Source organism: Siniperca chuatsi, linkage group LG20 (genome assembly GCF_020085105.1).
Source record: "Siniperca chuatsi isolate FFG_IHB_CAS linkage group LG20, ASM2008510v1, whole genome shotgun sequence".
In the NCBI taxonomy this organism is placed as follows: Eukaryota; Metazoa; Chordata; class Actinopteri; order Centrarchiformes; family Sinipercidae; genus Siniperca; species Siniperca chuatsi.
Window position 1 is genome coordinate 16,237,108 of NC_058061.1, and position 121,896 is coordinate 16,359,003.

A 121,896-nucleotide genomic window follows, 5' to 3' on the forward strand; every position below is an offset into this window, starting at 1 on the left:
CGTTTTGTTGCGGGCAAAAATTAATCAAAGCGGCTGATCCAAGCAAAGGCTGACTCTTCCATCTTCTGTTCTTTATGTGTCTATTTCAAATTCACTTGATGTTTGAAATGAGATAGCCTCAATTTGACTCTCTCTCAAGATATTTGCCAGCGTATGTCTTGGTTCATTTGGGAGACAAATGCTTCATTTCCAAATGTTCCTAATCCTATTGCACCTTTCCTATTCCTGTGCACATTGTGAACAGCAGATATATTAACTCTGATGTTTCAGTGATTACAGGGAAATAATTGAATTGTAGGATGGAGAGAGTTCTTGCTGGACTCCACCCTTTTGGCTCCACTGAAGCTGGAAATGGAGCCTCTTCCTGTTCTGGTCCGGACATCTGCACTTCACACAGGACTATTCCCAAAGCCTTCACTTCCCTGACACAAACTCCCTTTACTTTTTGCGTACATGTCAGAGACAAACACAGGCAGAAACATTTGAGAAAAAGAGAGATGGTGATGAAGATGTCATGTGTCCAATCAGCTTCTCCCTCAAGTTTCTCTGCACAGATGAAACCCAGTCTGTTTGGTTCCTGGCTGCAGGCGGGCCTTTGAGGGTGTGTGAGGAGGAATTTATGGGAACAAGCCGCAAACTAATTGTAACTAACGCTGTGGAGTCAGTATTTTGTATGCCTGGAGCTTTTGAGGGGAAAAAACATGTGAGACTATTCATTTTAGATTTTAGAAAAGAGAGGTTTTACAGTATACTGTCATCCAGAACATTTAAGTGAGAAACATTTTTGAGGAAATGCAGGAAAGCATCATCTTTATGTCCCTGGAGAGAGCAGCGTTTGTATCAGTAACATGTGATCAGATCATAAGACTCCTGCTCCTTTTTGAGACTGAACTAATCAATATTTAAAGGTAATTAAACCATGCCAACTCTTTGAGCTTTGGCCATTTGATCATTTGACCATTACAGGCTGATGAATTTAACACAACGCACTGTAGTATACTGTATGGTATTTAAAAAGTATATAAAAGTAAGTCAGTTCAAGACAACCATTGAAACAAGTTAAGCTGAGTTCAAAGAGAAAAGAAACATCACTTTACCAGTTTTGGTCTGTTTTTATCAAAGATAACTTAATAATCAATACTACACTTTATGAGTTGTAAGTATGTGTATTTTTAAGTGCATTACATCATGATTGGAAATGTGTGTAAATTTAGTTTTTGTGCTTTATTCATTCCAATAACACTGAGGTCATTACTTGAGTATGAAACAATGGATACATGCATCAGTTATGTCAGCGTGGCCGTACTGCCAGCAGGTGGACTTTCAAAGCAGGAGAGGTGTACTGAGGTTGTACCACAGGAGGGAAACTAAGGGTGGGAGTAGTGTACCAGTTTCCATACTTGTTGCGTAACAGTTCAAGCTTTGCATGAGCAAAAGGAAAATCTAACATATTCAAACTCTCACTGTATAATTCACAGCAACAATCAGACTGGATCTGAAGGTCTAAGCATATACGTGCATGTTAAGATTGGCTACTTGCAGTAAAGATTAATGAACAAACTGCACTGTAAGAAAAGGCCAGAGCTGAGTTGGCTCTGATACTGTAGCTGATGAGTAGTGATGCTATTTCCTCTCTATGTGCAACTGTGTACAACTTGCCAAACAGAAACCATAACTTCTCAATTGGATAAATGTTATGTTAGCTAAACACAGGAATGGGTCATTACATTAGCAGCATCCTGCTGCTATTACAGCAGGGATGGAGCCTGTTTTAAAGCCTGGAAAGAAAAACTGTTGTGCTCCACACAGAGGACAGCAATAAATCAAATGGGAAATTAATACATTTCAAGTTCAACCCTCCAGAGAAGATTGTAGACCAGATAAAAATCAACATGTTGGGACAATAGGCTACCTTTAATGCATGTTCGGCCCATATGATTATATACTGACTTTTTTTTTTACAAAATAACAACACTTTTGATAAAGAAACCACACACATTGAAGGCTGAATTAATAAAGTACAACATCAACTAAGGAAGGTCCTGCTTTATCGACTCATGTTACCTAATGTCAAAATCTAGTTTAAACATCTTTATTATTTTAGATAGTGATTATTTTAGGTAGTGACGTGACACAGGTCAGATCCGATTTCATAATAAAGTAAGGGTGGAGGAGGGCAGGCCGATCACATCACTTCCTTTTCCACAGCACAACTCCCTTCCTGAACTCTGGACCACATGTTGGGCCATGCCTCTATATTCCTGCCTGCAGTATCACTGCTGGTGTGGCCCGGATCTTCCCTGGAAACGTTTCAGTGAGTCATGAGCTCACATGGGCAGGGACAGACAGGAACTACCCGAGCTGGATTCCTTTGGCCCTCAGCCTTCAAAGGTGTCCTCATGCCTGCATCACCAATAAGGAAAAGTCAGTTTAAGTTCACATTATTGATTAAGAGGTTTAACCCCTGTTTGAACTTAAGGAGCCTGTCGTCTGACTTTAAAGAGTAACTTAACTAAGGCTGGAGGTCTTAGTGTTTTGTAGAGGGTGTGTAAGTTGCAGGTGGATCTACTTCTTGGCTGCCGTTTGCTGGTGCAGTTGAAAATTTGCCTCGCTAAACAACCCAGAGAGCGACGTGTGGTCAGACTCTGGACTTTGTCCACAGTCTGGTTAGGCTTCTTTTATCTTGTCCACATATAATTCAGTAGCTGTATCCTCACTGGTATGATATCTTGATTTTAAATCATCATCATCATCAGGATGGCTACTTAAATGCCACATTACGAATCCATAAAGAGTTGTTAATCTATCACTGTTGATGGTTGGAATTGGCCGGCAAGGGGTGTTTTAAATTCACAGATGACAAACAATAAAAACGGTTTAATTGTGTATGAATGTTCAAATGGAGATGTGTCTGCAGCTCAATGCGCCATGTAGGCGAGGTCAGACGTTCAGCCCGTAGAGGTCAACAATGCTTTTCTGCCATAAAAGATTTAGTGTGGAGTTATTCTTCAGAGAAGAGATGAATTAAGTAATTTAAAAAGGCACTGTTGTGTGCAAAGATTCAGAGTGATCCCCTTAACATAAAAGAAAATTCTAATTTAGAGTGCAACAATAGCGTGTTTTAAAACTACTTAATGCTAAATTGAGACTGAAATTTTATTCTTGACCTTGGACACAATAGCTGTAGTTGTTGATGTTCAAATTTCCATGGACTTTTTGTAATAATTAACACTCACCTTTATGTTCAACTTCCAAATAAGTTAGATAAGTAAGTTAAGTAGACAATATGGTAAAACTGGACATTTATTTATGACTTGTTTACTTGCAACATGCCCTATAGGACTCTGATGTAACTGAACTCAGCAATTAAATGTTAAATGGTGGTGAAAACTATGGAAGTATGACCCCCCTAAAAAACTTAATTAATTCAATATATTTAACTTGGACTGTGTGTGTGAGTGTGTGTGTGTGTAGGTGTGATGGTGCTGTAAGCAGGGGCGGGGCTTGATGACGTCGGCCGCGGTTGCACTGTAGCTAATGTGAATGCAGACGGAGCAGCTGAGGATGGAGCAGAGAGGGAGAATCGCCGCCGCTGTCTCACATCGCGCTCAGACACCTCCGAAATATCCCTTCTACATCTAAAGGACCGGCATTTCATTTACACCCAGACTGCGGCTTCTGTTTCTTTCTCTTTTTCCATTAATTTCTCAGCTGACATCAGCGCACCAGCCCACTTCACCCATCTGTCTGTCAACACGCCGGCTTCGACTATCTGTCAGCGGGAAAAGCAAAGAAAACCCCGTTGAAAGACACTCAGCAAAATACAGTTTCAGCCGGACACACCTTCCGCCGGACTGCCCTGTCACTGCTGCAATCAATATGGATGAAGACAATCACGGTAAGACTGTTTCTTCTCTCCCCCTCAGCCCCTCAGTGTGCAGGGATGGATGGACGGCATGGATGGATGTGTGTGTGAGTGTCAGGGGACACGGAGGTATTTCAGAACCAGGATGTTGTTGTTGTTTTTTTTGCAGACCTACCAAGAAAAACAAGCAGAGTCGGTTGTCATGATTTAAAACGGACAATAAAGGAACATTTCTCAGAAATACATTGCGACACGGTTGGTTTCCAAAGAGGCTGGATGTTCCTGTACAGAAACATGTTTAGAAACGCTGAAGTCATGGTAAAAAAAAACAACAACAACAACAAAAAACCCCCACTGCATTTTTCATGAATGCACCTTTTCCATCTGTTTGATTTAGCCTAAGGCTTTGAAGTTGCTCTCACTGTCTCGTTGCGCTGTTTGAAGCCTCTAAACTGGTGGGAATTGATAAGATATCTGACTGGCAGCCTTCCATATGGAGGATAGACCTAGCAGGATCTACATCCTTTTACAAAAATATATTTTTTAAAAAACAAGTCCCTATAGGGATATTTGAGTTGTATAGTGATACCACAGGAGATGAACCCACTGTAAATTATGATTAGTTTACTACAAAAGCTGCAAATTGTGCAAAACATGGTATGTGCAAAATACCACCCAATAATCACTTTAAATGCACTAATCAGTGTAGAAAACAGAGGAATATGAAGACAGGAAATGCCTTTAAGGACAATAAGGTAATACAGTTATTGAGTTGCATATAGAAGCTAACTATGGTGATGAGGTTAAGTATAATAATGTGCTATAGACAAGCTAGAATTGCCCAGTAGGGAATATTGAAACAGTCATAGAAGGTAAAAAATAAACTGAACTAAGAAAAAGTGGTAATAATCTGAGTATTTTGTGATTGTGATTTTGTGATGAAGCTGAATGAATTGAACCTGTGCATGTCTAACCCGGATTACTGCTTACACGGTGGCTGCAACTCGGAGTCCCACATCCGTTATTATTATGATAGTGCTGAAACCACACATGTAGTGTGCTCCTGAGCAGATAATCCAAACCGCCTTGTGGGCTGAAGGCCTTGAAGGCAGTGTAGTGTAAACAAATGGCTATAGTCTGATAACAGTTTCAGTTAAACTGTGAGCGATTAGCAGAGCCAGGAGAGACCCTTTTGGAAGTGGGAATGTTTGACCTATTTCATTGATCTTAATTTATACTTGTGCGTGCAGGGCCTATGGTGTAGTAACAGAGCCTAGGCAGGACTATCCCTGTCATTCTATAATCATACTCTTCATACCCTTATATTATTATATATATTTTCATTATATTTTGGGAGGATTTGTACAACCTTTGCTGTGTATAGTCATGGTCCCCAGAGGATGAGTCCCAGGGTTTTTGGTGACCTCCTGACATTTCCTCTATACTGCCAACTTTGGGTAGAAATTGTACACAAGAAATATCAAAGTCTAATGAGCAAATGACCATGAAATTGTGTGAGCGTATTCATGATCCAGGGGGGAAGAACCTGTCATGTTCTGGACACTTAATTAGTTTTACTCCGGTAAAAAAGAAGTCAACTTTGTCTTTGCACGACCAACATCTCATTTATTTCGTATGTGTCAATGTTGGTCTAAATGTTGTTTCAGAAGCTTGTTGAAAATAATATGATTGTGAAATCACAGTTTAGTATTTGACATGTATCCTCTTTGTAATTTAGACCATGAGGACTCACTGTAGGCAGAAATGTCCCCTCAAAAATGAATCCATCACATGTTCCACCAGTGCCCCCCGCCATACATGAGGTCAGTCAAAGAGATACCAGTCACTGAATCATGTGACAGGATGTCAGAGAGCAGCAGAGGCACGCTGTCTGTGACCAAACTGGAAACATTCGACACATGCTCAGAGAGGTTATGTGCAGCACTGCGCAGTGTGTGAATTATTAAAATAACTTACCATAAATGTTAAAGTAATTAAGAGCTCTCGTTCGGTCGCTCACACCCTCACTGCCTCTCGCAGCCTTGCACACATCACTTAACATTGTTCACATGCACACCTTCAGACGCTGGTATCACAGCACAAGCACTTAGTGCTAAATTCGTCTCCACCAGTCACTTACAGCTGCTGAAGTCAAAGTTACACCTTCATTGAGAGCAGACTGATACAGTACAACACGTCGGAGTCAGAGGTGTGTGTATGTATTTCTGCTACAAGGTCCCATAAAATTAAGCATGTCTTTTCTATCTTCTTACCATGTGTCCCTAGGTGTATGTTCCTCTATTGCAAAACACATGTCCAAAAATTAATTTTTGAATAGTTTAATGTCAAATTCCAGCTTTTTATCAAGAAAAGTGAGACAGATATTGTGTCATAGTTATCCTAAAAAATTGCATTCCTGTCCCTCCCTGCTGAGTCAAGTCTTAATCAAATCAACATTTAGGTAAATATAAGCATCGGATCAGACTCAGTATCGGCAGATACCCGATATTAAAGGACTCGGATCAGGATCTGTGCCAAAAATTGTTTATTGGGATATCCCTACAAAAATGATAAGACTGTGGATGAAACTCATGATGTCAAAGTCATTTCTTGGGACCTTTCAGCTCAGTGGCTGTGAATCCATCCAATGACAAGCTGGGCTGTGTAGCTCTGAGATGCCGACCAATGTACACATTACTCTCGTGTGTGCACATTAGGGACCATGTTCTCACGCGTGCATGTACAGTATGCATGCAGACTGTACAATGTATGTTCAAAGTTGGGGCTGTAATTTGTTCTGCACCAGTGAACCAATATGATAACAACAGAGAAAAGAGCCAACAGATGTCATGATACTCTTTAGGATTAATACATGGTATATAAACAGCCAAGACTCCCACAAGCCACCTCTCTGAGGCTGAAACAGTATGTGTGGAGCTGCATTTGGGTGATCAGAGTTACTGATTACCCAGGTCCCCAAACTGAGGAAGGGACGGTGAAGCTTTCTGAACTGAGAGGTTTTTTGTAGATTACAAGTGTACATTAAAGCAGCTATAATAAATATTTTCAAATTAACAATGGATCAAATGGCTACCTGTAATGTGAAAGGGGTAGCTTGTAGTGACGAACCCATAAACACCCACATCTGCAGTTCCTCACAGTTCTAAGGAGCATTTCAGCGTCTTTTGACTTTTGGTTTTAGTGCCCACAACTTTACTGTTTTGGTTCAGTTTCAGAGTCGTTTTGAAATGCAGCAGGCAAATATTTCCAGCACAAAAGATGATGTACTCTATCTGCCCATCACCAAACGACACACAGTTAGCGACTAGCTGGTGAACATAGCGGAACATTTAGCAGCTAAAGAGCCAGATATTTCCCCCAGGAGTTGTCGGAGTTTAAAACAGAGCTAAAATGAGAGGGAATATTGGACTTAATTTGTCAAATAATGTTTCTACTGGATGTGTAAAGAAGGCACTGTTTGCTAACACGACCGGCATATCAGCTTTATAAGGTTATAGTATGTCAGTGTTGTGTATACAGCTTGTTGTGCTGCCCCCAAGTGGCCAAAAAAATCACATAATGCAGGTTTAAGCTGTTATTTCAGACTCCTTCGGTTTTGAAACCAGATTTGCTTGAAATTTGCAAATAAAATCAAGGCCTCTTAAAAGTATGGCATAGTAACCGTGCAGGCAACAAGCAGAAATACATTTTAGAGGCATACTCCCTGATGCAGATGGAACAAAAGTCCTCTCAAGATAAATATAGAAAAGAGACTGTTGGTATAAGTGCGGATATGACGATAAGCCACATCAGATCATTTCAGTAAGGGACATCATTGGTGGAATAATGGTGGTGTTGGAACAAGGGGAGACTAACCTCCACACAGGGCCCATATTTCTCAGCTAAACTTAGATACACACTGAATGAAACTATAAACTGTGCCAATGTGCATTATTTGCGGGACTCAGCTGTAGCATGGGATTCATTAGTACATGTTTACTGTGCTCGCTAATCAGAGTTGGCGCTTCTCTGCTCAGTTTACATGCCACAGAGCAGACAGGGCCTGGCCTCAAAATGGATGAAAATCAGCAACAGGCTTGAAATCCTAAGTGTTTTTATTACTCATGTGACTATTTTTAGCATCATTGTATAGCTGGATAGAGAAGTGGAAAGAACACAGAAATTGGCTGGAAAGCAGTTCACTGAACGGCTGGATGGAGGCCATGAATTTTAACACTCTGCTTTCTTGTATTTTCTCTTCTTTATAGCAGCTCTGTGATGCTTCAGTCAAGAGATTAATATGGGCTGAGTATGAGCTGTTTTGGGAGTTAGGGGTATTAAAAGGCTGAAATTAATAGAATTCACCTTTCAAACATTTCTTGCGCCTGAATAAAGTGACGACTGAGCCTCCAAAACAAAACACGTCTTATGTTTATAAGTACAGATGCCAAAAAATGAGCTAAAATGTTTGTTTATGGGGTCCTGTGAGGTTCCCTTGACCATATTTCCTGTGCAAGTGTCGTGATAACCCCACTGTGTCAATCAACACTCTTCTTTCTATCTGACCGTGGGAAAAGTTAAATGGGAAAGGCCTTTCCTTCAATTCTTCTACACTTTGGACTAAATGTGAGTTTGTGCTAAAATAACAAATCGTATCTGACTGCAGCATTTCTGTTTTGTCTGTAAGGGCCTTTTTAATGGTGCACACATGGCAGAATCATAAATGCACACCTTAGCTTTCTGATTGGTCTTCTCTTGCAATGGAATATCTCCCTGAGAAAGAAAAACAGTGCCTTTCTCCTCTGCATTTTTTGTAATCATCGCCTCAAATGTAATGGACATCTGACTGTATGAAGTTATTTCATATCATGTTCACCCCAGCAGGCATGAAACCCAAGCTAAGGTGGCTTTTGGAAAACCTGAATCAACATACCGTATGTGTGATTTCTTGGCGTCTAGTACTGTAGTTCTGTGGGGGATTAGTTGGTAAGAAGGGGAAGTTGGTGTGATCAGGGTATGGTCTTTGTTGTGGCTGTAGGGTGAGTGTGTGGGAGGACATCAGACAGTCACTTGAAGGGAGCTGTGGCTGCTCTCTAACTATACTTTGCCCTGGGAGGCAGGCTGGCTTATTGTGAGTGGCTGGCGCTGAATGGCTCGACAGCAGCAGAACAGAGCTCAGACATCTGTGTCTCTCTGCATCTGCATGTTTCATCTACCTAGACGCGTAGACGTGCTGCGGTGCTGCATGTGGATTCTGCTTATAGGTAAAATGCATCAGAGCTGAAACAATTAGTCTATTAGTTGGTCGACAGAAAATTAATCGGCGACTATTTTGGTGAAGTGAAGCAAAAATTACAAAAAATACACTAGTTCCAGCCTCTCAAATGTGAATATTTTCTGGTTTTATTAGTCTTCTATAATAGTAAACTAAATATCTTTGGGTTTTGGACTGTTGATCAGACTAACAAAGGTGTTTTATTCCTTCATTCATTGTTTTTACATTCTTCCTTATGCCTGCCTCATTAGTCATACATTACTGTGCATTTTATTGTTGTTTTTTATGTGTTTGTTGTAAAGCACTTTGTAATGCTGGTTTTGATGTGCTATACAAATAAACTTTATTATTATAATAAAATTGAGCTACAAGGTAACAAGGTAAAGGTAACAAAAAGCTAGCTAAAGCTTGTTTTTATATCTTGTTTGTTTAATTCGTACAAAAACTGAGGTGTAAAAATGACATGTTGGGGTTTTACAGGGGGGGTTATGTGACGGACTATTACTAGATTTAGTTACCTTTTGACGGAGAAGTTTCCACCTGTTTCCAGTCTTTGTGCTAAGCTAGGTTTACTGGTAGCTTCATTACCGTGTAGACATTAGAGTGGTATCGATCGTCTTATCCAACATTTAGCAAGAAAACAAATAAACTGCCAAACTGTCAAAGTATTCCTTTAAAATAATAATTGACCAGTACCAATACCACCAATACTGCATGGTGATATATAAACATATCTGTAGCTATAAACCTTTTAAAATTCTTTGCTTTTATGTGAACGTCTTTTGTACTTTACATCTGTTTTATTCACCTGGCTGCAGAAAGAATTCCCCCTTGGGTATAAAAACATGGAGCTGGATTGAATTCACTGCTTCCAAATTTCCTGCAACACCACAGTAGCCTGAAATGAATGTCTGCAATGGTTTAGGCAAAACGTGTCTCTTATGTGTGTCGACACAGATGCCAAAAAATGTGCTAAAATGTATTCTTTACAATCTTGTTGGTTGACCCGGCAGGCTGGCTGTGTTGTTTAAAGGCTTAAGGAGAGATTTGGAGAGAACAGAAATTCATTTTGACTGCCAAGATTATGGGTTTTGTGGCGCAACATTAGAAGATTAAACATACAGTATATTATACCACATGCAACAAGACAAATACACAAACACAGACACAGACAGTGCTGCCGCGTGATGTGCAGGGATGGAGCCGGAGCTTGTAACAAACTGCACTATTTAAGTTTTGAGAGAGAAGTCTACATATGGACCTGATTAGGAGAGAGACTTTGGAGGCTTCCCAACATGTTCCCATCACCATGGTAGTATGTGTATGTGTGTGTGGGTGGGTGGGAGACAAGACATTGTAGCGGTTTGTCAGTAAGGCAACATTTCTGCTGTTGTGAATAGAGGTACTCTTTGCCTGGAATTATTGCTTGGAGCTGTCAAGAACCCTATAAGTGCTAGACAGAGAGCAGATGGGAGACAAAATGAATGGCAAATAAAATGAGTGGAAGTTGGGGAGGAACACAGACATTAAGGGCAGCAGAGATGTTTCAGTGGAAGGAGGGTTAAGAGAAAACAGGGTCCAGCTGACCATACAGACAGGATGAGGGGGGGAGGGGGGTAGACGTGTGTTTCTTGGCTTCTGGTTCAATAGAAATGGAGAACCACACCAACGCCCAGCTCGTTCTCACCTTAATAACGCGTCCTGGCACTTTTTCATTTCATTTCCTGCACTTTTTTTTATGGTCAAATGTATGTTTTCTCTTCAGTTTCAAATAGACTTGGTGAGGACAGAGCTGCTTTTTAATGGAAAGTCTTTGATCCAGCAGGTAGCCATGGGACAGGTTGATAAATAACAAGATCCATCTATGAAGAACTGTAGTGAGAGCCATTACCAAGAGAGACCAATTATCTAAACTTTGTAGGTGGTTTCTGTTGTTTTGATCAAAGGTAGGTCTGGTCTCATTGTGAATGGGATCAGGGAGGTCCGCCAAAGTCAGTGTTTTTGCAGGCAGGCGCGCAAGCATCACAGGAACATGTCCATATCCCGAACCTCCAAGCAGGCTGGAGGCCTAGAGCTACACGTCCTGTTCAACAGAGCTGCACACTGAAAGGTTTGAAGTTAGTGCCAATCATCCAGGTTGACCCTCTCTCTGCTGTGTGTCTGCTCACAGTCAACATCATTGGCGATATCAAAACCTATTTCCTCTCATTAATTGTTGTGTTCAGAATATAAAGCACACAATACAGATTTCAAAATTGCTCCCGAGCTAGATATTAATCACAATAATGGAGACGTGTGCGTTCATATCAGATAAAAAATTCATTCTGCTCCCCGTATATCACCTGACACCCACAGGAAACAACAGCAATGTCTGTCAGGAAATGATCTCTCAAATATATGTCGCCTTTCAACATTTATTGTCACATCCATGTCTTACTTCCTTGTTTGTTGAGACCAGGATTATTCCAGAGTTAGGTTTGACCCTGGGAAGCTTGAATTTTACAATAATAAAAGCAAGGAAATACTAAAACAAGACTAAGAGTCTACAGCCATGCTAACAGCTATGTGAGGTGGTACTTAACTGCTAAAGACAGCAGGCTAACTAATCATAATGACAATGCTAATTGCTGTTCAGCAGGTATAATGTTTACCAAGTTCACCATCTGAGTTGAGTGAGTTAGCATGCTAAAATTAGCTTATTAGCACAAAACATAACCTGTTGATGCTGATGAATGTCAGTTTTTCTTAAACCAAAGTATTTGACAAATTAAAATTTTGTTGCAATTCATCCTGAGGGGCGGGAATGTTTCTACCAAATCCCATTCCCAGATCCACAGTGCTAGTGTGGCTAATGTTGCATTCCTGTCGTATCGTTTAGACCGTAACAGCAACCGAGTTGGAAAAACCATCACGTCAGCCTCCTAGTTGTAATTCAGAGTTGGATATATTGGGAATTTCTTACAGCGACAATGTCTCCCACTTGGTGAAAAGAACTACAGAAGTGTCAACAAACCATTGGCAAAATGGCTTCAAAGCCGCTATCGCTGACAGTTACATCGAAATAAAATCCAATAAACACTAACGTTAATTTAAGCACATTAGGTGAATTTAGGGAGATGTACACAGTTTGTTAGTGTCTGGTTTCACTTGTTAATGAACGTAACACCGCAAAAAGACACTAACTTATTGGTGTGACTACAAAGTTAGCTAGCTATATGTTCTTCCCATTATGCCGACACCGCGTAATATGGCATAAAAACAAATACATATTGTAGTCTAGATTCCAGAGTGACTGGGAGGAATGTAAAGTAGATGTAGATAGTAGTATAGAGGCTTTAACTCTATGTAACACCAGTATTCAGCCCCTTTTTGTTGAATTTTGTTGATATTCTAGCCCTGTGAGAGAATAAATGTGAAAGATATTAATATAGATGCTTTTACAGGTTCCCTCTAAATTCTTTCTAAAACCTGGATGATCATTGTGAACAGAGAGCTACTTGGACTGCACTCAGCCTGTTAAAGCCCCTCATCCTGCCCGGTTGCCAGGAGAAACAGCATCCATCTAATTCATTCTCAGGCCGATCAAATCATCAGATTATAGTTACTTTGGCCGCCAGCATATGGCAGTGGAAGCCACTCAGATTCTCCTGGCGGTGTCCATCGAATCCAATATAGACATAGACATGCTGATGCTGAGCAGATGTGTGATATAAGGAGGACATCGTGTGCAGGCCACCTCCTATGCAACCCCACACTTGCACAAATGCACTCACAGCAGGGGCTCCCTCCCCAAAACTGCAGATTAACCAGAGCAATCAGTGTGAGGGCTCTTCAGCTCTCCGAGCCCCAGATTTTCCTCCTGACCCCAGCGGTAGTTAAAAACTAGAAGCCATATTAACTCCCCAAATCTCTCTTCTCACGCAACGGCCAGGACTGATGTTGCTGAATTATTACTGAACAGGCTACAGCACAGCGTACTGTAATAATGCATGATTTCTCAGGCACAGATGCCAAACACAACACAAGTAAGTACATTTATCAGGAATTCATACAATCTGTTAAGACAAAATGCGCTACTCGTGTAGGAATAGTCTGTGAGGTTTTGACAGAAATAAATGTCAGTTTTGCTTCTCCCCATACCTAATTAATTTAGCACAATAATGATTCAGCATACACACAAGCTTTTATGTTTTCTGTTTTAAGTGATTGCTGTAGGTCTTGTCCTTTCTTCTTTATTTTGTTCTTTCTCTCTGTGCTATGAAACACTTTGAATCAAGTGTGTTGTATGTAATGCTTGCTCATGGTGGGATTTGTTGGGTCTCTGTAATTAATATTATAAAGAGCACAGTCTAGACCTGCTCTATAGGAAAAGCGCAATGAGATAACTTCTGTTATGAATTGGCGCTATATAAATAAAATTGAATTGAATATGTAAAGTGCCATGCAAAAAAGGTTGAATTGAATTTTCTTGTGCAGTAAGTGATTAATTTTATGTAGAGCTTAAACAACTAGTCAGTTAATCGATTTATTTTCAATTATTTAATCAACAGAACAAAAATTAGCAGCTATTTTGATAATCAATCATTTAAGTAAATTTTCATGCAAAAATGCCAAACATTCTCTAGTTCCCACTTCTCAATTGTAAGGATTTGCTTCTTTTCTGTATCATATGTGATAGCAATTTGAATATCTTTGGGTTCTGGACCGTTGGTTGAACAAAACAAGCAATTTGAAGATGTCGCCTTGGGCTTTAGGAAATTGTGAATCAGACAATTGATTGCTTGATCGAGAAAATAATCTGCAGATTACACAATCATGAAAATAATTGTTAGTTGCAGCCCTACTTTTACATTTTCGGCAGCAACAGCAGTTTGAAGAAAAAATGAAAATACAAAGAAGAACTATAGCAAATATTCATCATTAGGAGCTATAGCCATCATGGCTGAACATGCATAGAAAAACATCTTGCAGATGAACATTAGATTGAATTTAAAGGAGACTAGAATGAAATGAAAAGATTGAATTGTTTTCCTCATTCCTTATAGAGAGCTAAGGTCTTGACGTCACGTCCGGGCTAGCCTCCGTTCCACTAGCTTCTGTAACTCAATGTAATCTGTCGTTCAGCACTTCTTTCATCGATCATCGGGTTTACTTTGCATATTCTAAGACAAATGAGCATCTACTACTGCTGCTTGCAAAGTTAAACAGCAATGAACTGAAAGTTAAACAACCATTAATTAAAAAAACTACAGCTCCCATGAAAATCTGCAAGTGTGGCAGCGTGGTTTCTTCCATATCCATGATATTCACCAGCGCCCTCTATTAATGTCATTTTCCCCAACTTTCAGATGTAATCTCTGTTGTTTAAAATGTCTACACCATCTACACATCCATATTAAATAAACAACAATATCACAATAAAAAAAAAAAAAAATAGTACTATACTTTGGTCGACATATGGAGTGAACCACGCGACATACTGTTGCGGTTTTATTCCAGGACTTAAGTTTTTTGTTATTACAAATGTCAATGAGATTTTGAATGAGGTTTTCTTGTTTTTGGATCCTGAAGTTTCAGTTTCACTTTATCTCTATTGCTACATCACTTTATCTCTATTGCTACATGCTTTTTGTACATGCATGTCGACTCTTGTGTGCATGACCTTTCACCCTCTGTATCATGACCTCCTTCTCCAAACACTGGCCTCTTTGCTGACATCCCAGCATTCCCGCTTTGTGGCTCTGCAGACAGCTACTCCAAATTATCTGCTGCTACACATACTGTCACATTATTGTATCCAGCATCACTGATGCCAAGTAGGTTAAAGGCAGGCAGCGGCTGGTCGGCGGCAACATCTGTGTATAGGCTGTTATACATCACACTTCCGCTCTAGCAGACTTGTGTTGGTCTTACAGAGCGGCGGGGAAGGCGAGTGTGTGGGATTAGGGCCAGCTGGCTTTGGTGTGTATGTGCTCATGTGCGGTTCTATCCACATGTCTGTCTGTATGTATGACCCAGGCTCTAACGCAGAGCATGTATGCATCTACAGTTAGAGGGATTGGGAGCGACGGGTTTCAGATTAGAGTCTAGATCCAGAGGAAGTTTCCCTTGCCTTCCTGCTTCCTTGCATGTGTTCCCAGTGTACTGCAGGGCCAACCAGGGTAACAGGGTTATCTTTTTTTAAAGCTCACCCACTATAAAAGACATTACGGCAGTTAAAGTCGCTAGTTTAAAGCCAGTGGATCTGGACAAATCCTCTCTCACTCACACGAGTCAGTGAAAATTGGGACCGCAGCCAGTGTTAAGTGAGTGTGGGATTTTCACTCTGAGCTCCATGTGCTCCGAGAGCCTTGCTGCTTTTCCTATGCAACTGGCATGAATATTGATTTAGAGTAGTCCTTGAATCAATTCTCAAGGCCTGGAAATATCTTTTTTCTCTCTCTCTCTGTCCACTCTAACAAACTGCTTAAACATATATCGATATGTGACCAAAATAAACATTGTGAAAGTTGCGAAACTGAAGGTTGATGTAGACTGGTGGGAGATTTGTGCGTGCCAAAGCATCCCTGCATTAGTGTAAATGCCATCAAAGCCTCTGGTTTCAGTGGGTGGCCAGGGACAGTTGTTAGTTTTGGGTGTGAAGAGCAGCAGGGGATTTACTCCTAAAAGTAGATTTTGTGGGATTTTGTTTTTGAGGGGGGGTGGAATTACTGGAGTCTCTTGTTCTGTGGTGCACATGTTGGAGTTTAAACCCTTTGGACCCTCTCAACCCAGCGCTCTATACAGCGGATTTCTGAGCTTTCACATAGATTTCTTTTAGAAGTCACAGAGGGTAAAATGGGTTTCACATCTAGTTTCCTGCGCATTTAGCTCACGCACAAATTTAAATCAGTGCCTCACCAATTACAGCTAACCCGCTATTGGACGATCTGACCCTCCCAAGGTCTGTTGTTTACTATGAAGCAATGACTCACACCGTAATTGATTTTAATACATTACCATTCAAGCGTGGCTGTGTTTGGTTTGAGCCAATAGGGAGGTAGCGACCAGCCCTACGACTCCCTCTGTACTTGCTGAAGAGACTAAACTCATTTACTGAATGAGTCATAGAAGGTCACAGGGGGATGTGTGTTAATAATGTAATTGGTGGACCACCTCTGTAGAAGAGACCTCCACCACTAAACAAGATTATCCACTGGAACAGAGACATTACCACTGTTTTTTTAGTCCCCTCTATTATCAAATGTGTGGTTTGAAAGATATACATTACAGTATATACAGTAAGAGAGACCTGGATTGGAGGATAATGATAAAGCTTTGACATTAATGGTGGTAGGCTTTTATTAAAGGGAGCATTCTCTGCTTTTCATTAGATTTGTAATGAATCAAGATTGTAATCATGCACATTGTTGCAGCCAGTGGATATCTCCATTAACTAATGCACAGCCTCAGGCAAATGGAAAACTATGGCTGTCTGCTGCTTGCACATTATCTTCCTCTGAGCAACATATTCAAAAAGACAAAGAAGAATCCTAATATTAGGGCTGCAACTAATGGTTTGGGCTATGTCAGGAAAATATAAAATGCCCATCACAAATTAACATATTCAAGTAACTTGTTTTGCTTGAGTAACATTTAAAAACCAAAAAGTATTAAGTAGTAAGTAAGTTTACTATCATAGAAGACTAAGAAAACTAATATTTACAAATATTTACATTTGAGAAGATGTATTTTTGACATTTTTGTGAGTCTACAGCCATGCTACGTCAATATGCTAACATGCTCATAATGACAAAGCTAACATGCTGATGTTTAGCAGGTAATGTTTACCATCTTAGTTTAGTGTGTTAGCATTCTGACATTGGCTAATTAGCACTAAACACAAAGTACAGCTGAGGCTGTTGGGAACATCATTAATTTTGTAGGTATTGGTCATAAATTTAAGTATAGGAAAAATGTAACTTATGACCTGATGATGGCACTAGATGATATTTCAACTCTGCAAAATATAGTCTGGTTTGGTCTCTGTCACACCAGAATTGAAAAATGATGTCAATCAGGTCATTTAGTACCAAGACATATAATGCAACCGTTTGAAGTTTGAAATGTTGACCTTTAATTACAGTGTCTCCTCAGGCCAATCACTTTTAGTCTTTTTTTAACCAGCAAAACACAGAGATAAAATGCAACAAAATGTGACTGGTTATATCTGAGTCAAACATTTTGACATTTCATTTTAATGCCCTCATTAGCCTAGCAAGTTTAAAGGGACAGTTCCACATTTGGGAATTGGGATTTCTTGTGGAGAGACGGTGTAGTCCCTTCTTGTGGAGAGTTAGATGAGAAGATTGATACCACGCTCATATCTGTCCGTTAAATGTGGAGCAACAGTCAGCAGCCGGTTAGCTTAGCTTAGTATAAAGACTGGAAATAAGGGGAAACAGCTAGTCTGGCTGTCTCAAAGTAACAAACAAAATATAACATGTTAATTAGTGAGCTTTAGAGGTTCTGGTAGGATTTTTTTTTTTACCTTCAGACAGAGCCAGGCTAGCTGTTTCCCCATTACCAATCTCTATGCTAAACTAAGCTAACAGATGGACAGACACAAGCTCCTCCATAATTTTATTGCCTGTAGGCCAAAAATTTAGAAAGCATTCCTCAAGTAGAAGATTAAAGAATTGTGTAAAACAGCCTTGAAACTTTTTAAGAGCACTAATTGGCTTTAGAGCCACATTTACAGAGCTCACAGTTGTATTGCATAAGTGCTGTGAGCTTGCCAGAGGTTAGCAACGCTAATTAACATCTTTACATTCAGTCATTGTGCATTCATACCCCCTGTCTATTAAAAACATGGCCCACAAAGGAAATCTCTCAGCTGTGTCTCCTGCTGTTTACCTGACCCTCATCATGGTGCTTCAGGATTACATAACTAGGTTATGCCTCAGTTTTGTCTCAGTGTTGTGAATACTATCTATAACAATACTTGACTACGCTGAACGCAACTCTTTTACAAGCTGCTGAATTAAAAGTGGGCTGAATGCTTCCTTTTGAGCCCAGTGACCTTGTTTTACTTTAATTGGCGCTGCTTCCCGCCTGCGAGGGAAAATAACAAGTGTTGGTTTTTTATATCTCTCCTTTAGCAACATGTAGGCACAAAGCTGCAGCTGTGATATGAGATGTGCCATTTTCCTGTTGAGAGATTTGCGTTTTCTGCCTCTAAGCTGGTTTAATGAAGCAAGATCGCGCACAGGCTCTCAGTGCTTCAGAATGATGAAGAACATTGAGAAATAAAGTGCGAGTGGGGGAGAATGATGCGCACTGAGAGAGAGGGATAAAAGATTGAAAAACAAGATTGAGACAGAGTGAAGAACAGAGGGGGGGAACACCGAACAGAAAGCGAGTCAACCTCCCCCCTTGCTCATTTTTGCCCAGAGCTCTGAAACCCTCATGGCCTGGGAATCAGGGTCGTAGGCCGTGTTAAATTACCAAATTCACTTTTAATGAAAGAATTCTTAATCTGGATTGGTTTTATTAATAGAATTTTCCCCGGAGCCAAGTGGAGAAGGAGGGAAGGGGCAAAACACTTTCAAGTGGAATAATTAAGGTCCTTCGCCTTCTCTCTTTTTCAATTCAATTAAGACGAACATGCAGGCTCTTGATATGTGTTGCTCCAGCTGAACAAGGCGAAACAGTCAATGCAGCAGCAGCAGCTGCTGCAGCATCCCTGTCATTTGACTGTATGAGGAGGAAGAATCTTTTTTCGATTTTCCATCTCTGGATTGTGAACTCTTTAAGAATTTAAGGTACTAGATTGGATTTAGGGCTCACTTCTGTTTTCTCTCATCAGCAGTGAGCTGAGTGGGTGTAGTGATGTGAGCTGTGTACAAATGAGAGTTAAGGTCTGCTGTGTTTTCTCCATCATGTGTTTCAGTTCCTGAGGATCTGTCCCTAGAGGAGAGGGATGAGCTGTCAAACATCCGACGCAGGAAGAGAGAGCTGCTCGATGATATTGAGGTGCGTGTTTTGGCATATGAGCATATACAATATGTACAGGATACATTTGAAGCCACTGTTCATTAGCAGTGCATTGTAACTATAGCTTGCTTTTTCTGATACATGTCATTAACTGTATTGATAGCAGATCATTAAAATGTAACTGGGAAAAATATTTGGGAGTACAGTATATTCTTGTTATAATTTCTGAATTTTGGTCATAACCTTTGCCTATCTACTGCAGTACTGTAGCTCTATTTGCATGCTGTAAGTAATGCAAATTGACCTACAGTACATCTTCGCACTTTGCACACCCAATTTGCTCACAAAAAGTGATGAATTTTCCACTGCGTACAGTGCAGTCTCTGTCCTTTTCATGCTGTAAAGCTTTTTCCTGCTCTTTATCCTGAAACCAACTGTGACATAACTCGCTCTTTTCTCTCAGAGGTTGAAGTTTGAGATAGCAGAGGTCATGACGGAGATCGAGCAGCTGACGTGTGTTGGAGAAAGGTAAGTCGCTGAAGTCAAGATGCTTTGTCACACCATCTACTGCGCCAATGTAGTTTGTGCATATGATGTTTAGCATAGTATTTATCAAGTATTTCCAAGCACTTTGTGGATTGAAAATACAACATACATTCTATTGCAATCCAATACAACAGCTTTACTATAAATTCAACCTTTTACGAAGCGATTTCATACGATTTTATAATGTTACGTTTTGTGATTGGAGATGTGTAAATTCAACAAGGCCAGTACAACACCACCTTTAACTACAACCTCAATGCTAAAACATCGGGGTGTCAACAAAAACTGAACATTATATTAGAATTTAGGCAGACCTGTTGTATTACATGGCATTAGATTGTACAGGTGTACCTCATCAAGTGGCCACTGAGTGTATATCATGGCACATTATGACACCAGGGCCAAAGCAACAGAGCAACAGTCTACAATGGATATTTTCACATATTATTTATACATTTTAGTTCAGTTATATTTTGCTATTCAATTAAAAGTGGTAGCGTTTCCTGAGGTTTCTCTACATGATAGTCTAAAGGCTGTTTCAGAGCCTTCTGCACACCGGCAATAAATGTATTATGGGGAAATACTGAACCCTAAAAAACAAATCAAAGATGCTGAATATAAACAAATCAGCCTTTAAATAATCAACCATGAGTAACATTCATTTGTAGAATGTAAACTGCTCCTCAAGTCACTAAAATCCCCAAATTCCCAGTAAAAATACAGAGAACATGACCTCTACAGCCATAAATAACACTAATACTGGTTTTTACCTTCAGTCATAAATAGCCAGCACCAGAATTATGGCTCGTAGTTGACGCATTGCCTTTATCTTAGTTGAGTTTTGGATTGAGACATCAAAGGCAGTTGGATTACAATGGTGTTTTTTGTTTTGAATGACATAGGCTGAATAAGGCAAGATGTAGCTGGATGTAACTTTATACGAAAGCATTATTAGGTTGTCATCTCTACCTGGTTGTTTGTGTAGATCAAATATTGACTTATGACACTTATTGTTGGCAAAATGTTAACAGCACCGCTCTATACGATACACTGTATACAACAGCCTGGCCAGACTGCATAAAACAAACAATGACAGTCAATGTGCAGCTTATGTGCCCAGTATAAATCAATCAGGCGTGCTCTCCATACATAAACAGTGTGTGCTGTTTGTCACTAAGGTCATGTCTGCTTTGTCCTCTCATCTGTCACTTTATCACCTGCATTACACACACACACACACACAGACACACACACACACACACATCTGAAGTCTGTAGACTTTGTTGAGTCTGTCTGTGTGCATATGTTTTTCAGATTAGACTCAAGCATGTACACATATAATGGGTGGAACAGATGTGGCAGGAAATAATATCCTCTGTTGCGACTATAAATAAAGTATATTGTTGTGTATCTGTTATTTTCAGCGTTGTTTAGGGTAAAAAAAAAAGTGGAGTAACCTAATTAAATCTCTACATTTCTGTTTCTGTGTTGCAGTAAAACATCCCAGAGAAACAAACAGATCGCCATGGGAAGGAAGAAATTCAACATGGATCCGAAGAAGGTACTGTGTGTTCTGTAACAGCCTTGTGTTTTCATCATAAACCACCACAGCCTCTGGTGTCTCGGTAGCCTTGAAAGGAGTGATTTTCGGATGCTGGTGTGAAGCGCGATCCAGTCATTTTCCATCATCCCTCCTCAGTTGAGATGAACAGCCATCCTGTTTTCTTCTTTTCCTCTCCAGGGAATCCAGTTCCTGCTGGAGAACGACCTCCTTCAGCACACTCCCGAAGACATCGCTCAGTTCCTCTACAAAGGCGAGGGCCTCAACAAGACCGTCATTGGAGACTACTTGGGCGAGAGGTGAGACAGAGCACATGTCAGGCTGCAGGAGAAAGTCCTCCTTACATGAGATTCATGCTCCCTCTGTGATTAGAGAAGGAAATTATGGGCTGGATTTATAGGGAGAACATGATTGACCCCCCCTCTTTGAGTGGGTGTCTTATCATAGTCCACTCATGTGGACTTGGTAGTTAAAGGGCCACCTAGCTCCTCACATCTCAGGCCAGACTGCTGGATGATGAAGAAGAAGGGAAGTCCTGCAGTAATGGAGATGGATGGTGTTATCTGAAGGGGAGATGAGATATTTAAACATACTGTATGAGGCGAACAGGGGTAAAATACACTGAATCAAAAACCAGAAAAAGGGAGCTGTACATCAAAGGTTTAGTGTCCCAAATGTATAAGGCACAAAACCACAGCTTTGTTATGTTCAGCTTGATTTATCATTCATCTGGATTTAATTTGAAATAACTAATTTGGAAATGTAATTTTAAAATTTAAATATTTTAAATGTAGATCTTTTTAAACTCTCAAATATCGATATTTGAGAGTTTAAAAAGTCAGATCATGATATATCGACCTTTTTGTTAAATGCATAACATAAACAAACGTAAGAATCACTTAAAGTTTTTATGTACTGCATTTTCTTAGCGGCTAACACCATTACCAGTATATCTGCAATAAGCCTGATATATCGCCCTGGCCCATTTATTGATCTAGCTCTACTTTGTTTTGAATATACAAAAAAGATCTGGGTAGTTAGCATGGGCATTGATACCTGCTGTGCCTGAAGAAAATATTAATTGTATCCACGGAAAATGTAACGAAAAAAAGAGCATCACAGGCAAGCTGCACTCTTTGACTGACAGGTGATCTTTGAGAAGTATAGAGCAGAAACACAACATCAAAGACTGATAAACACCACAAATGTCACAAGAGAAAACGTCATAGAGAAAATAAGAATCTCAAACATTTCTAAGACTTTTACATACTATAACATTTTTTATTGTAAGTATTTTTAAAGAGGGCATAGAGAGAGAGGACCTAGCAAAAATGATTATAAACAGAATTTCTGAAAGTTAAAAAAAGAGTGCAGTTTTTTATGTTGTGTCTAGTGCAAAACACAAAGCGAGCAACACACAGTTAGATAAGGTGATACGGCGAATTCATGTACAAATGTAGAGATGCACAAAAATTGATTAGTTAAATAAATAAAATGAAAATTCAATAAACTGAATCTATGCTGTTTCTCTAGTCCACCACAATATTGAATTCTCATAGGCTGTTCGAATAGAGCACTACAAACCAATGCCGCTGCACTCACTGTAACATGTGTGTTTGTTTGGTATTGTTTGGTATCTTTAGTGACCAAGGAAGCTTGCTTGTCATGTCTGCGACTTTCAAGCTGAGAAAACAAGAACTAACCACGAATATTTGTCCCAAAGAACACTTATTAAAATACAGATAATCACGTACCATCTGCCACTGTCACTTTCAGGTAATCATTTATTGTTTATTGGGCAACAACTACTCTTCCATGGGGTTCATAATCAAATAAAATACATATAGTCAACAATGTTTGCTCTTACACTTCATACAGTAAACAATAAAGTTGCAACATTAACATCCCACCATAAAATTAGATCAAGACCATACATATACAAAACACAATTATAACAATTGAATCGACTGACAGGCAGAACAAAACAACAATAATAATCTCAGTACATCCATGTTGCAAAAGAATTCTGAATCAAAATAAAACAAAATCAAAGGAAGCTTATTTAGTTATTTTGCAGGCCTGTCTTGTGCTTGGGGATGGTGAATGAATCCATATGTTTGGTTTTGGACTGCACTCCACAGACTGACACAACTGAAGCCAAACATAATGCTTTGTTTTGGTCAGAAAGCCACTATTTTCCCTGTGTGAAGAAGCCAAGTTAAATGTCATTTTGTCTGCTGGCATAGAAAGGTTAAAAATAAGCTCTTGTTTGGCAAAACTATAGTCTTATAAATTGATTAAATACAGAATTTCTGGTGGTGATTTTTTTAAGTGGACATACATCATAAACTGGCATAAACTACACAAATGCTTCACTGTTTAAAGTCTTTCTACGCAGGAAATCACACCAACTACAGTCTATATTATCTTACCTGAGTACAGGTGCTGATTGTGCATCAATAGACAGATGAACAAGTGTAAGAAACAATGAAACACACACAAACAAACACACATGTGAATGAGGCTGGAGGTTGGGGAGGGGGACTCTGGGGACTCCTCTTGTTGGCAATAGGCTTTATTCATGGAGGATCTTCAAAGCGGCCACCTACCCGGTGGGAATCACACTAAACACAGGCTGAGAGTTTACACCCAGTAATTATCACTAATTGAGCTTTTGCAAGGAGCAGGAACCTATCATTACATGCTGAGCAGAGAGGGGGATGAAGAGAGGGGAAAGCAGGAAGGAAACAGAGAGAGGGACACATGTGGAAAGGAGAAAGAGACATTGGAAGAGAAAAATAGCCAGGAGGATAGATAATGGGAGATGGATGCAGGTTGAGTGGGTGATTGACTCCTAAATTACGCTACCAGACCTTCTTATTGTTCCTGTATATTTCAGCTTTGTTTGTAACATACAGTACACTCACTGTTATCACAATGAGACACGTATATATGCAATTTTTATTTCATTTTTACAAACAGCGTGCCACATTCAAGTTTTTTTGTAATAAATGTACCTATAGCAATAACCTTATATATAACCCTCATAGGACTGGATTCATTTTATTTGGCTGCAGACGCCAGTATAAGGTACAATACAGTCACAAACAATCAGTGGAGAAAAAAAGCCCCCAAGTCATCGACTAAATAATCCAAGAATGTTACTGCTATACAAGTTTGTTGTTTGTTTCTTGGAAGCCGACACTCTGTACTCTTCTCAACCTTTCCATGGCGTCTTTCCACAAAAAACACAAAACGCTAAGTCTGAAAATTCCTGGTTTCATTTCAACAATACACAAAACAAAGACCATACAGGATCAGGATCACAGACCCTGATGTACAACAAACACGATCAGAGAAGCTGTGACCGCAGCCTGAGAGCAGCTGTTGACTTTTCTTCCAAAACTCCTCCAATGGCCAAACAAACCTCTGACAAAAGGAGCCTGTGTGGGTTTGGTTTTAACTGTTTTTCATCAGTCAAATGCACTGTTATCCTCCCTAAGGGTGGAGAAACACTCAGTATTGGCCAGCTGTTTAAACTGCTTCCAGACTCCACGCTCAGCGTCCAGTATGAATAAGGACACAAACATGACAGGAATGCTGAGAAACAGGAATTCAGGTTGAGAAACGCTTTCTTCGAGGAAATATGGTTTTCCCCACCCCATCTTCTGGGTTCACATTGTGTTCAGAGTTATCTTAAATCTCCTCTGAGGTGTTATGTCTCCTGGATGGTCTTTTTGTTCTTTGAAAAAAAGGAATGGCTTAGAGATAGAATAATATTGGAAATCAGATTTTTCTCAATCTTCTTTTTTTCCACCAGGGATGACTTCAACATCAAGGTGCTGCAGGCTTTTGTGGAGCTGCATGAGTTTGCAGACCTCAACCTAGTCCAAGCACTACGGTCAGCCAAATGATTCACTCAAATATTTAGCAGAAACAGCTAAATAGAACAAATTTAACAGCTATGTCCTGTGCACCCTGACTCCCTGTGGCATCACAAATTAAATCCCCCTCCTTTCCCTCTAATTGTAGGCAGTTCCTGTGGAGTTTCCGTTTGCCAGGTGAAGCCCAGAAGATCGACCGTATGATGGAGGCATTTGCCTCACGTTACTGCCAGTGCAACCCCGGGGTCTTCCAGTCGACAGGTCAGACACAAAGCAGGCTACTGTAGTGTAAACCAGTGGTTCCCAGCCTTTTTTGTCAGATGTACCCCCACAGGCCTGTCAGATGAGATCCAGTGCCCCTTCATCAACTCCAACCTTCATGTTCCAAATGTGTTAATTTGAAGTGATTTTAAACTGGATGTTATTTAACTCTATTAATTATATAAAAGTGGATATTGTTGCAATATTTTTTTCATACAATTTAATAATCAATGTTTAAGTGGTTTGGTCAAGATTGCATTCGTACTACTACCATTTGGAGGCAGAACCTTTCAGCCAACTATTTATTTTCCATTACCTATAGATATTTCCATAATTTATCCATCATTTTAGCTAACTATTTCAACTTTTACTTTTTTTTAACCTGTAGCCATTACAACCACTTATCCATTACTTTTAGCTATTCCATTACCATTAATCTAGCTATCTATATTGACCATTTATCCAGTACTTTTTCAATTATTCTATTCTATTCTTTTAACTATTTAAACCATTTATAAATTACTTTCAGTTAACTATTTATTACTTTTAGCTAACTATTTATTACTTTTAGTTAAGCATTTAATCCATTACTTTAAGATAAGTGTTTAGACTTATTTGCTTTCTTGCTACCCAGTTTTCATGCGAACTCAATCACCACAGTGTTGATGTTACAGCTTACTCAAAGCAGATTTCTTCTTTTTTAAGCAAATCGTAACTTCACTTTTTTTTTTTAAATGAACTGATCTTTCCACGTACCCCTTGGAAACTGAAAAAGTACCCCCAGGGATAAGTACCCCTGGTTGGGAATCAGTGGTAAACAATAGTCAGGTTGTCTATGTACATATGAGCAAAGTGTGAAATCCAATATGTTGGACAAAGTCAATGCTCTTACAAGCAGTCCAGCCTAATGTGCCAACAGAAGTACTGCCCAAGGGTCTAGGATGCATTGAGTGATGGCCTGTTTTTTTAATGCATTTCAATCATTAAGCCATAAGAGCTACTGTAACTAAAGCTCAATGAGGATTAACCAGATTACAGTAACTACAGATCACAGCAGCAGAGGAGTTCAGAGTAAACAACCAGCAACAAACAAGGGACATCTATTATTCAGGAAGACTCAACATGGCTAAGTGATACATGGCCTTGTGATAAACAATTCCTATAACTACAACAGTCAGTAAATAATTAAAGAAGTTATAGAGCAATCTATTGTGTGCAAGACAGTTGAGGTTGCATGTAGTCCCATGGAGGGAATACTCCCAAGTTTTGTCAGTTCAGTTGACGGATTCCCTCCTCAGATATGGGTTCAACAAATTCAAATGCTATTAAATTAAATGTAACAATGTATGGTGGTAACTTTTTAGAGATATGCATTCTTCAGACAGTGACAATATGCAGGATGAAAGCCTCAAAAATGACACAACTTGTAAATCTTTCAGATGACGTATTTTTCAGATACTGACTTTGACCTTGTCACTGTTCAGATTTTCCCACCCACATAGTGCACGTTTCTCTGAACTATAACAATGTCAGACAGTTTGATGAATAAAGTGTGCTTTTTCTTTTAGTAGCCCCATAAAGTGTCATGCACAATCTGCATTTTTGTGTGTGCAACAGTTGTGAGTACAGCTTAGAACCATGTGTGTAGCAGTAACCGCACACTGAGCCCATAAAACATAAAATGATTAGGGATCTTTTAATAACCAGGGGCACGAGCAACCCATTTCTCTCCGTGCTTCATCATGCTCATCGATTTTTTGATTACACTAACATTCCTCTCGCAGTTACCAGCACCTCTTGCCCCATAGTACACACTGTGTGCAAAGCTCCTCTATTTTTTATAGAGAATGTGTGTTATCGTGCAGACAATAGGCAGCCAGCACCAAAGTGTGTCAGTGAGAGGAGGCAGACAGAGGGGAATGAATGATTAATTTACAGCCAGCCACTGGCCCGTGTGTGTCTGAACATCAACACACAGTAGAGAGACTAAATCCCCCCCCCCCCCTTATACTTTTTCTCCTGCTCATACTCTCTCTCTCTCTCTGTGTCTGTATCTTTCTAACAATATTACAAACGGCAATTTATGTAAGAAGAAATGGAAACGCAAAAGGCCATAATGAACACAACATATCACCATACGCTGACGACATCCTCTTATATCTACTGAAACCTGAAAATGTTACACCACACATGCTAAAAACAATTTGGTTCTCTGTCTAATGTACAAAGTAAATGTCCACCATAGAAAAGGAAAAATAAAAGGAAACTAAAAACTTTTCTGTAATGATCTGATATGTGCTTTGATATGTATAAATCTGAAAAGGCTGTGTTACTATCCAATAATACAGTGACTAACTATGGGAATTATGGTAAATGTGTCCTATTGTATGAGTAATTTGTGCAACTCTCTGATCTCATTTAGACCTGGTAGTAACATAAAATCTGTATGCGAGATATACCGTAGATATATAGATTACAGATACATAAATAAACAAATGGGGTCTCTTTTGCAGGACGTACATTTTTGTAACCCATTTTATTCCCTTACTGTTGCTCTTAGATACCTGCTATGTGCTGTCATTTGCTATCATCATGCTGAACACCAGCCTACATAACCCTAACGTCAGAGACAAGCCCCCTGTGGAGCGCTTTATCTCCATGAACAGAGGCATTAATGAAGGAGGAGATCTGCCAGAGGAGCTTCTCAGGGTGAGGATTTCTCTGTAATGAGTGTGTGTGTATGCGTGTGTGTGTGTGTGTGTGTGTGTGTGTGTGTGTGTGTGTGTGGATGTAATGATTGATCTCTGTGACCGTTCTGTCACACCTACTCTATACGGATGATACATTTCCTCCACTGTTTCCCTTTTTGATTAATAGTTTCTCTCTCCTGTCTGCAGAACCTTTATGACAGCATCAAAAACGAGCCCTTCAAAATCCCAGAGGATGATGGGAATGATCTGACGCACACATTCTTCAACCCAGACAGAGAAGGCTGGCTCTTAAAGCTCGGTATGTGTATTGTGTACAGTCACAAAAGTAAACTTGATTATGTTGATTTATGTCAGCAGAGCCTCAACATCAGTTTGATGAGCAGTGTCCTTCATTTCCCTGGTGATGAGTGTTTGTGTTGTTTGTGTGTAACTTCTTTATGATGGGCTTTCAGGCGGCCATGTTGGAGGTTGACAGCTCTTGGGCAACAATGGCTGAAAAATAGCCGAATGTCATACTTAGAATTTGTCAATTTCAGCAGAATGTAAACATTAAGTCCCTGTTTGTTGCTACATTTTTACTAACAGCAGATGATGCTGACCGATGTCATGAGCTGACAGATAATAGCGTTTACTAAGTCGCAGATAGTAAAATACAAAAACAAATTTTAGTTAGCTCATGACTTCATGCAGCCCTATTTTTGGCCGAAAACTGTCCACCTTCATGATGGTGCTAGATAAGGCTGCTAGGCTAGACCTTTGACACAACTTCAAAGTGTCTTTTCTCTCATCCTCCTTCATCTTGTGACCTCCCCTCTTTGTTTTGTCTCGTATTGTCTTTCCTCTCCTTCTTCTCATCTCACTTAACGCATGCTCCTTTTTGTGATTACACTTTCAACTTCTCTCCGTCTCTGGCATGGTGATTTTTGTGCTTGTTTTGTCTTTCAAAATCCTTCTGTGTTTTTTGTTCCTCACTCCCTCTCTCTAACCTTTCACCCTTTCACCTTTTGTTCTGTTTTTTTCATTCTGTTCTGTGATGGCTGTTCCTTCTTAAATCTCTGTATTAGGAGGTAGGTAACACTCCTTCCTCCATTTTCCCAGTTCATCACAGAGTACCCTCATACTGGCATAGGCTACCATTATCTCCTTAGTGCACCAGGCTTCTGAACATGCTAGCCGCCTCATTTAATTGGCTTATTGTATCAGAGCTGCTATTGGGCAAATAAGAACAGCATTGTGAGTTGATGGGTTATTTCATTCAAAGGGAAGGCGAGTTGGAGGTCAGTGATCTCTCTCATTCTGCATGGGGATTGGCTGCATTCCTCTTGTGGCTCTGGAGGAGGCTGGATGAAGCAGAGGGCTTGTTTCAGTTGGTGCACACACAGAGCACAAATTTTTATCACAAGAAGCCTTAGCATAAAGGATAACTGTTATCAAACCACTGTGGCACTCCCCACATCCCCTTTATTATCCTGCCTCTTTTCATAAAAATGTACCATGATTACAGAATAAAGAAAGAAAAGTTATGTATGTCAGAGCAAATAAGCACTTTTAGTAGATAAAATGGAGACCCTATGTAATTGTAGATCACAATTATTGGTGATCACCCAAGTTTTAAACAAGTCTACATTAATTAAAGTTATTTAAACCCCTTATTTGGAAGCGAAAATTAAGGTGAACATCACTTTATTTTACTCTGACCTACTATTATTATTTAACTATTACTATTTACTGTAGTTGCGATGCATGCAGTTTTACAATGCAGTGGACAATTATATTGGAGAGGGTTTCACCTTCAAGGTCACTTCCATGTTGGTCAAGACAACTGATTTAAATTACGCTTGTTTAAAGGAATAGCACAACATTTTGGAAATATGCTTATTCGTTTTTTTGCTGAAAGTTAGATGAGAAGATTAATACCACTCTCATATTTGTATGGTAAATAGCAGGGAGTTAGCTTAGCTTAGCACAATAATTGGAAACCATGGGAAACAGCTAGCCTGGCTCTCTACAAAGGTAACAAAATCTGCCTGCCAGCACCTCTAAACTAATTAACATGTGCTGCTTCCCCCTGTTTCCAGTCTTCGTGCTATGCTAAGCTAACCAAGCTGCAGGCTGTAATGTTAGCTTCTTATTAAGCGTACAGACACGAGAGTGGTATAAATCCTCTCAGCTAACTCTCAGTTAACTCTTGGCAAGAAAGTGAAAAAACGTGTGACCCAAAATGTCATAGTTTTTCTTTAAAGCTGTGGAGTCACAAAACTTTTATATGACAGCCCTTAAAACATTAGCAAGTCAACCAAAGGACTAAATCAAATTCTTCCTAACAAAACAGATGCATGCAAGTAACGCTAATGTGCACTGCTCTGACATAATTGACGTTTGATTCCTCATGGATTCTCTGAAACAACCAACCAGGGGTCAGCTGAACGGGTCACCTCATGCTCTGTACCATTAGAGACCGCCCTAAGCATCATACAGCTCCTGTGTAGCTATCTGCCAGAAAACACAGTCACGCTCCAGCTTTAGTGAATGGGCTGCTTGAGTCTGCGCTGTGGGAATGCGTACCTACCGCTGCGTGGCTGGTCATGCAGTGAAAAGGAAGCCCTTACCAATTTTCATTCTTCTCCCCCTGTTCCTGTCATACAGGCCTCAGTACCCCACCCTGCTGCTTCTCCTCTTCCTGTACAGATCCCCCTCTCTTTCTCTTTTGCTCTCTGTCCCACCAGCTGCACTTGCCACATCATCTTAGGTCCAATTTTTCCCATTAGTGAATTCCACGCTAATTTGAGCTCCATCAGAGGAGTCCATGCTTAATGAGAGAAGATTTTTTTTTTTTAGCTCGAATGAAGCACTCTGCTGGCCTGTCAGGCACTGCAATATGACATATTGCTGCACTACTATGGGGCTGTGAAGCTCCATAAGCTCTCATTACACTACACTATTAACCAGGACTGAGCCTGCTGCCATGCCTGAATCTATCATCATCCAGTGTGAACAGCATGTCATAAAATTTAGTTATTTAAACGTTCTTACAGTATATTTCAGAAGGCTACTATCTGCAGAGGGGTCACAAACACAGCACTTAAAAATCTAATTCTATGAAGTGTTCAGTGTGTAAACTGACATACCTTATAGTCCATATTTAAAAGAAATAAATGACCAGTCAGTGTGCAGTATTGTGGCTGTTCTGCATGTGAGGACTTCATCCAACAAATAACCTTTTGACGAAATTACACTCATGGGAAACATTTTTTATCCTGTTCAATAATACAAATGATGAAAATTGGGTTATGTGAGACTTTAACTCCCTTACACTTGTGCACAGTTTTGAACCTTCTCACATTTCGTCACACTCCCTCTCCAGAGTGTCCATAAACAAACAAGTAAATGATAAATCTGCATTAGTAACATGCAAACATGGGAGGTTCTGCAGCAGAAATCTACAATAACTGTCAGGTTTTCAGGATGAAATTAAACATATGGTTGAGGGGGATAAACAGCTATCTAGACTGCCATATGGTTGAATGTAACAGAGTAAAACTTATATTTTGTATTTACCCAACAATAGTAGAGTATATTTTACACCCTCATTCCATTTTCGTGAGTAAAATGCAGTGGATGCATCTGAAAGTAAACATTGCTCATACATAATGTAGACGTTGGATTTTACTCTTGCTAGCAGTATAGAATGAAAATCTGGGTCAAGTGAACATTACATATTGATTACATTAGTAGTGGTTGCTTTGTGCTCATTCTGTAAAGTCAGCAAACATGTTATTATGGTGCACATATTGCAGACTGTACACTGACATCAGCCACATTATGTTTTTTTGATTACATAGGTAAATTTGCTCATTGCATCACTGATGGTGTCATCAACAGAAAATCCAATAATCCTAATAATCTACTTTTATCTGATGATGGAGGCAGATGGAGAGATTGTGTCTCTTATAAGGAGATTTCCTGAGGTTATTCCCACATTCAGATGTTTAATTGTATAATAAAAAAGAAAGGGTTTGGTTCATACAGTGTTTGACTTGAACTTCTTGTATGTTCTAAATCCGAACCCTCTCTGCAACAATCAGAGTCATTGCATTTTTCTGCCTCTGTTTTTTATTTTTAAAATATCAGCAGAGACTTTCCTCCACTCTCACTGATCAGACCAGGAGTGCACTCACATGTATACACCACATACATGTGGCCCGTCTGCAGAGCCCTCAGGCATCGATCTCTCAAGACTGGGAGGGGATGCTGGAGGGAGTATCCAGCCTCTGATTGAGGCTAATAATGCAGAGAGCTGATGATCAAAACCAGATGTAGCACGTGGAGCTGAGGTCTCCTGCAGGTTAGCCTCTACATGCACAAACACTGTCACCTCTTCAGTTTGAACTCAAAAGTTGTGCGTTTCTCTCCGCAGGCGGCAGGGTGAAGACGTGGAAGAGACGGTGGTTCATTCTGACCGACAACTGCCTCTATTACTTTGAATACACAACAGTAAGTAGGCAAACTGATGTGTGCTTATGTGTGTCAGAACGGACTGTATCATACGCACATGACAGCTATCAGAAATATTCCTTTAACAATCTCAATAAATATAGTTTCACATTTCTTTATATTTAATCCAGTATTGGTAGTCTAGCTAAGTGTGTGAAACAGCTAATGTATAAATAAATATACAGTAGTATATGGTAGATAAAGTGCGACAGGATTGTAAGTAGTGGAAACATAAAAAATAAAGGGCACACATGTAATCTGTGTCTCTCTCTCTCTCTCTCTCACACACACACACACACACACACACACACACACACACAGAGTTAAAGACAGAGGTCTTTGCCTTCCAGCTCTGCCTCTTTAACAGATGCAGCCCCTTTGACCTAAATGAACCTCACTCCAGCAATTAACATGAGGCATCATGGGAAACATCTGCAAAGTCTACGGCACACATCTGGCCCTGCTAAGCCGCAAGCCAAGTGCCTCCCCCAACCCGCTGCCTGTCATCCCACGCTTCACCCCAGCACCAAGCATCCCCATTTCTGAGAACACATCCCCCTTAAACACACACACACACGCACACGCACCACTCCCCCTCAACACACACAAATGCACACTGCAGTGGGGGCACACACATTGAAAAAGGGACACACACAGCCAGCTGTGAGCAGCCGTCCCAGGGCATATCCTCCCCCTGCTGTGCCCCCTCATTAGTAGGAAGATGACAAGCAGGACACGGGGCTGTTCCTCAAGGTCCTCCCCAACAGACACACACACACCCCTCACATCTGGCCCCGCAGACACATAGCAGTCGCTGGAGGATGGAGGTTGGAGAGTGTAGGGTTACGTCTCCCTCTGGGGCTGTCCCCTACGTGACCAGGATGAATAAAAACCTCCAGTGTGCTTTTATCAACACCTTGACTTTTACTTTGATGCTGTCAGGCTCAATATAAAAAGATCAAGATAATAGTTAAAACACTTAGCTTTGCTGCAGTGAAAACTAAAGGTGCTGCATGTAGCATCAAAAGTTTTTTACAGCATCAACTTTGGGACATTAGTAATTTTGTTTTCTAATTTGTAGCTGTTACAATTTGTAATTTGAAATTGCTTTGAATGATAAGATCCTTGCTGAGGCAATGGTCATCCCCCACCAACCTCATGTGGTGGACAAGTGTGGTGAAACAGTGTAGGATACATTTGTTTAATAATGACAATGTGAAATCAGATGTAAAAAATGGTGAGTGCTGTTTGCTTTGTAATGAAATCATTACAACATATTTTTAACACCAAATGACAATAAAAACTATATTCTGCTTCTCCTATATGCATCTCATTCTGACTAACAATCTACAGCCATGCTAACAGCTCTTTGGGACTGTACTTAGGCACAGCGGTTCTTTGAGCTAAATGCTAATGTCAGCATGCTAAAAATGACAATGCTAACATGCTGATGTTTAGCAGGTATAATGTTTAACATATTCACCATCTTAGTTTAGCATGTTAGTATGCTAACATTTGCTAATTAGTAGTGATGATACTAGATGAAAAGTCGGCTCATCACCAAAGTTATTATTAAAGGGACATTTCATGTCTAAAAGAAGTTAAAGGCAGATGGAGAAATAATTTCCAATATGTTTATTCTTTTCCATGTAGAGGAAGATCTTTCACTGAAGAAGCAAATGCCTTGTTGGTGACAGGGTTTATGGGAAATGTGCACTTACTTTTGAGAAACATGAGCAAAAACAAGAGCAGTTTTGTGACCAAGAGGCTACCTATCATCTTAACTATGGTTTCAGTCATAATTATGAATAGGTATCACAACTGATTTGACAATGATCATGACTTGAGTGTGTGATATTATTTGGGCTGGATCCTTCATTATGTATCATCGCGCCCTCATTACACACTGATTTTGTCCTTGTCCATGTCCCCCATCTTAGATGGTGGTAAAGAGACATGTACGCACTGAATGAGTAATTCAGTGCGTACATGTCTCTTGATGATAATATTATAATAATAATTGCCACCTTATAAATATAATTGAATTGAATTGAAATGAGTAATGTGTTGACGCTAAGTGTTTTCTTTGTATGTGTGTGTTTCCAGGATAAAGAGCCTCGTGGGATTATTCCTCTTGAGAACCTCAGTATCAGAGAGGTGGACGAGCCCAGGAAACCTGTAAGGAGCAACTCCAGACACTGTCTCTCTAAATCCATCTTCATCTCTTTTAATTTCATACAAAGAACATTAACTTGGTAAAAACAAAAATACCACTTATATTTTCTCAGAGATGTTATTTTTTCATTGTGCACATCAATTGGTTGCCTTCCCAGAACTGTTTCGAGCTCTACAACCCCAACCACAAAGGTCAGGTGATCAAGGCGTGCAAGACAGAGGCAGATGGGCGGGTCGTCGAGGGCAACCACGTAGTGTACAGGATATCGGCCCCCACGCCGGAGGAGAAAGAGGAGTGGATCAAATCCATCAAGTAAGGGACGGCGTGTTCGTGTGGATCCATTTACACTGAGAGGCCACTTAGCCAACGCCGGGCTGCTCCCATGTGGCACTTTCTCATGTCTGACCTTGACTGTGAGACACACAGACACACACACACACAGTCCCACACACACACAGAGCTGTGAGCTTAATCATAAATGTGCAGACCAGCACAAATACACACACACACACACGCTGGTGACTAGACGTGACTCTGTTTCTCACACTTCCACGCAGATAACAGTCACAGTCACTCACAGAGGTGAGTTCTGCTCTGCTGGATAAGCTCACTTCCCTTTGATTAGGGCTCAGCAAGCAAAGAAAAACCTGCATGCACACACACACACACCTACTCAGGCGGTATGCGTTGCTGTGTTTTGGCAGCCTTTACACCTGATTTGTCATATCTAAATGCTGCCTTGTTTACCAGGAAGGCGAGTGGAGGTGCAGCAGTAAAATGGACCCAGTGGTTAATTGATCAGCTCGCTGGTCATCATCCACTCAGCTACAGCTTCACTGGCAAATATGATCAATATCGCAGCAGAAATCATGTTACACAATCCTCCCATACTCTAATGATATTAAAAACCCACTTAGCATTGACATATGTGTATCCATTAATGAAAGTGATGGGTTTTTCAGCTAAGTTACTGGAAATCTTGTTCAGGTGAGGCTGCTTCATGTACAGTTAAAGTGATTGGAAAGAGGAGAAAGGTGGTCATTTTTCTCGGTTTGGGAGATTTAGTCAATTGACCTTCAGATGACACGTCTGTATTTCACGTTTCACACTCCTATTTCAGGCGTTAGAGTGCTTTTAATGTAAAAGCACAAGTGTAAAGCAGGAGTGTTTTAGTCCAGTTGCACATCATAATGTGCAATAATTCTCTTCCTGTCTCTGTTGGAACAATAAAGATCACAGATTCGACTCGGCAGGTCAGAGTTGTGCTGCCACACACTCTAACTTGACTCAGCTGCTGGGGCGGCAGACTGTCCTGTGGTCAGCATATTCACACACACATACGAACACAAGCACAGTATATCCACACTGTCCCACCTGACTCATCTGCCAGGCTGGAAACTGCTCTTGTGGTAACTGTTCTGTGCACATACGCACGTATAAGACTGGTGGTCTCAGCATGTTGATTGTTCTGCTGCTGGGAAAACATCAGGTTACTCAGCGTTATTCCCATCCTCAGTGTGTGTCAGCAGTGGTGGAATGTAACTAAGTACATTTACTCAAGTACTGTACTTAAGTACACATTCAAAGTACATGTACTTTACTTGAGTATTTCCATTTTATGCAACTGTATACTACTATTCCACTACATCTCAGTCAAATTTGGTGGTTTTGAATTTTTTCTGATAAACTGACGGATTAAGTTCATTTGTGGGTTGTGGACTTTTTAAGATAAATTAAAAAAAAAAACAACCTTGGATTAGCTGGAAAATGCATCGTCACGAAGCTGAAAACAGGGCTGTTTTTCTGAGCTCCTGAAAAGTCGACTTGTTAGAGATACGTGGTTCTCACAGGACAGCGATGCTACGAACATATTATGATCTTATAGACCATGATGCATAGCTGTAGATTAAACTACCCAACAGTAAATAAAGTAGTTAAAATTAGCTCAACCATAAACAACTACAGCAGTAAAATGCAACATACACATTAATGCAGCAGTAATATTAATCCAGAAACATATATATCAAATATAATAGTAAAACACTGACAGGGACCATTTTACTGCATAATGAGTATTTTTACTATTACTATTACTATTACTATTCTACTATTGATACTTTAAGTCAATTTTGCTGATAATACTTTTACAGCACGCAAATTCACTGTTTTGGTGCAGTCTAACAGCTCTCATAGCGTCGGAAGCTGTTCTTAGCAAAAACGCTCTGACTTACCCACTGTACGCTACTTGCCCAACACAAAACGGCAGGCAAAGTTAGCAGCTAGATGGTGAACATAGTGGCGCATTTAGCAACTAAAGAGCCAGATATTTCCCTCAGGAGAGCAAATATTGGACTTACATTCATCAAATGGCCAGAAACACGACTCCCAATGAATGCTTATGTTGTTTCATGTCTGTTGGGTGTTTTAAATAGATATAAATAATGTTATAATAATATTAAACACTTTGCTAACATGTTTGTAATGACAGTAATGACAGTAACCTGTCAGCTATGTACATTTTGATTGACATTTTGTTTTGTTTTTTCTCTGGATAACATAAATAATGAGATGCTGAGATATTTATAGCCAGTGGAGTTTGATTGAAGAACAGGTTTCAGAGGTGTAAGAAATCACTGTAAATGTCAGGTTTTGGTGTTGGATCACTCTGAATCAAAGCAAACAGGGTTCTTTCTAGATCCCCCAGAATGCAGTGCAGACACAAGACATGATGTGTTTTGAGTAAGATGCACTGACCGATAGAGACAAGACAGATAAAGATCAAGTTAGTACACTGAGAAATTACTGGACCTCATCCCAAAATAGTTATGGAATGCTCCAAACATCACAAATTGATCATGTGCAATGGTCATCAACAGATTCAAGCATCTTTGACTCGTAATAAAAATGCATCTTGTTCACAATGTTGACAAATCAGTCCTGGAGACAACAGAGTTGTCTAGACAGTGTCGAACAGTCGATCAGTGATCCATTCCTTTCTGTCCTCTTTCCACAGAGCAAGCATCAGCAGGGATCCTTTCTACGACATGCTGGCCACCAGGAAGCGGAGGATAGCCAATAAGAAATGATGACCGTCCACCTTCAACGCCACCATGTCTGTGACCAGCAGAGTCCTTGTGTGTGTATGTGTATGTTACGGGGGTCATGAAGGCTTCCCATTTGTTCTTTCAGGGTTGGAGGACAAACAGCAGACAGGTGGGAGTTTTTTGGACTGAAATGGATCAAGTTTATTTCCACCTGAAGATTGTCTGCACCTCAGCTCTTGGTTGATGTGAAGGTTTTATTATATCCGGCACAGACTTTGTGCACTGATGTGCTATTTGGGTGAGACTTTATGGAGAAGAGAGAACTGTGTGCAAAATCTTTACCAAGCTGGATGATAGCGAATGGACAAAAAGGATGAGGACTACAGTTGTCTGGAGGAACAGCCATGACTGGAATCAGTGTGTGGCTGTGATGAGATTGCCCTCTGCTGGTCACGTAAGGAATCTACTGTGCTGCACATGCAGTGTGAGGATTTGAAACCTCAATATCCACCCTCATTCCTTTCATCCAGACCGGCTCGCCTGGTTGGTTGTTTGCTGTCTGCCAGCAAGACGCCCAGATGCCAGTCAACATTTTATTATCTTCACCTCACACGCCCTTCGACAACTGCCAACACCAACAATTTTTTGTAGTATCCAGTAACTACAGAAAGCCTCAAGCTTATACATCAGCTGGTCTGATTGTTATCCCTCAAGTGACTGTATCTGTATATGCAAACACATGATATTCTAGACAATGAAATTTAAGTTCATATACTTTTTCATTTACAGTATGCTTCCTTATTTCCTGTTTGAAGGCAAAGAAATTGATGCAGGTTGAGGAATAATACTTAACATATGTTGAGTGTAATGACCCTTTTAAGTGGCCATGGTTTCATTTTATGTATTGAAGATCCACCTCTGTGATGAAGTTCATTTCTTTAGTATTTATTTTCTTGATTTGTTTAACAAGAGGCAGCCCCCGATTTACATTATGCATGTATAGTATATAATGTACATACTGTTTTGTTTTTTTCTTTGTTGTGTTTATGTAGCGTGTAAATCATAATGGCCGTAGCCTATACCCGTTCACCTTTTTAGTTTAACCGCTAACAGTTTACAATAGTGGAAGAGGGACTTTGTGCAGCTCTTTGCAGAGCAGTGAAACCACCTCACACTGTTATTACTGAAGATCAGATAATACATGATGTTATATGAAAGAAAAACTCACTATGCTGAGTTAGACAGTAGAGTATAGGACACAAACGGGTTCAAAATACCCTTGAATACCATGTGAATGCTGACTGGAATCTGAGGACTGTTTTCCCCAAACAGATCAAGCCAACTCGCAGCCTGATCTTTCATTAGTAGATGGAGTTTAAACATGACTTGTTTGGGAAAACTGCTCCTGAATACTTTGAAGACTGAGATTGAATAAAAATACATGCTGATCAGAAAAGTTTTTGTGTGCATGTGAATTCAGCGAGAAGAGCTTGACTCGCTAAACTTACCGGTCTTTGGTTATTTCAAACATGGAAACTGTGGTGTGAATAATATATATAATCGTCTTGCTGACTCTAATAGCTAGAAAAGTGTGTATTTAACAAAACCTGAATACAGATGAGTGCTATCCGTTTCCATCCTCACTTAATATATCTACATCAGTATTTAACTGGAGTGGAAAGTTTGTTCAAGAGGCTTGAATACAATCAGTCTATTCCTAGTATATAATACAAAAGGCAAACAGGAGCGTCTCAAAAATCCCTGGTAACTCGTCATTCATCTCAATCAGCATTTTTCATTCATTTCAACGCAGCTTGTAAACAAAGTCAAAGACAAGAACAAATTACAATTTCTGACATTAACAAATGTATTTTAAGGCTTTTACCTTATACAATGTATAAATTCTGACATGCTAAACTAAAGATATGACAGCAGTTTTTCAACGTCTGTCTAAAGTTGGAAAAAAAAAATCCAAAACAAAAAGCAAACCATACTCATTACTGACTTTAGTCCAGAGAATATTGTCAAAATGAACATGGGTTTTTCTAAAAACGAATCAAAACAACAAAACATCTACTGATAACCCTGATACAGGATTTTTATGTATAAAAATAACTGATAGTACAGTTCAAAATTAAATTCACAGTATTTTTTGACGCTAGAAGACACAAACTGTATTTTTCATTAAAAAGCAAACACAAATGGTCCACAGCCATGATAACAAATTTTTGAATGCTTTTTTTTTTCTTTAAACATTTATAAAGAAAAGAAAAATAATGTGAGAGAGGAGGGAGGGGCATGATCCAGGCAAAAACCTCCACATACGTGAAAAAGTTTAAAAATTACAGAGTGAATCTTAGGCTTCAGATCAAAATGGAAACAAACAAAACAAAAAAAGCTGGGAAATGTCCTCAAGTCTGTCCAGGGTTAACGTGGAGGTATCAGTCAGTGGCGCCTTGTTCCCACCACTGCAATCGTCTGTCTTAGTTTGTCCGCTCCCAGTGGGATCAAAGAAAAAACACATCGCAGCTCTGTAGATATGGTGACATCTTAAACTTGCAGCTAACGTGATGCCTTACAGTTTTTCTCTTAGGCAACACGTTTCCCTTTTGTTTCATTCTCATTTGAAGCAGGTGGATATCCGTGATGGGTGTTAACAAGTTTTTAAGTCCTGAGTTCCACTGAGCAGCAGTTGAGATGTTTAAGCTCCAGGCTTTGTGATCATACAAGTATATATTAATATTTTTCATCATAACTGTTCAACAGGTGACAGTTTTTTTAACCATAGTTAGGAGAATTACAGCAAACAAATCAATGCCTTAAAAAAAGATTTCTGAACATTTAAAACACTTTAGTTGTGGTAAAAATACAATATATTCCCAATGAAGAAGCACCACGTCAAAAAGTTGTTGATGTCATTCCTCTGCTGTTGTTAAAATGGTGTTGATGCGTCTGAAACAAGAAAGAAGAGGCCTCCATATAATCGATTTGCAGAACTAAGAACTAAAACATTTGACAATAATAAGAGTTCCTACTGTATATTAGCACTGACTGTAATAGAGCATACTGTGATAATCATTAAAAGGGCTCCCACTTACAGAGTCAGTGTTTCAAGCCACCAGAGAATCTTTAGGAGTCGCCATTGGTTTGACTGTAACCATTTCCTACAAAACAGGACCAACACTTTAAAATCGACAAGCTCCACAGCAGCATTTATTTCAGCACTTTAGTGATTTTTGAGGATGACTTTGAATGTGAAAATCCTACAATACCTGTGTATCCGTTGAGATGGCGATGAGTTGAACCGTTTGTGGGTGAGGTGTGGTGGGAGGGCGGTAGATGGTCACTGCTGCCATCAGCGTACTCTGTGCGCCGGCGTTTTTCTGGCAAAATACCATTGTTATGTTTAGTGTCCTTGATGTCATAGTAATGTCGCTTGCGGCTCTCCCTCTCCTCACTGTTTCTGTTCTCGTGGCTCCGAGCTGCTCCTAGACTGTGCTGCTCGGCCTCGCTGTCCCGCTGCCGCCTCTTCTTCTTCTTCTTCTTCTTCTTCTTCGTTTCAGTAGCTCGGTCTGAATCCACATCAGAGCTTCTATAGGGAGGCGGGAAACACACCATGATTAATCTCAATCCACGACTAAATCCAAGACTAACTGAGGCAGCAGGCTTTGTCGTCAGCTAAAGACAAATAATGTAGGGCTACAACTCACAAGTATTTCCATTATCGATTAATCGTTAAGTCAATAGAATATCAGACAATTGTGAAAAAAATGCCCATCACAACTTCAGAGCCCAAGGTGACGTCTTCAAATGTCTTGTTTTCTAAAAGTCTAAAACCCCAAAATATTCAGTTTACTATGTTATGACAGAAAAGCAACAAATCCTTACATTTGAGAGGCTGAGAATGGTTTGCATTTTTTCCATTATTGCTTGAAAAATTGCTAATTCAATTAATTATACAAATTGTTATAGCAGATAATTTTTCTGTCGATTGACTAATTGATTAATTGACTAATAGTTTCAGCCTAAAAATAATGAGAAGGAAATTATGCAATTCACTTTACAATGGAGGAGAGTACAACTGATGGTGATCTTCTAACACTGAATGATTGTGCAAAATGGCAAGTATTACAATCCAAAACAAAATTTACACAAAGATGTGTCATGCAGCATGGAGGCAAAGATAGCGTTACTCACCCGCTCTCACGGTGCCGCTCTTTATCCTTTGACTTCTTCTTTTTCTTGCTCTTTTTGTGTTTTCTAGAGCGACGGGCCTCAGAGCTGTCATCCCTCTCCTTGCTCAGAGGATCAGCAGTCCTCTTGTGATTTTGATCCTCCCTGTTTGGAGCAGATTCAAACGTGGAGAGACGAGCCCGAGGGGGTGAGCCCTTGGACTTTGTGGAGGTTTCTGGCACTATGGCAGGTGAGGAATTCTCCTCTTTTGACGAGTAATAGTCCCTCTCCCTGCCGTTGCTCTTGTCCTTCACCACCCGGGACTCTCGACTCTCGTCCTGCCACCTAGAGCGACTATGAGACTCCTCACGGTAGGGATAACAGTGTCCCCTCCGCCCACGGTCAGAGTTCTCTCTGGACCGGTGGTGGTGATAGTAGTGGTAATGGTGAGAGCACCTGTCACGATCGCGCCCCCTGGGGTGGTGAGTCCGCTCCCAGTGACGCTCAGACTCCCAGTCCCTGTAGTTACGATCATGAGGAGGCAAACGATCCCTGTACGAGCGATGATGCCGATAATCGTGGTAGTCCCGTCTGTACCGATGACGATCACCGTCACTTTCTCGCTCCTGACTCCTGTCCCTGTAGTGTCTCTCCCTGTCTCTGCTCGAGTCAGAGTACAGTCGGTCTCTCTCCCTGTCTCGGGAAGATTGTCCTTCATTGCTTCTAGAACTGGGCTTGGTTTGGTGTTGCTCCTTAGCATCTGTACGTCCTTCAGTCGCTGCTGACGGACCACTGGTCTGTGGTAGATCTATTGTTTCATCCCCACTTCTGCTAACCTTCTGTGGAGCTGCAGAGGCCCCGTTGGTGCTTTGGGAGCAGTCTGGCAGGGTGGATAAGGCCGCAGGGCTAGAAGAAGCAGATTCTCTAGATGTGACAGAATGGGTCTTTGTAGCAGTAGCTGAAGGTGGAGAGCTAACAGCGGAGGATGCTGTATGCTGAGGCAGGGGTTCAGACACAGTTTTAGCCCTTGTGTCAGGAGTGGAGAGGTGCTGGCTTTCACTGGCAGCAGGATGGATGCTCTGAGAAGAACTGGCATGGGATGAGGCAGAAGTATGTGCCTCTTTGCTGGAAAAACAAACAAAATATACAAGCATATAAATATTGTTTTATATCACACTTTCAGGGTGCAATGTCTGTGCATAGTGTAAAAATTTGAGAAAAACGCAAATGTCAATGTAACCAAGTAGATTTTAAAACTAATTAGTCATTCCTCACTACTCAAAGAATATTTTTTTAAACTGCTTAATACGTGGTTGAAGGAGCAATAACTTTAGATTGCTAATCTTACCTTTGACCATGGTCACTGACTAGCCCATTAGCAGCAACAGTAGCCACAGAGGATGAACTGCCATGATTACTGCCAGAGATCTGAGGAGCAAAAACAAGACATGATTATAAATTCAGACACAAAACTCCTGTTCATTAAGTTGTTAATATATTATGAAGAGATAGCAAAAACACAAAGCATATCATTTACTTTATCAGGGGTGTTGTGTCCATTCACTTTGTGGTGTCCATAATGGTGGCCGTTTTGACTGGATTTCGAGGTGCCATGGGTTGGTCCATTTAATCCGTTACCATTGCGGTGCATCCCTGACTCTCCGTTGGTGGGTTTAGGAGAATTATCAAAGCCCTCTCCTGTTCTGTTGTTTCCATTAAGGTGAGACTTGGCTAAACGGCCGTTATCCAGAGTGCCACAGTTCTCCTGGTCCGATTCCTCAGAAGACTCTTGGCCGTACGGCACCAAGAATGACGCTCCATTCCCTCCAGTGTGGTGATCCCCGTTACTGCAAGACGTGCCGTTAACGCGATTAAGCTGACGTGGAACAAATCGAATGTCTGAGTGGACGTCTGAGGTAGACTGTGAGGAGGATAGAGAGCTGGAGGAGGAGCTGCTGCTGGCAGAGGACGGCTGGCTGTAAGAGGACGAGGAGGAGGATGGGCGGTTCTGTCTGCCTTGTCCAATGAAGAATGAAAGCTTCTGCCGTTTGTCGTGGTCTGGGATCATTGTGGGCCGGCTGATTGAGTGGGAGATGGAAGAAGAGGAAGAGGCCAGTCCATGGCTAGGTTTTCCCACAACACTGCTGCTGGTACTGGGCTTGGAGTTGGTTGGATAGTCCCTCAGAGATCCATTCCCATTAACATGGAGAGTGCTCTGAAGAGATAACAAAAAGGACACAAGAACATGTTTGAGTGTCTAGCTCAAACACTGGCTATATATCTTAAATTGACAACATTCAAATATGTATTTAGATGCAAGAAAGTCTGCAGTACCTTGGTCATGTGTGGTGGCAGCTGGGGACCTATGAAGCCAATGTTGTTGTGGTGGACGGTGGTGTTGATGCGGGGTATCACCACCGGTCGTGGAGACGACTGACCAGGGATGCCTGGGTTATGGCTCATGTGGCTGTAGTCCCCTGCTTTCTTCACATCACTGGACCTAGTGACACAAAAGAAAGGTACATTAGTAACAGGAAACATGTGAAATGACCAATGTTAATTGAGTGAGAGGGTTCATATTAAAGATTTTGAGACTTTTGGGGTGGGTATCTATTGCAGTATTGGTTGTGTGACCAGAGTTGAAATTTACCTTGCGAGGCAGCTGGATTCGCGAGATCACGAGATCACACGAGAATCCATCTTGCCAGGCTTCAAGTTATGCGCTTGTGGCCGAACCACAGTGGTTCGGACCAATCAGCGTCCTATGAAGAACTACTGGCAGCTACGGGCGTGGTTTAGGTGTGACGATAGTGAGAAGAGTAGCGACTGTTCGTTCGAAAAAAACAAAACAATGGAGGCTCCTAAAGAGGTTAGCGTAGATGCTGCTATAGCATCAGTTATATCAGAACTGTAGAGTATTTCTTCATTGAAAGAAGAACAAAGAACGGCACTGAAGGCTTTTCTCGATGAAAAAGATGTTTTCACTCTTCTCCCGACTGGCTTCGGCTCTCCTACTACATCATATGGTTCGTTGATCTGATTGGTTGAAGTTAGCCCGTGATAGACGGTGATAGACCGATGATTCATCCAATCACCTGCCAAGTATTTTTGGAAAGTGCCTGCCTTTTTTCCAAATAGTTTCCAAGGACAACTTCTCAGATGGTTCTGTGTAACAAACCATCTAGTGCGTCAGGTTAAGTTGCAATACCACAAAGGTAACAATTTAAAGCATCATTCAAGGCTATATTTAAACTTTAAAAGGTTGAGTACAACGGGGCCAACCTAAAGTAAATCGTTGCTTTGATTACATTTCTGTTATGCTCTACACATTAATTCTGAATTCAAGCTCCCTTATGACCCAATAAAATAAAATAAAAATGATGGTTTACTCACTTGATGTAGAAAAGGACATAGGCCTGCTGGTTGAGAACAGACCTAATGTCACTGACAGATACAGAGGAGTCGTTCATCTGATACCACTGCCCGTTGCTTCCCTGGCAGACACAACAGAACAGTTGGCAGGTTTTAACATATTTGCTAAACATAATCATCATTGTTACACATCCTCCATTTCAAAATGTTACTTTTTTCAGTTTCTGAATTGCCTTTGAAGTGTTAAATATAATAAAGGTTGAGAAATTTCAACTGTCAAGTACAAATATCATCATATATAAATGTGCTATCATACATATTATAACATATTTTTTTAAGTAGTAGTATTTTCTAAGTTAAGACCTCAGTCTGTTAAGAGCAGGAGTTGTAGGAACTAAACTGTTATAGTGAGTTGTTGAGTGTGTGTTATAGTGTGATAGAGAGACAAATGTGTGCATGTGTACTTGGCAACAGCAGCGTCCTGATAGATTAGAACAGTGGTCCATAGCAGTGCCAGTACCTTAATATAGCAGAAGTAGTGTCCAGCATGACAGCTGAATCCAGAGTGGACCAGCACAGCATACAGTCCGTAGACCTGGGGGTCCCCTTGGGACTGAGACATGAAGGGCCGCAAGTCCAGGTACTCTGGATATTTCACATCCTGATGACCAAAAAACTGTTGATTAATATATATATATATATATATATATATATATATATATATAAAAAAAAATCTTAATAAAAACACTAAATTACGGTTGCTGTCCTATAGCTATATCATGGCTCTCGATATTATAGTCCACACATGTCATGGTACCTTTGTGATTTTGCCTCCACTAAAGTTTGCAAAGCGTTTGAGTGAGAGGGTGAGCACATTGGAGTTGCGGTGGATGGTAAATCTCTTTGAGGCTGTGACCATTTTTTTGCACCTAAGAAAAACAAATGTTCAGTTAGTTAGCTGGCAAACCAACATATAAATAAACAAACAAATAAAACACTGGCTCTTTTTTTTTGTCATCTTTGCTGAATTCCGTTGAAAAACAACTTACTTGGTGCATTTGTAGGCGTTCTCTCCATCCAGCTGTTCTGGCTTGACAAACTGCTCCAGAGCCTTGGAGACACTGGGAGCTGTCTGCATGCAGAGAAAAATCGTTTTTATTAGTTTTCTGAAGATCCTTGCAAAAATCTGAATTAATTGGTTTGTTACAGATTTGCAGTAAAACAGAGACCCACAAGTGACAATGAATTGTGTCTTACCTTAATTTCCAGAGTAATATCCAGAAAAGGGTCAAATGTATCAGATACTGCTTTGCAGTTTAAACATTTAACTGAAAAAGAAAAATCAGAGTATATTCATAAGCTTAGCAAAGCTGTAAAACAAACAAACAAAAAACATGACATTGTGTAGAAGAAACAAAGAAACGCTAATAACTTACCTCTGGACCTTAGATACCCGCCAAATACTTGATGGATGAAAGTGGTTGCCTGCGTTTGCCTGTCCAATCTGTGACAGAGATAAATATGAGGATGAAAAACAACCAATAAGGGTAATGACATAATAGACTGGTTGCCTTATTAATCTAACACACAAACAAACAAACATTTTCTGGCTACACTGGAACAGAGAAAAAATATCACTTTACAGTATTTTGCACCGACAAGTCACAACATATTAAAGACCAAAGAGCAGGAGCGAGAAAGGGAAGAATTAGAGCAAGAGTAATTAGTTGAGAGGCCACATGTTACTACAGAATAAGAATCAACTTGATACTTGAGGTTCCTAAAACCCTTTTTAAAAAAGTCCCCTGAGAACCACAATGGCCAGCCCAGTGTATCTATTAAACATGCATGTATGTGTGCATAACATACTCGGCAATGGCTCTACACTGATTTCATATATTTCAGCAGAAAAACATGAATACTTCAATGTATCTACATATAGATAAACATTTATGCAAGATTTAGACTGAAAGTTTAGATTGGAAGGCCTTTGGTGAATGTTCTGTGGATCAGCACAATACAGAATACATAGAATATAGTATATATATTAACATCAAATAACTAATTATTTAATAAAAGCCAAAAAGATTGTTAAACTTTCTAGGTAAACATATGATGGTTTTGTAAATAGATGAAACTTACTTGGTTCCAGGTAAGCAGGACTTTTGCATAGCATCCACTGTGTACCGCAGGAACTCATGGGCATCCTCCTGGCTTCCATAGCGGAAGTGCTTTGCAATCCCTGTGTGGGGAAAAAAACAAAACAAAAACAAACACAAAATAGTAAGACATAAGAAGTTGATAAATGATATCACACTTACACGCAGATGTAAAGTTAAAAATTCCCACCAGAAAATTTCCCTCCAAAATTAAAAACGTAAACAGCCACACAGCGCCTCCTGTCATTCATTTCAGATAAACATTTTGTGAAAGGGTACAACTTCAGTGTTTTAGCTCTACAGACAACCACTTACTTTTGAGCTCATTGAGCACACCAATGGGCTTTATGACATTCCCAGAGTTGGCAAAAACCTGAATGATGTGATTTTGCATGGTGCACATCATACAGAAGCCCGGCTCGTGACCTACGGCAGGGACAGATGGACAAAACATTGATGAGTAAGACATGAATCAGGCAAGACAGCAGCTCATAGATCCTGAAGAAGTGACCAAGACTGATGTGATAATTATTGCATGACTGTACAATTACACAAGAAATTACTTGGTGCAAAGCACATTGAAACACTAACTTACAGGTTTTGGAGTGTTCCCGTGTCAGCATGTAGTTGGCAAACGGAGGGGTGTAGGTGAGACATTGCAGGGCTGAGTTGAGAAAGCAGGTGTTCCCCATGTTCTGCAGGCCTGCACCAACGCGGTGAACCTGGGTCCATTTTAGGTTGAGCCGCTCTGGAGGGAAGAGGACCTTCTGGGGCAAGTCAATGCCGTCATCACTGCTTATCACTGGACACACAGAGACAACATCATTACTAAAAATTAGATTCAATGCATTTGCCAGGTCAAGGACATCAACAAATATCTGTATATATGCTACTTTGCCTTTGTAAGTAGATACTGACACATAGTAACAGAACATCAGGACCTTACAGTCATAGCTTTCAGTCTAAACTGATAATATAAAGTGATTTGCACTGCTAAGTAAGACTGTAAAATAAGCTGAAGGATAAAAGACAAGACATAGTTTGCTTTCTCTTTTGTTTCTGCTTGCCAGGCTGCTGCTCTTTATGTCAAAACAACAATTGCGCCAGAGGCTCTAGTGATTGATCATGCTCTCAATTCAAAACTGGCTTGATTATGTAACTGGATGAATGAAAGTAGAGTAGAAGCAGCAACACAAGATCCACAAAACCAGTTGTATCAAACTCTCATACAGAAACAGTAGCACAAAGTTTTGCTTCATTAGTACAGTTTTGTTTTATTTATGTATAAAATTACCGGATAACAGTTATCAATTTGATTGCAAGAGTATGTCACTTAAATCAAATACAGCCAATTCAATGACAGAATATGAAAATCAGCAACATGCTCTATTTTGTAAAAACTACTTAATTATGTTAAGATAGCCAGGTCTGAAAAACATTTTGTTTTGAACCTGCATTTGTTATGAGACATAAAGTGTAGATCAGCATTTCAAATATGGACGGGAAAATACTGACCCTTGGTATTAGCCTCAAATGCATGCATAATTGTACTGCTTGACAACAGAGGCCTGGTAACTCTTCCATGTGTCTACTGTGTGAGGGATAAATGGAGGGTAAGGCAGAGAGTACAACTTAGCTGAGCTCGGCTCAGCGCACAATGGAATACGTGTGACCAGTCAACATCCTAAATAGTTTCCTCCCAGCTTTCAAGACACATGTATTAAAAACACAGCTGATAAAAGCCAGTGCTCTTACCTTGCTCCTTGGGCCGATCCACAGAGGAGGGCGTACTGTTGTAGACTGCAGCTCCAGGCGTTGGGCCCAGGCAGCCTCCTGGAGCCTTCAGCCTCGGAGAGTCACTGGGCATGGTGGGTCCCACTGCCCAGCTGCTGGAACAGCTGCCGTCCATCCCCACGTCACCACTGGTGAAGGGAGATCGCTTACACCCGACTGACTCGTGGTCAGACTTTTCTGAAGATCTGTCAACTATGGTCATTGTTCATTGCTGTATGAGGGGCAGAAACACATAAGTATACAACTTTATGAGCTGCAGAAAATACAGATTAAGCCCAAGGTGTTTTTCATTTCTGTTGTTGTTTTATATGGAGACACATCTGTGTGTGGGGCACATCCTGGCACAAACTAAATGTCTTGTCTTGAGAAGCTGTATTCAAATATAGAGTAATACAATTTTCTTAACTTGACTGTTCTAGATAAGTGAAACGCACACTAAATTATGCATGTCTTTTCATTCTCAGAGACCATATTGCCCACAACTAATTTGGATAACATTACATTTACATTACAACCACTAAACGCCATAGCTAAAGTATCACTATTTATCACAAATAATCACTTACAAAGTGCAGTCAAATACATTGTATTATCTGAATTAGTCAGTTTTGCTGTTATCTAGTACTATCACCTATAGCAAACAGTCAGAATGTAATATTAGATCAGGTGATATATTTTAAGAAAAAATCCCCTTTTCACTATATTTGAAAAATCAAGAACAGAAACCAAGCAACTGTATAGCAGATTATTTATATAGCCTAACAAAGTAACCAAGCTCAGTGGGAGCAGTCTGAAATACCTAAATCTCTCAGCAGTGAATTCTGGTGGCATGTTATTATTATACCTAGCATTGTATATTATGACTAAACAAGAGACCACAATGGCTTGATGTTGGAGAAAACATCAAGGCTGACTGATTACACTTAGCAAACGTATCACTTAACAAAAGCTATAAACAAAATAATAGCAGGGACTGTAAGTGAGTTAACAGTTACACATTTGTCATTCAGCCTCCGCTCGTACCTAAAACTAAATTAAGTTAGCTCTTGGTGATAGCCATTTATGGGCACCTTGCAAGGTTGCTTTTAAAAAGCAAACGTCAGAAAACACTGGCAAGGTATTAACTTCTACTTTCAAAACGGCAAACTTCTAAAACCTAACATGAAAATTATTTAGCCGTGCTAAAGTTATCAAGTAAACGTTACTAGTTTAAAAAGTCGACTGAGGAAATGTCCTGGTCGGAAGCACGTCTACAACAACAGCTGTTCCCTCCCACCCGCTCCGGCAGAGCAGACTGGCTCACGTTGGCTAACAGACGGCAGCTAGGCCTTTAACACGCAGCGCCAATAAACCTCAATAAAACACACATTAAACCTTCGTTAACCCTTGTGGGAGACGGAGCACCGATTAAAAGCTCACCTTTCTCGTCGAAGACTGGAACAGAATGGCTAATGAAGAGCGAGCGATTCGCGAAGCCACAAATACCATGGAAACAGCGAACGTAACACATAGCTACCGAACTGAGCTAACATTACGTGCGGCAATATTGATGCTAACACTGCTAGCTAGCGCGACACGATGGGAGATGACTGACATGGCGGAGAGTAACATAACCATTTACTTTCAATGTCGAAGGGCAGTTTTCTGTTTCCACCTCGAAATAGATTTGATTTACAATGCGTGGGCCCTAGTAACGGGACATCTAGCTAGCCGGGAAAGGAGGGGCTCGACACCGGCGGTTGTGTGTGCTCACTGCGCTGCTCTTTCCGACATGACAGAGAACCGGTGTAAGGCTACTACAACTAATCTTAGCGGCTCAGAAATACCAAAATATTACGGCTGCACAGTTAAAGTGCCACTCGATCGTTAAAGCAACAACACACTCACCTGGAATCTGTTATTAATACGTTAATTGCGGTTGTAAATCCATTCCTTATTTCCAGCGGGTGTCCGGCGGTGAACAATGACGTAGCTAATTGCCCCACGGGTACATCCGGGTACCTGCGATGAAACGAGGTCTCTGATTGGCTCATTCGGCCGTTTCTCTGTGAGGAACGTGTTTCGGGAAGATCCGTCGCATGTACAGTGCACACCTCTGACCTTTGTGTACATGATGTACAACCAACATTGAGTGCTTTATACCCATAGAGTGTTGTATTATAAGTGGTTGCAGCATAATTATTTGACTATAAACCAGACCATCAGATTGACTTGACAGCACATATTGCTATATCTTTGCTGAAATGCCCATTTATAAATATATTAAGAGTACCCACAGTATTTCCACTATTAAAAGTTCTCAAAATATTACAGAGTGCATTCCCTGTGACCAGCTACTCAACCTTTAAATCACCGTCAACCACATGTACAGGCCAGAGAACAAGACATTTGTTTGAACATCCTTGCACGGAAATAAATGTGCCCATGTCTCCATAAAATCTAAATTGGAAGGCTTATTGTGTCCACGATTGCTTTTCAATTTGCTGACAATGGACAGCTTCTTCAGGATCAAGAAGCTGCACAAATTCATAATAGACATAGTCAATTCTGCTTATAGGTCACTTTTTCAAAGTGTAATACTTTCAAAGCAACATCTCAAATGACCAATAATCACATATTGCTTCTTAGAAAACCCACAAGACATAGCAGAAATAGGTTTTATTGAACAGCTGAATGAAGATAAATAATTGCACCCTTACATCCAGGTGTACAAGACACACCCAAAAGCTTACACACACACACACACACACACACACACGCGCGCGCTCTAACACTTGTACCAAGTCATTAAAACATATCACAGCAGTGGTTGAATAAATCAAGTTTTCACAGTTTGTGGAGTGTCGAGCTTTTTAAGGCTCAGGTCTCGTCTGACTCAGAGAAATGAACTGTGACTTGTGAGCTCTGAAGCTGACTGATCTGTCTCCTCAGCTGCATGATCTCTTCCTCCTGCTCTTCGACCCTTCTCTGCAAACCATGGATCACCTGAAGGGGGGGTGGGGGGGGAGAAATTCTTAAAATTGGTTGGTAATTATTATTAGGAACTTTACTGCAGATGCAAGTGTGATTAAGCCTTCCTAGATCCAACACGGAGCACTTTCTGGTGACACATGCCATGTAGCCACACACACAGTAAAACAAAAGATGCACATTATAAGTAATCCTAAATGTAATTTACATTTGTTTCCAGATAGTTGCATACTTTGTAGATTTTATCTCAGTTATCCCAAATAATTAAATATAAAATTGTTTATAGATCAAAAAGTCATGGGGGGATTTCATTATTTTTAGAGCTAAAATATATTCATATATCCCTACATACTATGTCTTTACTGCAGAAGAGTTCGCTCTGTAGAAGCTGGCTGGCTGTGGGCCGAACACCGGGCTCTTTACTCGTCAGCTTCGCGATGTACTTAGTCAGGACTGGCCATCTGTGGCAGAACGAGTCTGGGATTTTCCCCTCTCTCAGGTCTCCGAGGGTCCGGACCCGCTCCATCTCTGTCCCAAAGGGCTGGAATAGCTCCAGAGCCAGCACTCCAATGCTGTACATGTCTGACTGGGAGAGCAACAACAATACAAATAAAGTTTAGACTGACAGTTGTAAAAAATGGCATAGAAGAGTTAACAAAGATGGAGGTTAATGATAAAATGTGTGTCATGTTACAAGAAAAATTAAGTCTGGATTCATCATAATTTTACTATTATTTTGTTTACCTTTGAATCGTAATGGGAGCCCTTCAGCTGTTCTTGTGCAGCATATACAAATGTGCCGACACCTGTAGTATGTGAGGAATCTGCAAAATACACCAGAAATGTGACTTTAGCAAATAGCGCCATCTACCTGTGATAATGTGAGGTACTGTGTCATGAAAATATAACAAGCTAAGAGGTACAGTACCACTGCTGGGAGAGGTGGTGCTGTTATGGCCATCCAGTATTATATCCCTGCAGGCCAAACCAAAGTCCCCAATCCGAACATGGCAGTCATGACCATGGAGGAAAATGTTCCTTGGCTGTGGAAAAAACAAACACATTACAATTAGTTCCATTTGTCACTGGGTGTAGAGACGCAGAAATCTTTTTGCATGTGAGATCACAGTGTTTCATACAACATATTATAAGAAGAAATCAACAATTTTAGGGTTTCAGACCATCTAACATTACATTCTAAACATACACTTATTTTTCTAATATATTTCCCCATAAAGGCTCTGATGGGAAGACACATACTACATGACTGTCATGTAGATACTGGATGAAGCCACTGTAAAAAGGAGAGAGGATTCAGAATAAGCCAGGGCTTTACATCAACTACTCCATTCAAACTTGGAAATACTGTTCTTTATTTACTGCATTTTAAAAGATGGATTGGTAAGCATGTAAGCTTTTACAAATTAATAATTCCCTGCTTTCCTTAAAGTAAAATTTTAAAGTGCAACAAGCACTGGAACAACCTGTAAATTACTCAGAAGGGTGTAACCAGTCCCCATAATTGGCCCCACATGCAGCAAGAAGTTATCAGTTGTGACAGGAAGACCGTACATCAAACTTAGACACGTAACTCTCAAACCTACATGATGAAATCAGACTCACTGAAAACACCAAACACAGAAAACAGAAGTAGCTGCCGAAACTACCAAACACAGAAAACAGAAGCACTTTGATTTTCCCTCCTCAAGACTGCCAAATTAACCGACATCCCTCTGACAAATGTATGTTTGTATCAACAAACCAGACGAACCAGCTTTCAACCACCACACACACCTTCTGGAAGACTAAACACAGACAGCAGTGAAGCTGCGATGCCTGGTCATGTTGGAGGAGAGCAAGGAACATGAGGATGGGAGCGGTAACATTATCAAGTTTCACAACAATGAATTCTATACTGCAATTTTGGATGAAGACTTGAGATGTATAGAAGACATGTCAAAAAAGCATGGGAGCAACTTTCTCATCAAGATTCAAGATGGTGCACCCGGAGAAGTTTTCTGGAAGGTAACTGCAACAACGCAACCATTTATAAAAAAATACTTCTGAGAATTGAAACATGTCAAATGTAAGTTTCACTTTACATCAAAACTGTCACATGGACAGAAACATAGCATCTTATATATATTATAGTATCGCCAAATCAACGATAATCACAAAAAGATCATCCAATTTGTGAAAATAAAAGAAAAAAGTAAAAAAGAAAGTACTTCCTGTAGTGTTAGACTGCAACATATTTGTGTTTTACAGTATTCCAGTTTGTCTTCTCTTGTCTTGTCTTGCCTTGCCTTAGGGCCTTGCTATCCTTCCCCTTCACCTGGCTGCCTCTTACAGAAGAGTAAAGAGCATGCAGAGCCTGCTGTCAGCAGGGGCAGACCCTGAAATGAGGTCTGGACAAACACACGCAAGTATACGGATATACACACTTAAACCTAGCATCATGCCCATCAATACTACAGTGTTACATGAGGTTGTTTTTCTCATGGTTTAAGCCTCTCATAAAATAAACAAAAATGACTCAGCTGGAATAAAATGAACTCATTTCAGCTGAGGTAGTTTAGTTTATTTCCTAAAACAAAGAAGACTGCATAAGAGTAAGTACAGTAAGAGTCTAATTTCATTTTTGGTGACTTGATGACTTCCTGTTACAACTTCAAAGTGACACCCAGTACAATGACACGCATGTCACTGGTTCCTTTTATTTCTAATAAAACGTTGACAGCTTTCCATCTGCACCAACTTCACTGTCTCTTCCTGTGTCACAGGGACCAGCTCGGTCGAACCACTCTGCACGTGGTGATAACCTGTTGGCCAAGCATCCTGACTACTTGGCCAAAACCAGGTTCCAAGGCCCAGGCTGCTATGATCGGCGTGTGTAGGCAGGCAGAGGCCTGTCTGCGGCTCCTCTGTGAGCACGGTGTTAAAGTCAATGCAAAGGTGAAATGTTTTTCATACAGCAAATCAATGTTAAGCTTCTTTTTGCACTAATTTAAGCTCCTATCTGTGAAATTCGAGTTAAACAGAAAAGGTTCCACTTAACTTGGATAGTCTACAGAGTATTTGTAACATTTCAACAGCTTATTAGTTGAGATTCAACAATTTAACTGTTTCACAAATAAAGGTTTGGTTTAGGTTTAGGCACAAAAAACCTCTCGGTTAGGGTATGCACGTCAATTATCACATATATTTTATTGATAATCTGTTAAGCATCTACAGTCAACAGCGAAACAGTTGAAATGTTACATATACTCTATAATCTATCGGTAGGCGGACTAAAAGTAAAGTGTTACCCAAGAAAAAAGTCAAGAGTAATTTGTAGATTTGTGGATCAAAACATAAATTATGAAAAACATTTTTAAAAATCCTCAAATATATCTTTTTATAATTCCTTTTGAAATGTTTGTGCGTGTGTTTGTTGTGCTTCCTCTCTAGGTGGAGGAAAACAGTCACCAGACAGCTCTCCACCTATCAGTACGCTACAGGGCTCTGTCTGCTGTCCAAATTCTGGCCAGCTATGGTGCTGATGTTAATGCTGTGGACAGCAGTGGGATGACGCCCCTGCATATGGCTGCTGGGATCCTCCATAAGGACATTCTAGCCAGCTTGATCAAGGAGGGAGCAGATATTAACGTGGTTCGTGTTGTTGTTTCTTTTGGCAGTTGGCATTTGCTCTATTTTTTTCTTGCTTAAACACAATAAAACACAAAAGACCCTTTCACTGCAGTCATTTTGACGTGTCATAGCAGGGAAAGCACAGATAACGACTGCATTCCACATCTTACTGGGACACCTGAACAGAACAGAGCCATCGTCTTGAAAAAGGTAGAAAATCCTGACCTAGGACGGCGAAAGAAAGAAAATACTCTGAAGTAAGAAAATTCAAACAATTCGGCATAAAATAAGAATACCGAATACACGAAATGTGCCCAGTCCACAGACAAAAATAATGGCTTATTTAAGCCCTTATGCCATCTAACATCAAGCAAATCACGCATAGCGTAGGTCTCAATTCAACTAGGCAATTTCTCCTTTGAGGTAGACCAAACAAATGAAAAAATACTGAAAATACTATATTCACTAATGGTATAGTTTAGATTTTGGATTTTTTGTCACTTGTTGCTTCATTTTCTGTTTCATTGATAATAACTTGCCACAACACTTGAAAAAGCTGTTGACCAGTGATCTTGACCATATCTTAATCGCATTAGGTTACATCTGCCCTTCACTAAATTCAAGTAAATTCTTCACTATTTTCAAGGGGGTGAAGCAGTCTGGGAACACTGCTCTGCACCTATCTGCTGTGGCAATGGCTATGAAGACCACTAAAACCCTGGAGGACAACATTAGCTGCATCTCTGCGCTGCTTGAGCAGGGGGCCGAGGCCAACGCGGTGAACAAAGCTGGATTGACACCTTTACAGGAGGCGTGCAGCATGGGCAGCAAGGAGCTGGTGGACCTGCTGCTCAGGTACGGAGCCAACATCAATAAGCTGAGCAACGCAGGGGAGAACTGTCTGTTCCTGTTCCTGAACCACACGCCTAATGTAAGGAACAGCTCTCTGCTGGTGAAACTCCTCAGTCTGACCTCCCCGCTCACAGTCTACAACCAGAGCGGCCACCTGCCCTCCACCTTGACGCTCCCATGTTTCTTCAAACAGAGAGACCAGCTACTGAAACTCATTCAGCAGCCAAAGAGGCTTCAGGATATTTGCAAGACTGACATTTATCTAAAACATGTCCAAGACAAGAGAGAAGAGTTGAGAAGAATCCTGCCTGAGAGGATATATGACTTTGTAGTCAACTACTGGGAGAATTTACACATTTCCTTTCTGACAGATAGTGAACAGGACTCTTTTAATAACTTATTTGATATTGCTCCGATTTAACACCTGTGTGTCAATGCAAACTGCATGTGACTGTTTGCATTAAGCTACAGAGACACCTTCAATCTGATGCCCTCAAACATGTGCTGATCAAATAAAATCTATCAAAGCACTTTACCTTCAGGTCTCTGTGCATGATTCCCCTGGAGTGAATGTACTCCACTCCTTCAAGTATCTTTCTCAGCAGGCTGAGTGTGTGTTCAGTATCAACACATCCATAAGGGCCTGAAAATACAAAAATATATTTATTTTCCAAAATTGTCTTTTATATCTCAGAACAGATGTGAAATACATTTTCAGCATGAATTAAATTAAATTTGTAACATTTGTAAATGGTTAGAAGCTAGCAATCTAAAGTTGTGTGCTTTTATTAAATATAATCTGTAATGGAACAATTTAATATTGTAAAGTAATGCATGTGTTAAACAAATACATCTTGAGGTCTGTTCTTCTTTGGGCTTGGTGTTCCTGTCAGAGATCCAGTCCTTCAGTGAGCGCTCGCACAACTGCATCTGGATGTAGAGCATCAGGTGGAAGTGTACCTGCAGATATAGTCAAACCATAACTGAAAACTTGACATTGTTTTTGAGTGTACATTTCAAGATTTCTGAAAAAACATTTTTAACTTTCAGTAAGCTATAAAACTAAATCTTTCCAATCATTTGTCTTTAAGCACCTACCTCTTTAGAAGGCTTTGTTGTGCGTTTGTCAGCCCACTGCTGACATTCCCTGTCCATGCAGGAGTTGTTGTTCAGTTCGATGCTACTCCTGCTGGACTCCTCCTCTGACAGTGCTGAACTGTCCCAACCCGTGGCAGGACATTTGGAGCTCTTCATGGGACCTTGCTGTCCCAGGAACACACAGGGGACATAGTTCTCAGGAATCCTGCGCATCGTCTTGGGACACACCACCTGGTCCTTCTCTTGGGTTGGAACTAAAGCTTTGACGGGCTGGGTCTCTCTCGGGGGAACTTTGGCACTTGAAGCAGCATGTGTTGGTGCTTGACTGAGGCTTTGGAAAACTATCGAGGAGCTGCTGCCGCCGTCAGGGTTCTCACCAGAACTGGGAATGAAAGAGTCGAGATAGATTTAAAAAATTACTATTATTGCATCTACATGCCCTGAGATAAATACTGTAGCGTAAACAGTGTTTGAATTATTTTTTACCTGTCAAAAAAATTGTTATTAATAATTCATTCTTAGCATAAATGTGTAACCTTACCCACTTTTAATGCTATTTCTGTATAGAATCCACTATTTGAAAAGTTTAGTGGTCAATCACAAGAAAAATAAGTTTTAATATAGAATTTGCCTATTCACTTGTGCTCTGAATCAAGTTCGTAATTCATCTAAAGTAGTCCACCAGAAGGTAAATAACATATAATAAATAATACTAGGGCCGAAACTTACGATTAATTCCATTATTGATAAATATTCTAATTATTTTCTAAAAAAATAGTTCTCAATCATTTGGTTTATATAATGACAGAAAATAGTGAAAAATGTTCATAACAATTCAGTTAACGTTGGATCCTACCTGTCTTGATGTCCAGGTGATTCCAGTGCAGGCAGGAGAGATTCAGAATCTGCAACAGAGTTCTTTTTCACATAAAGCTCGTTTTATGATAAGCACAGTCGGTGTTATTGTTCACTGAGCTCTGTGAATAGTAACTTCACTAATTTCAGTCCAACAAGCTTGCTGCAGGACAGCAGTTAAATACTCACATGCCGCAGGCTGAACATGTTCCATCCACGCAGTGTGATAGCCCACAACATTTACATGCTGCAGGCTGGACAGCACTTTGACTTCCCTGAGGACCTAGAGCAAAACAAAATAATCTAATTATTAGTCTATTATATCTCTGCATTTGGGCATAAAAAGGGTCTATTGATAAAACACTGATGGCCCACCTTCATGCAGTCATCCTTTGAGACTTTTTTGATGAGAATTTTCTTCACAGCATAATGCTGTCCATCCAGTTTGTTCATAACCTACAAGATGATGTCAAAGATAACATGATTGTGTTGATCAACTCAAGTCATGTTCTTCTTTAGAGGAGATTGTGAAAAAATTGTGTGGAACAGAACAGAGTAAAATACCTTAAAAACATTTCCATATGATCCTTTTCCAAGTCTACATAATTCTTCAAACTCACTAAGATACCGGGACGTCTGCGCTTGAAACAGTCCCTCCTTAGGTCTGTGGGGAGCCAAAAACAAACATCTCTTACACGATACTTAAATAGTCCTTTAAAGCAACTCAACATCATAAACTACTCAGCCTACCTTACAGTAGGATTGTGTGTGTTTGTGCCAAGACGTTGTTGGCCCTGCAAAATGAGATGAGGACAGTAACCACACTGTGGACATGATAACAATTAACGCAAGATTGTACCAGTTAGTAAACTGTTGAAGCACTACCCCGTTTACATAATTGTAAGCTGAGTTTATGGCTTTGATCAATAATAATAATCACTTTACATAATTTGTTAATCCCAACATCAGACATACAACATACAGACATACTGGTGACTTGTCCAGTTACCTGTGGGTACAGCGAGGAGCTGGCAGCATGAAGCAGCTCAGTGAAGGCCCGATTGTGCTGGAGTCTGACGGTGCTGAACTCATCACATATGGCCAAAGGTGAGAGGAGGTTCATGGCAGCTAAACGCTGGCCAATCACTATCAGAGGGACAGCAAAATAATTAATTTGGAATTAATAACAAACAATAATCTCAGAATACTTCACACAGCCTGGCGTAGGGACAGATTGCTGAACACGTATTTACACATCTCAGTACGTGCCTTTAAACAGCATGCGTGAGCGAACTGGGTTGCTCTCGTAGACGAAGCACAGGTGCTCCAGTAGAGACCCCAGGAGAAGGTGGTTGGGGATTGCTGAGGCAAACTCGTGGATGGACGGGTAATGTCTACCAGCCATCAACACCTCATGGTTATTGTCTGTGTCGGAAGCTGAGCATACAGAATAAAAAATAAAAATGAGAAAGAGGAAGCTGTGGTAAATTATAATGAAATAATGTTTGGCATGATTCTTTGTTCAGTTTTGTTCTTGCATCATTTTTGCCTTAAAAAGGCTCAAACTGGAGATTGTAGCACAAAACAACAGTAGTAATTAGATTTGACTTTGTTGAAAATAAAGTCAAATACACATATAACCACAATATTTCTTCAGTATAGTCTTACCTTCTTCAATTACTTTTGCTATCATTTCAACAATGTTTTTGTCTCCTAGGTCCATTTTTCTGTATAAAAACACTTTTGGTCCAATATTAAGCACTCGGAGCTGTACTAATGATTATCCTGTTCACTTCCAAGGCAAAAAAGTAGCTCATCTTGTTTATACATAAGGGGGTGTGCACAGCAGTAATGCTTATCTGCCTGTTCCAGCGGACACCAGCCTCCTCCACCTACTGTACTCTATAAACACAGTGACCAAGCTGAGACACTTGGTCACTGTGCCAGAATGGGAAGGAGAGGCTGTTTCATCATACTGCAGGATGTGTGGAGCAGCAAGTCTTGACACAGAAATTCATTGCTGGACTAAGATTTTACTTGATCGTACATCCCGATGATGTCACAAGACCCATGCAAACTTAGCTGGCAACTGCAAGTTTGCATGGTAAAGGGGCACTCCACTGTTTTAACACACAAAGGTCAACTTACTCGTCATGGAGAGTACTACTCGGTCTATGAAAACAGCTGTATAAAGTCTTCTGTGGCTCTGGAGGGAGCTTTCTAAAGTCTGAGAAAACAATCCTCATGATGTCACCAAGGTAATATTGAGTTTGGCTTCAGGTTTCAAACATCTGACACAAAACGTGTTAAAGGACTGGATGGCTAATAACTTTGTACAGCTAAATGCATATAAGACTGAGGTCTTTATCATAGCTTCAGATAGCATAGCTTCCAAGGTTGCTCAGAGTATCAGGTCCCTTTCTTCAGTTGTACAGTCTAATCTTAGAAATCTCAGTGTTGTATTTGATCAGGCTATGTACTCCGATCAACATATCAAATCGTTGACCCGTACATGTTTCTTCCAATTAAGAAACATTGCCAAACTCAGGTCTTTTTTCTATCACAACCTGAGCTAGAAAAGATTCACGCTTTTATATCATCCTGGCTAGACTACTGCAATTCCCTTTTCACCTCAGCATGTCGTCCCTGGACCGTCTACAAATGGTCCAGAACGCTGCTGCAAGGCTGCTGACCAGGTCCAGCAGGTCGACTTACATCACAACCATCTTATCTTCTTTACATTGGCTTCCCATCAGGTTCAGGATTCATTTAAGGTTCTTGTTTTCATATATAGAGCCCTGCATGGTCAGGTACCTGTGTAGATCGCTGACCTGCTCCACCCTTATATCACCAGTAGGTCACTTAGGTCTTCTGACCAGGGCTGACTGGTTGTCCCACGTGTTTGACTGAAAACAAAAGGTGATTGTGCCTTTGAAGTGGTGGCTCCGACACTGTGGAACGCTCTTCCTACAGACACACGATCTGCGGTCTCCGATGACGCCTTTAAAAGCAGCTGAAGACTCATTTATTCAAACTGTCTCGTCTGCTGTCTAGTGTTTGTAATTTTGTGTGTTTTTAAGGTCTATTGTTGCTTATGTTGGATTCTGTTTACTATTTTTATGGTGTTATTTTTTAACAATTTTACTCTTGTGAAGCACTTTGTGACCTTGCTCTGAGAAAGGTGCTTTACTAAATAAACTTTTCTTACTTACTTATTTATAAACTGGGGACATGTAGTCATGTAACCTGTCCTCCTACTTTATGAATGTGCAATATCAAATTGCTGGAGTATCCCTTTAAGCCTGTTGATTAGGGTTGGGCTGTATAGAAAGAAATAGCACAATATCCATAAGACCTTGATATATAATGTGGTATAAATCAATATTAGACGAAGGTCTTATTGTGGTTTATTTCTGTTTAGAAATGGGGGGAAAAAACATGTCAAGATGTCTAGTTGTTGTTCATAACGTTAGACTGCAACAGTTCTGGGAGAAATCTAGAAATTGTGAAAGTGTAAAATTAGACACCTTTAGAGTCCTTTAACAGGCTTGTCATATTTTCTCTTCATGCAATAGAGAACAGGACTGGACTGTCCAAATATGTAGGAATATGTTTATTTGACAGGTTATTTCTGTAAGGATCAAAGTTGGTCCTTAGAGGCTGATAGTCTGCGATATATGTAACAGGAGGACGCTGTCATGGCTGGTATAGGATGACAGACTGTCCTAAACGGAGGAAAAGACTAACACTCGTTTGAATGGAAATGCATTTTGTTGCCCAATCTGCACAAACTATATGAACTGACATGCAAAAAGGTTGTCTGATATCTGTACACATGCTGGAGTAATGGCAGCTTGAAGAGAAGGGGAAGGAGGCTCGAAGTCACGTTGTTGTTCACATGGTCTATAAATCCTTAACTACGCCCCTGCCAGTTAAAAAAAAAAAAAAAAAAAAGCAACGACACTGTAAACTACTCAACATCAGACCTTTCATTCTGGTGTCTCTGTGTCAAGCAATGTGGGATTACCTAACGCCACTAATGTTTACTTAATAGGGATGAGTAAACAGTAACGTAACACTAGGCAGCATGTTTAAACACAAGAAGAAAAGCTGCTTACTGTCAAACTGGACTTCATCGTCCTCTTCACTTGCCAAATTTAACAGGCTAACGTTACTGTCAATCTCATGTCTCCTGATGGGCTTAATGTAGCGGTGGACCAAGAGGTTACTGCTGCTTCCAGAACATTCCTCTGCCAGCAGGACTCCGTTGTTGGACGTTGAACTGTGCATTTTTGTATGTGGAAAATGGTGACTTAACAAAACAAAGTACTTATTTTAAAACGCAGCCCAATTCACAACAGCTACCTCATATCTGCAGTATCACTCGTTAAATCATGGCTTCCCAAATGTTTACATCGTATGAATCTATCAGAAAAGTGAGATATTTCTACCACAAGTCCCACACGGTCGGGCATGTCACTAGACGGCCATGATTCAACGGCAGTAACGTGAGTAGCATAGGGACCGTCTGACAATGTACGTGCTTGATTTCCAACAAGATTAACTGATAAAAAAGGTTTTACTCAAAATTACAGCATAAGATCAACATGCGTGTAGTGTTCTAACAGAAATATAATTGTTCAGTTTCAAACCTTGGAGAATGACCTTGCAACAAAAAGCGATTTATTCGTTTTTTTACAATATGCGGTAATTGCACATGCGCCCTAACATCCCAATGTCTCGGTGGGTTTGATGATGAAATGCCGCAAAGTTTGAGGCAACGGTTTCTATAATACATGTTTCTGTACTGCGATATCATTTGTTTGACGTTGTTACCACTCTTATATTTTGTGGTTGTTATGTGAGGTTGCTGTTTTACACACTCTACATGTTATACTATTACTTAACAGTCAAACTGCGCAGTTTTGCGCACAGGTGACGCTCGCGAACAATCTGCTCAGTCCGCGCGGTACAGCTTCACTTTGGTGTTTACAACGTGATGTCGTGAAGCGGTTTCACTGACAACAGTTAGTTAAAACAAACTAGCTACATTTGACAATGGCGACTAATTAGCGGGTGTCTCTTCCTGTCACTGTTTCAGATAGAGGCATATATCAAAATCTCAGGATACAAGTGACATCCCCCTCAAGCTTTTCACTCTTGAGAGATGTCTGATGCTTCGTAAGTTAACTTAGCTACCAGAGTATTTCTTTATTTAACTTGCCTGCAGATATTTTTGTTTTTATACCATGCAAGTCGACATTGTTAAACATGTATTACATTTTAGACCCAGTCCGTTCCGTTTTCATGTAGATTAATTTGAACCTGGACCTCACTTCATTGGAAAATCAGCAAGGGCGTGTATATTATGCATCCTTACTTACATCTAAAGAATAATAGAGCCACTCTACAATACACTGTAATAAGTATAACAATTCCCATAATCCTCATGTCGTCCTTCATCACAGATGAGAGAACACGGGGTTTAAAGAGCTTATAACATCTTTTTTTCTAGCTAGCTGTACATGTATAAATCTGTTGCTGCAATATTTAGCAGAAGGTAAAGTTATACACCATTGTAACTAAGTACTGGTTTTCTTCTCGGCAGCTCTGAACCTGCCGGAGCCATCAAGGCCATTGACAAGCACTCAGTGCATCAGATCTGCTCAGGACAGGTGGTGCTGACTTTGGCCACTGCAGTCAAAGAGCTGGTGGAAAACAGCATCGATGCAGGGGCCACCAACATTGGTAAGTATTGAGGCACACAGTATCACACATTCTTTTATCTGTCTTTTTAAAAAGCTGAAACATGATACTGGGGTTTTCTGTTTGCTGATGATGTTTTGTGATAGCGCACCTATCACTCATGAGAGCTACAGTTGTGAATGCTGACAAAATAATCATTCTGTCTTTTGTTTAAATGACAAGGTGCCCATGTTTTACAGTCCAGTACAATAGGAGATATTGGTTTAGCTTAAAATATGGGCTAAAATTCTATTGACAATTGAAAACTAGTGGAACAGAAGCCCACCTGGAGCAAGCTTCTCACTGTACTGTGAAGGATTCATCTGCGTAGTACGATTTAAAGAAAACAAGATTGCTATGAATGCTTGTCATTGTTTTGTTCAGTATCACATTGTTGTATGTTCCAGATGTCAGGCTGAAGGAGTGTGGAGCTGAACTAGTGGAAGTGTCAGACAATGGCAAAGGAGTAGAAGAGGCCAACTTTGAAGGACTGAGTAAGTGTGAGCTTTGTTTATCTCCGCCCTGTTAGTCAGAGTCTACCTAATCTTCTGGGTTATGTGAAACTTCTTCCGTCTGTTCCGCAGCATTGAAGCATCACACGTCAAAACTGAGGGATTTCTCTGATCTCATCCATGTGGAAACATTTGGCTTCAGAGGTGAAGCCCTCAGCTCTTTATGTGCTCTGAGGTAAAACACTTCAACAGCCACATTCGTTCAGCTCATACACCTACATTACTTGTCACCTCGTCAACTAAAATCCCCTCCGCTCCCCCCCTGCTACAGTAACCTGAGTGTGGTGACATGCCACGAGTCCAGCCAGGTGGGGACCAAGCTGGTGTTTGACCACAAAGGCCACCTAGTGCAGCAGTCACCCCATCCCCGGCAGCAGGGCTCCACAGTCAGCCTGCAGCAGCTCTTCTACACCCTGCCTGTTCGGCATAAGGAGTTCCAGCGCAATATTAAGAAGGTCAGTCATCAAAGGATCATTCTTATGTTTCTGCATGTTTTAGTCTACTATGTTACTACCAATCATATACATTAAATGAAACTCCTGATAGTTTTCTAAAGCACGAGAGTGTCTTTGGTTTACAGGGTTTTCCTACAGTCTAGGCAGCCATTGGTTTCCATTCATGTTGTCTTGCAATTACTTAACACTTGCTTGGGATCCATAACAGTGAACATTTAGTTACTTTATCATTGCATGGTAACAGAGAAATGGTGTTTTCTTTATCTGGTGGGAGTCTGAGCAGAAACCTTAAGGCAAGGAACCAAATTCACATGATATGTTTGACAATGCCCATTTTTCCTCATTGTTTTTCTTCAAGGTTTGATTTTCTGACAATATAGCGTGGAAATGCAACTGTTTCCTTGGTGAATGTACACCTAGGACAGCAACAAGCCCTGGATGTCTGAGCTTCCCACCAGCACATGAACATACCACCTGGAAGACTTCAATTGCAATCTATGCTTTCAAATGTATGATAACACTGTAGCAGGACTGTTACTACCGTGGCTTCCCCTGGCATAAACACGGACGCAGCAGGGCGTTTCACAGGTCACGCCTTTTATTTATTCAGACTGCTCACACACGCCTACTTTCAGCAATCAACAAAAACAGTCAACCACAACGCCTCTTGCTTGCCCGGCTTGGGTGCGCTGGTCGCGATCCAAAGAGTCCACAAGTTCCACAGTCAGCCTGGTTGTCTGTCTTGTCTGTGTGTGAGCACCTCTAGTCCAGCATGCTACTGCATATAAAGGGGAGAGCATAATTAGTCAACAAGACACAACAGTGACAATTAGCTCTCCCTGACGCTGCTCACCTGAGACACTCCCCTACCTCTCCTTCTGCAGCTGACAGCTAACCATGCCCACCTCCACAAACACTATTATAACTAGGGCTGCACAATTAATTTTAAATACTATCGAAATCGCAATATGACCAAGTGCAATATCCAAATCGCAGAAGCTGCAGTTTTTTGATGAAGGTAAAATGTGTGACAAAACAGCATTATTATGAAGTACTGTAGTGCTGCAGCGATGCTTTGGCCTACAAATCTTGTTCTCCAGATGTAAGAAAACACATTTGTTTGATATAGACCCCAACAAATGTCACATCATCATGATTTTAATAGTTTTTTCAGTGAAAATGAAAATTGTATGCACAAACGATAATTTCCACTAATCGTGAATCATATCGAAATCGTAATATCTGTCAAAATAATAAGCAATATGATTATTTTTTACCATATTGTGCAGCCCTAATTATAACACAATATAATTGTTCAGTGTGATGAATCATCCACTTTATCTCCAACCAGTTTCTAGACTTTGCAAGTTTCCATATCATGAATGGAACCGAGTGGATGCCTGGACGATAGGAAAAAGACATGAATCAATGTGAAAATGAAAATGGTCAGCAGAAACAACATAACTAACTAAAATAAAATAATTCTAACAAAATCTGAAGTAAAACTATTTTCTCAGAACATAATATAAATGTATATAAATGTAATGCTTTGCAAATGTCATTTTTCACTTAGTATCTTTGGCTCTAAACTAATAAATTCAATCAGTGGCTAATTAAATGACCATTCATCTTTAATCCCAAATATTTCATTGTTCTGTAATTTCAGGAGTATGCCAAAATGATACATATCCTGCAGTCCTACTGTATCATCTCTACAGGAGTGCGTATCACCTGCTCCAACCAAAATGGCCAGGGAAAGCGCAGCACAGTCCTCAGCACCAGTGGCAGCCAGTGTATGAGAGACAACATAGGGGCCATATATGGACCAAAACAGGTTGGAACATTAGTTTCACACTTTTCTTGACTATACTGTTTATTTGCAATCTGCAGAAGGTGTCAGTCTGACCATATCAATGCTGTGGGATGACAGTCCAATTCTCCAAGATGCTGCCTGGAACTAAATAAAACACTTCTTCTTTCTTAATGTTCATTGAGTTGTTTTAATGAGTTTAACTGGCATTTAAGTCAATATCCAAGAGTTGAGGAATTCCGCAGCCCTTAGAGGAACTCTGTAATTCCTCAGTTGAAGTGAAGTCTGCCAATTGTTCTGTCAAATTGCCTTATTTGATTTGCTAAATATTTAATTTCAATGTCTGTTGTGTGTTCTACAGCTACAGAGTCTTCTGCCTTTTCAGCAAGTTTCTCCTACAGAAGATGTTCTTGAAGAATATGGACTCAAAGATGCAGACCTACCCAAACAGCTTTTTTCGTGAGTGACACCATTGCATGGAAGTCCTGTGTATGCCTTCTCTGCAAACACAGCAGTGGTTTTTTGGGGGGGTTTGTTTCTAAAGGCTCTTTTTTGGCAGCATCACAGGGTTTGTGTCACGAGGAGACCATGGCGTTGGGAGAAGTGCCACAGACAGGCAGTTCTTTTTCATTAACAACCGGCCATGTGATCCCATTAAGGTAATTCATGTTAAGTTTAAGTCCCCTTATGTAGTTGTAAGCAGATATAAAGACTTTTTAAAGTGTTTATTGATGTACAGTATTTCTCAAAAAACTTCTCCTATGAAGACATATTCTATATTATTACAACTGTATTTTACTATATTGTCATTCGTTATCTCTTAATAAAGCAGCCTCCACTTGGTGCTTATAGATGACAAATATATTAATAAACACTTATATCAGCTTGCAACTACATTATAGTGTGTTTATAAATGTTTATATACTGCTAATGAATGCTAAAAAGGAGGACTTAATTAAAGTGTTACCAGTGAGGGTTCACATTTTCAGCCTAATCTCTGGTTATTCCCAATTTGCAGGTGACCAAACTTGTGAATGAAGTTTATCATATGTACAACAGACATCAATATCCATTTGTTGCATTGAACATAGCTGTTGCCTCTGGTAAGAAAATAGCTGAACTGAAGTTAATTTTTAATTGAAACCCACACTGCTGACTTTCTGTGCTACATGAGCGTTTGTTGTGGTGTTATTTCAGAGTGTGTGGATGTGAACGTAACGCCAGACAAACGACAGATTTTCCTTCAGGAGGAGAAACTCTTGCTGGCTATTCTGAAGACCTCTCTTATCAACATGTATGAGGCTGGAGTCAATAAGATCAGCCTGAATTATACGTCCATACCCAGCACCAGTAAGAACAGATCATAAGATGTGTATATTGATATTATAGCAGAGTAATATCACTGTGTTTCCATTCCAGTGCTTTTATTTTGATTGTTTGTCTGTCACTTGTCTAGATACAACGCCTGCATCCGAAATCTGTCAGGTTGTCTCGCCTAATGAGAACATGCCAGAACCTGGAGAGGAACCAGTGACTCAGAGCCCAAAGTTGTCCCTAAACCTGGCCGGCCTAAAAGCAGCTTTTTCAAGTCATCACAGCTCCAATTCTGGGAACAAGTCAAGTATTGCAAAAGCTGCAAACAGTGGCCCAACACAGAAAACACTGCAGTCTTTTTTTAAGGACACTGTCAAACCTCCTACCTGCAACCCAAGTGCAAAATCTCCTTTGAAACCCACAAGAGATCTAGCTAAATACTCCCCAGTGGGAAAGTCAGTGCTAGATGGGTTCAGGTACGGAAAGACGTTATGCAGTGATACAGACTCAGAAAAAGACAGTGCTGTGTTCACTTGTGACTTGGCAACAGCAGATTTTCAGTGTTCTGGCCTGGAGTTCAGTTCTCCTGGACCTGCCAGTGTAAAAAATGAAACACTCGAAGAAACATCAGACTATACTGTTCCCAAAGACCCAGAGTTACAGACTGAGCCATGCACTTCCAATGAGGACTGTGCTGTGAGCCCAGATGCCAAGAGGACCAGGACAGAGAGACCACATTTCCCCACAGAACACAAATCTAACACTTTTTCAAACTGTTTTGAGAATTCCTCCTTGACAGTGGACGCTGCAGTCTGCATACAGAGGAGGATGGTGCCTCTCCATTTCTCTCTACAAGAGCTGGCAGGGAAGGTGAAGAGGTTGCAGGACCAGCGGAAACAGAGGGCCGGTGAGGATCTGCGCTATCGACGCTTCAGGGCCAAGATCAACCCTGGAGAAAACCAAAGTGCAGAGGAAGAGCTCAAGAAAGAAATCAGGTAGGATCTGACTCCTGTAACTACTGCTGACTGAACTTGCCAGTATTGGAGTGTAATTTCCACAACAGTAAATGATCTTTCTTCCATCCCTACAGTAAAGACATGTTCAAACAGATGGAGATCATCGGTCAGTTTAACCTGGGCTTCATTATCACCAAACTCAACTCGGACATCTTCATGATTGACCAGCATGCCACAGATGAGAAATACAACTTTGAGATGCTGCAGCAGCACACTGCGCTCCAAGGACAGAAACTCATAGTGTAAGAATCTAAATCAGTTGATACATTTTTCCTTGTGTTGTTTAAAAATGATCTTTTTACTGGTCAGTGATCTTTTTTTTTTCTTTATGTTTGCAGCCCTCAGAAGCTTCACCTCACTGCTATCAGTGAAAATGTACTCATAGAGAACATTGAGATTTTCAGAAAGAATGGCTTTGAATTCCTTGTCGATGAGGACGGTATGAACATTTAACCATCAAATAGAGTTGATTGATAATTTTATCTCAAGTTCAAAACAGTTACACCCATTTTGATGATTACAAATACTAAACCAACTTTTTTTTATTGAGACTGCAGCTCAGGTGATGGAGAGGGTTAAACTGGTGTCTCTGCCCACCAGTAAAAACTGGACATTTGGCCCAGCCGACATTGAAGAGCTGATCTTCATGTTGAGTGACAGCCCAGGGGTCATGTGTCGACCATCCCGCGTCAGGCAGATGTTTGCCTCCCGAGCCTGTAGAAAATCTGTGAGTTTATACTGATAATAAACAGACACTTTTAAGTATTTTCAGATATTTAGACTGAGCCAGGTTTTGGCTTTAGATTAGGACAGCAGTCATCATCAGAATGTTATTTTCCCACCTTGGTCATTAGTGGTACACAAATGTTTTTATACGTTTAGGCCATTTACAATCAGTCACTTATGCTTTCCATCACTACAGACCATTTTAGAAAGCACAACATATTTTTTTTGTCTTCTGTCTGTCTATCCAGCAGCCACTGATTTCCCTTCAATTCCTTGCACACTGAAAATAAACTGTAAATATCATATGTACTTTCAATTTAAATCAGTTATGTTATTGTGAGCACAGACTTGCAATGACATTGTTCATTTGAAAAAAGTAGACGTACAAGAAACTTTTGAACCTCTGCAAGTTCATTGTAATACTGTACTGCAATTAGTGGAAGCAAATGGCTGCATGGATGATCAAATAATAAAAACCCACAAATCTAAAACTTTTGGTTTTGGTAGTAATGTAAGGTGTTTGTGATGATCCACAATAAGACCACTTGTTATTCAGTTTTGTTATAGACTGATTGAATAACATTACTGTTTTCCTGCCACATTATCTATTGTTTTGCTCATGTCCATCTTCAGGTGATGATTGGCACTGCTCTGAGTGTCAGTGAGATGAAGAAGCTCCTGGTTCACATGGGGGAGATTGAGCATCCATGGAACTGTCCTCACGGCAGACCCACCATGAGACACCTCGCCAACCTGGACATCATCTCACAAGACTGACCATGTTAAGGAAGGAACTGTCGGAGAATCTTACTTTACACTGACCTAACATAACTGTGCTCTCATTCCAGTTTATTTCTGTTAAACATCACCCTTGCTGATGCATCGATACACAGAAGACTGAGTCCAAACCATAGATGCTGTATATTTGTATGGTTCAAATGCTTGGTATTGACTGATTAGTGTGTATTTCTCAATGTCTGTTATGTGTGTTCTGATTTTATTTGTCTTTTGTATCACAAAATATATTTCTTATATTTTAACACCTAGTTAATGGAGGAAATAAACAAGATATGTTGCAACGTTTGTGGCCACTTACTGTTATCTGTACTGTTAAATTACTGGTAGTACTATGTGTTCACTGTATTATCCTTTTTGACTGATACAGGTTGCCGTAGTTGTAAGCGTCCTTTGCCGTTGCCATGGAGAGGATCCTCGCTTGCACTAGACATAGTTACATAAACGGCGCAAAATGACACAGGGGGAAGAAAAGAAGACAAGTACGATAAAAAATTATAAACAGGAAAACGAGGAAACGCGCGGAAACGCAGAGCTGCCACAGACAGCGGAAGAAAGAGAAAAAAGAAAGTTAGTGAGCTGCTCTGCTAGTTTAAAGGTGAATTCAGCGGATGTGGAACAGAACCAAACCAACCTCCAAGGCCGTCCTGTCAGTGACGAGCAGGCCGAGAGTGATGACACTTATGAGCTCCCCACACTGTTTAGCTTAATTGTACAGAGGTAAATCACTCATAACACTAATTGTTTTTAGAGAATGAATTTCCAAGGACCTGTGACAGTAACTGGCTGTCGCTGAAGTGTAAATTTTGGTATCTCATTAACAGACATGAAGGGGAAACCTGTGAAGGCCAGTTTCATGGAGAAGGAGTTGCTTATTTTGAAGGAGGACATATGTACAAGGTACAGTTGCAAATTACGCCACATTTTGAAACCACGGGGAAAGACAGTATATTTTATTTAGCAATACAGTAAATGCATACTTTAGGAATACTTCAGGATTTTATTAATTGTCCATTTAAAAATGTGCTTTTGGATCTTGAAATGTTTTTTAAAAATATATTTAAAATATTCCAAACCACTGCAGATATATTTCAGTGGGCAATAATATTTTTTTATTTTTCGAATTATTTCAAAAAATAAAATAAAATAATAAAATAAAATAATAATAATAACACTGTATTTTAATATATGTCTTTGAACATATATTACAATGCAACATCCGTTGTCATGGTCTTGTTTAATAAAAAGACAGAAATACATTTTGACATTACTTAAAATGCATTCTTAAATATATTCTGAAAATGCACCAGAAATGTATTTAAATTGTCCTTTGCTACAATTTCCATAAGGATAAAGTCACTGCTTTGTTTTTCCAAAGGGCATGTTTTCCAAGGGACTTATGGATGGACATGGTGTCTTCACACGGCCAGGCGGACTGAAATATGAGGTATGGTACAATAATGATATAATAACTGTAACACACTAAGATTTTATTGAGCGTTTCTTAAGCAAGTTTCAAAGTGCTTTACAATAACCCATGTGTACATAACATTTCTAAACATGCCTCCTGTATACATACAAAATAAAATAAAACAGAGTAAGATAAAAATCGAATAGAATATGATAAAATAAGGAGTTTGACAGGGGTAATGAATGCTCTCAGCAAAATCAAAGTGAATTTTGAATCCAACAGGGAGAATTTGTGTGCAACATACCCATGGGCCAGGGCACCTACACCTGGCCGGATGGCAGCTCCTATAAGGGGGAAGTGTACAATGGTATACGACATGGGACTGGAACCTACAAATGTGCAAAAAATGGTGTGTCATACAGAGGGCAGTGGGATCAGGGCAAAAGGCACGGAAAGGTATGATCCACCGATTTATATCAGCTATAGCCTTTTTTTTAAGAATTATTTTTTTAATTGGTCGTCTTTGTGTTAGGGGGCAGTGTATTATAACCAGGATAAGACCTCTTGGTACAAAGGAGATTGGGTGAAGAACAACAGAGAGGGATGGGGAGTGAGATGGTACGTATGGGGTACATGATCTAGTCTGTAGCCTATAGAGGTGCATTTGAACTGCTCAAATGTGACATCTGTTTATTTAACAGCTACCCGTCTGGTAACAAATACTCTGGTGAGTGGAAGAACAATCTGAGACACGGAGAGGGCACGATGAGGTGGCTAAAACTGGGACAGCAGTACGTTGGGATGTGGCATAATGGGGTCCAGGTATGAAAGCGCACCATGCACACATAGCAAGTTATCCTGTAGTATTATCTCAGCCCTCTCCCAGACTACTGACATATCCAGCTGTTGAAAAAAACATCCATCAAATGTTACCAAAGAGTCTGTAGGCCCAAGTGTCACAGTTTGTTTATTATATCAGACATTTTGCTAATGCCAGGGCAAAAGCTTTTTACCCTCCTTCAAACATAAACCTGATATATGTTTTTGTTGTGAATCACATGAGCTCTCTTCTCTGGCAGCATGGACGAGGCACACACATCTGGATCCTGAGGCGAGCGGCTGGATCCCAGTATTCTCAGAGCAATCAGTACACAGGGGATTTCGTTCAGGGTCAGAGGCACGGACAGGGAGCCTTTTACTACGCTGGTGGTGCGATCTATGAAGGCGAATGGAGGAACAATAAAAAACATGGGAAGGTTAATGAATGATATAGTGTTGCCTCTCACAGTCGATACACATATGTCCCCAAATTCAGTCAAATCCAGAGTGAAAAAGATTGGAGGCTCCTTGCTTGGAAGTAGCAAATACTTTTTATTAATGCTTTAGAAGCGTGTTAATAGCAGAAGATGAACTTAAGAGCTGTGATCTGGCATCCAGATATGAAACCCATTTCAAACTGTGCTCTTCCTCAGGCAGTATTGAGGTGCAGTGCAGTGAATTGCAGATAAAAGATCTGCACCTACTGCATGCAGATAAACTCTTTCCCTTCTGTTTATGTGCATCTAACATCAAAATGAAAGCTTCACTTTTTGCAAGCTTCTAGTGTTTTTCCCTTTGTATTTCTTCTGTGGGCAACTTTGGAAATGCCTTTTGCCACTTTTTTGACTCACTCAAATTCAGTAACACACTTATGATACACACACATGTAATTGAAAGGAATTCAAAAAGTGACTGTACTGTGTGGTTCACAGGGAAAATTCACTTTTAAGGATGGACATGTTTTTGAAGGAGAGTTTGTGGACGATCAGATGATGACACACAACCTGAGTGGAAACAAAGCTCCCACTCCTCTCTGTGGTAAACACCTACAGTACATTAGCTCCATTCAAAATACTCAGCCTGCCATCAAGGCGATAATTAACAGTGTAACAGTCTGAAATCCTCAGGCACAATGGCTTACAATTTTGTATCTTGTTACAGGTGCATTTCCTCCGTCAGGCAGTGAATCATTTATCTTAGGACCAGACATGGCTCTGACCATTGAACGTCTTCTGGATAAAATCCCTGAGAGAAATTGTGAGACTGAGCGTAAACAGGTCAGGTCTCGCTTCACACTGTAAAATTGTCAACATGTGATCTTTTGCCCACGTCTTTATTTTCACCCCCGTTCCTGCCCTGATGCTGTGGCTCATGTGTAACAGGTGGAGTTTGTGGTGCTGAGGCAAGGCACAGAGCTGAGGTCTGTCTATAGTTTCTACAGCAGACTTGGCCATGCCCCCTCCCCAGATAACATCTTCCTGCTGTCCCGTCTGCAGCTCTGGCGCCTCCTCAAAGACTGTAACATCCACCATCACGATATCACTCTGACACAGATAGACCATTTTATCCGAGGTGAGAAGGACTAGCACTCACAATCTCTCCTACATACTTAATCCACCTCACATATACAAGACAAACATTATTAGCTTCATAATTACGGTATTTTTGGAGGCTTGGACACTGTGCTTAATGTTTTTTCTCTTTGTGTGTCTCAGAGGATGCCACTACAGCAGAGATCCACTCTCCTTTCACTACCATGCTTCTTCGTAGGTTCCTCAGCTGTCTAGTGCTTGTGGCCTACCACATCTACCATAAGGACATGGTGTAAGGAATGACTCCTAACAGATCTTCACCAGTAGATGAAACACTTGTAGCTCTTAATAAACTTTTAAGTATCTAAAAAAAACATTTGAGCTTTTAGTCAGGCTAGCAGCATGGTTCAAGGGATGACAATGTCAGTTGGTATAACTATTGATGTTGGATTGCCATGAAATTGTATACTGATACTGACTGATGTATATTGATATTCATGGTCCCCAAAGGATGAATCCTAATGACTTTGGTGATCCCCTGACTTTTACTCTAGCGCCACAATGAGGTTGTTATTTGTGGTTTGGAGTGAAATAATAAATAACAACTATTGGGTGGACCGACAGGAAATTTGGTACACACATTCATGTCCAATATTTTGGTTTATGACTAAATACTTACAAAAATAATGACATTCCCATCAGCCTCAGCTGAACATTGTGTTCTGTGCTAATTAGCAAATGCTAGCATGCTAACACGCTAAACTGATTTTTGTAAAAAGTTGGTGAACATGGTAAACATTATACCTGCTAAACATCAGCATGTTAGCATTGCCACTGTGAGAATGTTAGCATTAGTTAAAGGACAGCTGTACAGCCTCACAGAGCCGCTAGCATGACTGTAGACTCTTAGTCTGGTTCACTTGATGGAAATGAATTTCAAACTTTATCTAATTTGAAAAGAGCTGAAGAGGTCATAGACATTTCTCAAACTATAAATGAGCTCCAGTGATGTTACAGTTTTCACTCAAAAAACAATATGGGGACACAGAATAACTACCCCAGCAAGGAATAACACAATGACACAATTTGAATATAAACCTTTTTATCCATGGTAATTGATTATGAGTGGAGAAACATCACTTTTCTCCTCTTTTCACAGGTCACAAACAAACCTTCTGGCTGCCTGCTTTTCCAAACTGATGACAGACGACATCCTTCCCAATGCTAAGAATGTAAAAGGTGCTAACAACGTATTAGATGACAAAGGAACCTTCAAACTAATTTATTACAACATAAGAAGCCTCACATGGGGAAATTAGGATAGTAAAACCATAGCAAAAAATAGTTATTTAATAAGATTGAGTGCGTTGCAGGTTCCTCCCTTGTCTGATGTTTTTGCATGCTCATTAACTATAGCTGTGTTGATCCAGGCTTCCTGTTTAGGCAGCCAGACTGTGCAGTGGTGACTGTGAACTACTTAAATAAGTGCTGGGAAGTCTATCAGGCTTACTGCAAAGTCAATGCAGCCCCCAGAGATGACCAGACCATGACCTGCCGGCACCTGCTGTGGATGTTCAAGGTGCAACAGACTGAAACATGAAGATTACCATGCACATTAACTGCTTCTTATAAATTTTTCCCACTTAAATGGATGCAGTTTCTATTGCTTGTTACTCCAACAAAACCAGAGGGCTGCCCAATTTTGAATGACTTGATGAAAGAATTAAATCTACATTATATGGTGGTGTAGTCCCTCATTCGTCCAGGAGTGTTCTATCGTAGAAAAGGTTTCAGTCGTAGTCATCTGGACACCGAAACGTCTTGATTCTGAAAACAGTGTCCAGATGACTACGACTGAAACCTTTTCTACGATCTACATTATATGGTTGGAAAAAATACAACTAACTTACTTTCTAACATTCAGCTTGCATCAGTGGTCAACTGTTTTTTGTTTTTGTTCAAAATTAACATTAACTTGGAGGCGTATATATGACTTTTTTTTTACTCTTTTAATATGCCATCAGATAAATTTAAAAATGACTTGCCTTCTTCTCAGCTACACAGGTCTTTCTCACCAAGAACCAACATATCACAAAAACACACTCAGTCCACCAATTTAAAACAAATGTGTCAAACACATATATAAAATGTATAATTCCCACCATGTTAAGACAATGTGTTGATTAGTTTATTGTAACCCCTGCCAGGATCTCCATCTGCTGGACAATAAGCTGACTGCAGCAAGATTACTGAAGATCATCACGGCAGAGAGCCGTGACCCCAGCAGCCTGTCCTCCTGTGTGGATCTGGAGGTCCGTCTGTCGTCTTTACGCCAATTGACTCAGTCATTATTTTCCATTGCCCATTCGAAAGATTAGCATTCACTTACCCTTTTTTGTGTATACCTTTCCCCCTGTGTATCACTTTTGTTGTTGCCCCACTCTTTCTGCTGCAGATTACGTTCCTGGAGTTTTTTGAGGTACTTCTGGGCTCTGCTGAGGTAAAGTGTCAGCCGGTTTCTGAAGGCCAGGAGGAGGGCCAGTTGCTGTCCAGCCCTGACGCTGAGGCCAGGAGGGATCTACCTGAGGCGGAAGCCAGCGAGAAAATCTTGCAGACTACAAACAGCCCTTCCCAGTCGGTCAGATCCTTTCGCGATCTCTGCACCCCTTACCCACGCTATGTAAAGAGTGTAGTTGTTCCAGCATACTGTGACTTATATATTTATATTGTAAGGTAAAGCTGGGAATTCTGCACAAGAAAACAAAGCACAAGAGTGACTTTTTCTTTCAATCCAGGTGGCAGCTCCAGTGAATTCCCCCATCACTCCTGAAATCTCCAGCCCCAAGTCAGGGGAGGTTGGTTCCAACAGGCAATCTTTTTTGTTAATGCTGAACCAGAAATTGATGAAATTGATTGATTGATGATGCACCTATGCAATTATTTCACAACCAACATGAGTTATAAGTATGTGTTTTAGAAATCACACACCCATCTTTATGTGAAAAGGTAGGAAAGACATCCAAATGTCCAGTTATTGACATCAGTAGTGTTACGCCCCTGCTGTTGATATTAATGAAATATGCTGTGAGCTTGGCAAAATTACTTTACTGAAATCTTTAATAACATATAATTGTATTTACATTGTGTCATAGACAGGGAAATCAAGTGACACAGCAGATTTATCCACTGCTCAGGATGTGGAGAGTCAACAAGATGTGAAGCCTAATGTCAATGACAAACCTCAGTCTGCAGGTTTGTTTTGTTGGTTTTTATTTTCTGGTTCTTTCAAATAATGTATTGTGTATGTGTGTATAAATCATAAAAGGGAAAAAGACTTATTAAATTTGTTGCATTGACTATATAGAAACAAAGTTTGTAGTCATGTAGAGTGAATATGCACATATATATTGACAAATAGGTTTTAAGATGGGAATGCACATCTTTCTGAGACAGTGTTGGCTCATAATCCCTTAAAAAATGCTTTGACTCACAATATAACATTTCCTCCAGAGTACACAGAAGAGCATAGAGGGGAAGGAAAGGGTGATCAAACCAGAGGAATAGAGGCCAAAGACTGCGAACCGGAGCTTTGGATCCAGACAATCCATAAATTCTTCAACCACTTTTTCTTCCCGGCTTTTGAATACAACCAGTTAGTGTCCAAAAATATGAAGAAAGCGAAGCTCCGCCAGGAGGCTCAGAGATGCATCGCTGCAGGGCCACGTAGTACACTTCTCAGCTAAGATTCATTTATTTTTGTTGGGTCAGTTGACAGTATTATGTGATCAATGTAGTAGTTTATATATGTACTATATCATTGCTCGTGCGATTTAATTAAGTACCCCAGTGGTTTTGTTCCCATCTAAGGACAAGCTTCATATTCCTATGGACCAACTTTCATAAAAAAAAGTTTAAAAAATTAAAGAAATTTGAGATTTCTTTACTGTATGCATTGTGGGTTGACATGTGACAGCCCATGTTTGACTATTGTGGGAGCTGAACATGAGTTTGACAGACAAGCCAGTTTCATGAGTTGCTTTATATCTGAATAAACATAACCAACATCATTTAAGGTTGTATGGTTTGTATTGAGAATTCAAGTCATACTTAAGCATAAACACAGCCACCAGATGGCACGTATCACTTTGCCTCCCTGTAGCTTTCATTCTAGCTCCTTTACCCCCCATTGTGCTCAGTGTTGTGCTGTATTGTGTTACAGGTAGAAGGGGCATTAGGAGTCTGGTGAATGACACAAGATGATAAAGATGCAGTAGTGTGGGCAGCAGAGAAACCTGATGAACACAGGATGAAACCAACTGTTCTGTACCTGAACTATCCACACAGTCCAAAAAACATAAAAAAAAGAAAAAAGGCATAGAGCCTTCAAATACAGAGAGTAATAAAAAGCATTGAGTGCATTGCTGATTTGTGCTTGGATGTAAATGAAGAGTACTGGCCATTACCTTGTTGTATCTAGAACTTTAATTAGACAAACTATTTTCCATGTTAACTAAAAATCACATTTTTTTCCCCCAAAGAGTAACTAAAGTGGTAAATACATGTCAAAATTAAAAACATTAAAAAATAAAATAAAAATCTCTTTGTTACACATTAGAGGGGAGGGGTGAAGACCATAAGGTCACTTGGACAGACAGACTGGCGTATCCGGTCCTTCAGGTCCGGGGTGAAGAGAAGCATGGCAGACTCTGCTGTCTGGGCCTGAAAGATGCACAAAGAAAAATACAGTAAGAACATTCAGCAATGATAAGACTGCAATAAAGAAAGTAGGTAAGGGCCTAGTTAATTGTTCAATGTGGATTTAAAAGTTAATATTTGGAAGTAAAGAATTTTTTTTTAAAAAAAAGGGAGAAACTTTGACCTGTGGTGACTGAAGAGTTAACAGTGAAGAAACTGCTGGCAGTGCTGTGGTGAGAGTGAAAAGTGACAGTAAAATGTGCAGTTTGTAAGATCAGTTTAAAATAAACCCACATTTTCTCTAAAAGTTGCAGCATGCAGTTCTGATATTTCAGGATTGACAATTTATTAAAGAAAAACAAAATACAGTTGCACTTTAAGATGACTACTACGCAAATTCCTTCAATATAAATTCTAGTTTTGCTCAGTTTTCAATATAGAAATCCTGCCTACTGCAGCTTTAGTATCCATTAGTGTTGCTAAGGTAGAACACCCAGGTGTACACAGTGTGTGTGCATCCACAGTACCTATGGGCATCAATCATACCTGGTTCTTGCTGAGCAAGCAGGTCCTCAGATTGACCTCTAGGACTCTCCATTTCTACATCCACTGCCATGGGTGAGAGCATTTCTACGGCAACCGTCTCCCTCGGTGACATGCTGCATCTCTGTGAAGGCTGGAGGTAACGCTCAAAGTCCAACCCAGGAATTTCCTGAAATTACAAGAAAATAACTTGTTTATTGTATAAACAGAGAAAACAGTTTGGATCACAGCTTTTAATAAATGGTATCCTACAAGGCCGAGAAACAGGACTCTAGTGATGCCTGAAAATTTGTTTACCTCAACAACTGAACTGTCTGGTGTATAACACACAGACTCTTGGGCATCCACAGGGCCCTGAACAGCAAGAGGGGAGGAGATGGGAGGCTGGCTGGGAGTTACACAGGGTGACAACGTGAAACTCAGACATGATGAGAGCTCAGGGGCCTGGGAGACTGGAAGAGGTGTTTTGCATGGAGTAAGGGGAAGTCTTGGAGAGAGAGGTAAGTCAACATCGACAGCTTCAGCTGGTTCATCTTGTTCCTCGACTACAGAAATGGATGGAGGTGAATGTATAGGTGTGGAGTTTTCCTGTGTGGAGACTGTTTTTGACTGGTGTGCAGGGCTTCCCTCGGGCTGGGTGTTGTCTGAAAGCACTTCCCTTACAGGTGTGAAACACAGAGACACATTTACAGTGTCCATTCTGTTCTGGGATGACTGAGGAGTGCCACGCTGAGACTTTGGTGCTCGTGCTGGGGTTTGGTTGAGGGTGAGATGGAGGTGGGCAGGAGTGTGGACAGGCTGAGCAGGTGAGGCGGTGGTGTGAACGGGGGTCTGTGCCAGCGCAAGAGATCGCAGAGAGACTCTTCTAGGTGAGAGAAAGTTGGAGCAGGGAGAAGCCTGAAGCAGCACGGCAGCACTGAGACGGCTGGATCTCCTTACTGAACCTACAGACACGACAATATGTAAGACACGGTTATTGGTCCAAATCTCCCAGTACACAAGCAAACACTGATCCATGACATGAAAATCAAAGCCTTTGGCGAGAAGTTATTTTTCTCTCACTTGGTGGTTTGGCTGGGCTCTCCACCTGGAAGAAGCCTCCATCAAAGACCACTGTGTTAGTCAGTTGGGCCTCTGATTGGGGTTGTGGTTCCTGAGAGTTCAGGTTCGGGTTGTCCTCATTGTTACCGGCATCCTTTGCTGCTTTCTCGGCCGCCTGCTGTCTGGCTTTCATGGCCGCTTTCACAGCAGCTAAGCGAGACTTTGCTGCTGCTTTGGTTCCTGCTGGCTTGGCAGGTGCAGCTGATGGTTTCTGCTAAAAAGGACAGGACAGGCACAACGTCTTTGCATCAACATCATGACACTTTTTGCCCCTAAACAGAACGATGTATATAAAAGTGCTTATTATGAAAAATACATAAATGAGTAGAAGTACATGTGATCATATAGTCTTTTAAAATACTGAGAATATATACACTCCAAAGAGTCTTCACCTTCACTACTTTCCTCTGTTGCGGTGGTGGCTTGTGCTCCTCCACCCAACCTCGGCTCTCTGCTTCTTTGAGAGCTTCAAACTTCTTGCTGACATCCTCTACCTGAAAGATGTAAAAAGTACAAAATATACATCCTTCTCCTTATGTGTTTGGTGTCTGAAACAATGTGTTGTCCCTCTCCTATGAGTATGAGGCACCATAGAGTGTACATGAAGATGGACGACATGACAACTCCCCAAAAGTGAAGCCAAAATATCTCCTCCCACCTCCTGGTGGCTGGCTGCTGTATAGGCCATAAACCCCGCCCCCTCAATGTTAGCGGATGGGACATGAGCCAAACTAAAAAAATCAAAGTACATGTAAAATTAATTTCCCCCAAAGATGGTTTCTGTCATTTTAGGTAGTTCTTATCACGCAGATGTGTGTTCAAGTGTTCATTTTTCTGATAAGTTTGGTTTTAATTAGTTATTTGATGCTATAAAAAAAAGGGGGGGTTTCACGTCATGATCGATAGCTGAGCCCTGCTCGCAGTTGAGTTGGTCGGGTGTATGGGCGGGACCTCGATATCGTGGCTTCAACTCCGATCAGTACTGCGCTGACTCTGGCTGATGTCACCAGCACAAGATGGCAGCTCCCCAATAGGAGGAAATAGAGACGCGTCATCCGTCTGTTTGAGGCACTCACCTGGTAATAAACCATGTCCCAGAACCCCTGCAGGTCAGTGCAGGTGGTGATCTTCTCCCCTCGGCCCAGATCGCAGTCGTCCACCAGACCGCTGAACTGTTGAAAGCGCTCTTTCATCAACAGCCTTGCTTGGCCGACTGCTGTGCGCATACGGTCTCTCACTAAACACACAAGAGCAAGAAAGACACTGAATTACAATTGTTTGGTTAGGGAAGCATGTCATTTTCCCCCCTAATAGGAACACCACCACTCTCTGTAGCACCAAATGAAATAAAGTCGATATTCAGGATGTCACTCTGCCCTTGGTAGAGAAAATACACTCACTCTCTTCTGGGATGGACTCATCCTCCACTTTAGGCTCCCAGTGGGCACACAGAGTTATCAGCCTTTCTGTCTCGTTGGCAATTTCCGATCTGAATAATATACAAAAAGAGTTTAAAAATGTGTAATTAATTCATTGTAGAAACTGAACAAATGACTAGATACATAAAAAAATGGCACCTGAAGTATGGTACGTCATGCTCCGATTCCAGGGGGCTGCCTGGAGTCGGACGGGCCGCTGTGGTAGATGCATTAGAAGGAGAGCAGCGAGGGGATTTAGGGAGAGAGAGTTCGCTTGGCTCAGCTTGAGGCTCAATGTTGAACGTGGGGGCTTGTGGAAGACTGAAGCTGGGGCTAGGTAGGAAGAGTGACAACATGGCATTGAGATAGGAAACAACTCAACTTTTCATACAAATCATACAAATTTTCTTAGAGGCTCTAAAAAGGCAAAGATCTCCGATACCTTATGATTTAATATTTACTTCCATTATTGGGCTTATATGCAACAATATAACAATATTAAAGCTTTTCGATGTTAATCTTCAACATAAATAACTAAATATCAACAAAAACTATAAACAAACAAGAGGGAAAACCGACAGACCTTGGTGTGAGGAAGGCCTCTGCTGAGCGAGGAGTGAGAGGCTCGAACTTGAAGGACGACAAGCCAGTGGGAGCCTGAAAGATGAAACCCTCTGGAGCAAAAGAAGATAAAGAGGATGGCGCTTCAACAGGATCCACCGCAGGGATAGAATTAGCCGGAGCTTGGTCCACCACTATGTCCTCCTCCTCAGAACAGGGTGCCGGGCTGGGGGGACGAGGTTTTTCCTCTGGCTCCTGCATCTCAGGCTCCTACACAAGATAGAAACAGTAAACTAAGTGATCAACAAGTTACTTGTAAATAAATATATAGTAGTCACGGGTGTGAAACTGACAGAAATGCTCACCTTGGGCACAGCAGACTGAACAGTGATATTGACAGTTGCTGCATATTAAAAAAGGAGAGATACACACAATAAAATGGTGTAAGAAATTAAAACAATTGTATCACATTAACGTGGGAAAACTGATCAACAGTCTCTAAAATTGGATGGTTCTTTGTCAACATTTAATAATACCTTTACAGTTTCTTTCTGTGTCAGAAGGGGGGGCCACAGTGTTGACAAATGCTCTGCTCCTTGTGGTTCTTACACCTGAGGGCGAGGAGAGGCATTTAAGAATATTAAGAGTGGTTTCATCGAACAATAGCCTCTCTCTGTTTGCTTTGATAGCAAGCATCTCCAGTGCTTTTACAGTATTTATGCCAAAGAATAATAATAATTTAAAAAACTGCTGAAACTATGGCCTTGGCATTGTGTACCTGCAGACTTGTCCTTCACAGGAGCTGCTGTAACAGGAGGCCTGTTGGCTGATCTGGTCGACAAAGCTCGTACGACAGGCTCCACTATGGCAGGATGACAGAGACACAGATTGAGATGCAAATAAGGAAACACAATAGGGGTGAAACCAACACGATAGCTGGGCTCAAGGTTAGTTATGTGCCAAGATCTTTCTTCTTATTAGTTACCTGCACAAACTTTGGTCTTGGTCTTAGCTGGTGCAGGCTTGACAGGAGCAACCCGGCTCCTGGTTGGTCTTTCCACAGCAGGTTGAGCTATAGGAGGAGTGAGAGGTCGGATCTAAAATACTCCACGTTGCAGAAGACAGTGTGACTCATTTCAAATAAAGGGACATTCAATTAATTTACCTTTCTTTGCTGCAGTATTTGGATCCTGGATCTTCAGAGGCTGTAGAAATTTGGGCAAAAGAGAAGCGATGCAACAAAGAGCATATTAGCTTTTAGTTTTATGGAAGTTAATACGAGAACATATGAGAAATATCTTAGAGAAAGTAGTACCCTCTGCATTTGATGCTGCTGTTTCATTGAACGAGTGACTCTAGTACTCTGGGATGGAGCTGTGTTCACTTTTGTCTGAAAGACAAGCAAATATTACATATTGATTATTGGAGTCAATCATTACAATTGTACCCAGTCACAAAGAGCTATACCTCTGTTAAAACTCATGTCATCATACCCAATAGGAACAAATGAAACACTGGGGTAGATATGTACAGTAGTAAATAGTGTAAACTAGTCAATTGAGGAGTCCTCCCTCACCTCCATAGCTCTGGTTGAGGCAGCTGGGACCGCAGGCAGAGAGACAATGGTAAGGGTGTCATTTGGATGATACACACCAGTCTTAAATACCCCTTTACGCTCCTTTTCTCTCTTTTCCTTCTCCTTCTCCAGTGCCTTGCGCTCTTTCCAGCGCTCAAGCTGTTTCAACCTCTCTTCTACAGCCACGTCTGTGGAGAAACAGGTGTGGGTTAAGGCACGAATTAGCTAGAATGATGGTCACATAAAAAGGCAGAGTAGCCTGGTGATCACTGAACACTTTTCTAGACAAACGGCTGCTAGCCACTGTACCCTGTAAAAGCATTAAAAAAAGAGAGCTGTGGTGGAAAATGAAGCCTTACTTTTAGCAAGTTTTGCATTGTTCTGTGTCTTCTCCTGAATAGTTGACATGTTGGCCATTGCGATAGAGGCATCCAGGGAAGAGACATCCAGCTCCGGGAGCTTGTCCAGCTGCCTGCGTGTGTTCACGGCCCGTTCTCTGTTCTCCTTTTGCGACTGAGACCTCCTACGGGACATTTTTACCCTCAGCATCGACACACTGGTGTCCCGCTGGCGCAGGTGAGCAAATCGAGACTCCATGTTCAGATATCTGGAGGATTAAGGAAGAGGAACAGAAGATCATGCATTATAGGTACATGGAATATGACAGTTATTAGAGGTATTGAGGTACATCATATTGGATGTGCTACTAGTCATGCCAACTGGCACAAAAATGAGACTAATGTTAAAGTGAAAAGGGTCTAAATAAATGAATGAAATAAAAAAAAAACTGAAGTTGTAATGGCAAACATATTGACATCTGTTTCGTACTGTAGTCAGCTATAAACAACTCAACTGGTATCTGTGGATAGGAATTAAACAAAAAACAAAACAAAAAGGGGCTTTAACGGACTATTGTCATTATAAATAATTTTCTCAATGCTTTTTCAACAAAAGTCATATCGTTGATGGCAAATTCCCAACAGAATTTATAACTACATGAAACAAGCTGCCCCCTCTCAAACAATAACAGGAGACATGACAAAAACGTTTAGTCAAATATCTAAACTACAACGTTACGCGATTGTTTTTCTCCTCGATTAACGCTAACTTTAATTACAGGACTTTTTGATTCTCTGAAATGTAAATAAATAGCTTTGTTTTCAGTCCTGGGAGGTTTGTCTCCAATCTAACGTTAAGTTAGCTAACAGTTATGTTGAAGTTTGCCACTGGCTTTACATCAACCAAACCAAAAAGGACGAACATGAAGGGGCGATAATGGGCCAGAATGTGAGTCCCCACATGTTGAAACCTTTTGTGTGTATGTAGAAACACTTTACCTGGACAATGTAGTTACACAATAGCTTGACGTTACCTAAGATTAAAGCAGTGGTCTAAAATCTAATTTTAAATTGAGCTGACGTTAACTTATGGTTATTAAAGCCCATTACAATACATTTCGACCACTGACCTTAAGCTAGCTGTCGTTAAGTCCGTGAAAAATTCAATTAGGACAAAATGTAACGTTAACACGTTAGCCACCAAAATTAACTAAAGTGATGCAACTAACGTTAAATTAGCTAAAGCTAGTTAAGCTCACCACCGCACCGACTGATCATGAAGCAAGAGGAAGCCAGGAACTAAGATAACCTAACTGATCTGTTAGAACCAAATATCTAATATAATTACACATCCATCTTACCTTGCTCTTTTCCAAAAAAAAACAACAACAACCCAGCACTTATAAAAACAAACTTCCTCTTCTGGCCGTCCTGTGAAAAAAACACGAACAACGGACAGACTCAGACTAAAACACAGCAATCATGGCGGGTGACTTTTTGAAATTCATCTATAGTGACGCTGATTGGCTGCAAATCAGACAGGACCGGTGAGCGCTGATTGGTTCTTTTACTTCTTCTTCAGATTGTTTTTCTGTAGTAACAACTGTACGATTTGATGCCACCCGTTGGTCTGGAATGTGAAGTGACAAGATTTGCATTTTGCATTTGTATGTTTTAATATCTACAATCTCTGGCATGTTCCAGGGTCCCCAGTTCGAAACATTTGAGGTTAATCCTTAAATTAGTTCTTTTGGCTGTTTGCCTATTTTTGATGCAGAAATGACCGCAATAAAGCACTAAAAATGCATCATTCCATCAAAAAGAATCCTACAACAAAAGCAGGCATAAAATTAGTCAACAAGTAAGGCTACATGTAAATAGATAGTGCGCATGCGCCAGCCTGCATGCTGCAAAAAAGCACCACAGAGCGCCACAGGAAGTCATTCCTGCCTGTGGCCATCAAACTCTTTAACTCCTCCCTCTAAGTGTCAGTCTGTATGACCCTAAGTCATTAAACTGGACATTGATCATTACATCTATGCAATGCTTGACATAATTGTGCAATATCCTGTGTAAGACTCCTGTGCAATATTTTAGTTTAAAATTCCCTATTTATTGATATTGATATTACTCATACTTCTATTACTGCTATGCAATATCCTCCATCTCATTATAACCTAAATAAGCTACACTTAACTTGACAGTTCATGCACTATTACCTTTACCGTATTATTATCATCAACCGGTAAACCCACTTTGTACATCACTTACTTTATTTTATACTTTACCCACTTGGTACTTCATTTATTTTCTGACCTGTATTATAGTGTATTATATTTTTTGCTTAGTACTTCTATTCCTGTGTGCACTGACATAAAGGTGAGCTGCTGTAACAAAAGAGTTTCCCCTTGGGGATCAATAAAGTATTTCTGATTCTGATGCTTTCCTACTGTGTTTAATAAATGCTCTCTGGTAAAAACTACCACAGAGGTGAGCCACACCTCATGATGACATTAATGTAAAACTTCGGCATCCAGTTCTATTCTTGTGATCTGAAAATGTGTCTCATAGATTTCAGATAAACATAATCTCTTATGTTGCTATTTGGAAAGCTGTCCAAAGCTTTTGCTTGATGCGCATCTTCAATAACAACAAAAAGACATTCTTACACTAAGTAAAATGACTTCTTAATTTATTTAGTTAGCTCAGTTGTTTACAAACCACAATACTTTGGACATGATGACACCTTATTTTAAAACTCTCACTGATCATCGAAGGAACCTGGAGTAAACTGTTCTGTGCGTGTCAGTTTTTAAATTAATCAGACATTGTCATGATGTGTTCATAAAAAAAATGCATGAACAAATTGTAATTTGAAAGAAAGCCAAATGAACAGTCAACAAAATCCTACAAGTATGTACAAAGAAAATTAAAGAAAATAAAATACATTTACAGTAAAAATCTGGATTTACACTTAATTACAAGAGAAAATTACAATTTTTGTTAAATTAAAAAAAAAACTTGGTGAGAGAGCTTTTTATTTCCTTCTTATTTTACAATGCAATTATTGCAGTACGATGATTGCTGTCATGATACCCTGCAACACTGACAGTTTTTAGTGTGGTGAAACAGTCTGTCTGTCCGCTGCATCAGTCCAAGAAGAAGATGTTGTTGAACTGTGTCGCACAAAGCCTCTTAACCTCCTCTGTAACGGAGAAAAGACAAAAGGGCATTAAGGGTGAAGTAGAGATTACGTTTTTAAGGGAGACTGTCTATTGTGTCGGTAATGACACAGATTTACTCATTGCCAGGTGGTGGAGACATACCATTTACTTCTATCAGATTGGCGTTCTTCTGATTCAGGATCACATACAGTTCTCTCTGGTCTGACTTCTTGCCGACTACCCAGTAGTCGGTCATAGCCTTTACGATGATTTCTTCATCTTCATCCACCCTAGGAGACAGATAAAAATAAGGGCACCTATCACATTTACAGCAGGTTCTTTGTATTTGAAGGCAACTGTACTTATAAGATTATGTATTTACCTACACAGACCACAACATTTCATTTAAAGTCATAGAATTTAATATTTAAGGTTTGTGTCAGAAATGACTGACATTGAGTTTCATATTAAAAAACACACCAGAAACCCAAAATGAAATGACATAAAATTCTATATTTAATTACACAAATAGCACTGTGAGTATGTTTTGAGTGTGCTGACAAGATAACGTGGCCAGCAGCATCTACACGACATCAGCACAGAAAGAGGAACTGATATTGATACTGGAATAAACGCTATGAATGTCGATGCCACTGTGTGTTCCACAGACTGAAAATGCGACTTTCACATGAGTGCAGTCTCATGACTTTTTCAAAAGGTAGTGACTTTACAAAGTTACCACGGGCATCACATTATGTATGAAAATGACACAGCTCATGGCACTTCCTTCATGGCACTGCACCTTTACTGACACGGAAGTTAAAGTTTCCTTAACTAAAACTAATCAACTGTATCTACCCTTTGGTTTCTACTTGGATGGCCAATGATGCCACCAAGTGGATTCGTGGCCAGTCACTATAAAATGTCTGGAGGAATTTGGTAAAGATAAATTCAGCTGCAGTTTTACAAAGCCAATGTTCTCTACTGTACCTGGCGAAGTCACAGTTGATGTCTCCGAGGATCTTCATGAGGTCAGGGTGGACCGAGGTGAGGCAAACACTGGCGGTCTTCCTCATGTGGATGGTGCTCTTCTCCGCCAGGTTCATGTGGTTGAAGTAGATGAACTTAAACTGGGGCTCCTTCTCTGGCCTGAATTGACACAAAATTGAAGAACAGACGCATCCGAAAATGATTTAACAAAAAGTAAAGCAAAAGTAGGTCTTTGTGGAATAAGAATTTTTAAGGCACTGAATGGTTCTGTGAGGTACTGCTCTCATCATTTATGTCATATGAAGCAGGAGAAGAAGTTCAAAGCACAATTTCGACCACATCTGGAGGAAAGACACATCCTGCCACTGCGTTTTAACACTAAAGCCGTGGCCCCCTGTATAAATCAATAAGAGACCAACAATGTCAAGTTGAAGAGTTCGGGTCTCTCTGGGGCAAGCCATACTGTAAACACACATTATTAATAAATGATACAGTAAGCCAAATCACTTTGGATAATAACATCCACCAAAAAGCAAGTTGGGCATTTTAATTAAGCCTACTCCATTGTCCACCCACGCTAAGGTGAGCTGAGGACACAGTCATTACCACAGCTTATGAGAACAGTACTGTAATAGCATCTCTGGAAGAGTGTTTGTATGTCTTCAAAACAGGCCATACAGCTGATTTTTTTTTTTTTATCTGTGCTGCGTCTAATTATTTACAGTTCCAACAGGCCAAATCAGGTCACAGACCTGAATGCCAGCTGACGAATTTGGGACAGCATTATTTATTCAGTGGATTCTTCACTAGGGTGATTAAAATAGCAGCCCATCAAATTGTCCGGGCCAGGGAGTCCAGTCTTGGATTACAAGTGAGGACGTATCTGAAGCTAACTGCTGGGGTTAAAGGAGAGCGGGCCAGGATGCCAGTCTTTAAAGCTACGCTGCTTGGGTTACCTGTTAGTAGTGCCCTGACAATATCCAGTGGTATTAGAGTCTCATCTATCGCTGCCAGTCAGGCAGAGTTAATACAAAGAATTGACTGCAAACTGATGACAAACACGGCTGCTGTAATCACCAAGGACTGACAGCACTGCAATTTCTACTTAGGCAATAAATGTTTTTATCTTACAAGATGACGCCGATAGTTTTAATGAAGTTATGAACTACATTGATATCGTCTCCTGCCCTTAAGCTACATTCTCTCTAACTCTTGATCGATTAATCTGTCGATTATTTTCTCAATTAATGATTTGAACACTTGGTCTATAAAAATGGCAGAAAACTGTGAAAAATGGCCATCACAATTCCCAAACGCCTTGGTTGTTTTCTCCGAACACTCAAAAACCTAAAAATATCCAGTTTACTATCAAATAAGACAAAGAAAAGTAGCAAATTCTGAAAACTGAGAGGCTAGAATTAAGAAATGTTTGGCATTTTTACTTGAAACATAAAAACAATTGATAAAAAAAAAAACCCAAAGTTTTTCTGCCAACTAGCTAATCAATTTAATTGATAAACGATATATGTTTCAAGTCATTTAAATGTCAAAGTGAGAACAGTTAAAACAAAGACAGCATCTTCAAGATAGAAATATTTGGGCAAAATCTGAGCACCACCAGTTAGCAGGGACAAAAACAAGAACAAGTCATCATCACATGGTGGTGAGTTGTTAATTAGGAGAGTGGTGGATTCTCAACTGACCCTGATATCCTGCGGTTAATGGTGAACTGTTCACATATGTCAGACGCAAGCAAAGTAAGCTGAGGGCCCACCAAGCCGTCCAACTGTTCACAGAAGTCCCTCGTCAGCTCCACAGAGGCTGGAACGAGAAGAAAGTCAGTCATTATGGGACATGAGCTGGAAAAAAAGTAATATTTTAGCAGTAACATGAGCAGTAAAATGGCCAAAATACTAGAAAATGTGAGAATAATAGAACTTTTTTTTACGAAAATAACCAGGTAAAGGGAAATGAAAGTTAACTGCATCATTTAAGTGGGTGGGTGACAGGGTGCACACTTACCACTGATCATAAAACAAGCTGCAGCGCTCATTGCCTGGAAAAGAGCAGGTCAGTGCTGGTTAAATGCAGAATCAAGGTCACACTGGTTAGAAATTACATTAATGTGATGATAAGCATCGTGGGGACGTACTTCATCATTTTAAAACTCAAAATCTACGCTTCATAAACAAATCCTCCAGTCAGATTATGAAAATCATCCTAAAAAATGAACAACAACTTCCTATTTTAATACATTTAAAAAACTCCTGTATGTGTATGAATGAATGAGTAAGTCTGTAGACTGTCGCAAAATAGATCATATTTACTCTAACTTACCTTATAAACAATCAGATGCAGCTCCTCATAGCCATCCTCTGTGCTGACAAATATTTTTGGAAATCGGAACTTGGCCTCTGGATCTTTAAGATTGGTAGGTCCTGTCAAAAACCTGGAGAGGACAGAGGAGAGCATGGCTGTGAGACCTGAGAGTTGTCAAAATCAAATTTATCTGGGGCTGCAAATAATCATTTTCATTAACAATTCATCGCCCGATTATTTTCTCAATTAATTGTTTGATCTATAAAACGTCTGAAAATAGTGTAACATGTAAAATCATAGTTTCCTTGAACCCAAGGTGTTGTGTTCAAATGTTTTATTTAGTTTGACCAGCAATCAAAAACCCAAAGATATTCAATTTATTATCATTGAAGACTAATAAATAATCAAATACTCACATTTAGAACCAAAACAGGAGCTGGAACCAGTGAATTTTTGAGTAAAAAAGGACTTTAACAATTAACTGTTTATCAAAATTGTTGCCAACTACTTTTCTGTCGTTCAGCTAATTGGCATATCCTTTCAGCTCGAGATTCATCTTCAGGGGATCCTGTATATCGACAGTATATTGCAGGGAAGTCAGGCTTTTTGTTATTTTTACGATCCAAATGTTGCACAAGGGCGAAGGTTTGGCCTGATGGCGGCACTAGAGGAAAGGTCAGGGGCTTACCAAAATAGGTACTAATCATCATCTGTATGCCATGAATATTCATATCAGATTTCACAGCAACACGGCTGGTAGTTGTCAAGATATCTTGGACCAAAGTGTGGGATGGACTGAAACAAACCCAATCAAGCAACTGGCCTACTATCCTCACAAACTGAACAAAGGATTCACTGTTGAACTGTTGATACACTGCATTCCAAGGGCGCCACTTAATATTAAGTGCACTGGAAGGTATGTCTGTGTGTTACATGTGTCTCTCCTCTGTAGCTTTGCCTGCGTGGCTCTCCAAGTGCATCTGTAACCACTATATTTTACTTTTCCCTAGTTTTAACTATGGATTCTATTCTAGCCTCCATCAAACATTCTTTATATTCTAGTGTGTTATCTAGTTAGAGCTGTAAAGCTGTGTTTCCTGTCCCATGATATGTCACCAGGAGTCATACTGGCACTACTGCAGCAGCTCCACTTCACCTTCAGAAACTAGTTACTTCAAGCAGCATGCTGACACAAGTTTTGTCAGACAGCAAACACTTGAGAAAACTTTCTCTAGTTACACATGTACACTGAAACTTTTTATTCAGTTTCAGTGTACTTAGAAAGGCTTTTATTCCTGAGGCTGCAGCGATACTCTGCCTCTGCTCAAAGTGTTAGCCAAGGGAGTTACCTCCTTAAATAATTTGGTTGATTGCAAACAAAGCTCATTATTGTCAGTGGGTCGAAACCACATGACACACACATGCATAATTACATGACAAAATCCAAATTCTCCTCTTGTCTTCAATCTACCCTCTGCAGAGGAAGTGGGTTCATAGTTACAGATAGATGGGATCAGGGACTTACCTCCCATAGTGCAACAGGTTCCCTGCAACCTCGGGCCTCAGAGGAGAGTCCCTGCCAGCCAACTAAGGGGAGAAAAGAGTGGGTTAGAGAGAAAATGTGCTTTTCATGCATAGCTTTGAAAGTAATATTCACAGCTCATCTTCAGGTCAGAATTCTTGTACACTTTAAACCATTTAGATCACATTACATTCTTATACTGTACATCATCAGGGAGAAGCACAGTATTGGGAGCACACATTATCAGTGCTAGGATCGTCATGTCATAAGAAATATGACGTGCAATGGTTTTCTAGAAGCAGGTAGATGGCAGTAAGTCTCTTCTCTCCATCCTGCACAAACATCCCCCGCTCCTTTGTTTCTTTAATTACGTCCTCCATACTTCCTTCACTTATTCATTTTGTGTGTCCCTTGTGCGCTCCCACCTCCTCACCTCTGGTTCAGAGTGTCTGGGGAACAGCGAGGTGGTCAGGTACTTGTACAGGATCCTCATGTCATCTTGTTCCAGTCCGCTCCTGCAGACCCCAACCACAAAGACAAAATTACACCTTCACACCTTATAACCGTCACAACACACCCTGCCAAAATGCAAAACCAAATTGCGTGGCTGTGCACAGTATTTTTTAGTGTGCTGCCGATTGTGTTATGCATCGTGGGCTGGACGTTAAAACAAAGTGTCTCCTGGTGGTAATTACTGTTCAGCATTGGTTGTGAATGCGCTGCAGTGAATACTCCAGAGCAATAGCACTTATTAGGGACAATAACTAAACAGCTCTTCTCTGTTGGTCTATTGACAGTTCACAATGAGAGATCACACTGCTCTCGAGTCATGTCATTAGCAATCATGTAATCCCTCGTGCTTACACACCGAGACAGGTGGCTGACGGTGCAATTAAAGGGAACACATCAACCGCAAAGAGGATTACAGGTCGTGTTTAAAGCCACCTGTTTACCCAGCATGCCATGATGTGTTTATAGATGCTAATGCTGGGATTTTACATTGGTATATGGTTGCAAATATGTGTAGGGTTGTATAAGGTAGTGGCCTCCTTAATGTACAGCCTGTACATTAACACATACAATCAGAAACCCACAGGTGGATTTCAGGGACAAGCGCACACAGTTTACAGCAAAGTTTCAAGCAAGTGTTCAGTCTGTACCAGATAAGCTGGTCATTATACAGGAAGGCTGTGTATTTGATCAGACTCAGGCTCTCCTCCACTCTGTTGACGAAGGACTGGATCTTTAGGTAGGTCATCTTGTCCAGTGGGAAGAAGCTGATGCCTCCAAATACATCCAGCAGGTCGCAAGACTGCAAGTGGAGCGTCTGCAGATACTGGAGACCCCAGAATGAACACACACACACGCCAAAAATAACAGGAGACAGCTCAGAGACACAGGAGAAGGAAAGGAGAAAGGGGTTAGTTTACCCGCCTACAAGTGCTTGCTTACAGTGCAATAAAGACAGAGGAATAAGAAACTCTCTGACTGATGCTCTAGAGAGACGCTTGACATTCAACCTCTGATACACACACCACAGCCTCTCTCTTTCTCTCTGTCTTTGTGTTACATGGTGGAGAGGGAAGCCCGTGTTAACTTAAGAAGGGTGTTCCCTAATTAGAAATGAATTTTTTATACTTTTGCATAAGTGTTTATCGTTCCAGCGAGGTGGCATTAGGCGAAGACAGCCAATGTAAGCAGATAATTAGTAAGAAATCAGGCATGACAGCAAACTTTCTTTCCAACAGCTTTCCCAAGAGTAACGGGTATTTACAAAGATATAAATACAGTGAAAACATTGACCTTAAGGCTAGACTGACTTTTCATAAACAACTATGTTCGCATTATTAAATTAAAAAGATATAGACATGAAAAATTCATGATATGAACTCGGGAAAAAAAAGACATATCCACCTAGCAATAGAGATTTTATGGACAGGTGTGGAAAACTTTTTACCCTGTAGAAGAACTTTTCAAGCTTCTGAATGAGCAGCTCCACTCCGCCAGCATCCATTGCTCTGCCAAATGTACCATTGAAGAGCTACAGCACAAAGAAAATAATCACGGTTACAAGATGAATCCTTTTTGCATTATAAAAGGCCTTTAATTGGTAGTTTGAGGTACTGTGGGGGTGTAATTATATATGGCTTTTAGAAGAGGAGGACACTACTGGAATAAGCCCCTAATGCAGTAAAATATATGTGAAAAAAAAAGAGTGTACACTTTACACATGCAAAAGAACAAAGTTGTTAAAAGCAAGACAGATTCTAAAACATACCTTGTACATACTGTAGCATTGCCTTACCACTGCACCATAAACAGTGTCCTACAGAGGCAAGAGAGCATGGTAGGTAAAACTTCAAACTGACAGTATTCAATGAAATACACACAGTTGATGAGTATCTCTCAGTACTCACAAGTATTTCCTCTTCCTGATATTCTATTGTGGGAGGTTTACCGTCTTTGTTTGGTTTCTCGATCATTGGGTTCCGAACCACCTGAGGAATGAATTCGAAATACAAACTGCAGATAAAAAACGGATTACAGAGGTAAAGATAAATTATATTCCAAAGAAGGTGAACAAAGTCTAGACAAACTGAGTAAATACTGAACAAGTAATGTACTGTACATGTAAGCCTATAAGATACCATGACTATCCAGAAATTGTCCTCGGGCTCAAAGAAAAACTGTCGGTTTTTCTGTGTGTGCAGGGATTTAGCTGGTTTTGTTGGACAGAATGTCCTGGAAGACAGAAGACATGACCATGAAAAGAAAGAAGACACACCTAAACAAGATGATCAGGCCCATTAGATACACATCAGTGTGTATCTGGCCACTTATTGCAACATTTCCCTATTCTGTTATGCTTCAGGTTCAAAGAAACGACACTTGCTGTTTGGCTTGCTTTAACACAGTTTGTCAAATTAAGTCAGACGCTTTTTAAATTCATGCCAAGTCTTTGCAAGATGCCAAAAGGCTAAAAAAACACGCCAAAATCCACCTAGTCAGTAAAATGTTAGGGAACAAATGCTGCTGTAGCTATACTCTGCTTCTGTTTCAAGTACTGAACTCTTTACCTGGTGAACTGTACAATGGCTTCACAAAGGCCCACATTTCGGATCTTCTCATTCTTCTCCACATCGCTTGGGTGGTAAAACAAAATCTTCTTCTCTTCCTGAAACCCCCCCCCCCCACACACACACCTTGAATTAGCAATGCAATTACACTATCAAAACGTTTTCCTAACAACCAGGGTTAAACAAAAAGCTTTGCATTTCTTCATCTGGGAATCAACCTCACCTCTCCTTCCCGTGGTCCGAATGTAGGGTTGTAAATGAAAAAACTGAGCAGAGATGGTGTGAACTGTTTCTCTTGCGTTCCTGAGGCCATTCTGGGACTGTAACAGACACAAAGAGAAAGCTGACAGAAACAGATAAAAGCTGAAAGGCTTCCAGATTTCCTTCAGGTTACATCAATGTCAGCCTTGCATCATCACAAACAAGTATGCTTTACCTAATCATCAGCATTAGTGTAACGTGTGTCTGGATTTCCTTTGCTCCAAAGGAAGTTTGGTTAGCATGCCGTGTGCCTGCAGAGTGAAGACAAGTACATCACATACTGTAGCATGACAAATCTAGAGATAATATTTAATAACTGACTTCTAACTGGAGGGTCCAGTACAGTTGATGTGTATCAGGGCAAAGTTGGAAGTACAGCATTTATACTAGGAAATGCCAAATCAGTTTGTTCCCCAATACTGATCGTATTATGTGGATCAGGCATTACCAATGACATTTTGTCAATGTCAAAATTCAGTGTTTCCGATAACAGTTGCATTAATTCAGTCAGCCAACTCAGCTTTCAGTGCTACAGCAAACCCTGGCCTCATGTTACATAAAAATAATTCCAATTAGCTCCATGCATAAAGAGTTTAAATTTGTGAAAACTGGAAAAACCCTGGTATCAGATTGGTAGCGGGTGCGGGCAGATACCCTGAGTTGAGGTATTGGAATTGGTATTGTCAGATAGGTGCATCCCTAAGTTTTTAGCACAAAACTAAAATATACACACACATTTACCAGTTTATTTAGGGCATCTAGGTACAATTAATGCATTAGTGTTTCTAAATACAGTCTACACATTGATATAAATGTGGTGGACAAATTGTCTCTATAAAGCAAAACAATTCACCTGCATCACAAACTCTAGCCAGTTTGAACAAAAACTGGACATTACAACCGTCATGAAGGCAGGAGGTATTAATGCAGGGCTGTTGTATTAGACTGCATTAGTTTTAGCTAGGTGTGTACCTAATAAACTGGAAACTGAATGTAACTCTTAGCAGTGAAATGTACTAAAGGTACCAAAAGCAAAAATACTCATTCTGGAAAAAGGCTCCTTTAGGATCCTTTAGGCATTGATATATGAGCAATACTACAGAGTCAGGTAGCTTAACAAACAATCACGTTTTATGAAGTTATCAAGGTTGTGAATGTAAGGTTAATATTTTAACTTGCAAGAAAGCTACCAGCCGTTACATAAAGTCAGCGGAGGAAAAAGTCCAATATGTGTGTATTTACTTCAGCACAGTAACGTTACTTGAATAACTGTCCTTCGACACTTTTCACCTCTGCATCTGGGAGGGAAGCTACGTTTGTTTGCTACCTGTTGTGCATTGTGTCACTGCCACTGCCACTGCGTACACCGGGTAGCCTGCTGTAAATCTAGCAACGTAACTGCTGTCGCTAAGCCGGTGAAGCCTCTACGAGCTGAGCTGAAACCCGGAGAGGAGAAACCCCTCGATGTCTTTACACACTAGCTAGCTTTTGTGAATTAAAGACACAGGGTGATGCCTGTGGGTCAGCAACCAGCCGATGTTAAGCCAGTTTGAGCAGCTAGTTAGCTGGCTAGCTGGCTCTGCTAGCAGTACAGCTGTGTTTGCTGCAGGCGGAGAAAAACTGAACCGTGACACTAACAGAACAACACGACGGCAACACTCACCTTACAGAGCATGAACCCAACACGTCCAGGTGCTTGGAGTTATAGATGGCGTAAATAAAAAGAAAGAATGAGGAAATGAGACCAATGAGGGGAGATGCCGCATTATACTTTACATTCTTAACTTCCTTTTGACAGCGCGGTGTCACAAGGTCGACTGTTCGGGTACAATCGATTTCAATAAAGGTTCCCAGTCCATTCTGAGACGTTATGAACTGTAGAATAACCTCTGGGTTATTAAATGTACTTTGACTGTGCGATGTTGTGGGTTCATACAATAATATTTGATTTAAGCTCTACTTAGTATTGAGTGTCAGTTCGATTTTGCAAGATACACTTGTTTGCAAAGAGGTTTAAGTCCTCATTTTACATTGGGGAATTATAATTAGCCTAGACTTAATTTTAAATTAATAACGACATTATAACACATTTCCCCCATACTTCATCTTAACTTACTGTTAAGTGCTGTGCTTTAATCTCCACATTCAGTCATTTGCTTAAATTATACCACACATTTACGTTCATATCAATCCCCTTTATGCTTTATATATATCTTATATCTTTATACACAATTATGAATCTTAAAAACCCAGACTAAACTAATACTAAATTCAAATTGCTCAATCATAAACATTTTAGTAGATGATCTATGAATAATCCACTATATATAGTCATGAGCTACATTGTCACCAACATTAGTCTGCACCCATGTTTGTCTCTAAACATCATCTTCTCCTGTGTGTGTCCAGTAAAGTGATCATTTTGTTTGTATTTGAAGAACTATATATTAAAATATGATATACACCATAATTTTAAAATTGTTCTGTGTTCATGTAAGAATCATGTATTGCATGATGAATTCCAAGTGGGGGAAAAAATCCTAAAAGAATATATAGCAGCATTTTACAATGAAACGTTTCCTTGGCTGTGTCATATTCAGGCATGCAACACTGTTAAATAATCCCATGCTACTTTTATTCCCTGCTTTCATTCATGTAGTTTATACTCTTGAGAAATCAGCAAATATTTGTACAGTAAATTTATGTATTACTGTTGCAAATAGTATGTCTTTTTTTGCTGGAATATAATATGAAGAATAATGCAAAAGCATTTGTTTACCCATCTTACATATTTTAAGAAGAGATAAGCATAAAGAGGTGATCTATGTTTCCACATGTTTATTCATCTCATTGATTGTAAAGAGGTGAGGTGTGCACAGAAAAGAAAACACGTACCAACACAGTAGAAAGACAAATTAAAGGGCTGCCGTCTTTAAATGGACAAAAGGTCATTTAAAAACAATTAGCGCACACAGAATTTAGTAGAAAACAAAAGAAATCCCTGGGAATGGAAGCTGGGATCAGGAGACTCCAGAGGTCAGGAGAGGACCTGAAGACCTTTTTTCATCTTTTCATGTGTAAAACTCAGGACAGGACCATAGTCTGGAATTCTAGAGAAAGAAAAGCATGTTGAAATAACCATGATTCATCTGCAAAAATGCACTGAATGTGAACTGATACATGTATGATTGACACTGGGATCAACTCTAAACCTTTTTTTTTGATTAGATCACTGGAAAATAAAAAGAAACACAGACTAAAAATCATCTTTTTTTTTTTGATTGTCCAAATCCTTTGTCCTATTATGTAAAACCGCTGAGCTCAGATATGTAGACATTAGATATTACTTGGACAATGGACAAAACTGGGACAAGCATCTGAAGATCATGACTTTTAGTATCAATGCAGATGGTTTCTACACTGATAAACCTGAAACAACATGGTCAAACAAAGATCCTCGTGTTACTGAGACCATTTCAAGTACACTCTGCACTAAATAAACATTGAAGAAACATTTTATGATTTAACGCTGAGCTCAAAAGCTGGATTTAAAACCTCTACAGTAAAAAAGCTTAAGTTATTGCTCTTTCGTGTTGCTTCTATCAACTGTGTTACTTGTCTACTGCATCTGATATTGAAGATTAAATCAGTTCACAGACATTACAGTAAAACACCACCTGCCCTCATGGATGCACAGGTACTTAAACTGAACATGAAGAGCAATACTAATGCAAATGATTTGTCACCTGATGCCTGGTTGATATTTTACGTTTAAGATTTGTATGTATATGTATGCCTGTTATTCTTATAGTCAGTCCTCTGTTTACGGTAAGCAAAGAAGCCTGAGGCAGTGCACAGTGACAACATTCAATATAAAAGAAATTTGAGCATCAGGAGCAAATCGCTCCAAATCTTAACTGCATGATTCTAGATCTCAGAAATTTTTGTATATTTTATTTGACAAAAGACTAGCTATATAAAGGATTTTTTTTACAGTGGCAGAAATAATCTTAATGGTTGAATTAAACCGCAATGGCCAGTTTTTCCCCTCAGAAATCACACTGTTTCCCACATTTGAACCTGTGTGCTGCAGTACAGCTACAAACTGGGTTTCTGTCTTACATCTTTTTGGCTCTAAAGGTAGAAATTAAGGTAGAAACCTTAATGAGTAGATCCAAAACACCAACCATTTTCTGGAAGCACAAAATACCAAGCTGGCAGACTTTAACAAGAAAAAGAATAAATATCAACCTGATCGTTCATGACAATAATACTGTACAAGTTAAGCAGATTAGCAAACTACTTGCTTCATTGCTCACTAGCAAAAAAGGTAGTTTGCTGTGTTTAAAGTTAGGTGGTTTGGCTAATAACTTACACAGGCTAGAATGCATTTTTTCTGTAAGTTAAAAGTGCCTTAAGCTGCATAAAGTTAGCTGGCTCTTCTCTGTGGTTGTTTGACTCCACCCACTGAGATTTATCAACCAATGAGATCATTTTGCCTACATCACGAGTTTGTACAAATACATTCTTAGAAATCAGATACCGACCCTCTGCTCCAATTCTGCCATCGCTGTCATCATCAGCTGCTGAGATGAAGCTCTTGGTTTCTGCCTCAGTCAGTGTCCGCGCCCCGGGGACAAACCGCTGCAGGAAGTACCTACACACACACACACACACAGTATATTTGCTGTAATTATTTGAGTTGGCCGATGCATGCAGACACGCATTTAAAAACACATAACCACACCAATTCCTAAATTGCACGGCTGGAGTCGACCCCCAGCTCTTGTCACACAATAACACAAAGGTGAATTATATAACACACATGCAATAATAAGACTTTGCCCATAGTGGATTATTAGGAGACGGCTTAATGGTGCCATCCCAATAATACCACAGTACTAAATCTCTCTTTCGGTTAGACACACACAAATACACACAAATTGTATACTTAGCTCTGTAACTCACTACAAATACTTTTATATGAAAATGATGTTACTTGAAATAAAAAATAAAAAGCAGCTTTTTTGCAAGAAGGAAGAAATGTGATTGTTTCCAGTGCATTACTGTGAATTACAACATCTGTTAGGATAATGGTGTACATGTGGGAGAAGGAATCAAAGGATACAGGTGAAGAATCTGAACAGGTACTTGTCAGTATCCCAGAGAAGTGTTAAGGTTTATCATCAACCATTAGACCCTAGATCATACATCCCAACTATCTAACTATCACTGCTTCACACACTTGAGCTCAGACTCCTCGATGAAGCCGCTGTTATCCTCATCGAGGATCTGGAAGACATCTTTGACTTCCTTGGGCGTCTTTGAGGACAGGCCACACAGCTGGAAGAACTTTTTGTAGCAGAATGAGTCCGGAGCTGGAAACACATAACACACACACACACACACACACACACACACACACACACACACACACACACACATACAGTAACCAACACAACCATAGATAAAAAAAAAGAACAAAAGAGATTAAAACAGCATGTGGCTGCCATCCAGGTGGGAGATTTTCCACCATTGTTTTTATCTTTTAAGTCCAGTAGACACATGCCTCCACTAAAACAGACAAGATGATTGAAAACCTTTTCAAATTCGGATTTCGTAAAGTTAAAGCTGGAGATGACTTTAGTGGAGAGGATGCTGTACAATAATGAAAACAATGCTGCCGTAGAGAAGATTTTGTAAGAGAGTGTTTTGGAGATCAGGATTATTGTGCATTCATAATTAGATGTTAAAGTTAGTTAAAGTTAAAGCTATTGATCCTGTGAGGTATTATCATTATGTTGAAGTCATGGTTAGATGAGTTATGTATTCTGCATAATTTGCTTGCTCGCATTTAAATGAATAATGGGTAGTTTCTAATATTGGTAGGGCAGGGCTTGTTTGTGTGTGTGTGTGTGTGTGTGTGCGGAGATGTTACCTTGACAGTCCTTGACAGCATTTTCAATGGCCTCAGCTGAAAGGATGGAGGTGAGCGACATGTTGGTCCTGTAAGGTCAAAGAAAAGCTCAGCAAATTATTCACACACACACACACACACACACACACACACACACACACACACACACACTCTCTCTCTCTCTCTCTCTTCAGTCACACATTTTCTTCACCTACTTCAGGCTTTGTGATTTACGCCCAGTCCATTTTTGTGTCATGCTGGATTAACTTTTTTTTGTATTTGGAGACGTATCTAGGTTAATATTATGATTCCATCAAAACTCCAGCTGTGATTGTCTGGCAGATATTCTTGAGTTGTCATGAAAAAAATGTAGAGAATCATTGAAACCACAAACTTACATATATTTTGGCTAATTCAAAAAGCTGTTCTGCTTGCTGCCTAAGTGTTTTCCTGTATTCCATTTCATAAATTCACAATAATGTTATGACCTATGCCTGATTCATTAGGCTTCCCAGTCGGATTTCCCCTGGTGGCCTCTCAATTACTGAGGCTATTTGCTGAACTGCTTAATTGGATTGGCTGGGCTGTGCAAGATGATTGGCACTTAGGGACTACACAAGTTATTGGGGTGGGGAGCGGGGTGAAGCTTATATTTTGTTTTATTTTTTTAAAAAAAAGCAAAACCCTCCACAGACCCTCCCCCTAAACAAATAGAGAAACTACAGCCACTCTCAAATTTTGAACAAGGAATTGCTAAATGGTTTTTGCCTATTACAGCCAACCTGCTGAAGGACTTAAGCTCCAAAATATTTTCCAGATTGAATGAAAAAAATATTAATCTGTCATCAGAAAAAGTTAACTTCCTCTCCTGTTGTCCAAACAAATATAGACTCCCATCCCTTGAGCAAAAATGAAAAATACATTTTCTGACCCCCTGTAGCCCCTAATCATTTTACTAGCCTACAATCCCTTAAAGCCTGAGGAATTATGAGGAAATGAGGAAAATATTAGCTTGTGTTTTTATGTAGGCCTATAGTGTTTATTATGTATTATGTTATTAATCATCTTATAGGAATAGCTTATAGGAATAAATGTCTGGTGAGCTGAAAACAAATCCTGTTATTGACCTAGAACATCTTTTATCAAGTCATTAATTGCTCAACTAATCCTTTCAGTCGATATTTTAGAGGATTTGGTGGCAAAAATACTTCTGTTCAGACTAATAATGAATTTCAGGCTAAGCATGTCTAAAACCTGTATAAACCCCTGCAAAAGTGAAAAATAAAACTTCGGCACGCTTCACAGAGCAGGCAGGAAGCACATCTGGCCAACACCTGTATTCTCCCCGTGCAGCTGTGGGACTCACCGCTGTTGGCTCGGTTTCCTCTCCGTCCGGGTCCAAAGCAGCAGCAGATAAGGCTTTGTGGTGCCCGGTGACAGCTGCCTCAGTCTTATATACACCGGGGCGGATGAGCCGACGGATGCTTGAGTTTACAACCTGTCTGTGGATCAAATTTTCCCCGCAGCCAGCCGCCTCCTTCTCGTGTTCCTCACCTGCTCACCTGCCCAATTAACCTTTACTGTATATATCTACACACTGCTCTCTCTTTCCTTCTCTCCCTTACTGCCATAACACTGTGGTTTTTGTCCAATCAACTTTTCTCCTGCATTGCTTTCTCTCCCCTCCCTTTCCCCTTCTCCATCCTCCCTCCCTCTCTCTCTCTTTCTCTCTCTCTGCAGGTGCACAGACATCTCAAATTTAATCAGGCCCCTTTTCTCTCTTTGGTTTTAGTGAATAATCTCCTAAATTCAGATGACCATAGCGAGCACGAGGTCATAAATCATCTTATGACTCACCAGGGGATTGTCCTCATCAGTAATCTTACACTATGTGTCACTCTAATATTATAAGCTTTGTCAGTAACAAATAAGGACTCAAAACCTCACTGCCTGATTGTTTTGGGTGTAGTTTATTTACCTACAAGCCTGCTTAACAAGTTGAAAGAGATCTTAACTTTTGGTGAAGGTTAAGATAAAGTAAGACTTGTGTTAAGAAAACCTAAATTGTAAAAGTAACATTTTGCAACTACAGTGAGTAAGAAATGCTTTGATATTGTTACTGTGAAGAGCCAGTTTGGTTTCCAATTTCTAACACATTGTCCTCTGAGGAAAAGGAAGTTGAAAAAAAGGAAATGCTTTGTGGAACATAATCCTGATTGTGTACTAAAAGCAGAGTCTTTCAAAACTACTTCATCAAAATGCTGCTTCAGTGACAATATCCACTGCTGTTTTCCACATTACAAAAATGCCTAAGAGGTATTTCCATGTAAGAAACATTTGACTGTTAAACTCAAATAATTCGTCATTTACCTATGTGTAACAAGGGTTAGATACTGGGTCAGTTTCTTGTATTATGATGGCACATGCACACACCTGACCTACTGTAAGGAGAGGGGGTTGGGTTGAGACTGAAGTTTCTTTAGGGGAGTTTGCACCTGGTCACCATGACAACTGGCCACTCTAAACTGATGAGTTTGTTGTCTGCAAAGGGAAGCCTTTCAAACCATCTGACACAGCAGCGTCCCTGGTGAATCCAGTCAGCGCTAATGGCATGAGCAGAGAGGGGAGGGATGCTTTTTTTGTAATGAGAACCAAGGGAATAAATCTCATTACTCTTCAAAGTATCCCACACAGTTTAACTTCTGATTTTGTGTGAGTGACAGCATTTTCAGTAGTCTCACAGCTACTTATTGCACTAAAAAAGTGACCTATTCAACTCAGGTGAAGCTCAGACAACAAATGGACTGTATTCCCAAGCCTCCAAGGTTGCAATGTAAAACCATCAAGCGTGTGAAACCGTTGTGAATTGTTGAAAGATCAGAGGCGCCACCTTGTGGCTGCTTCCCATCAATGCAGAGCCATCTTGGGAGGAATTAAAGCTTCACCAAAAGCTATGAGATGAGAGCTGGGTTAAGTAGGGCAGCACTTGGGTGCCTGCGAATGTTTTTGCATCTAGATTAAGAGGTTTTTTTTCATAATATTACATCACCACAGCTGGATGAGATTTCCAGCAAAAGTCACTGTTAATAGTGCAAAAAGCAACATTTAAAGTGAGACTTATATAACTTTTGAGAGAGGAAAAACACATTCACAAAGCTGAATTCATAAGCAATAAAAAAAGCACTGTTCGTCAATTCAACACACTCAGGGGTTTTGCTGCTACAGCCTTATTTGGTCTGGTATGACCAGTAGCTTGTGGTGGCGTGTGTTAGCAAACTTTAGGTAAATATTGCTGTATAATTAACATTACTGAGTCACTTCGCTGACTTTATGACTCTTCTCCATTTGGGCTACTGTTACATTAAATTAGCATTTCAGCTAAATGTTTAGCATTTAGCATTACTGTCACTTGTAGCCACAGTGGTTGCTGATCAGCTAAAGTTACATAGTCAAGCTTTAAGTGGAAGTGGCCTCCAACATTTAAGATATCCTTAAAAGAAACAGTTTTAGATAAAATCACTAATCACTTGCTCTAATGTGGTCATTTAGTGGACTGATCTAAATAAAATGGTCAGATTTACTTTGTAAAATGTGTTTCCTGTTCCCAGATTTGTCATGTAAATCATCTTTTTTAGTGTAAATACTAGTCATTGTGTTACCTTTACTGTCAAAACTATTGTTTGATTTACCAATTCACAACCGTATTGAAGACCAGGGTCAGACTTGTGTTATTGAAAAAGAACCTTTATTGTTTTCTCATCGTCCGTCCGTTTCCCATAAAAGTGCATCATCACTGATCTCACGGTAAGCAAAACTCACATAGTAAAACGACGACAGAAGTGAGAGAGAGAGAAAGACACAAAAAGTGAAAGTCAACCATGCTATACACTTAGTCAGGTACATTCATCGTGGACAGCAAAGGGGTGAGCACGGCCAGAGAGAGAGAGAGGGAGCAGTTTGTTTACAGTCGGGGGGTGAAAGGTCAAGTGTATAAAAGTGGTGTGGAGAGTTGAAGAGAGAGAGAGTGAGAGGGAAGAGGAGAAGAAGAGAGGAGTATGTCTTGGCTCAAATTGTTCCTTTAGAGTTGTGATATAAGATGTTGGTCAGCTTATTCATTTAACCCTTGACCATGACAGCGAACTCTGCAGGGAGACAAAGAAAGAGAGAAGTTTGAGTGTCATTTCAAGAGCTTTGGACATTTATTCGAAGCCACCAAATCTGGTTCTAATTCCAGATAAAATGCTTTTGTGGTAAAAATAGAAATTTTCTCACCATCAATTCCGATCTTGCCATCGCCATCGGAGTCACCGGCCTTGAGAAACACCTTGGTCTCTGCGTCGGTCAGAGCTCTGGCACCAGCAGAGAAGTTCTGCAGGAACAGCCTGGAGAGGACGATCAGAGAGAAATACTGAGTATTGTAGTAAATATGGGATTGCGCAACATAATGCACTTAATTTGGCCCAAAATTTCGAGATGGCTATGTTTGTTTTGCAAGGAAAGATGATCCCTGCACTACAAGGGCTCAGAGAAGCTTGAGGTGAAATCCAAGAGATGGTGCCTACTTCAGCTCATCCTCCTCAATGAAGCCGCTCTTGTCCTGGTCAATGACCTCGAAGGCCTTCTTGATCTCGTCTGGGGTCTTAGCAGTCAGGCCGACCTTAGCAAAGAACTCCTTGTGCTTGAATGAGTCGGCAGCTGTGCGGAGAGAGAGAAGGGATTGTATCAGACATTGTAGATGTATAACACACAAACTGAAGTGAGTTTTGCATCTGCAGTGGTTCTTCTTTACAAGGCCTTGGCAGTTGTCTGCTATTCATCCCTGACTTCTGCTCTGACTGTCATTCAGCATTTTAGCTTCATTTGCAGTGGTGTTTTTCTTACTATACTGATAAAAATGCATGCTTTCTGCTAAGACATACAGATTAAAGTCACATTCTGCATCCTTGCTGCACTATCGATCCAGCCCCAAGATGTGTTTAAAAAGACCTGCAGTGTTAACTGTAATCTGGTAATGTGATTCTGCATTAGCAACTGAATTCTGCAGCAAGACATTCAGCTACAAAGTAAGAATCCAGGTCTTTTTCCAGTGCACGGTTTTGGACATGTGTAGCTATCATCTAGGTTCTCCTAAGTTATAATACTGCATGCTGTGTCTTTTTCATGGTGGGGTGTACCTTGGCAAGCCGCAAGGGCTGCAGTGATGTCAGCGTCACTCAGGATTCCAGCGAGGGCCATTTTTAACTGAGAGAGGAGAGCAGAGGACAAGTCATCAGTTCATCAGTTCAGCTGTAGCAAATCAGACAGGATGAAGCAGTTTTACTTTGAATCTAAGCATCGTTAAGTTCCCTCACTGCACTTTACAATACAGAATTCGAAGTTAAAGAGCTACATGTAATCTTCATTATGCCATGCAATATATTTTACAGTTCCTCTCTGTGAGTATTCCTCTCTGGCAGCCCCAAAAGACAAGGCACAAATGATCAGAAAAGGTAGTCCAACTTTTCCAAAACCAAGCCCTCCAAGGCAAAAGATCAAATATCCTTTGCAGCTGTGGTTGGTTGGCAAATAGATTTTTCCCCATTTGGTTCCTTAGTTAGTCCAAAGCCAAACACTGAGTTTCTGATGTTCAGAATCTGGCCCTTTCCTCGATTTGTATCCCATTGCATGAAGTTGAAGCCCTGAACCACTCTTTGAGTCAGGCAGCAGCGCCTAAAGGTCTGCAGCTCCTCAGTGAAACTCACCTTAGGGTTATCTCTAAGACAAGAGTGAATTCGCTCAGATGAATCTGCTCACTGCAGTGAACCCCTCAGCGACTCTCCCAAGCTTATATACCTCCACGCACCCGAAATATGATGCATAGGCTATGTAATAGACACTGTGTGCAAAGCAGTCAAAGCAGTCGGTCAAAAAATGTGTCCAGTAGACAGAGCTGTTCTATTAATATGCACATAAATGAAGATGCTTAAATGGTAGGCTAAGTGTAGGCCTATGCAAAAGTGCTTGATATTGCATGGGGCTAATAATATACGCTGCTGATTTGGGTGAAACATACTCTGTGGCCATGTAGTTTTGATCTGTTAAACTGTGCAGAGCACCATGGCGTGAAGAATGAGGTAAACTTTTATATTGTGTGTTGCAAATTGTCAGACAGATGAAGCAGGTTTGTATAGTGTTATTACAGCTACTTATTCTGTTATCAGACAGGTTTGTTTAACAACGACACAATTTTTGCCTTGTTGTTATGAACCTAATTTCAGAGTCTTTGCCATAATATCAGTATGTTAAACATTGTATCCAAGACTTTTCTCATGAGTAATGCAAAGGTTTTTATTATGCCAAGCCCAAACTTTCCAGTGTGACTTTTACATTTCATCTTCATTACCATTTTAGCCAAATAAGCCTCTCTTCTAAAGTATTGCCAAGAGACTTCCTTAATAAAAATTTATTAATAAAATACAATGTAATTGTTTCTGATTATGTAACCACCCTGTAGTTTTACACCATAATCACCTTTGGGGATTAATTACCCTACACGTGCCCTCTGAACGGTACAGTTTTGGTGAAAATGAGCCTGTGCACAACTGGCGTGAGTAAAATGTTTGCAGTGACTTAGCTGGCATTCCAATGTCAGAAAAGTCAAGTTGTTGTGATTGATTATTGCAGGTGATGGTAATGTGGTGACCGAGTAAAAAAATCATTTTTTAAAGACTTATATCTTTTTATGTTTCTATATTTAGATTTTTATGCAGATTATAACTGAATTGAATTTATCCAGTAGCTAACATTTCTGTGTTTTGTTGGCAGCATTTTTGGACATGAGACTGTATGAAACTTATTTGACCAACTGGGATATTACAAACAAACAAATAAATAACAGCTGCAGAAAGCAACCAGCTATTTCATAGTAATAAAATCATACTTCTAATCACTACTAATCAAGCAGAGTGTATGTGATCCTCATGTGGCTCATAAACCAAAAAAAATATAGGTCTACATTTCCATGGTCTTTTCTCATTATTTTAAAGAACAAACAGCATTCATGGCTTCTTGTGTTCTTAAGGTTTCTGCATATTTTGGCTTAAATGTAATATGTACCACAGAGCGAAAACATTTTTTCTCCACAAGTGCATCATTCTGGATGGCTCTTTCTGCAAAGTTTAATGAGTTTTTTAATAATGTAAAGTCAGTCTCTGTCATAAGGTGTAAAAAGGAATAAGGAAATATGAAATACTTTATGGGAACAAGATGATGAGATTTAAGATCACACTACAGCATGAGCTGCGGTGCCAAAGAGGAGAGGAGAGCCCGTGGGATTCATTAAAATGCTTTAATTTAATAGTACTTACTCATTATCTACTAACATGCAGCTGAGGACCAGTTTGCCAGGTTTTATTTTTGGTCCTCTTACAGCCATTCAGACCTTTTCTCCTTAAGGTGATGAAACTATTTGTGATGCTATTTTAGGAAACATTGAAAACTGATATCTATCGGTATCATCATCACTGCCATTATCATCATCATCATCTTAACACTTCGGTGCGGCACCGTGTGGTTGCATAATGACACAGAGTTCTCACACTGCACCAAACAATGAAATTAAATGAGGAACTAGTCCAGGGGTCTTTCCATGCCCATATTTGCTCCCATGACGGGTGCAGGCTGTTATGTGCCTATCATACATCAGGTGGCAGTGTTGAGATGATAAAGAGTTAGTATTGAAAAATCAGCAAATTATAATTGTATGTACAAATCATCCTAAAACCTATATTAAAACATTCAGCTTTCAGCCTATGGATATATAATACATTCTCACTTTAACTGCAGCTTAAGTTCTGCATAAACTGATCTCTTTCAAATCTTAAATATGTTGTGTAATTTGTCACTTCCTTTACTTCAGTGGTTTCAGGTGTGTGATGTCTCAGCAGCCAGAAAGGGTAGTTACAATATATATATATATATATATATATATATATATATATATATATATATATATATATATATATATACATATATTATTTTTTTTCACTCTGCTTCTTCACTTCAAATCTTCTCAAAAGCTCTGTAAAACTAATCTCTGGCCTTTAACATTTGCTGTGGTCAAATGAGGTCTCTCACCTCAAACGACTCGGCCATAGATACTGTAACTATTCCTGCCCTTCTTCAATATCAGGTTTAAATTACAAATATCTCACAGCAGGGATGAAACCCATCAAGTAAGGCTATGAGCGTCTGTAACTCGAGGCAGTGAAGGCCGATCCGCCATCATATTCTGAACTTTGTATTTGAAATGTACATTTGTTCCCACACTTTAGTAAGCATCTAGGACTGGTAAACACACTGAAATTGCATTAAGGTTACAACCACGTCAGAACTTAAGATTTTACTGTGATGCTTAGAAGCCCGTAGCTGCAGCAGATATTTATTTTGCTTAGTTCTGTGTGAACTAATTTATATTTACAAAATGAACTGTGTTTCTCTAATGCTCCACCTGAGAACTGGAGTTTGTTCCCTCATGCTGCAGCAGAAATAGAAGTGACCTATATTCTCTGTCACTGTGGCTTGCCATCTGAGAGAAAGTTGCAAATAAATGTGCTTCATTGACAGAAGTCCTGTAAATGTGCTGGCACAGAAACTCTATCCTGTCCCAGAGTTCCTCTGCTGGGTCACTGCAAGTTTTCCTCAGCCAGCGCTGCTGACCCTCTGCCAGACACCCAGTCCTCCCATTGCAGAGCTACTTGGTGTCTGCCAGAGCTGCCTCTGATCCAACTGTGTCCTGCTTGTGCCCCCCCGATCTGCAACTCACACCAATAAACATATCTGGGCTGTAGTGGTTAAGCCCATGGGTGCCAAAAAGCTGCACAGTGACTGGTATTGATCCAGTGAATTTTGTCCTGATGTCATTTACTTACTACAAGAGTAAGATAAGCAGCTGCCCTAGAAATGTAATGCAAAACATCTTCAAAAAGAACAAATGTTAGGTGACACTCAAATAAAGTGCCATTTTGAGGTACTTGTACTTTATTTGAGTATTTCCATTTTATGCTATGTAATAATTCTACTCCACTGCATTTTAGAAGGAAATATTGTACTTATACATTTACATTTATTTAATAGCTGTAGATAACATTATTAAGAAGCAGTTAAAATTACTTCCGTCTCAGCCAACTACAACATAGGCTACTGCTTACATGTTAACGCATCAATAATAATGATGATAATACAATTAGACAATAATTTAACACTGAGCGGAACAATTCTGCATAAAAAGTAGTAGCAGTAGTACATTTTGTTGCTAATACTTTTACTTAAGTAAATGATCTGAGTACTTCATAGTTGCATTACAGTTAAAGTCTTTTGTTTGACATTCAGTGATAAAACTGATGTAAAATAACATGATTTTCACAGTATCCATCAGTTTAATATAAGAAATGTTCTATGAAAGATGTGATCTAGTTCTGGGCTCAAACATAGTTTGATAACTGGAGCTATTTACTTGGTGACTGAATATCTTTCCATACTACATTTAAATTCAAAATGAGTGGCAACACTTTGTCTAATGTTAAAACAAGACGTCTTTTACAAATGAAAACCATACTAGACCCACCCTGGCAAAGAAACCGCTGCAGTCTTTAAGTGAAACACAAGTGGGACACACTGTATATTCAGCCTGAGCTTTATGTTCGGCTGTGTGCAAACTGCAGACTGAATGTAATGCATGTTCTCTGTAAGGTGACTGCTGTGAATTGGAGTATGTGTCACTTGGGTTTCCTGCTGCGAATATGAGTCAAACTACTAGCAAATACATTACAGAATGTCATATGGCCACAATGAGCTTGTTTAAAATTATATTAAGCCAGCATGAGCAAATTTATTGGGTTTTATGGTCGTGAATATCAAAATAAAATGTAAATTGACATATTTTAAAGAAAATGGGTTAAATGTTGTGTACATGTTGTCTATGTGTAAACATATAATTGACACCAAATTACTCCATCTAAGATGTCAAATTGAGTTTGCCAGAATGTCAAACACTTCATTTGCACAGTGGAAAGTTGCTCATGCCGTTAATTGGAGAAACCAAAGCCCACCCCCCAGACAAGCTGGACCTGCCCCAGTGCTTAATATAACATCACAACACGAGGCACATGAGGCTCATCTGTTGACAAGCGTCTCGCTGGATATAAGCAAGAAAAAACTACTAACATCTCATGGAGAAAAGTATATTTATTTGTACACTTTTCTGGCAGGGAAGACATATAGCAGAGAGGCAAGATTTAATTTGTGGTTTACTTTAATTACCTTATTACATTACTTTCCATTAAAACGACAACATATCTCATTACTCTAAACACATAAGATCCCTGATGAGTCCATGTTATTTACTGTAGCTAGTAAACATTATAAAAAGAGGTCCACCCTGAGATGACAACAAATCATAGGGGTCACGCATCACTTATGAAGACTTGACCAATGCGGAAAACTCTGAAAGAAATTAAAGACAGAATTTTAGACATTTCACATTCATCTGGTGATAATCATCCTTATATTTTATTAAACCACAACGACTACAAACACTTATTATGAGGTGATTGTTGTAGCTGCACTTAAGCTGCCTAGCAACAAAGTGAAACACAGCATAGGAATGAAAGAGTGTTGACTGGAAACTTTATGGCCATCGATTCATCATTAACTGGCATATTTACAATAAACGATAACTATAATCATTTTTAACTTGAATCTTTAAATGGTTTACACCAGGGCCTGTATTTATCTAACTGCTAAAATGAAAATTTGGACTTCGGGGAAAGATGAAAGTAAAAATTCTTTATTCGTACTGACAAACTCAAGATTAAAAAAATATTCATCACATTTTTTATGACTTAAAAATACTTAAAAATTGTGCATCACTTCAGAGGTGCTCTAAAAGGTTTACTCCCACACTTTACTGTAAGTAGTGACAAGTAGCTTGATAAATGGGTCTTATTCTTCACACTCAACAAAGAGACGTTTTTCTCCTAAGTTTGCATTATGGAACATTCTTAAGTGTAATTCACAGAAATTTGATAAAAACAGGCGCTGATCTCAGTCACCGCTCTGTTTGTAAGAAATGTTGTGCTCCTCTTCATGACAGCGCAACAGGGCAAACCAAACATTCATGCCCGATAAACCAGAAAGAAACGCTGACCCCTGATCTGCATCTACAGGCAAAGTGGTCCTTAGACCTGCCTACCTTCCCAGCCAATCTTCCCATCTCCATCTGAGTCTCCCTCCAGCAGGAAAGCTCTGGTCTCAGCTGCAGTCAGGGATCTCGCTCCTTTGGAGAAGTTCTGCAGGAACAGTCTGATGAAGAGCAGGGATGAAGCACCACATTGAGAAAAAAATACACACAAACAACAAAAAGGGAATAGAATGGATAAACACATTAAATGTTCTTCATTTCATACTGAAACATAATACTCCAACAGTTTTGGTGAAATCCAGCTTGCTACATGAATTGTGGATGGAACAGAAGTGTATCCATATATAGGATATTTGTCTGTGTTGAAAACTCAACTGTAACTCGTCCTGTTCTATGAAGCCGCTTTTGTCTTGGTCCAAAATCTTAAAGACCCTCTCGATGTCTGTTGGAGGTTTCTTGGATAAACCCACTGTTTTGAAAAACATCTTCGGGCTGAAGGAATCCTTCGCTAAAAGTAAAATTGATTAGATTCAGTCAGTTAAAATGATGATGTCCTCGAGGTTTCATGAAACTACAGTGAAATGCAAAAAAACAAAGGCCTTACATCTTGTGACAAGAGCAATTTTCAATGTAGATGCACGTGAGTGTGTTTTAATTACACACTCAATACACAACCATCTCCTCACCTTTACAAGCATTAATAGCCAAAGTGATGTCCGAGGCAGCTAGAAAATCGCTAATAGCCATGGTCGTGGAGACTCTGTTGTGATAGATGTTGCAGCCTGGTGCAATATGGGACCACTGATGGGCAGAAAGAAACTACTGGTGACAGTGAATAGGCTTCACCCCCCCCGGTGTCAGAAACCACCAGTGTCCTTCTGTCTGCTATCATCTGCAGCTGACCACTTCAGAAAACTGTGTGTGTGTGTGTGTGTGTGTGTGAAAGGGAGGCTGAAAGACAGAGAATCTTGTCATTGCACAACTGTGTTTTCTAGAGTGATTTCTCCAGGGGTCAAGGGTCATAGTGAATTTATATCTACCTAAAGAGACCCCAGTCAAGTAGCGTCTGTCTGTAAACAAAATGAACAAGTCAGTGAGGTTATATTTGGTACACCTGGAGGGAACCTGGCAGGCCTGCATTTCCTCTTTGCTCGTGTTTCCAGTCACAGTTTCTGCCTGCTTGTGGTCGTCCCTGGCAGTGTTTCCGCAGGCTGCAAACATCCTGTTATTATGACCTGTCACTCTCAGGCGGCGCTCCAAAGAGCTGTCTCCACAGTCACCTTGTTCTCACATGCTACATTTAAAATGTGAAGAGCTCCGCTCTCAAATGAGTGAGCGTTCATTTAAAAAGATGCTAAACATGCTATAGAAATATGACGACAATCACACTCACACACTGTGGGTTACAGTTAATATGTTCTATTCTCCAGGATTGAGAAACAACAGCTATTCGTAAATTCATCATTACATTGTGTGTAAAGCTCTTCCTAAGTTCTTAATAACTATAAGCTAGTTTCAAACTATGTCTTACTAAATCGGGTAAGTTAAAACTTAAGAAATGTGTCAGTTAGTAAAGACATCTCCCACCTGTAAGCAGACTCATCCCCATCAGAGATGACCCCAATGAGGGTGGTGTCATCCGCAAACTTCAGGAGCTTGACAGACAGGTGACTGGAGGTGCAGCTGTTGGTGTACAGGGAGAAGAGCAGAGGGGACACTGCCTTGGGGGGAACCGGTGCTGATGGTCCAGGAGTCAGAGACATGTTTCCCCAGCCTTACGTTCTAGCCTCCTGTCAATAAATGCATTTTGATTGAAATTTTTGACATTTCTTTCAGCTGCATTTAGGGTTGAAGTCATGCCATGTTCAAAATTGGACAAAAGTTAAATTACCTGATGGTGACAGCACTTTTTATTTTTTGATGATCACAGAGTTTCACACTGAAACTGCAAACGAAAGTCAGCATCTACAAACGGCATACGTACATTTTTTGATTAGCTATAAATCAGTCGATGGGAGTCTCTGGAAATGCACCTGCTGAGGAATTCTCCCACTTCCAGGTGACTTGGCAGTTTGCAGCTATTACAGGGAGGAAATGGACTGTGGTTAGCTGGCAAAGTTATAGACTTTTGTTCTGGCAAAACCCAAAAAACCTTCCTCACAGTGTCTCTCACCACCACATTTGACCCGTTTTGTGTAACTGAAATGCACTATGTGATTTTGTGTCGACTTTTCCTGGTTGCTAATGCCATTATGATTTGAAAAGCAGTGTTTTCCACAGTTTCAATCCACATGTGTCTTTATAGCTCCCATGTGTGAGGGGCTGCTGGAGCGCTGCAGTTACTGCGTCATACCGGCCCTAACAGGCAGCACGTGTGGGCCCAAGGCCTGGCCAGAGTGACGTGAGCCTGGTTTCCTCAGGATGGACTACAGTGAGGCCTGCAGCAACCAGAGGGGCCGAGAAACAAAAACATCCTCTGCTCCCCCTCCTACCTGCCCCCCCCAGCCTTGTCCCTTTCCACTCTCCGATGCTTGTTTTCAGGAAGACCAGGCTTCCTGCGTGATGGAGCGGTGGATGAGAGGAGGAAGAGGGGGATGGGACAGAGAGGAAAAGACAGACACAGAAATTGATGGATAGGGATGGGGAGACGGTCTTGTGCACACAGTGATTTGGGGGCATTTGTTGGGTTGGTTGTTTTCTTGACAGGTACAGGCAGCTATAAGGGAGTCTGTGAACAGGGAAGATTACATTACAATGTCAGTTAGAGTTAGAGTTTTGTACTTTCACATGCCTGACATACAAACTTCCTGTTTTGTTCTTCCATTTGTGTTGGGAAATACTGAGCAATGGGACAATCAGCACAGGGCATGGAAACCAGCAGATGTAAGTATTACACAAACAGATGGTAGGTTGCATTTTACACAAATTAAAGAACCAGATAGGCTTTGGTATTGTTTTATTATTGAATAAATACTCGTTTTGCACTGTGTGCGTATCTATGATATATACGAAGCTTATCTAGAGGGACGTATGATTGAGTGAGCTGGAAGATATTCAGTGTGTTGGTCAAAGACACTTTGACAGGATGTATCATAGATGCATTCACACACACTGGCTTTTGTGGGGATTTATTATGTGAGATTTGGCTTATAGGGTGGTTTTTCCCCAGACGCATCAATCATTTCATCTTTGTTAATATATTATCGTTTATTATTCATAATAAACAACTATAAAGAATGCTGAGTTTTATCATTTAGGTAAAACCTAAAATATCAACTGCAAAGTTTTTCAAACAGCAACATGAGATATTCACTGTAGAAAACTGCATATTTAAAACTCTATTGACCAGTATCTTTGCCTTTTTGTCCCTCCTCCTTTCTCCATCACCGTTTAGGGGACTTTTGCAGACTATGCTGCATCATTATTTCTCATGTCTTTACAATAGATTTAATGAACGCGGCTCAGGCAGTTGAGTGGGTTGACCTTGAGCAAGACATTGAACCCCAAATTGCTCTCGGTCAGCACACCGGCACCATATGACAGCTTTGCCACCATCACTTAGTGTGTTAATGGGTAAATGAGAGACATTATGAGGAAATTTGTCCATCTAAGGTTAAAAAGTACAATATACGTGCACCCCATTTACCATTTAATAATTTTCATGAGGAGTTCTAAACTACAGGCATGAAAAACTGGTTAGGGAAAAAACCTGCTAGCGGGGTCCGGGGGTATGCTCCCCGAAGATTAAAAAAAAAAGCTACTAAATGCTCATTTCTAATGACTTTTAGGATTACTCTGTTGCTTGTCACAAGCTAATAGAATTACAAGATTGAGCAAATTAAAGTAGCCTATATGATATGCTCACATTTAAGAAAATTAAGGGCATCCCCACCAGGTACTCATGAAGGTACTGATGAACCAGGTGTTTGTCTTACCCTGTTCTCCCCTGCAGTATAATTAATAAGAATGCATTAGAATAAACTCGAGGCAAAAGTTGCATTTAATTGCTGATCTAGGATCAGTGTCATTAGCCCAAATGTAATATTGACCAATAAAAGAGAACACTAAAATCATTATTAAAAACAAACCTTAACACTAACATTGGTTAGTGATGGCAAACTAACAAAATAGCCAGCTGCCTTCTTAATTTATCTAGTCTATCGTTTGCTATTGTATCACAGACTGTATAAAAGAAGTGGACATAGCCTCCGGGTCTGAAATGTGAAGCCAATGCGGAAGTGCCTTCAAACTGTATTCTTTCTAATGGCCACCAAGGTCGACTCCACTGATTGCAAGAAGAAGTCCGATTGTATAGAAGTGTATGAGAAAATGACCCTACTTCTAACTTGATTTATTTCCTCAGTAAACACTTTCCTAATGAGTGCATGGTCTCAATCGCTAGTTTCAAGTCTTCTTTGATACAGCATGATGTTTATTTTGTAAATTATGGTCCCATTTAGAGTAAAACAAACGATAAAGCAAGGTATGCTTTAGGGCGTGGCTACCATGTGACTGACAAGTCACTACCACGGCGACCTGTCAATCAGGATAGAGGCGATGCTATCTGCTGGACTGTGTACATTTAACTAGCCATGAACTTGTTTTTGGTTGATGTCGTGTTTTCGTCTAAGAACTTTGACCCTTTCACAGCGTGTTTTCAATAACATTTTGGTCGCCTAAAAATGTCTTGTTCAGCATTCGGTTGTAGTAAAAGACACGCTAAGGAGTCGGCTGTTCATTTTTTTCCCCAGTAAATACATTATATTTAAGCCTGTTTTTCACTACCCAAACTTAGCATCCCAATTAATCTCACAGTTAACATGAATTACAGATGCACCTTGCTAACCAAGCTAGCTAGCTAGCGCTAACGTTTGCCCTAGCTACTCTTTTGACAGGTCTATCACAGATCATTTTGTTCATTGAAATGTGAAGAACATCGTAGGAACATTGAACCTTTGCCACCTCAGATGGTTCCTAAGATGGACATCGCATGTTGTAAAATTAACTAGCTAGCTAACGTTACCTTAGCCATCCGTCACTCTGAGTGAGTATTTGGTCGATTATCTAGCTAACGTTAGCCAACAATGCTAGGTTATCTTGCTATCAAGTTATCAAATTGTTACAATTACTGTACTCTCGACCCTGGACTTAACATCAATAAATCCATTTTTATGGGCCATCCATGAGAAAACTTGGGGCAGGATACCTGCCTTTTCCTTGATTTCACATTGACCTTTAACCTTCTCTGTGTGGAAAGAATAAATATAAAAGATATTTAGATCAGATTTCAGAAAGTCACTCTGTGTGTAATGCCTGCTGTAGAAACAATTTATCTTGAAAGCCATTTTAATTGAGATGGATGATAATGTCATCAGGATAGACTTAACATCCAGCTAAACTAAATCTTTAAGTCCCATTGTAATGTCTGAAACGTTTGGCTTCTCACACAGAGACAGAAGAAGAGAGGCGGCCCGTTCATCCCTGCATGCATCCCTGAGGAAAGCGGTTGCTCCTCCTTTTTCCTGGGCTCAGTTACTGCCTCGTCTATTTCTATCTGACCAGCTGTGGTGAGGGCATGCCAGTGACGCTCTCAAATTCAGCCAAGATAACCCCTCCAACACACACTTTAAGCTCCACCCTCCACCACCACCCTCCACTCTCGCTAACAGTTTTATCTCTCTCCTCTGTTCTGGCACCAATCTTTCAGTCTGTGTGGTTGTCTGTGGCATTCAACGTGTCTGTGCATGTGTGTGTCACTCTCCTCTCCACTCTGTTTTGACTTGAATCACTCAAGACTGGATGTGTGTGAGTTTGCGTCTGTGCATGCATCTATTTTGTGTATGTATATAGCACTGTATGTCAATGCATGTGTCTTTGCGTGGGCCCATGCATGTATCTATAATGTGCATGTTGTTGCCTTTCAGTTCACTAAAATAATAATCGCAAAACTCTTCCTGCAACGACACAATGAGTCAGAAGATTTCCCCATCATATAAACTACTACTGCACTGTGATCACATTGAAACACACCAGTTGGGCAACTAAGTCCCTAAGGAAAAAAATATAAAGCTAACAACCAGCTAACTTAGCTTAGCACAAAGAAACAGGGAGAAACAGCTCACCTGACTCTGTCAAAAGGTAACAAAATCTGCTTATCAGCACCTCTAAAGCTCACTAATTTACACATTGTATCATATATGTATATGTTTGTTTAATCCATAGAAAAACCAAAGTGTAAGAACAACAATTTGCTGTTTTCCGGGGGGTGGGGGGTGGGGGTTGACTATTTCTTGACCAGGACTAGTTGCCAGACAACCAGGGAATACTCCAGGAAGTTACTGAAATTGTCTTTTATACAGCCCCCCACTAGCTGTTTCCCCCTGCTTCCAGTGTTTATGCTAAGCTACGTTAGCCAGCTGGTAGCTTTATATTTAGCGTACAGACATGAGAGTGGTATGATGTCAAACTTTTCCTTTAAAGCAGAAAAACCCTCTCAGTCATAGACGTGCTTGCATGTTGCAGTTGTGTGTACAGCCTTGGGGGAAGGCAGCAATCATCTGGTGTTGTCCTGGTCTATCACTGGCTGGAGGGAAGTTGATCCTCCTCAGCCTGGTAGATTAACTGCAAAGATGAAATGCCTTTCAAATGCACAGAGATGCAGCCATTTCTGTCATCTGTGTCCTGGCCGCTCTATTTCTTATCTGTTTGAGCCGTAACTAAGGGGCAATCCTGACTCATTACATTTTTGACTTAAATGCGGTTGCTGCTGTGCAACTGGATCGGGGCCTGATGAATACCAGTCAGCTTAGGATGCAAGTGATAGAATCTGTGCTGGGACAAGACAGGGTGATGGATTTGGTAGGGTGTAGTCAGGGGGGACTCAGGGGCTAAAAGGTTTCAACCTCCTGCATGCCCCTCAATGTTTCCCAACAGATTTCTAAAATAAGATTCAAAGTGATTGGTAATTATGTCAATGCAAGCTTTCTTTAAGGGTTTAAATTTGCTCCTCTAGAGATCTACATATAAAGACACCAATTGTGTCACTTATATTCGGTGAAGCCACACATTTAGTGTTGCCAACGAGCCAAGAAATCCAGTGTTGATCAAACTTTCAGGTACTAAGCTTTGAATGAACTGTCACTGCACTGCTGACTAATGTGGCAGGCAATCTGGAGACACTCACACGCACCGGTGAATATGGGTTTAGTTAGTGGAAGTTGGCAACCCTACACACATTTAGCAGGGAAAAAAAGCAATCAGCAGTCATTGTGTGCCACAACTTTTCATATACATTTTTGAATTAGATTGTCCAAAACTGTGTAGCAGCTGGAGTGGCAAGACATTTTTTTAGGGGTGGCAGTTGCCGCCCCATGCCACCCCGGTAGATCTGCCCCTGCTCCGAGGACAGGAAGGTGGGGGGTTGCAGTAAAGATAGTGGTGTCAGGGAGAGAGGCTTGGTCTGGATTTATAGGTGTGGTGGATGGATGGATGTACGGGACATAGAACCTTCCCCAAAATATATTCCTTCTGAACAGCCTTTTCTCTTTGTCACAGAGTCCATATGACCGTTATTGGGATCTACAAGCCAAAAAAAGTCTAGTATATACATAAAAGTAAGGGCTTGACATGAAAGCAAAGTGTCCTGTTTCCTGTTCCTATAGTGTGAGGTAGTATGATATACCCCCGGGCACCGCCTGATTCCCAAATAAAGATATTTATGTATAATCCAATGCTGTAAACCTCATCACATTTAAGATTAGCCGCTGAAACAGATCTGCTCTTATCTGATCAGGGTTGTGTGTGTGTGTGTGTGTGTAAATGAGAGCTCTCTCAACGAGTGCTGCTCAAACTCAGCTCCTCCATAAACACTTTAAACCAGTCGAGGAGTCCCACAGCTGTCTCAGCCCATGCGTGCTTAAGTGTGTGTGTCTACATGAGTCTGTTCGTACAGGTCAGAGGTCACGGTCCTGCTTTTCAACACGTTTCCCTCCGTCTTTTGCCTGCTAGCAGTCCTGACATTTCAAGTTAAATTCCTCCCCACTTGTGTGTGTGTTAACTTTATGGTACTGCTGAAATATCATTTCGCCCTGCTTAGCTGCTCCCTTAGCTGTGGTTTGATTACAGGACGGGATGAGGTAAGTGTTTACATACACAGTCGCAGTCATTGCTCAACCTTTAAAATGGCACAAGTGCAGAAACAGAAATGGGCCCACATGAAGTGACAGACAGGCACAGGCCTTTCACCGCTGCCTTTGGTACCAGACTGATATAATGCTTTAGTGTTAAAAGCTGTTGTCTTTCTTGGTTGTTCAGTAACACATCTAGTGCAGGGAGAACGGAACACATGAAAGCAAAAAATGCAAAGAAAAGGAAATATTTTTAACTTTGATTAAAGGACGACGGTG

At 40.3% G+C, this 121,896-nt stretch overlaps 11 protein-coding genes across 24 annotated transcripts; 4 read left to right on the forward strand and 7 right to left on the reverse strand.

Annotated features, from left to right (window-relative positions):
- Positions 1-3,487: 3,487 nt before the first annotated feature.
- LOC122867768 (cytohesin-3-like) lies at positions 3,488-39,248 on the forward strand. Its single transcript, XM_044178965.1, has 13 exons — positions 3,488-3,898; positions 19,072-19,154; positions 19,579-19,643; positions 21,156-21,222; positions 21,403-21,521; positions 25,043-25,123; positions 25,255-25,367; positions 27,928-28,076; positions 28,265-28,376; positions 32,496-32,572; positions 34,679-34,750; positions 34,906-35,060; positions 37,762-39,248. The coding sequence occupies exons 1-13, from the start codon at positions 3,880-3,882 to the stop codon at positions 37,832-37,834; spliced, it is 1,185 nt and encodes a 394-aa protein (XP_044034900.1). The 5' UTR covers positions 3,488-3,879; the 3' UTR covers positions 37,835-39,248.
- usp42 (ubiquitin specific peptidase 42) lies at positions 38,717-51,383 on the reverse strand. 2 transcript variants are annotated; one of them, XM_044178946.1, is made up of 18 exons: positions 51,178-51,383; positions 49,252-49,501; positions 48,092-48,298; positions 47,812-47,922; positions 47,480-47,579; positions 46,774-46,841; positions 46,595-46,665; positions 46,387-46,469; positions 46,155-46,266; positions 45,858-45,998; positions 45,359-45,459; positions 44,300-44,465; positions 43,503-44,180; positions 43,314-43,393; positions 41,990-43,090; positions 41,065-41,384; positions 40,891-40,956; positions 38,717-40,744 (listed from the first exon to the last, which is right to left on the reverse strand). In XM_044178946.1, the coding sequence occupies exons 2-17, from the start codon at positions 49,490-49,492 to the stop codon at positions 40,922-40,924; spliced, it is 3,615 nt and encodes a 1,204-aa protein (XP_044034881.1). In that variant the 5' UTR covers positions 49,493-49,501; positions 51,178-51,383; the 3' UTR covers positions 38,717-40,744; positions 40,891-40,921. The 2 variants fall into 2 exon arrangements, with proteins under 2 accessions (XP_044034881.1, XP_044034884.1); XM_044178949.1 differs by lacking the exon at positions 51,178-51,383 and adding an exon at positions 50,710-50,885.
- A 550-nt stretch (positions 51,384-51,933) lies between these two features.
- On the reverse strand, positions 51,934-62,985 carry eif2ak1 (eukaryotic translation initiation factor 2-alpha kinase 1). 2 transcript variants are annotated; one of them, XM_044178961.1, is made up of 15 exons: positions 62,814-62,985; positions 59,965-60,132; positions 59,705-59,841; positions 59,446-59,489; positions 59,260-59,359; positions 59,071-59,151; positions 58,885-58,978; positions 58,697-58,745; positions 57,841-58,222; positions 57,594-57,702; positions 57,279-57,385; positions 53,189-53,303; positions 53,005-53,084; positions 52,613-52,846; positions 51,934-52,275 (listed from the first exon to the last, which is right to left on the reverse strand). In XM_044178961.1, exons 1-15 carry the CDS (start codon positions 62,983-62,985, stop codon positions 52,150-52,152), a joined length of 1,998 nt encoding a protein of 665 aa, XP_044034896.1. In that variant the 3' UTR covers positions 51,934-52,149. The 2 variants fall into 2 exon arrangements, with proteins under 2 accessions (XP_044034896.1, XP_044034897.1); XM_044178962.1 differs by lacking the exon at positions 62,814-62,985 and adding an exon at positions 60,364-60,580.
- Positions 53,521-57,277, forward strand: LOC122867767 (ankyrin repeat domain-containing protein 61-like). 2 transcript variants are annotated; one of them, XM_044178963.1, is made up of 5 exons: positions 53,521-54,285; positions 54,572-54,666; positions 55,044-55,215; positions 55,711-55,911; positions 56,537-57,277. In XM_044178963.1, exons 1-5 carry the CDS (start codon positions 54,103-54,105, stop codon positions 57,161-57,163), a joined length of 1,278 nt encoding a protein of 425 aa, XP_044034898.1. In that variant the 5' UTR covers positions 53,521-54,102; the 3' UTR covers positions 57,164-57,277. The 2 variants fall into 2 exon arrangements, with proteins under 2 accessions (XP_044034898.1, XP_044034899.1); XM_044178964.1 differs by having other exon boundaries at positions 54,147-54,285; positions 54,537-54,666.
- pms2 (PMS1 homolog 2, mismatch repair system component) lies at positions 60,638-71,356 on the forward strand. 5 transcript variants are annotated; one of them, XM_044178956.1, is made up of 15 exons: positions 60,638-60,953; positions 64,304-64,443; positions 64,848-64,934; positions 65,025-65,127; positions 65,224-65,407; positions 67,074-67,241; positions 67,579-67,676; positions 67,777-67,876; positions 68,236-68,320; positions 68,415-68,567; positions 68,674-69,526; positions 69,622-69,789; positions 69,886-69,986; positions 70,105-70,274; positions 70,907-71,356. In XM_044178956.1, the coding sequence occupies exons 1-15, from the start codon at positions 60,940-60,942 to the stop codon at positions 71,048-71,050; spliced, it is 2,568 nt and encodes an 855-aa protein (XP_044034891.1). In that variant the 5' UTR covers positions 60,638-60,939; the 3' UTR covers positions 71,051-71,356. The 5 variants fall into 5 exon arrangements, 4 of the variants coding, with proteins under 4 accessions (XP_044034891.1, XP_044034889.1, XP_044034893.1 ...); XR_006375986.1 differs by lacking the exon at positions 60,638-60,953 and adding an exon at positions 63,072-63,203 and having other exon boundaries at positions 70,148-70,274; positions 70,907-71,045; XM_044178954.1 differs by lacking the exon at positions 60,638-60,953 and adding an exon at positions 63,072-63,203.
- Positions 71,357-71,376: 20 nt separating this feature from the next.
- rsph10b (radial spoke head 10 homolog B) lies at positions 71,377-78,897 on the forward strand. Of its 2 annotated transcripts, none has more exons than XM_044178959.1 (18): positions 71,377-71,788; positions 71,893-71,968; positions 72,447-72,515; positions 72,762-72,935; positions 73,012-73,097; positions 73,181-73,301; positions 73,559-73,735; positions 74,231-74,336; positions 74,460-74,575; positions 74,681-74,870; positions 75,014-75,122; positions 75,990-76,069; positions 76,261-76,409; positions 77,038-77,142; positions 77,286-77,510; positions 77,626-77,685; positions 77,983-78,082; positions 78,341-78,897. In XM_044178959.1, the coding sequence occupies exons 1-18, from the start codon at positions 71,523-71,525 to the stop codon at positions 78,571-78,573; spliced, it is 2,442 nt and encodes an 813-aa protein (XP_044034894.1). In that variant the 5' UTR covers positions 71,377-71,522; the 3' UTR covers positions 78,574-78,897. The 2 variants fall into 2 exon arrangements, with proteins under 2 accessions (XP_044034894.1, XP_044034895.1); XM_044178960.1 differs by having other exon boundaries at positions 77,286-77,468.
- A 392-nt stretch (positions 78,898-79,289) lies between these two features.
- Positions 79,290-86,951, reverse strand: dlgap5 (discs, large (Drosophila) homolog-associated protein 5). 4 transcript variants are annotated; one of them, XM_044178951.1, is made up of 19 exons: positions 86,424-86,951; positions 85,084-85,331; positions 84,725-84,912; positions 84,464-84,538; positions 84,314-84,353; positions 84,134-84,220; positions 83,927-84,010; positions 83,685-83,759; positions 83,514-83,551; positions 83,171-83,418; positions 82,747-82,920; positions 82,570-82,658; positions 82,246-82,406; positions 81,562-81,663; positions 81,131-81,380; positions 80,366-81,012; positions 80,072-80,237; positions 79,710-79,753; positions 79,290-79,549 (listed from the first exon to the last, which is right to left on the reverse strand). In XM_044178951.1, exons 2-19 carry the CDS (start codon positions 85,319-85,321, stop codon positions 79,442-79,444), a joined length of 2,814 nt encoding a protein of 937 aa, XP_044034886.1. In that variant the 5' UTR covers positions 85,322-85,331; positions 86,424-86,951; the 3' UTR covers positions 79,290-79,441. The 4 variants fall into 4 exon arrangements, with proteins under 4 accessions (XP_044034886.1, XP_044034887.1, XP_044034885.1 ...); XM_044178952.1 differs by having other exon boundaries at positions 79,710-79,718; positions 81,131-81,383; positions 86,424-86,949; XM_044178950.1 differs by having other exon boundaries at positions 81,131-81,383; positions 86,424-86,948.
- A 786-nt stretch (positions 86,952-87,737) lies between these two features.
- Positions 87,738-98,308, reverse strand: ccz1 (CCZ1 homolog, vacuolar protein trafficking and biogenesis associated). 2 transcript variants are annotated; one of them, XM_044178934.1, is made up of 17 exons: positions 98,059-98,220; positions 96,571-96,646; positions 96,358-96,454; positions 96,135-96,232; positions 95,706-95,799; positions 95,475-95,555; positions 95,336-95,383; positions 95,015-95,098; positions 94,218-94,393; positions 93,491-93,572; positions 93,061-93,122; positions 91,554-91,665; positions 91,239-91,272; positions 90,920-91,037; positions 89,217-89,375; positions 88,389-88,516; positions 87,738-88,267 (listed from the first exon to the last, which is right to left on the reverse strand). In XM_044178934.1, the coding sequence occupies exons 2-17, from the start codon at positions 96,582-96,584 to the stop codon at positions 88,212-88,214; spliced, it is 1,443 nt and encodes a 480-aa protein (XP_044034869.1). In that variant the 5' UTR covers positions 96,585-96,646; positions 98,059-98,220; the 3' UTR covers positions 87,738-88,211. The 2 variants fall into 2 exon arrangements, with proteins under 2 accessions (XP_044034869.1, XP_044034871.1); XM_044178936.1 differs by lacking the exon at positions 96,571-96,646 and having other exon boundaries at positions 98,059-98,308.
- Positions 98,309-99,218: 910 nt separating this feature from the next.
- pvalb9 (parvalbumin 9) lies at positions 99,219-103,962 on the reverse strand. The gene is made up of 5 exons (XM_044179546.1): positions 103,679-103,962; positions 102,334-102,401; positions 101,641-101,773; positions 100,943-101,052; positions 99,219-99,505 (listed from the first exon to the last, which is right to left on the reverse strand). Exons 2-5 carry the CDS (start codon positions 102,392-102,394, stop codon positions 99,480-99,482), a joined length of 330 nt encoding a protein of 109 aa, XP_044035481.1. The 5' UTR covers positions 102,395-102,401; positions 103,679-103,962; the 3' UTR covers positions 99,219-99,479.
- A 2,078-nt stretch (positions 103,963-106,040) lies between these two features.
- On the reverse strand, positions 106,041-108,201 carry pvalb3 (parvalbumin 3). The gene is made up of 5 exons (XM_044178902.1): positions 108,054-108,201; positions 107,487-107,553; positions 106,875-107,007; positions 106,585-106,694; positions 106,041-106,454 (listed from the first exon to the last, which is right to left on the reverse strand). The coding sequence occupies exons 2-5, from the start codon at positions 107,545-107,547 to the stop codon at positions 106,429-106,431; spliced, it is 330 nt and encodes a 109-aa protein (XP_044034837.1). The 5' UTR covers positions 107,548-107,553; positions 108,054-108,201; the 3' UTR covers positions 106,041-106,428.
- Positions 108,202-112,518: 4,317 nt separating this feature from the next.
- LOC122867740 (parvalbumin, thymic-like) lies at positions 112,519-119,548 on the reverse strand. 2 transcript variants are annotated; one of them, XM_044178906.1, is made up of 5 exons: positions 115,079-115,130; positions 114,178-114,292; positions 113,867-113,999; positions 113,543-113,652; positions 112,519-112,794 (listed from the first exon to the last, which is right to left on the reverse strand). In XM_044178906.1, the coding sequence occupies exons 2-5, from the start codon at positions 114,236-114,238 to the stop codon at positions 112,766-112,768; spliced, it is 333 nt and encodes a 110-aa protein (XP_044034841.1). In that variant the 5' UTR covers positions 114,239-114,292; positions 115,079-115,130; the 3' UTR covers positions 112,519-112,765. The 2 variants fall into 2 exon arrangements, with proteins under 2 accessions (XP_044034841.1, XP_044034840.1); XM_044178905.1 differs by having other exon boundaries at positions 114,178-119,548.
- Positions 119,549-121,896: the final 2,348 nt, after the last annotated feature.

What these genes read in the sequence shown, in the direction of transcription:
- LOC122867768 (XM_044178965.1), top strand. An exon ending in AGGCTGGCTCTTAAAGCTCG is followed by an intron (nt 28,377 to 32,495) that starts GTATGTGTATTG and finishes TTCTCTCCGCAG; the next exon opens with GCGGCAGGGTGAAGACGTGG. An exon ending in GAGTGGATCAAATCCATCAA is followed by an intron (nt 35,061 to 37,761) that starts GTAAGGGACGGC and finishes CTCTTTCCACAG; the next exon opens with AGCAAGCATCAGCAGGGATC.
- usp42 (XM_044178946.1), bottom strand. Translation starts at nt 49,492, where the DNA reads ATGACCATAGTTGACAGATCTTCAGAAAAGTCTGACCACGAGTCAGTC. An exon ending in ATATTACTCTGGAAATTAAG is followed by an intron (nt 46,470 to 46,594) that starts GTAAGACACAAT and finishes CTCTGCATGCAG; the next exon opens with ACAGCTCCCAGTGTCTCCAA. An exon ending in TATGTCCTTTTCTACATCAA is followed by an intron (nt 44,466 to 45,358) that starts GTGAGTAAACCA and finishes TTGTGTCACTAG; the next exon opens with GTCCAGTGATGTGAAGAAAG.
- LOC122867767 (XM_044178963.1), top strand. Translation starts at nt 54,103, where the DNA reads ATGTTGGAGGAGAGCAAGGAACATGAGGATGGGAGCGGTAACATTATC. An exon ending in GTGTTAAAGTCAATGCAAAG is followed by an intron (nt 55,216 to 55,710) that starts GTGAAATGTTTT and finishes CTTCCTCTCTAG; the next exon opens with GTGGAGGAAAACAGTCACCA. An exon ending in AGGGAGCAGATATTAACGTG is followed by an intron (nt 55,912 to 56,536) that starts GTTCGTGTTGTT and finishes ACTATTTTCAAG; the next exon opens with GGGGTGAAGCAGTCTGGGAA.
- eif2ak1 (XM_044178961.1), bottom strand. Translation starts at nt 62,985, where the DNA reads ATGCACAGTTCAACGTCCAACAACGGAGTCCTGCTGGCAGAGGAATGT. An exon ending in CAACAAAGCCTTCTAAAGAG is followed by an intron (nt 57,703 to 57,840) that starts GTAGGTGCTTAA and finishes CTATATCTGCAG; the next exon opens with GTACACTTCCACCTGATGCT. An exon ending in TCTTCTGCAGTAAAGACATA is followed by an intron (nt 52,276 to 52,612) that starts GTATGTAGGGAT and finishes CCCCCCCTTCAG; the next exon opens with GTGATCCATGGTTTGCAGAG.
- pms2 (XM_044178954.1), top strand. Translation starts at nt 63,169, where the DNA reads ATGTCACTAGACGGCCATGATTCAACGGCAGTAAC. An exon ending in CTACCCAAACAGCTTTTTTC is followed by an intron (nt 67,677 to 67,776) that starts GTGAGTGACACC and finishes CTTTTTTGGCAG; the next exon opens with CATCACAGGGTTTGTGTCAC. An exon ending in CAAGGACAGAAACTCATAGT is followed by an intron (nt 69,790 to 69,885) that starts GTAAGAATCTAA and finishes TTATGTTTGCAG; the next exon opens with CCCTCAGAAGCTTCACCTCA.
- rsph10b (XM_044178959.1), top strand. Translation starts at nt 71,523, where the DNA reads ATGACACAGGGGGAAGAAAAGAAGACAAGTACGATAAAAAATTATAAA. An exon ending in GATAGACCATTTTATCCGAG is followed by an intron (nt 74,871 to 75,013) that starts GTGAGAAGGACT and finishes TGTGTGTCTCAG; the next exon opens with AGGATGCCACTACAGCAGAG. An exon ending in CCAGCCCCAAGTCAGGGGAG is followed by an intron (nt 77,686 to 77,982) that starts GTTGGTTCCAAC and finishes ATTGTGTCATAG; the next exon opens with ACAGGGAAATCAAGTGACAC.
- dlgap5 (XM_044178950.1), bottom strand. Translation starts at nt 85,321, where the DNA reads ATGGAGTCTCGATTTGCTCACCTGCGCCAGCGGGACACCAGTGTGTCG. An exon ending in TGAGTCCATCCCAGAAGAGA is followed by an intron (nt 82,407 to 82,569) that starts GTGAGTGTATTT and finishes TTGTGTGTTTAG; the next exon opens with TGAGAGACCGTATGCGCACA. An exon ending in GCTTGCTCAGCAAGAACCAG is followed by an intron (nt 79,754 to 80,071) that starts GTATGATTGATG and finishes CTCTCACCACAG; the next exon opens with CACTGCCAGCAGTTTCTTCA.
- ccz1 (XM_044178934.1), bottom strand. An exon ending in TATAATGACCAGCTTATCTG is followed by an intron (nt 93,573 to 94,217) that starts GTACAGACTGAA and finishes TGGGGTCTGCAG; the next exon opens with GAGCGGACTGGAACAAGATG. An exon ending in ATTAACCGCAGGATATCAGG is followed by an intron (nt 89,376 to 90,919) that starts GTCAGTTGAGAA and finishes GTGTCAATTCAG; the next exon opens with GCCAGAGAAGGAGCCCCAGT.
- pvalb9 (XM_044179546.1), bottom strand. Translation starts at nt 102,394, where the DNA reads ATGTCGCTCACCTCCATCCTTTCAGCTGAGGCCATTGAAAATGCTGTC. An exon ending in ATCGAGGAGTCTGAGCTCAA is followed by an intron (nt 101,053 to 101,640) that starts GTGTGTGAAGCA and finishes GTGTGTGTGTAG; the next exon opens with GTACTTCCTGCAGCGGTTTG. An exon ending in TGGCAGAATTGGAGCAGAGG is followed by an intron (nt 99,506 to 100,942) that starts GTCGGTATCTGA and finishes TTCTTTCTCTAG; the next exon opens with AATTCCAGACTATGGTCCTG.
- pvalb3 (XM_044178902.1), bottom strand. Translation starts at nt 107,547, where the DNA reads ATGGCCCTCGCTGGAATCCTGAGTGACGCTGACATCACTGCAGCCCTT. An exon ending in AGCCCTTGCGGCTTGCCAAG is followed by an intron (nt 107,008 to 107,486) that starts GTACACCCCACC and finishes CTCTCCGCACAG; the next exon opens with CTGCCGACTCATTCAAGCAC. An exon ending in ATTGAGGAGGATGAGCTGAA is followed by an intron (nt 106,695 to 106,874) that starts GTAGGCACCATC and finishes CGTCCTCTCCAG; the next exon opens with GCTGTTCCTGCAGAACTTCT.
- LOC122867740 (XM_044178905.1), bottom strand. Translation starts at nt 114,238, where the DNA reads ATGGCTATTAGCGATTTTCTAGCTGCCTCGGACATCACTTTGGCTATT. An exon ending in ATAGAACAGGACGAGTTACA is followed by an intron (nt 113,653 to 113,866) that starts GTTGAGTTTTCA and finishes GCTCTTCATCAG; the next exon opens with ACTGTTCCTGCAGAACTTCT. An exon ending in TGGGAAGATTGGCTGGGAAG is followed by an intron (nt 112,795 to 113,542) that starts GTAGGCAGGTCT and finishes AATTTCTTTCAG; the next exon opens with AGTTTTCCGCATTGGTCAAG.